This window comes from Cetorhinus maximus, chromosome 5, assembly GCF_964194155.1.
Source record: "Cetorhinus maximus chromosome 5, sCetMax3.hap1.1, whole genome shotgun sequence".
NCBI classification, from domain to species: domain Eukaryota; kingdom Metazoa; phylum Chordata; class Chondrichthyes; order Lamniformes; family Cetorhinidae; genus Cetorhinus; species Cetorhinus maximus.
Window position 1 is genome coordinate 130,253,195 of NC_135883.1, and position 144,179 is coordinate 130,397,373.

The 144,179-nt window shown below is 43.6% G+C and overlaps 2 protein-coding genes across 2 annotated transcripts in view; both read right to left on the minus strand.

Annotated features, from left to right (window-relative positions):
- Positions 1-12,248: 12,248 nt before the first annotated feature.
- Positions 12,249-107,392, minus strand: sim1a (SIM bHLH transcription factor 1a). The gene is made up of 11 exons (XM_078541335.1): positions 107,218-107,392; positions 95,992-96,074; positions 94,561-94,650; positions 92,532-92,640; positions 92,290-92,375; positions 90,594-90,793; positions 89,703-89,809; positions 89,026-89,173; positions 46,359-46,524; positions 27,130-27,550; positions 12,249-12,982 (listed from the first exon to the last, which is right to left on the minus strand). Exons 1-11 carry the CDS (start codon positions 107,390-107,392, stop codon positions 12,249-12,251), a joined length of 2,319 nt encoding a protein of 772 aa, XP_078397461.1.
- A 33,568-nt stretch (positions 107,393-140,960) lies between these two features.
- Positions 140,961-144,179, minus strand: part of ascc3 (activating signal cointegrator 1 complex subunit 3) — a 634,438-nt gene continuing 631,219 nt past the window's right edge. The window contains exon 42 of the mRNA XM_078542487.1: positions 140,961-142,152. Coding sequence (XP_078398613.1) covers positions 142,005-142,152 — 148 coding nt within the window. The 3' untranslated portion in view covers positions 140,961-142,004. The remainder of the gene's footprint in view (positions 142,153-144,179) is intronic.

A 144,179-nucleotide genomic window follows, 5' to 3' on the forward strand; every position in this document is an offset into this window, starting at 1 on the left:
CTTCTCTCTCCACAGATGCTGTCAGACCTGTTGAGTTTTTCCAGCATTTTATGTTTTTATTTCAGATTCCCAGCATCCACAGTATTTTGCTTTCGGCAAGATGACAATTATGTCCAGATAAAAGTACACTGTCTGGAAGTAAGGCCGAACTATACTCCTAAGAACCCAGTAAAGAAAAAGCACCTCACAATCACTGATGATCTCTTAGTTTTTAATGACAGATTAGTCATTCTGAGAACACTTTAGCTTGATATTCTCCAAAAAATTCATTCAGGTCATTTAAGGATAGCAAAATGTTGAGCAAGAGCCCAGTAATCAGTCCAGTTGCCAAACATTACTCATCCTATTGAAGAACTAATTTCCAATTGCCTTACGTGTGCAGTGAACAACCAAGAGCAAAGAGAACCACTGTACATTTCCATCAAGGCTGTGGGAACACCATGGGATGGATTTATTTGATTTTAAAGGCAAGTTATTTCTTATTGTCATTGATGACTACTTCAGATGGATTGAAGTGAACATATTTCACAGCATCACAGTGGAAGCATTCACTTACTGAAGAGAATCTTTGCAACACATGGCATTCCGAACATTGTACTATCAGACAATGGTCCACAATTTGCGAATGAATTATTCAACAATTTTGCCAAGGAATATGGATTCATTCATGTGACAAGCTCACTTCGACATCCTCAAGTGAATGGAGAAGCTGAGAGAGGTGTTCAAGCCATCAAAGACTGGCTGAATTAAAATGAAGATCTTAACTTAGCCTTTCTTAGTTATCGAACTTCATGGGTACAAAATGGGTTCTCACCATCAGAGCTGTTAATGGGAAGATGACTGAAAATACAACTTCCAGCTATGCAACAGAAACTAGAACCAAATATCATCTGGAATGACTGCGAGAGAGTTAAAAAGTGTGAGGAAAAACACAAACACAAACAAACTCATAACTTCAACTTCAACACAGAGCACAAGACTTGTCAGTGCTGCAGTTGGGGAGAGAGTACGGATATGAGAACAACAGAAAGAAAGCATAATAATAGGAAAAGCTCCCAAACTGAGATCTTAGATGATTGAGAAGGACCAGGGAAGTAAAGGGAGAAACTGTAGCACCTTTAATATCCTTGGAAAGAAAACCAATAGAAACTTGGGCTTATGATTCAGATCTAGATGAAGATAAGGAACAAGAAAAAAGACAAAGCTGTACAACCACCCAGGAGAAGGACAATCATATCAAATGAAGGGAGAGTGCAGAATCTTGCTCGAGATCAAAACAAGATCAGGAAGATTAGTCAAGGCAATTCAGAGACGGCGAAGTTTGAGACTTTGGGGGGAGATGTAGGATGCTGCATATAGTTGGGATAACGACTTGGTGGGAGATGTTGAGTAAAGAAGTACCTGATGCTAATGTAACTATGGTGTCATGACACATAACTAAGTAACCAAGATCTGGAGGGAGGAGGAGTCCAACCTCGTGCAGAGTTCCTAAGATACATGCAGCTGTAAATAAATGATAATGGTTTTAACAAACTACAATTTCTTTTATTTGTTCATGGGTGAGCACCACTGGCTAGGCCAGCATTTATTGTTCATCCTAATTGAAGAGTCAACCACATTGCTGTGGATCTGTGAGTCAAATGTAGACCAGACCAGGTAAGGATGGCAGATTTCCTTCCCTAAAGATGGGTTTTTACAACAATCGACAATGGTTTCATAGTCATCATCAGGTTTTTAATACCAGATTTTTATTGATTTCAAATTTCACCATCTGCCAAGGTGGGATTCAAATCCGGGTCCCCAGGCCATTACCCTGGGTCTCTGGAATACTAGTTCAGTGACAATACCACTATGACACTGCCTCCCCCAATTGTGATTATCTTCCTTAAGGAAAATAGACAAACTCTGAAGAACCCTATCTAGACCCAAACACACGGTGAAACAACAAAGGCCTTAAGGGTAACAGGGGACAAGCAGGAAAGTGGAGTTGTGGACACAATCAGATCAGCCATAATCTTATTGAATGGGAGCAGGCTTGATAGGTCGAATGGCCTACTGCTCCTATTCCTTATGATCTCACAATCTTATTTTATCCCTCCATGGGAGTCTCAATTTTGAGGAGCCCCCAAGGTCACCTGCCTGTCTCAGGAGTGCCTCCATCTCCCAGTGGGGCTGCAAAACCACCTAATTGGGCCATAACCATCAGGAGCCCCCATGCTGTCTTTAATAGGATGGTGAGCTTGGAGTCAGCAAATTAGGAGGCCACCTCTGGGAATATCATTGTGCCAGCCTCACTCCCAAAAAGCAAGAGCTTGGGACCCCCTTTCAGTTCTGATGGCAAAATCCCAAACCTATTGAAAAATCCTGCCCTATGTTCCTTAATGATGAGTAAATTCTATTTTTAATGTTTCATGAAACACAACCTGTCTCACTGACCTAAATACCTGAGTTGCCTTTACCTAAGCATAGGAGAGATGGTGGCATAGTGATAATGCCACTGGATTAGTAATCCAGAGGCCCAGGCTAATGCTCTGGGGACTGGATTCAGAGCCCACCATGGCAGCTGGCAGATTTGAATTCAATAATAAAAATCTGGAATATAAAGCTAGTCTCAGTAGTGGTGACCATGAAGCTAGCATCAAATGTCATAAAAACCCCTCTGGTTCACTAATGACATTTAGGGAAGGAAATCTGCCATCTTTACCTGGTCTGGCCTATACGTGACTCCAGACCCACAGCAATGTGGTTGACTTTTAATAGCCCTCTGAAATGGCCTAGCAAACCACCCAGTTCAAGGGAAATTAGGGATGGGCAACAAATGCTGGCCTTGCCCACAACGCTCATATTCCATGAAAGAATGAATTTTTTTTTTAAATCCATTTTCAATTCCCATAACTACAGTAAATGCATTCCAACACACTGTTCGTTACACTTTAGGGAATCTCTGGCAGACAACGGCACAAATAAATCATTCAGAATCTGACAGCATTAATAATCTGAACAGCATCATTTAATTTCATCCTTAAACTCGTCTTGTACCAGAACACCTCCACCCCCTCCCAATAAAACACCTTTTTGTTTTATTATCATCCCAGTATACAGTGTGTACATGGGATATTGGACAAGCTCACAACAGTCTGCCAGGTTAGTCTTCAAGACTGTTCAGCACGAGCTGAGGACTGTGATAAAACAGAACCAGAAAGGGGTGAAAAGATTGATCACAGGAAAAGTAGTTTGTCAGTTTAAAGGCTGTTTTATTAGTATCAGCTGGCTTCCAAGGCCCTATCTGAGACTGATAATCATTTCAATCAACCAGTGTTTTCACACACACGCATTTCTTCTCGTCGGTGGTGGATGCAATGAACGCTGAAGTCTGAATATTTCAGAGAAAGGATTTTTTAAAGGACTGTGCTATAATTTCTTTTGTGCACACATAAGATAAAATGGTGCTCTTTTGAAAGAACTAGCCTTCTTGATAATTCCATTGGAATATGCAGCTTTGATTTATCAGGTCTAACCAGGCTGGGAGGTCAGCCACTCAAACTGTTCAGCTGCAAAACTTGTAATCATTACATCTCCCGGCCCCTTCCCTCCTCCACCCCACCCCACCCCTCCCCTCCCCCACCCCCTCCACCACCAATCTAGACCACTCACATCTATGCAGCACAAATACCTGTAAATAATTATATTCCAAACAGAAGCAACATGTGTTAGCCAGTGCTGTGGTTATACCAAGGCACTGCATTATCCTCCTTTGGAAATGTGCTTAGTATTCAGCTGTTTAACCTCTGAAGGTCAGCTGCAGCCAGGCTGTGGGCCTATTTCTTCTCTTGTTTTTTTTAACTGTTTGTGTGTGTGAAAGAGAGGAGGGAGAATGTTAGACTTTGGTAAAACAGATGTAGGAAAGTTAGTTAAAGTGAAACACAAAGAAAAGTATCTCCCTTCTTTTTAAGCAGTCCTTCTGGATTGAGGATGATTTACTTCCTCTCCGGTTCAGTGGCTTCAGAGATGGCTGATAAGTCCAATGTGTGATTTGCAGACTCTGCCACATGCTGGGTAGGTGGTGCTTGAAGGTTCGGGCAGGTGAGGTATTTGTAGGTTTGCGTAGTCTCACCAACCCCCTCAATCTTGCCTTCGTGTGCTTCCAATGAAGTCTCTTGTTGTGTTCAGGGCCTTCCCGAATGAACCTTCTCCACTGATTGGACACAAGCCAGGGAGGCATGTGAGTCGGCGCGGATGTTTGATCTCTTCAGCTGGACTAAAATAACACTCTTCAATTGATTAATTATACATCAATAAGGGGAGAGGTTGGGGTCTGGTGGTAATAACACTGGACTGATAATCCAGAGGTCCAGGCTAATGCTCTGGGAACATGGCTTCAAATCCCACCACAGCAACTGGATTGGAATTTAAATTTAATTAATAAATCTGGAATTGAAAGCTAGAGTCAGTGATGGTGACCATGAAACTATCATTGATTATGTAAAGATCCATCTGGTTCACTAATCTCCATTAGGGGAGGAAATCTGCCGACCTTACCTGGTCTGGCCTACATCTGACTCCAGACCCACAGCAATGTGGTTGCCTCTTAATGTCCTCTGAAATGGCCCTAGCAAGCCACTCGCTTTAAGGGCAATTAGGGATGGGCAACAAATGCCAGCCTTGCCAGCAGCTCCCACATCCCATGAAAGAATAAAAAATATATACACAGATAACTTTTAAAAATGCAAAATGTAATGCTCCATTTATGATTTGACTAATATGCTCTATATTGAGTGAATAATTTTGAGGCTCAGGAATCATTCTTATTTTAATAATCTTTGTTGAAAGTTCTTTTTAAGGAGGATATAATAACTATGAGCAGAAGTGGGCCATAAGAACCCTCATGCATGCTCTACCATTTAATAAGATCATGGCTGATCCATGACCTCAACTCCACTTTTCTGCCCAATCCCCATTTCCCTTGATTGCCTGACTGTCCAAAAATCTATTGATCTTAACCTTGAATATACTCAATGCTGAGCATCCGAAGCCCTCTGGGATAAAGAATGACAAAGGTTCTGAATGAAGAAATTTCTCCTCATCTCAGTCCTAAATGGCCAACCCTGAGACTATACAACCCATAGACTAAAGAGTCTTTATCGCATGATGGACTCTGTGCAGGGAAGATTAGTGAATATATTCTATATCATAAAGACATACTTAGCATTTGGGGCATTGGACCCAGTCATGCCTCTTGTGATGAGATCAGCATGGAGGGGAGTGCTGATAAGAAGTGTCTCTCCCAACTTCCAATGGAATTTGCAAATTGCAACAAAATGAAGACTTTTATTCATGATGTACTTCTCATGGAAGCTCTTACCGATATTTGGAGTATTGTTTGTTCATTATGAAATAGGAGGACTTGTTGAAGTTAATTAATTTACTTATCTCAACCTTATCTATGCTGTTTTAATGTTTTCCTCTGAATCTGGGATTGGAACTTCTAAGGGGTTTTTTTTTGGCAGGAGATCGTAGAAATCTCTGTAGAAATAGTGCTGATGGCTAAAAATGGCTTTTTAGACAATTTTATGGGGATTCCACTGATCTTCTAACAACATTATGACAGGGGATTGGGAGAACCCTGCAGAAATTCAAGGTCCTAATCTTCTTCAGTAAATCCCTTCAGCTAAAAACACTAATTCATACCTTTATTGCCGTCAGTCTTAACTATTCGAACACAGTCCTAGCTGGTCACCCACATTCTACCCTCCGTAAACTTGAGGTCATCCAAAATTGTTTTGACTTTCTCCTTACACACACCGAGTCCCATTCATCAATCACCTGTGCTCTCTGGCCTATTGTGGCTCCTAGTCAAACGAAGCCCCAATTTTAAAATTCTCATCTTGGTTTTCAAAACTACCATGGCCTTCCTCCTCCCTTTCTCGGTAATCTCCTCCAGTTCCCAACCTTCCGAGACAACTGGTCTCCTCAAAATATGGCCTCTTGAGGATCTCCAATTTTAATTCCTCCACCATTGATGGCCATGCCTCCAGATGCCTTGGCCCTAAGCTCCCCAAATCTCTCTTCCTCTCTACCTCTCTTTCCTCCTTTAGGATGCTCCTTAAGACCTATCTCTTGGACCAAGCTTTTGCTCATCTGCCCTAATATCCCATTACGTTGCTTGGTGTCTAATTTTTCTTTACAATGCTCCTTTGGAGCAGCTTGGGATGTTTTATTACATTAAAGGTGCTATATAAGTTGTAGTTACTCTTGAAAATATAACATAGTCACTTGGGGGATTTCTTCATAACTTAAGACATGAAATCATCCTGGTCCATAATGCATCCTTTTTTTTTGAGATAGGCTAATCACTGATTTGTAGAATGTCAACTTATTACAATGTGTAATGCAATGGATCCCAGTGCCTAATTTGTTTTATTGATTACTGCTTCACGTTCACCAGGGGCTTTCATGATGTGATTGATGATCTTTCTCAGATCCTTTTCTTTTTCAGTAGAGATCTTTATCTGTTACACACGTCCCCACTGTTCCCATGTGCATTACGCTGCATTTATTCACGTTAGAATCTATCTGCTTAATCACTTCTCATCCGCCTAATTGGTCTACGTCTTACAGAAGGTAATCACCTTTTTATTCATTACCTGCTAACATATCCTTATGTTACTGTTGTTATTTTAATCACTCCAAATTTGGTACTTCTGGCTGCCCTGATTCTCTACCTCTCATTCTTCTTAAAACCCACCTCTTTGCTCCTGGTCATCTGTCCTAATATCTCCTTCTTTGATTTGGTGTCAAACTTTGATTGATTACGCTCTTGTGAAGCACCATGGAGCATTTTGCTACGTCAAAGGCATAAATGCAAGCTGTACATACATTTGGTAATATTTTTGCAGATACCTGTTTCTTTTTATTCTTTCATGGGATGTGGACATTGCTGACAAGGCCAGCATTTGTTGCCCATCACTAATTACCCTTGAACTGAGTAGCTTTCTAGGCCATTTCAGAGGGCAGCTAAGAGTCAACCACATTGCTGCGGGTCCTGAGGCACATGTAGACCAGACCAGTAAGGATGGCAGATTTCCTTCCCTAAAGGAAGAAATGGTTCCATATAATTGATGAATATTAGGAAAGCAGGCATACAAGGACCAACCTCTGTTATTCTTTAATCAAGCAGTTTTTTTTATTTATCACCAGCCCTTGTCTTCTGGTGCTAAACTAATTCTCAATCTATCTGCACAATATGTCAATAATTCCTTAAGCTTTAACTATCTCTACCAATCTAATTGGTGTGACTTTGCCAAATGCCTTTTAAAAATCCTTTTGAAAATCTACTGGATTACTCTCCTCCACTCACTGCTGGGAGTTCATTTTGCTGCCATATTGTGGCTCTGGGGATCAGCATCTTCTTGGCTTGTCAACCCATGGAGGAGAACATGAATAGGGGCTTCCAGAAGATGACCACATTCCTTGTTCACATGCAGAGCAGAGGGAATGTAGAGGCTCAGCTCATGACGGTGGTATTGGCTTATTCTGTCCTCTCTTTGGATAACAGTATTCCAGCTCTCCTTCCAGTCTCTGACCCAATGGGCAGAATTTAATGTTCTTCTGCATGGCGAGTTTGTTGGCTGGAGTCATTTAATAGGCTGGGAGACTGGCAGGTGGGGACGCCACTGTCTTCTGGCCTCTGCCCCAATTAAGTCTGTGGCAGGAAGGCTCAAAAATAGCCTTCCTGCCCTGCTGCCAATTGAGGCCAGTAAGTTGGCAATTAATGCTCTATTTAAGGGCCTCATCCTTGCCATTGGTATTCACCCAATAGTGGGTGGGGGGACTCTCCATGCAGGAAGCATAAAAAGCAAACTCTGATCAATGCCTGAAGGGGGGATCTGCTGAGAGCCACTCCCTGCCCTTTTGCAACCAACCCCACGATCACCACCACACAATCCCCTTCCCGCCATCACTCACCTTTGGCCTGGGTCCCTTGGCCATCCTGGACCTAGGGCGGGTGCATTACTGGCAGGAGCCACCGCCTTCCCAGTGGTGCTACTGAGCAATGATGAGCTGCCTGCCTCTGATTGGCCAGCAGCTCTTGCGAGGAGGACTTCTCCTCCCTGTGGTTCTTAATTCCAGGGAAGGCCCACTGCTGCCCAGTTAAGTGCCTAATTGGCACTTAATGTGGTGGGCCTTCCTGAAAAGAAGCAACATGGGGCTCGCACTGGCTGTTGGGTAAGAGCCCTATTGCCTACATTAAATTCCACCCAATTAGTCTAATTTTAACCTAATTCACTGGCTGGAAAATCACTGGGAATGGGTAGCACACTCGACAAAATGGAGAGTAAAATCAGGCTCGGTGTTAAACCAGCACATACCTGATCCCGTCAATTTCCCAACAAGTGGGTTAGGTTAAAATAACTTGATAATAATTTGGCAATCCTCCTCCCACATGATCTGTGGATGGCAGATTGGTTAGTGGAGTGTGCTGCAAAGGATCCTCATCTGAGGTTAGGACCAAAACATTCTACTGGAGCATAGTAAAAGGACAATTAGTCTACAGCTAACCCACGTCATATCTGATCTTCAGAGTGTCTTAAAATCAGTTGATGAAAGTGAAAATAGTGTCTAAATTCCCAAACACAGACATCCTTCACATTGATGAGCACATTTGCCCTCCCAAGAAAGTCAACAACTTTCAATCCTTCACAGAAAAAAGTCTCTACATTGTTAATTCCTGGCCACCCCCATTAATATGTCAACCACAATGCTAACATCATCCAGAATAGTCTCGTAGAAACAAAAACCTGTTTAATTGTAACTATATTTCAAAACCCAAAACATTCTTTCTTCACATAATAAATACATTTTATGCACATGTACTTCAAATGTTAGAACTATTTACAATATAAATAAATCTAACAGGAAACACTTTACAGGATCTTAGGGATTAACTATACAAATCATAGTCTTCTATATGAATACACAAAAGGAACTTGGCACCATTTTACAAATTGTATTCACATCAACATGTACTACAAGGCTACCATCAACTGTACATTGTTAAGTGGAGGGTGCAGGCAGAATTTAATCAGAACAGTAACATTTCCAACAGAATATCACCAGATTTTTTTAAAATCAGGACATCAAGACAGAGAAAGCAAGGCAGACCCCGATCTATCCAGGTTCAAGCACCCCAGCCTCCTGTATAAACAGAAACTCTATACTGTTCAGAATATCAAATGCCATGACTGGTGCTTTAAGGGCTGTTTCATGGTCCAGATTTCTTGTCATGTGATTTCTTGTCATCCTTTGTGCAGTAGTTTGTGACCTGCTGTGGTATAGGGCTGATAAACTATGCCTTTGTTTAGCTACTGAAGCTAGAAAGAAATTAATTGCGTGAGAAAATTAACTCTCGGTAGGACAATAATTTAATCACATACATCTCGTTCCAGTTTCAGTTCAGGGTTCCAGTTTTTTTTTGTTATTATTGGCAAGTCAGTAAGTCATGTTTTCTGGGCTTTGACCATAGCTGTAATCTCAAGTCATGCACTCAATTATTTATGGTTTCATCTTTAAAACAATAATGGAACAAGCCAGCAACTGTACAGTTTAAAGGCAGAACACCTGCCAAGACATGGAGGTAGCTGATCAGTGGAACCTAGCAAAAAAAAAAATGAAGGTATTCAATAGGGTCTTAGTTAACTGAAAGCATCATATTCTCAAGTATATTCTTGATTCTTCAATGGAATATTGGAGGGATGGTCCAACTCACTTGCTTTATAAGTGGAGTTCAGTATAGCTTCAGTCAGGTAGAGAAAGCTGTTAAGGCAAGTTGTTAAAACTAACCAAAAATGCACCAAAATACTCCTCTGACGTTTAAGCATAAATGGTTTCCTAGTGAGAAAGCCGCTTTCCTTAAGAATCAGAATACTGTTCTGAAGCATTCTTTACCTTAGTCATTTATATCAACCCATTAGACTTGTTCCTTTTCAGACCATTCTTACCTGCTGTTATGTCAAACTGAGCGGACATTCTGGAGGTAGAGAAACACAGGCTAATGAGTTATTTTACCAGCCAACAGGCAGGCTTGTCAATCAGGCTGGCTGCTCTTACCGAAAGAGTTTTGCAAATTCACCACAAGGTTCCTTAGATACAAGGCATGTGATTTTTAAAATACTAAAAACATGATTTCGCCAGCTGCAGGTCTGAAAACCTGTCAGAATATTAAATTTGTGAGTAAATTCCTTTTTACTTCATCGGGCAGAATTTTTAGGTCGCTGGGCCCGGGATCGGCCAGGGAATGGACCGCTGACTGCGATCGGCCCCCGACTGTGATTTCACGCCAATTACTGGCCAGCCAACATGAAGCGCACGCTGAAATGCTCAGCGCTGCCAGGGTGGGGGGCAGGAGGAGGGCGGGCGCTGCGTAAGTGCAGGCGCAGGCGAGCACTGAGTGAAACCTCCCTGAAGGCAGAGAGCTGCCTCAGGGAGCTGAAGACTTGAAAACAATTAAATAAAGTTTTAAAATCAAGAAAAATGTCCAAGCATCACAATCAGTCTTCTGAACATATGCATGATAAAAATGCTGTTCATAGGTTTTTGTTATTTAATAACGGAAATCTCATCCTGCCCTTGGATGAAGTTTCATGGAAAATGCAAAGTCCGCCTGGCCAATTCACCTGTCTTCCAACAGTAAGGTTGGACAGACCACGAAGACCACGGAGACAATTGCAACTTTAATAACGCTAATTGGCCTCTTAATTGTCGGCAGGCGCGCTTCCGACTTTTGCGCGCGGCCGCCGACCGAAATATCACATGAACGCATGATGACTCCGGACGCTCGCCCGACATCATCTTGTGCGGTTTCCCGTCCGATCGGGTTGGGCACGCACCTGCCCGCCAACCTAAAAATTCTGTCCATAGGATAGAAATTCTCTTTAAAACTGACAGTTTCACAAGTGCATAATTGGGCTTGTATACTTATGGAAAGCAGATACTTATGGATGGACACTTGTAATAGGAACAAAGGAGAAAAGGACTCATTGGTGCAGGTGTTTCACTATCTTGAGTACAACCAACGACACCAAAGGAAAAAGTGTTTTTAAGAAATATATGCAATATGTTATCACATGTTGGTCTGAAGCTTTCTTCTGTTAATTGCTTGGACCACCATGCTTGCTGTAAGAGCAGTCCAGCAAAAGAAAGCAACTGCCTTGCAAAATGTGTTAAATGCCTTATAAAAAACCTGCTGTGTGCCATGCATCTTTGATTCAATTTGATTAGCTGGTTCACTGAATTTGTTTCTCCAATTGCAAACAGGAAGTTTTCTGTCCTATAAATAAGCATTTTGGTACAGCTGAAAAGTGAAAGGAGCCAACGTATGAATGTTAACCCCAAGCGGCCATCAGTCTTCACTGCTAACACAGGCTTTGATGCCAGCGTTCAAACTGCTCTTTGATACATGAAAGCTTTCATAAATCTTTTCCCTTCCATGTTAGCTCTGTCCTTTTTAAGCAACACGTAGCTGATACAACATAATTTAGCCTTCTAGGTTCAGCTGTAAGTGACTTATGTGAACTAACTTATTGATACTAGGTATTGACGACCAGCCAACTATCCATTGTGATATTGCCTTTGGGCTAGTCAGCTAAATGTAATTCCCATTCTACCATTTACCACAACCAACACTTTTTTTTAAATCAGGATTTACTCCACTTAAATCCATGCATTTTAGAAGGTTAAATTGCTCACCCCGTTCTTAACACTGCTGCCAGAATGCTTAATGAAAACTGTTCATTAAATGTGCTGAAATACAAACAAAAATAGACCCTATACCCTGGTTTATATTTAACTCTGCTGTAACTGACTAACCACTTAATGTGGATTTTACGATGAGGGCGGGGTGGGGGAGGGAGGGGACAAACTTTGTTTGCTGGCATGTAGCAAAATTGTAAACAGCTTGGCAAAGAACACATTTATGACTTTGCTACAACCAGCAAAGAGGTAAGCTTTCCTACCCCAGCCAGCCCATATTGATTCACCTTAAAGACTCTGCAGTGCACTCTGTGTATCAATGCGTAGTGCATACACTGGGCCGACTGTCAAACAGAGCAGAGTGGTAAACCCAGTTCAGTGACTACATGTGCAAGCTGGCACTGGGAATACAAGTGCAGCTTCAATATTTCCTTTAAATCCAAGCTACTGCACTCTTTCTGCTTGTTATCTTTCACCATAACTTCTATTACAATGAAACATCAGCTTCCATTGGTAATAATAACCGTGGTGCCCTTGTGTGCATGGGTTGGGTCCTGTTGCATTCGGAAGTGAGAGGTCACGTCAATGTGAGTGCCGTTGCAGCCCAGAGAGTAGTTTTTAATGGCTTCAGTATCATACAGGTGCTCAAAAGCATAGCCAGTCAGTGCATATGCATGTTTATCAAAGTACTGTCGATGATGGGTGGAGTAATAGTTCGGGGATGATGCACAGTTTCCCCCTGTTTGATGAGGAGACATGTCTGAAGCTAGGTAGTCCTTATTTAAGGCTACACTTGTCTTTGAAATTCGGTCGGAACTAGGGCTACTTATTCTAGAGAGTGAAATGGGGCTGCCGTTATATTCATTCTCATGAGGGCTCATGATCTTCCCATCTCTTTGTTGGAGGTGATCACAGCGAGAGGTGTTAGTCATTGGCGGAGCACGGCACACAACACTGGTCATTTGCTGTTGTTGGTAGCTCACATTAAAGCATGCGGCATGGAGCTTGCCTACACCGTTCATTGGTTGCAATTGCTCCGAGGTAGTTTTTCTCATTTGCAGCCTGCTCTCCTCCTCTTTGATCATTTGCTGTGTTGCTCTTATCAGAGTCTCGATTTTACTCGGTTCATGCGGACTGCTCTGGTACCTCTCATTGTGGTACCTGTCCCCCGACTCACTGGCAGAACAAGGGTCTGGTGAACTGACAACACTGTCTTCATCCCAGTGTCCTCTTCCTGCATTGAAAGACGAAAAGAGCAAAATAAATCATTTCTCCAGAATAAGCCCGGAAGCCACTGTTGAAAATATTAGCAGATCAATGTTTAAATGCCATTGGCACTTTTGGCTCTCCTTCGTGCAGTGTTTTTACTGAGACACTGAATTATTTGTTTTAAAACAGCAGATAGAGAAAGTGCCACGAGAACATGTTAAACATCTGTCCACTAGTATTATCAGCAGCAATACTCGGCCGTATTGTCTGAATGCATTTATTCCGTGTGTGCAACTACTAGTTAGTATCACTTAAAAGATACAACTTAATAAACAAAGGAACTTGACTTTCTCCACCATTTGACAAAATTGTGCAGCCAGTGTGCTGCCCTAATATCCCTCAAGGGAGAAAATCTATGCCCAGAATTTGCTGAAGCAGGGAATCTCTTGGCCTGCCCTTTTTAGTTAGACTTGTTCCTGCATCCTTCAGCTCAAAAATGTTTTGCTCACAATGTTGTTGGAAGTGTGAGCAGGTTAATGGCACAGCAAGGGCAATTGGGATCTGGAACCCTGGTGAATGACCAACAGTGTATCTTTTTTTTAAAATTCATTCATGGGGTGTGGGCTTCACTGGCTGGGCCAGCATTTATTGCCCATCCCTAGTTACCCTTGAGAAGGTGGTGGTGAACTGCCTTCTTGAACTGCTGCAGTCCATGTGGTGTAGGTACACCCACAGTGCTGTTAGGAAGGGAGTTCCAGGATTTTGACCTAGCGACAGTGAAGAAACGGCAACATATTTCCAAGTCAGGATGGTAAGTGACTTGGAGGGGAACTTCTAGGTGGCGGTGTTCCCATCTATCTGCTGCCCTTATCCTTCTAGATGGTAGTGGTCATGGGTTTGGAAAGTGCTGTCGAAGAAGCCTTGGTGAATTCCTTAATAGATGCAGAAAATGCTAGAAATACTCAGTAGACCGGACAGGATCAGCAGGAGATGAAGAGACCTGAAACGTTAACTCTGTTTCTCTCTCCACAGACGCTGCCTGACCTGCTGAGCATTTCCAGCATATTTCCGATTTCTAGCATCTGTGTATTTTGGCTTTTGCATTAGTGTATCTCCTGAACCATTGAGATTTGAGGGTTGAGAATCAAAAGAGAAGGAAATTGAGGAAGAGAGATTGAGGAGGAGGGTGAATTAGAGTGGATGAATTCAACATCAAATCAAGCATGGAAAGAAAAACTGAAATAAGAGAAAGGGAAAGCAAGAAAAAATCTAAATTTGAAATTTGTCATTTTTTTTCAGATCTCCTAAAACAATTCACTCACTGTCTGAAGGAATGAAACTTCCCAGTTTAAATTGTTCATTCTCTGGGCAAGAGAGGTCGATTGGTCATCATTAACAATTATCACACTGCTAAAAGGGTACTTAATGCTGTTAATTTCTAAATTTAACTTTCTGTGCCAGATTTAAAGGGCAATGAGCGTGCAAATGAAGCAACTTCATGAAAATCAGAGGGAGGTTGAGGGCAAGATGCTATTTCACAAGTGACACAAACGAGCCAGCAATCTGTCGCAATTCATAATTCATGGGGTATCTCTTCCCCTCTGTTTAGGCAGATTTGCATATTCATAATAGCAATATTAATATAATAATAATGCATTGTTCAGACATTGTTATTTTTACAGCTAATTCTGACTCACTGTAGCACAACTGGAAAGAGGTAATTACAGTTTCTCTCTCAGCACTAAGCTGCTGCCATCCAACTATCACAGCAGCGCTGATAAACTAGTCTACTGTTATATAAATATGAGACATTTTACATCATTTCAATTATGTTGATTATTATCATATTCACACCAGCCGTATCACATGATGAAATGCACCGTAATTGTGCAGTGACACATTAATTCAACCCATCAGCCTATGTACTGTCTTCTGCATCATTCACTGAAGAAACAGTTTAGAGGCTGATGGGTTCAATTTACTTTAATGATTCCCCCTTAGCTCAAGGTTTCAAATTGTGGTACATGTAAACAAAGAAACTGATAATATAATAGCACAATTGGGTGTATCGTAATGTGGTGAATGCAAAGAAAGAGGCTGTATCCAAAACTCATTAAGGTCCCAACTGTGCTGTAAATTCTGTGTAATTATCATCATTGATAAAGCAAACTGTCAAATCCAATTGGAAAAATATCATCTGGCTTGATCAGCAGATTTTTAAAGATACCTTTTTCAACTCTTTTCAAGAATAAAGACAATTTACTGTTTAATTCTATTTAAACTGCCTACAGATTCCAATCTGTAACCCTGTACACTGGCACCTAACATCCCAATGGTTTTAAATAGGTTAACATCTCTGTTAAAGTAGCACAAATGAATTTTATCTAAATGCATTAAGCATTGCTAAGTTAATATTCACACAGCCCAATTTCAGATCACAATTAAAATAATGAGCCTTTCTATTAATTGCCATGGAAAGACCTGTCAATAAAGTTGGTTTTGGCCATGGTGATCTTATAAGTCATGCACTCAATTATTTACAGTTTAATCTATTGAAACAATGATGGAAGCAGCTAGCAAGTTTACAGTTTAAAGGCAGAACAACTGCCAAGATACGGAGGTATGGGCTGAGCCAGCATCATATTTCAGAAGCAACAATTTGCAGTTTTGTACCACCTTCCACATAATGAAACATTTCATGGTGCTTTACAGAGATGACCTGAGAACGACAAGAGAGAGAGCTTAGAGACAAGGTCAAAGATGTTATCAAAGACATAGGTTTTTAGGAGGAGTTTTAAAATATAGAGAAAGATTGCAAAATAAAAAAAAGTTCAGGAAAATAATTCTACAATGCAAGATGTGTTACAAAGAATTACATAGCATATACAGTGCAGAAACAGGCCATTCTGCCCAATTAAATATGTACTGGTGTTTATATTCCACACCGGTCCCCTCTTAGCCTTTTAGCTTATCTTTCGATAGGTTTTTTCTTTCACATACTCTTTAATTTCCTTTTGAAAGTGCCTAAGTTATTTGCCGCAATCACTTCCTGTTCCTCTACCATTCTAACCTTTCTCTGAGTGAATAAGTTTCTCCTTGTTTTCCTTTCGATTTGTTCATAACTATCTTGTATTAATGGTTCCTGGTTTTGGGTTCTTCCACAAGTGGAAACATCCTTTCCACGTCTACCCTATCCAACCCATTCATCATTTTAAAGAACTCTATCAGATCATCTCTAAATCATCCCTTTTCTAAAAAGAGAGAACAAAAAAGCAACCTGCTCATTCTTTTATGATAGTTATGATCGCTCAGTTGTAGGGTGTAAATCTTCTTTGCACTTTCTCCAGTACCCCTATGACCTACCTCCGGCATGGAGACCAGAACTGTGCACAGTACACCAAATAAGGCTTGATCAACATCCTACCTAAGTTTAACATAACTTCACTACTTTTGAACTCTCTATTCCTAGAAATAAATTCTAGTGTTTTAATACCATTTCAAAACTTTTTTTGACCTACAATGTTGCACTTAATGATTATTCATCTGTATCCTGAGATTTCTTCGCTCTTCTAACCCATTTAGCTCCTTATGTTCTAAGTGGAGGCGATTTTTATATTTTTCCTACCAAGTGCATCACCTCACATATAACTATATTTTTCACTTAACTGCTCACACAAGTTTTCTAATGTCTTCTTTTATAGGATTCTTCAGTGTTAGCTACACACCCTGGTTTGGTACCATCTGCAAATTTCGATGTCGACTTATTTGCTCCTAAGTTCAAACCATTAATATAATTTATGAATACCAGTTGTCCCAGTACTGATCTTATACAGATCCACTTTCTACCTTTCTTCAATCAGAATAACTCTTACACAAAGCAAAGTATGTGAAGGGTGGAAATCTGAAATAAGAACGCTCTCAGGCAATGCATTCCAGATCCCAGCCACTTTCTGTAAAAAGGCTGTTTCTCATGTTGTCTCTGGTTCTTTTGCCAATAAGCTTAGATTGATGTAAAAGCAAAATACTGCGGATGCTGGAAATCTGAAACAAAAACAGAAAATGCTGGAAAAGCTCAGCAGGTCTAGCAACATCTGTAGAGAGAAAGACAGAGTTAACGTTTTGAGTACATATGACTTGAAACATACGGACTCGAAACGTTAACTCTGTTTCTCTCTCCACAGATGCTGCTAGACCTGCTGAGTTTTTCCAGCATTTTCTGTTTTTGTTTAAGAATAGATTGGTGTTCATTTGGGACCAGTTGGAATAGAAACATAGAAACATAGCAAAAAGGAGCAAAAGTAGGTCATTCGGTCCTTTGAGCTTGCTCTGTGATTCAATATGATCTTGACTGATTCTCTATCTCAACGCCATACTCCTGTGAACTCCCAGTACCCCTTGATGCCTTTGGAGTCCAAAAATCTATCTATTTCCTTCTTAAATATATTCGGTGACTTGACCTCCACAGCCTTCAGTGGTAGAGAATTACACCTGTTCACCATCCTCTGAATGAAGAGGCTTCTCCTCATCTCAGTCCGAAATGGCCTATCCTGTATCCTGAGACTGTGACCTCTTGTTCTGAACCCCCCAGACAGAGGAAACATCATCCCTGCATCCACTCTGTCCATACCTGTCAGAATTTTATACGCTACAATGAGATTCCCTCTCATTCTTCTAAACTCCAGTGAATACAGGCCTAGTTGACTAACCTCTCCTCATACAACAAACCTGCCATCCTAGGAACCAGTCTGGTGAGCCTCTACTGCACTTTCTCTATAGCAAGTCTATCGTTTCTTAGGTAAGGAGACCAAAATTGCACACAATACTCCAGGTGTAGTCTCACCAAGTCCCTGTACAGCTGTAGTAAGACATCCTTGCTCCTGTACTCAAGTCCTTTCTCAATGAAGGCTAACATGCCATTTGCATTCTTAACTGCTTGCTGCACCTGCATGTTCACTTTCAGTAATTGGTGTACAAGTGCACCCAGGTCCCTTTGTACATCAACATTTCCCATCTATCACCATTTAAATAATACTCTGCCATTCTGTTTTTCCTATCGAAGTGGACTTCATGCTAATCCACGTTATACTGCATCTGCCATGTATTTGCCCACTCACTCAACTTGTCTAAATCACGTTGAAGCCTCTTAACATCCTCCTCACTGCTCACATTCCCAAAGGTTTTGTGTCATCAGCAAACTTGGAAATATTACATTTGGTTCCCTCATCCAAATCATTGATTTATATTTTGAATAGCTGGGGCCCAAGCACAATTCCCTGTGGTACCCCACTAGTCACCGCCTGCTACTCCGAAAAATACCCATTTATTCCTACTCTCTGTTTCCTGTCTGCTAACCAATTCTCAATCCATGAGAACATATTATCCCCAATCCCATGTGCTTTAATTTTGCACACTAACCTCTTATGTGGGACTTTATCAAAAGCTTTCTGAAAATTCAAATACACTGCATCCACTGGTTCTTCCTTATTCCCTATTAGTTAAGACCTCAAAAAACTCCAGTAGGTTTGTCAAACATGATTTCCCTTTCATAAATTCATTTGACTTTGTCTAATCTCATTGTTATTTTCTAAATTTCCTGTTATCACATCCTTTATAATAGACTATAGCATTTTCCCTACTTCTGATTTTGGCTAACCGGTCTGTAATTCCCTATTTTCTCTCTCTCTCCTTTTTTAAGTAGTAGGGTTACATTTGCAACCCTCCAATCTGCTGGGACTGTTCCAGAATCTATAGAATTTTGGAAGGTGACAACCAACACATCCACTATTTCCACAGCCACCTCCTTTCGTACCCTGGGGTGTACATTATCGGGCCCTGGGGATTTATCGGCTTTCAGTCCCATTAATTTCTCCAGCACAATTGTTTTATTAATACTAATTTCCTTCAATTCCTCCTTCTCACTAGACCCTTGGTTCCCTAGCATTTCTGTGAAGTTATTGGTGTCTCCCTCTGTGAAGACAGAACTAAAGTAGTTGTTTAATTGCTCTGCCATTCCTTGTTCTCTATTATAAATTCTCCCATTTCGGACTGTAAGGGACTTACATTTGTCTTCACTAATCTTTTTCCTTTTACATATTTATAGAAGCTTTTACAGTCCCCTTTTATGTTTCTTGCAAGTTTCCTCTTATATTCTATTTTCGCCCTCTAAATCAATCTCTTGGTCCTCCTTTGCTGAATTCTAAACTGCTCCCAATCCTCAGGCTTGCTACTTTTTCTAGCAACTTTATATGGCTCCACTTTGGATTGAATACTATCCTTAATTTATTTTGTTAGCCATAGTTAAGCTGTTTTTCCTATTGTGTTTTTGCACCAGAAAGGAATGTATAACTGTTGCAATATATACATTCAATCCTTAATTGTTAGCCATTGCCTACCTACCATCACGCCTTTTAATGAAGTTCCCCAAGCTACCTTAGCCAACTCATGCCTCATACCTTTGTAGTTTCCTTTGTTTAGATTTAGGACCCTGGTTTCGGATAAGACTACTTCACTTTCCATTCTAATGAAGAATTCTACCATGTTATGGTCACTGTTCCCTAAAGGGCCCTGCACAACAAGATTATTAATTAAAAGCAAAATACTGCGGATGCTGGAAATCTGAAACAAAAACAAAAATAGCTGGAAAAACTCAGCAGGTCTGACAGCATCTGCAGAGAGGAAGACAGTTAACGTTTCGAGTCCGTATGACTCTTCGTCAGAAGATTATTAATTAACCCCTTCTCATTGCACAATATCAAATCTAAGATAGTCTGTTCCTTAGTCAGTTCCTTGATGTACTGGGCTAAACAACCATCTCTTACACATTCAAGGAATTCATCCACCAGAGTATTATTGCTAATTTGGTTTGCCCAGCCTATAAGTATATTAAAGTCACCCATGATTACTGTGGCATCCTTGTTACTTGCATCTCTAATTTCCTGTTTAATGCCATTCCCCTACCTTACCTACTGTTTGGAGGCCTATAGACAACTCCCACTAATGTTTTCCGCATGTTGTTGCTTCTTAGCTCCACCCAGACTGATTCTACAACTTGATTTGCTGAGCCAATGTCCTCTCTCACTATTGCACTGATTTTATCCTTAACTAACAACACCATCCACCTCCTTTTCCTTCTTGCCTGTCCTTCCTAAATATCGAGTACTCGTGGACATTCAGTTCCCAGCCTCGGTCACCCTGCAGCCATATCATATTGTACCTATTTACATTTATTTGAACTGTTAATTTAGGGGGAGGCGATGACATAGTGGTATTGTCACTGGACTAGTATTCCAGAGACCCAGGGTAATGCTGTGGGGACTTGATTTTGAATCTCACCAAGGCAGACAATGAAATTTGAATTAAATTTTAAAAATCTGGAATTAAGAAATCTGATGACCACAAAATCATTGCCGATTGTTGTAAGAACCCATCTGGTTCACTAATGTCCTTTAGGGAAAGAAATCTACTGTCCTTACATGGTAGCCAACATATGACTCCAGACCCAAAGCAATGTAGTTGACTCTTAAGTGCCCACTGAACAGGGGGCAATTTGGGATGGACAATAAATGCTGGTCTAGCCAGCGATGCCCACATCCCATGACTGAATTTTTTAAAAAATTCATCTACCTTATTGCAAATGCTGTTTGCAGTCAGATACAACTTGCCTTTTTAACATTTTTACAATTTGTTTTTGTACTATGGCCCTATTTGCTGCCATCCCTTGTTTCCTCTGCCTTTCACTTTTGGTTTCTACTTTTCTGTCTTTCACTGCTACCTTTGCTTCCCTCTCTTGTGTCCTCCTGCTCAGGTTCCCATCCCCCTGCCACTCTAGTTTAAACCCTCCTCCACAGTACTAGTGAATGCCCCTGTGAGGATATTGGTCCCAGTCCTGCTGGGGTGCAACCCATCCAGCTTGTGCGGTTCCCATCTCCCCAGAATCAGTCCCAATGCTTCAAGAATCTAAATCCTTCCCTCCTGCACCATCCCTCCAGTCACGCATTCATCTGGTCTATCTTCCTATTCCTGATCTCACTAGCATGTGGCACTGAGAGTAATCCTGAGATTACTACCTTTGAGGTCCTGCTTTTTAATTTATTTCCTAGCTCCCTGTATTCTGCTTTCAGGACCTCATCCCTCTTTTTACTTTGTCATTGATGCCAATATGGACCATGATCTCTGGCTGTTCACCTTCCCCCTTCAGAATGTCCTGCAGCCGCTCAGTCACACCCTTGACCCTGGCACCAGGGAGGCAACATACCATCCTGGTGTCACATCTGCAGCCGCAGAAATGTCTGTCTGTTCCCCTGATGACAGAATCCCCTATCACTATTGCTTTCCCACTCTTTGTTCTCTCACCACACCCCCCTCTCCCTCCCACCACCACCCCCACCACCCCCCCCACCCCTTGTTGCAGCTGAGCCACCCATAGTGCCACGGGCTTGGCTCTTGCTGCATTCTCCTGAGAAACCATCTCCCCCAGCAGTATCCAAAACAGATAATCTGTTAGAGAGGGAGATGGACCCAGGAGATTCTTGCACTACCTGCCTGGTGCTTTTACTCTGTCTGGTAGTCACCCATTCCCTTTCTGCCTATGCACTCTTTACCTGCCTCGTGATCACCTCACTGTACGTGCTATCCACGAAGATCTCACCCTTGCGGATGCTCCACAGTGACTCCAGCCGCAGCTCCAGCTCCAAAATGCGGGTTTCAAGTAGCTGCAGCTGGAGACACTTCCTGCACACATGGTCACCCTGGACACTAGAAGTGTCCCTGAATTCCTATATCACACAGGAGGATCATTCCACTTGGCCAAGCTGACCTGCCATAACTTACCCTTAAATTATTCGCTTTACTTTTACTTCCGCTAGTTTCAAGAATATTAAGGACAGAAGAAATACTCACCAGGTCCTACTTACCAAGGCTGCCGCTCTTCTTTCTGAGGAAAGGTAGAAAGTGAAATGATCACCTCCTTCCCTCTTCACTGAACTCCCTCTCTCACAAAACTCCAACTTAAGCACTCTAAAGCAGCCTAAAGCAGCACTCCAGTTCTATGCCTGCTATTCACCTTGTTGATTTGATTATATATTTCTTTCTCCACTTCCCTTCCATTATGTGCTAATCTATCGTATACCCCTAATCGGCGATGGATCCCTTCTTATCTTTTAACTCAATCAATGTGAATTCTGTATCTAAATATCTGCTAGTTACAGCCTTTTTTTGACTGCCATTATGTTACCTTTAACTAGTACAGTTATTCCACCACCCCTCCTTCCTTTCCTTTCTTCCTAAATGTATTATATCCTGCAATATTAAGTTGCTAATCTTTAACTAGATAGCCATGTTTCAGTCATCCCTATTACATCCCAATCCTGACAATAAATTATTGCCTCCAGTTCATCCAGTTTCTTTTCAATATGATGTACATTGCTGTACCAACAATTTTAATTGTTTTCATTATTCCTCTTTCTTTGTATTGAGCAGTTATTTTAATTTTATGCTCTATGACTGTATTTCATTTCTGGTCATTCATGTTGTCCTTATTCCTTCCTTTAGTTTCACCTTAACTTTCTTTTTCTCATTCTTTTACTATTAGGCTTCTGCAATTGCTAGCAGCTCCTTCCCCACATGTTATTAGTTTAAAGTTTTGTTTACAGCCCTATATCCTTTCCTCTAGGACCTTGGTCTCAGTCCACTTCAGGTGCAGCTTTCCCAACAATGCAGCTCCATCGTGTTGCAGGACAAGTTCCAGCGTTCTGTGAAATGGTACCCGTCCATTCCATGCCAGCTGTTAAGCCACATGTTGGCTTTTGTAATTCATTTGTCCCTATGCCAATTTGCACATGGTAATAATCTTGAGATCCTACTTTCAATTTAGCTCCTAACACCTGAAATTCCCTTAGCAAGACCCCTTCCTAATCTTTCCTATGTCATTGGTTTTGACATGAGCCACAATTACTGGAACATTCCCTCCATTACCACATTATTTTCCAACCATTTCAAGATATCCATCACCCTCATACTGGGTAGCCAGCCCACTCTTCAGGACACTTGGTCCTGACTGCAAAGCATACTATCCACCCCACTAATTAAAGAAACCCCTATAATTACAACATTTCTACTCCACACCTCTGCTCCTTGGACAGCCACATTCTCCATGGGGCCTTGGTCTTTCTCTTTATCTTCACAGCTATTGAGTGCTTCATGCCTATTGGGTAGTAACAGTGTCTGTTGGACGTCCTTCACTATCTCTCCTACATTCTCCTATCTGGCTGACTGACAGTCACACTCTCTCCTTCCTGTACCTGTGCTTTCCTCTAGTGTATGGCTGTTCTCTGGAGTGAATTATCCAGTAGTTTCTCCTCTTTCTCTATAAGTCACAGTGCCTCTAGCTCAAACTTCAGCTCAATGACTTTGAGTTGGTTAAAGGTTCTGCCATTGATGGTGAGATAAAAGAAAGGGGAATATACAATAGTTTAGAGTCAGAAGAATGGGCATTGCATGTTGGAGAAGAAAGCAAGTGGAGAAGGTAGAAATTGTAAAGCCATTTGAAAACAAGTACCAGGATTTTAAAGCTGATGGGTTGAAGGTTGAAAGTGGATGGAGGTTGGAGATCACATGGTCACAGAAGTATGGTATTTTGTGTGCGACAGATACAAGCGGCAGAATTTGAATGAATCACAGCTTATATGATGTACAGCTTGGGTGACCAACAAGGAAAGCATTGCAGGGTGAAGTAGGGATATAAGCAGGTCAGGGTTTGGGTATTCTGTGGTGATTCACCAAAGCCTTTCCACCATCGGTAAGGCACAAGTCAGGAGTCTGATGGAATACTCTCCCCTTGCCCGGATGAATGCTGCTTCAACAACACTCAAGAAGTTCAACATCATCCAAGACAAAGCAATCTGTTTGCTTGGCATCCCTTCCACTACCTTAAACATTCATTGCCTCCATCACCAAAGTGCTATGGCTGCATTGTGTACCATCTAAAAGACACACTGCAGCAACTCACCAATGCTCCTTCAACAGCATCTCCAAAACCTGCGACATCTACCACCTAGAAGAACAAAGGAAACAGGCACATGGGAACACCAGCACCTGCAAGTTCCCCTCCAAGTCACACACCATCCTGACTTGGATATATATTGTTTTTCCTTCAGTATCACTGGGCCAAAATCCTGGAACTGCCTAATTAACAGCACCATGTGTGTATCCGCACCACACAGAATGCAGCCATTCAATAAAGTGGCTCAGCACCACCTTCTCAAGGGCAACTAGGGATGGACAATAAGTTAGAGTGCCTCTAGCTCAAACTCCAGCTCAACGACTTTGAGTTGCCAGTGATGTCCACATCCACTGGATGAAGAAAAAAGTGATATTCTGAAGGTGATCTTGTTGATGAACAAGATGCAAGATCAGACACTCAGCTAGGATCAATCAGGACATTGAGATTGTCTACTGTCAAACGGAGTGTTATCTAATTTATCTTTCTCTGCTTTCATCTTATTTACCTCCACTGAGTCATCAAATTTCATAGATATCTCAGCAAACTTCGACAAATATCATGCAAGCAATGCAAATAGGAAGAAATCTTTCAGCGTTTCACAAATGTTAATGTAGAAATGTTTCCACATACAACACCAATAGAGGTACAGTGACATTTTAACCAAGTGCCAAGTAAACACAAAAGTCAAAGATTGAACATAGATTTGAGTACTTGGCATATAATCAAGCAACAGGTTAAGTATTCCTTTGGTCACTTTGTGTAGTGGCACTGCAAAATGTATTTGCATATGATTCTTCTGTTCATGGTTTGTGCAAAATCACAAGCATGAGTATAAAGAATATCTTTTATGATATTGCTAGACATAATGACCAAAATAATTCTTACTCCAACACTAGACATGGTCACCATTTTGATGAAAAATATCGACTCAATTATATGACAGGAAAAGATGTTAATCATGAATTGTCAAACTCTGCTTGATGTTTATATAAACATCTCATTTCTAATGTCTTGAAAATATCCTCGAGCCACAGCAACACAGATCTGGAAGAGATCCAGCCTTATTATTAATTAAGTAGAAATGAACCAGAAAGTGTTCATTATGTTAGATAGCGTCAAACAGAATCAGTGTGAGAATAAGTCACATCCAGCTGGTGTGAAAGTCAGCCAAATATTGTGCCAGCTTCAAGGAGCTAGTGCAGATCTGGTACAAATGTACACTTAGGAGAGCTGGACCAGCTTTTTGTCATGTGTCCAAAGACAACAAAAGATTAGCATTCCCCATTTTCTTTAGAACAGGCTGTAAACAAAGACCTGCTCCATTTATTTTGTAAAATTTATACCTAGTTTTTAATCACACATTTGACAGGTATTACAGTTGTTTTAGAAAAAAGTTGGAAAGAGGGTTTGAAGTACTTAAGAAGCAAACTGCATTTATATAACACTTCTCAATTTCTCAGGAGATCTCAAAGCACTTTTCAGCCAGTGAATCACTTCTAATTTGTAGTTAGTTATGTTTTATAGGCAAATTCAACATAAGAATGAACAAAAGAACATAAGAAATGGGAGAAGGAGTAGGCCATTTGGCCTCTTGAGTCTGCTCCACCATTCAACAAGATCATGGCTGATCATGGACCTCAACTCCATTTTCCACACTATCCCCATTTCACTTAATTCCCATTGTATCCAAAAATCAATTGATCTCTGTCTTGAATAAACTCAATGACTGAGCATCCACAGCAGAGAGTTCTAAAGATTTGCAACCCTTTGAGTCAAGAAATTTCTTCCCATCTCAACTCTAAATGGCTGATCCCTTATTCTGAGACTGTGAATCTTAGTTCTAGACTTTCCAGCCAGGGGAAACATCCTCCCAGTATACACCTGTCAAGCCCTTTCAGAATTCTACATATTTCAATTAGATCACCTCTCATTCTTTTAAATTCTAAGGAATATAGGCTTAGGTTAGGTAACGAAACCAAAGCTGTACAGAGTACTCCAGGTGTAGTCTCACCAAGACTGTATATAATTGTAGTAAGACTTCCCTACTCTTATACTCCAAGCTCTTTGTAATAAAGCCTAACATACCATTTGCTTTCCTAATTGCTTGCTGTACCTCCACGTCAACTTTCTGTTTTGTGTAAAAGGACATCCAGGTCCTTCTGAATAGCAATATTTTCCAGTTTCTCACTATTTAAAATAAAAATTCTGCTTTGCTATTTTCCCTACCAAAGTGGGTAATTTCACACTTCCTCACATTGTATTCAATCTGCCATTTTCTTTCCCACTCACTCAACCTGTCCATATCTTTTTGCAGCCTCTTTGCATTTTCCTCACAGCTTACTTTCCCACCTAGCTTTGTATCCTCAGCAAACCTGGATACATTACATTTAGTCAACACATCTAAGTCAATGATATGGATTGTAAGCAGCTGAGGCCCAAGTACTGATCCTTGCAGTACCTCACTAGTTACGGCCTGCGAGCCCAAAAATGACCCATTTATTCCCGTTCTCCATTTTCTGTGTTATTCAATCCTCAATCCATGCTAAATATATTACCTCCAATCCATGAGCCCTGATTTTATGTGCAACATAGGAATGTCCATTTAATCTGTTTTTGCGGTGCTGGTTGATGAATGAATGTTAACCAAAACACCATTTCCACGGAATGAAAATTCAGCAGGTTTTATAATTGGTGGCTGACCCTCTCCACTATATTATTACCCAGGTGGCGAAGGCCAGAATTTACCACTTCATTTCAAACAAGAGAAGTTTAACTCTGTTAAGCAATTATCTTTCTTTCCACTATTAATTGAGGGAAGGTCAGATTAGTGAATGTGGATTTTACATGCGACAGATTTTGCTTTAATTTTCAGAAAGGTATATTGTGAAGAGGTCCAATTTTAACCCACTTGAAACTCATTCATTTAAGCAGAGCTAAAATCAGGCTTTTTAAGGTTTCTCTGTTTGATAGCATGTGGTTTAAGAGCAATTTAGCCGCATGTATCGGGTCTCAGATTACTTAGTTACAGTAAAAAAGCAAATTGCTCATTGAACAATTCATGAAATAACTATTTCTTTACCTTGTCAAAGTTAATTTAATCTTCCATTGAATTGATTGCTTCCTACATTGCAAATTTCCCAATTACTGGCGTTCCTTCCTTACAGTTATCTTACCATGAATACCGGGAATAGAAGCTATATGTGGCATGCTGCTTTCATATCCCTCTCTGCTTTCCGGAGATGACTTAGCCAGAGCCAGCGTCATACGGGAGGAGTTCCACCAATTTTCTCTTCCAGATTGCGAGCCCCCAAGGAAATATCTGCCTGCCTCACACCTTCCTCCCTCACACGGCGATGTGTGGAAATGGGACTGTCTTTCCTCCACTGATCTGGAGTGCTCGAGGGCAAAGCCGTAGCACAGAGAGTTTCTATCGGAAAACTGTCCATAGGCACAGGATATAATGTCATGTTGGGAATGTGGCTGTGAGCCTTCTGTATGATCCAGCAGTTGTGGGGAAGCATGGTCTGTTAGTGGACTTCCTCCCCATTGGCTCTCATGGTCCGATTCAGATCTTTCTGTGTGGAATCCGGAATACTGCAGTAGAAGGGAGGAGAAGAGAAAGGAGAAAGTTACTGAAAGGATCACAAATCTGCATTTGGGTTTAATTACACTAATCTTAAATAATAAAAAATCATCTTCAATCATTCTTGTTCCTGCTGAGCTCCACATATGCCATCCTTCACAACCTTCATTCTTCCTGCGTTTTCAAACGTCATAATCGGCCTTAATTACTTTGTTTTCTACTCTTTCCCAATATCTAAAAACTGGTACCTCTCATAATGTCATAGTCAGGGAGGCCCCGCTAAGAGGGGGAGGGGGCTTCAGGTTTAAAGGGCAGGCAGGAATCTTCATGCGTGGGTGGCCCTTGTCACCAGCAACTCTCTCCATTGGGCACAGGCTTCCCAAGAGGGAAGGGGCTCCCCCAATTGTCATAGGATCAAGCAGATTAGAGAATTAAACGCATGGCTCAAAGAGTGGTTTGGGAAGAATGGGTTTTGATTCATGGGTCACTGGAACAAATACACATAAAAAAGGGAGCTATTCTGTTGGGATGGGCTCCACTTAAACCAGGCTGGGATCAGTGCCCTGGTGCATTATGTAACTAGGGCCATGGATATGGCTTTAAACTAAACGAGTAGGGGAGGGTTCAGATGAAGGAAGATTTAGGAATCTAAGGAGAAAACTTGAGACAATAGAACAGTATGTCGATTCGGATGAAGACAGATAGAGGGAACAGGAGGGACAGAGTGTTTAACAGTAATAATGCATCAGTGAACAAGAGCCATGTAAATAAGAGATGTAGAAAATGACACTAAACGTTCTTTATCTAAGTGCGCAAAGCACTTGCAAAAATTAGATGAACTAGTTACTGACAGGAGCGGGTTTAATTTAAACAATCCTGAGTTCTCTTCTCTCCACCTGCCCGTAAACAGCAGAAAGCTGTTTTCTGATTTTTGATTTCCCCCTTTATAACTGGTGGCATATTTTTCTATCCTCTCAGTTTTGGTGTGATCCAATTCTTTATTAATAACCCCATAGCAAACTTGAGATAGGATGAACTAAAAGCGTTAATTTATTTGCACACACTCAATGCGAGAGGAGAGGAGCAATTTGGCCTGCTTTTCATTCATACAATAAAGGTGGAATAGAGAAAAGAAAGAAGTACAGGGCAAAGACCACAGGTAAAATAAGAATTAATGTTTCACATGAGTTCAGAGTCCAGAATCAAAATCCAATACTGTATTCTTTCAAGGAGTCGGTAGGTTGAAGACCAATGCTGGATAATTCACTTTTTTCAGTAGAAATGACTTCCACAATGAGATGGACACACAGAGGCAAATTAGTCTTGCAGGCACTGGCACAGAAGTTCAAAAATTCCAGTAGAAACAATGTAGATGGAGAGGCAGATATTCAAACATTTACAGAACCCTGGTTCTGAGCTGCTGCTTGGTTCAGGGAAGATAGCAGTCTGAGCTTTGCAGCTCCACATGGCAATATTACTGGTTCCAGCAGTTTGCTGTTGGGGGGGTTTGGGGAGTCAAGTGACTCCCACCTCTCCACTGTGGCTTGGACAAGGATGTATATTCCTTAGTCTGGATTCTTGAGATTGGTAATGTTACAACCATTAATAATTTCAAAAGAGGTTTCACAGTCCTTTGTCCTATCAGAATGGTCATCTCCATTGGACAGGCCCTGGCCTTAGAAATGTAGATGGTGGTTGTACAATTTCTGTGGATCTGATCTCTGCAGTCACAGGGGTCATTAGCACCACTTAGGGATAATGAGGTGTCAGCTTCTCAGAATGCCAGAACGTTCCTTTTGTTTGAGTCATGGCCAGCCATGGCTTCAAGTCATTTAAAGCCTTTGTCCAGTATTTTTAAGATATTTATAAATTAGCCATGCTGATATTTATATATTTTATAAAAATATAGAATGAGGTCTTAGCTCCAGGACAGCCACAAAGAGAGATAAATGGTTTAGATAAAATCACCATTCCAGAGACATGGAGCGGAATCATCCCGGATTTGCACTAAGTGTGGTAGCAGGCGGGGAAAATGACGTTTTACCCACCGGCCGCAATGGTGGCTTCTCACGCCGTATCTTCCCGATCCCACCCCATTAATTATACATTCCCGGGAAACAGGTCATTTCCATGGTGGGCAGGCTCTCATTCACCTGCCTCGCCATCACCTCGCCACTTCCTCGTGCCAGGCGCCATATTTAAAGTGCATCCGCGGGCACACCTCTCAGTGCTTCCAGCCCAGGACGGCTGCAGGGAAGACATGGAGAAAGACAAGAAGACTGCAGCCCTTCGGTTTAATGATGCATCCCTCGAGCGCCTTTTGGACGCAGTGAGGCCTGCCATGATGTACTCTGCACCCGCTCTGGCCGCAGGAGGGGCAGCAACATCACTAATCCAGCATGGGAGGTGGTGACAGCGGTGGTCAGCATCAATGCCCTGCAAAAGAGGACAGCCACCCAGTGCCAAAAAGGGATAAATGATCTCCCTTCCACCAGGGTAAGGCACTCTTCTCATCATTCTCAACTGACGCACTCACAAACCCATCACACGTTCACAGGGATCTCACTCACTGCCAGTTTAAGGGACATCACCATTCACTAAATACATACATTCTGTCTTCACAAAGGAGGACACTAATAACTTACCAGAAATGTTGGGGAACACAGGGTTTAGTGAGAGGGAGGAACTGAAAGAAATCAGTATTGGTAGGGAAATGGTGCTGGGGAAATTGATGGGATTGAGGGCCAATAAATCCCCAGGGCCTGATAATCTACATCCCAGAGTACTTAAGGAAGCGGCCCTAGAAATAGTGGATTCATTGGTGGTCATCTTCCGAGATTCTACAGACTCTGGAACAGTTCATACAGATTGGAGGGTAACTAATGTAACCCCACTATTTAAAAATGGAGGTAAAGAGAAAACAGAGAAATATAGACCAGTCAGCCTGATATCGGTAGTAGGGAAAATTCTAGAGTCCATTATAAAAGATTTAATAGCTGAGCACATGGAAAACAGTGGCAGAATCGGACAGTGTCAAGCATGGATTTACAAAAGGGAAATCATGCTTAACAAATCTACTGGAATTTTTCGAAGATGTAACTAGTAGAGTTGATGAGGGGGAGCCAGTGGATGTGGTTTATTTGAACTTTCAGAAGGCTTTTGACAAAGTCCCACAAAAGAGATTGGCATGTAAAATTAAAGCACATGGGATTGGGGGTAGTGTATTGAAATGGATAGAAAACTGGTTGGCAGACAGGAAACAAAGAGTAGGAATAAACGGGACTTTTTCTGAATGGCAGGCAGTGACTAGTGGGGTACCACAGGGATCGGTGCTGGGACCCCAGTTATTCACAATATATATTAATGATTTAGATGAGGGAACTAAATGTAATGTCTCCAAATTTGCAGATGACACAAAGCTGGGTGAGAGGGTGAGCTGTGAGGAGGATGCAGAGATGCTTCAGTGTGATTTGAACAAGCTGAGTGAGTGGGCAAATGCATGGCAGATGCAGTATAATGTGGATAAATGTGAGGTTATCCATTTTGGTAGCAAAAACAGGAAGGCAGATTATTACCTGAATGGCTATAAATTGAGAGAGAGGAATGTGCAACGAGACCAGGGTGTCCTGGGTATACACAAGTCGCTGAAGGTAAGCATGCAGGTGCAGCAGGCGGTAAAGAAGGCAAATGGTATGTTGGCCTTCATAGCCAGAGGATTCGAGTACAGGAACAGGGATGTCTTGCTGCAATTGCACAGAGCGTTGGTGAGACCACACCTGGAATATTGTATGCAGTTTTGGTCTCCTTATCTGAAGAAGGATGTACTTGCTATAGAGGGAGTGCAGTGAAGGTTTACCAGACTGATTCCAGGGATGGTGGGACTGACATATAAGGCGAGATTGAGTCGGTTAGGATTATATTCGTTGGAGTTGAGAAGAATGAGGGGGGATCTCATAGAAACCTATAAAATTCTAACAGGACTAGACAGGGTAGATGCAGGAAGGATGTTTCCGATGGTGGGGGAGTCCAGAACCAGGGGTCACAGTCTGAGGATATGGGGTAGACCATTTAGGACTGAGATGAAGAGAAATTTCTTCACCCAGAGAGTGGTGGGCCTGTGGAATTCGCCACCACAGAAAGTAGTTGAGGCCAAGACATTGTATGTTTCCAAGAAGGAGTTGGATATAGTTCTTGGGGCGAAAGGGATCAAAGGATATGGGGAGAAAGCGGAAGCAGGCTATGGAGTTGGATGATCAGCCAAGATCATAATGAATGGTGGAGCAGGCTCGAAGGGCCAAATGGCCTACTCCTGCTCCTATTTTCTATGTATGTTTCTATGTATTCTCTCACACACACCTTCATTGTCCTCATCCCGTCCATGGGACCACTCACCACCCACACATGCCAGGCATGTTTATCATCTGGTCTGGCAGGTGTCCTGCTTACACTCTCGCCTTCTCTATTCATGCAGAACAAGCTGGCATACAACAACAGAGAGAGGTCGCAGACTAGTGGAGGAGTGTCTGAAATCAAGGTCCTCACAGACTTTGAGAATAGAGTCACCCCGCTGGCCGGTGAAGATCTGGACCAGTCCTGTGCTGACGGTGAGGTCAGTGCTGCTCTACCGAGTGAGGATCCAGCAGTGCAACATCCATCAGATAACCATGCTGTGGGTGATGTATCCTGTTTCACAGGCCACTGCCATGCACTAATTATCTCTCCTTGCTTTTGCAGGCACAACTGGGAAACAGATGAAGGGGTCCACGACCCAGATCCTTGACCCAAGCCCCAAAGAAACCTGTGAAGAGGAATCTGAAGGCACCTTCATTGAAGATCCATCACAGCATTCACCCATACCCTCCACCAGCGCAGAGACACACACCTCAGTGGGACTTGGTTTTAGATTAGCCTCGGGATCACAATCTGGTGAGCACATTGCACAGTCTGATCCACAGCAGGCGGCAGCAGGGACTTCCCAGGTCTCTGGCACTTGGAGGACTGCTGGAAGCCAGAAATTTGCTGAGTCTGAGTCAGACAACGAGCCTCTGGACTCCGTCATACCTTAGTTGCTGGAGCTGCAAAGACAAGCTCAGGAACATCAGGAAGGGATGTCCACTGCACTCCTCAGATTCCAAGGCACGACGGAGGAGTCTGTCCGCCTTCCAGCTTAGGTAATAGTGCTGACATTGCAATACACCAAGGTCAACACTGGTAGGATGGTGGCCATCATTGGGACCTTGGTCCAGGACATTGCTCCGCGGGTTCAACTCCATTGCTGACACCATAGTTGCCCTCCAACAGTGTCAATGCGAGAGGGGTGCGGGGTAGTTTGATCTCACTCCAGCTACCCCTTCTCCTCAAGGAGTCAGCCGGGGTCTTTGGGAACCCATAGGGAGGATCAGCAGGTGCACACTCTGGGGCCATCCACCCAGGTGACTCTGGGAGTGTCTGGCTCATCCAAATCCCCTCTCCCTGTAACCCCAGCAGCTCCAGCTACAGGTGGAGGAGGGTGCCACTGCCAAGCAACAGGCCGGTGCCCTCCAGGTCTCGGCCCTCAAGAGGAAGCCCATCAAGGTCATCACAAACAGGGCGTAGCAGTCAGCAGGCTGCCTCCACCTCTGTTGTGGATGTGGAGGGAGCAACAAGATGTAGCGACAGGGTTAGGAAGGTTAAGAAGGTGTAGTTGCACAGCCTGGGCATGGGTGTTAATCTGTTCACTATTGTAAATAAACTCCCAAGAATGTCTCCCTGCCTATGGCTCCTTGTTCTGATGAGCAGTGTTCTTGTCACTCAGATGTGAAACCTTGGTTCCTGCACAAGATAAATGCAGGTGTCTCAGTCCAGGGCCTCTTCCCTGTGCTTTGTGCAGCCTTCAGACAAAAGTGATGATCTGGCCTCACTCTCCCAGGGCATATTACTAATGCCTGTACCTCGATGGTGCTTTTCATTGCTGCAAGAATGTCGTGGGCAGGCATCACAGAGTTCCATCATTCTCTGTGTGCTCTCAGCACCTTTAAGGTGGGGCTGGCCCCCATCTGTTCAGCATCTGTGATTATTGACGCTGTGCTCCTGAAGCGGTCAGGTGCTGAAGGTGGACTTAGGATCAGATTGTTCAGTAGTTTCATGGCTGCGTCTCTATGATATGACCCTGATCACAAAGCACAAGCGAGCTGCCTGGGGCCAGACAGGAGTCAGATATTCTCAGAGGCAATGTGAAGATCTTTGGAGTGTCCTCACTGCATGTCGTCATCCTCCTCCTGCCATCGAGCGACTGTCAGGGCCTCCACTGCATCTCCATGACAGGAGCCTTATCCCAGAGGGTATGTGCACTGCCGTTAGTCACACAGGAGTCAAACGTTCACAGATACAATGTGGGGATCTATGGTGTTTCCTCAATGCATGTCGCCATCATCCTCCCCAAATCTAGCAGCTATAAGGGCCTCCCAAACATGCCTGCCTCATCTGGCCAGTGTGATGGCCTCATCACCTTCATCGTCACCTTCGAGGACCTCCTCACCCTCATCCCCCTCGACGTCCTCCTCATCGGACCTCCAGCTACTCCATCTCCTTCTCAGCTAATTCCTCTCCCCATTGCAGCACCAGGTTGTAAAGGGCGCAGCAGATGATGACAATGTGTGACATCCTCTGTGGACCTTATTGCAGGGCTCCACCAGACCGGTCCAGGCACCGGAAAAACATTTTCAGCATCCCGGTGGTCTGCTCCATCAAGTTGCAAGTTGCAATATGAGCCTCATTATACCGTCACTCTGCTGCAGTCTGAGGCTGCTGCACGGGCGTCATCAGCCACGTCCTCTGTGGGTAGCCCTTGTCCCCGAGGAGCCATCTCTGCAGCTTCTGTGGACCCTGGAAGACGTCAGGGATTGGTGACCGACTGAGAATATAAAAGTTGTGCACACTCCCTGGGAACCGAGCGCCGACCTGCAGGATGCGTTTGTGCTGCTTGCACACCAGCTGCACATTCAGTGAATGGAAGCTCTTGCAATTGACATAGTTGACCTTTTATTGCGACGGAGATCTGGGCACCATGTGAGTGCAGTCAACAGCACTTACACCTGTGGGAAACTTGAGATCTGGGCAAACCCAATTGCTCTTGCATCCTGGATCTCCTGGTCCTGGGTGAAATGCACAAAGTTGTGTGCCCTTGTCAAGATGGCATCCGTGACCTCATGGATGTATTTGTGGGTAGAGGCTTGTGGGTCCCACAGAGGTCACCTGTGGAGCCCTGAAAGGAACCACTGGCGTAAAATTTGAGTGCCGCGGTCACTTTCATGGCCACTGGCAGTGGATGCCCTCCATACTCCTGTGGCACCAAATCCTGCAGCAGCTGGCAGGTGTGACCAACCAGATCTCTAAATATGCGCAGTCTTCGGTAACACTGGCTTTCGATCATCTGCAGGAACGAAATGCGGCATCTATAAACCCTGGGTCTAGCTAGGCATCAATCAGCAATGGCTCCCTGTGGCTCTCCAGCAGCGTGTGCAGGAGCCCCAGCCGCTCCTTCTTCTGTACAGCCAGGCACCTCAGTCACTCTCTTCTCCGTCATCTCTGCTCTCTGTATGCCACGAGGTATATAGCTAGTTCACCAGGCTCCATGCTCCTGATGTACTCCTCCTGCAGGATGAGAGAGAGAAAGAGAGATGCATGGGTTAGCTTTGGCATTCGAAGAACCTCTCTTGGTTAAGTCTGAAGGCCCCTTAATGCATCCAGGAGAGTGCTGGCCACCACTTGGATGGCCAGAGATTAGTTTCTGCATGGCTGCCTGAAACCTCACCCTCCTCCCCACTCCACCTGACCGACTGGCAGCAGCTTTGCCCACTGGGCTGCATCCTGTGCTCTCAGCTCAGGTACATGTATTCTCCTAACCCACACTGCAAAGCTGCACTGTTAGCTTGAACCATGGCAGAGACTGGCCCAAACCAGGATGCTGACATTGCAAGGGGCTGTGAGCACCTCCACCAGTGACTGCTCCATGGCTAGCTTTAGCAAGGAGATTGTACAACGTGCCCAGTGGTCCAACTGTTCTGCAGTCCACTAAAATGCTCATTAGTTTGCAGTCTGTGCCTGAGGGGTTAAAAGCTCTAAAGCACTTGTTGGCACTTTCATGCCTCTGCGTTGCTTGAGTGGGCAGATAAGCTAGAGGCCCCCCACAAGCATGTCAATGTGGCTGCATCCGAACTGTCTCAGCCCTGGAGGAATGGTCACTTTATACAAGGTTTCCCTGGTGCACGGCAGCTTCCCTCCCCCTCACCCTGCACATGCTTGTGCACTTCCATCACCCGCAGGGCAGCCCTTGCACCGCCCCCCCCCCCACCCCCCCCACCCAAGTCACCTCAACCACAGGGCAGCCCTTGCACCCCCCCAACTCTCCTCAACATTGACGTCCAACAGGCAACCCTCGCGAGTGCTGTGCAATGTTACTGTGCACTCACCTCCGAGTTCCCCTCAAAGTGCAGCCCGCCAAGTGCAAGCCTTATATATGCTGTTGTGAAATATGTCGGCGTGGTGCTCCAGCGTGGGGGGATGATTCTGGCAGGCTGGGCTGATATGGAGATGCAGATGTATTACAATGAGTTTCCCGATGTCTGATGGCAGGAAATGCGGCCCAACATTGACAAGCAGAACGAATGATTGCAAACTGGTTTCACGATGTCTTGAAATAGATTTTTGGCCTTCTCGTTATATTGTCCGTTCACGCCGCTGAACACACCCCACGCCAGCGGGCATGGAAAATTCCACCCATGGCTAGAAGGTGACCAAGTTTGGGAAATAAATATCCCAGGGTTCACAACATGTTGGAAAGACAAACAAAATGTAAAAAAGAAAAGGGTTCACCCTGATAGTTAAGAATGACATGAAAACATTAGTGAAAAAGGATTCTGGCTTGGAAGATCAGGAAGTCTTCTTTTTAGGCAGTCAATTCGAGGATGACTTGCTTCCACTGCGGTTCAATGAGTTCTGAGATGGCTGACAAATCCAATCTGCAATCTGCAGTCTCTGCCATATGCAGGGCAAGTAGTGCTGGAAGGGTTAGGTAGATGGGTTGTTTGGAGGTTTGCATGCTTCCTCCAATGCCTCAGCTTCACCTCTGCACATTCCCAACAAAGTCTCTAGATGTGTTCGCTGCCTTCCCAAATGAGCCTTCTCCATTTTGGACAGTGACAAGCCAGGGACTCCCATGAGTCGAGTAGAATCAGTATGGGTGGAGATTAGAAATGAGAAAGGTCAGAAAATGCTGGTGGAAATCACTTATAGGCTCCCAAACAGTAGTTATACTGTTAGAGAGAACATTAAACAAGAAATAACTGGAGCTTTTAACAAAGGCAATGAAATAATTGTGGTAACTTTAATGTTCGTATGCACCAACAAAGGTGGTCTGGAAGATGCGTTTATAGAATGCTTTTGTGACAGTTTTCTCTAACTGTACAATGTGGAAAAAAATAGAATATGAAAATAAACTATCCAGAAATATGGAAACAGATTGTAAGAGCATTTACAAGCATCTAAACAGGAGAGTAGCTCAAGTAAACTGGTCCCTTGGATGGAAAGGCAGCAGAATATCATCATGGGGAATGCGGCAATGGCAGAGACATTGAACAAATATTTTGGTCCAAATTTTCATTGAGTCAGGAGGGCTCCATGCCTTAGCGAAAATAGTGCTGGAACCCAGAATCCAGAAGTCCCGCCCAGAACCACAACACCTACAGTTTTCTACAGGGAGTTGTGAGGGGAACAGGGGTGGGCTGTATTTCACACATCAACAGTTCAAAGAGGCAACTACACATTTAAAAGTGTAGCTGCCATCACACAGATCCAATTTTGGGCACTCAAATTTCTCAAACATGACTCATGGGCTTTAGACATCTGAGGGAAAGGTCTAAATGCGCCATAGTTATTTGGAGAGGTAAGGTACCCTTTTGAAGAGATAGGGTACCCCTTTTGGAGATGTCGGGTACTCTTTGGGAGAGGTCAGGTACCCCTGTGAAAATGTTAAGAGTGGACGTGAATGTGCATAAAATTGAATGAGTCTTTGGAACTGTCAAACTGTCAAATCATTCAAACACCTTGCCCTTTAAATTAAAAAAAGCCAGCCTGCAGTTGAAAAGAATCAGTGCTTGCAATTTCAATAGAAGGTTATTGACAGAAGCCTGAGGGTTATCATTTTAGGATTAGAGCTGCTTGACTGCTTCCACAACGTATCATTATCACAGTGGGGGGGCCTGTAAATTCACAGTTTGATTTACAGCTCAGAGAAGTTATAAAGGTATTAGCTATCTTTAATGTGGGCCTATGAAAACAAGTGTTTGTTTTAGAGGGGAATTAAGTACTTGAAGGAAATGTTTGTTTTTATAAGGGGTTAAGCACTTGAAGGGACTTGAATGTATTGAATGGGCTTTTATCAGTGAGAGTCATTTGATTTTTAATATAGGCAAGTCCATAATAGATACTTAGAATTTTATTTTATTCCATCTCACCAGGTTTGCTCTAGGTGAATACTGGGTGAGTTGGCATGGAAGGTGTAAGGGAGAAGGGTGGTTGGTGGAGCATGGGTTGGCATTAGTTGTCACTAAGTTGGCATAGGAGCTATAAAAGGCTGTGGGAATTAGTAGGGAGTCATGGGTTGGAAGGGGTGACCATGGAGGGGGAGCACGTAGAGGGGCACAGGTTGGCATGGAGGTATGGGGGACATGGAGTGTAGGTAAAGTGGCATAGGTTGGCATGGAGGGTATGAGGAGCCATGGGTGGTGGGTGGGGGGGCATGAGGTGGCATGAGTTGGCATGGATGTGGCATGGGGAATGTGTGGGAGTGAAAGGGTGTAAGAGGTACAGTGCTGTTTTTGGTTTTATTGCTTTTTTCACAATTGGGATGAAGGCGAGCCTTTTAAACAGCCCGCCTTGGCACCCAGCAGCCCCCATGGCTGCCTCCAAAATCTTTCCTGGGGCAGTGGGCCTGACTCCAGTTAGTACCCACACCCCTGGAATGAAAATCCAACCGTTTGGGGCATTTTCTCCCAAGTCGGGTTTACGGAGTGGGGGATTTTTCTGACTTGGGAGCAAAAATTTGTCTCATCGTGTCTGCCTTCACAGTAGAAGACACAAATTACATACCAGAAACAGAGGGTAACCAAGCGGCTAATAAGAGTGAGGTACGTAACATTATTAATACCAGCAGGGAGAAAAAGTATTAGAGAAACTTAAGGGACTAAATCTGACAAATCCCCAGGACTTGATGGCCTACATCCTGGGGTTCTAAAAGAGGGAACTGCAGAGAGAGTGGATGCACTGGTTCTGATTTTCCAAAATTTCATAGATTCTGGAATCGTCCTTGCAGATTGCATGTTGACAAAGGTAACTGACAGAGAGCAAACGGGGAACTTCTAGCCAGTTAGCCTGACTTTAGTCATCAGGAAAATGCCGGGATCTACTGTTAAGGAAGTCTTAACAATATACTTAGAAAATCCTAGTATGATCAGACAAAGTCAACATGTTTTTATGAAAGGGAAATTACGTTCGACAAATTTATTCATAATTTTTTGATGCAACTAGAAGAGTAGATAAAGGAAACCAGTAGATGTAGTATACTTGGATTTCTGAAAGGTATTTGAGAAGCTGCCACAAAAGGTTAAAAAAATTTCCGGTCCCGCCAGAGTCAATGGATTTTTTGAATGGCTCGCCACATTTTACGGCCCCCATCCCCGCTGTGACCATTGAGTCGTGGGTAATAAGGTTTATTAGCATGGATAGAGGATTGGTTAATGGGCAAGAAGCAAAGAATAAGGATAACCGGGCCTTTTTAAGTTGGCAGGCTGCGACAAGTGGAGTGCAGCAAGGATCGGTGTTGTGGCCTCAGCTATTTACAATCTGTATTAATGACTTGGACAAAAAGACCGCGAGTAAAGTATCTAAGTTTTCAGATGATGCAAGGCTGTGAGGGGGATACAAAGAGGCTGCAATGAGATATAGACAGGTTATATGAGTGGGCAACAAAGTGGTATATGATATGGGGAAGTTTGAGGTTATTCACTTTGGCAGTAAAAATAGCAAAGCAAAATATTTTTTAAAAGGCATGAAACATGGGTGTCAATACCCTGAACAAAGCTCTTAATGAGTCTAATTGCCCACCTCGTGAGGTTGGGAAACAGACACGCCAGCTGGTGCCAGTATTTTTGAGCTCCCTCCGTCTCCATTCGGGGCCTGAAAATTCTGCCCATAAAGCACCATACCAACTGATTCAGCCTTAACTGGAGTATTGTATCCAATTCTGGACACCAGTCTTTAGGAAGGATGTGAAGGCATTAGAGAGGGTGCAGAACTAATTTATAAGAATGGTTCCGGGATGAGGATCTTCAGTTATGTGGGTAAATTGGAGAAGCTGGGGTTGCTCTTTATAGAGAAGAGAAGGTTGAAAAGAGATTTAATAGAGACGTTCAAAATTCTGGAAAGAGTTGATAGGGAGAAACTGTACCCATTAGCAGCAGGATCGAGAACCAAAGGAATTTTAAAGTGAATGGCAAAAGAACCAAAGGTGACATGAGGAAATGCGAAGTGAGTAGTCAGGATCTTTTTCACAAAGTGAGTAGTTAGGATCTGGAATGTACTGACTGAGAGGGTGGCGGAGGTAGTTTCAATCTTGGCTTTCAAGGGGGAATTGGATGATTATCTTTCTGAAGAGAAAAAATTTGCATGGCTATGGAGAAAGGGTGGAAGAGTGGGACTAGCTGAGTTGCCCTTGCAGAGAGGCAGTGTGGACTTGAAGGGCCAAATAGCCTCCTTCTGTACTGTAACTACTCTATGATTCCATAATTTTATGATTCTATCATAAAGTGGAATCACAAATTACAGAGGGGAAATATTGCGGTACTGGAAATCCAAAATAAAACCACAACTGCTGATGAAAGGACTTTGACCTGAAAGGTTAACTTTGCTTCTTTCTCCGCCGATGTTACCTGATCTGCTGAGCATTTCCAGCATTTTCTGGTTTTAAGCACAACTTTCTTTATGCCATTGGTGTGGTTATTAGGCAAACGTTTGGGCTAACATCACACTCTGAGCAAGCACACTGCTGAAACTGTGCGAAATAACACCAGTGTCATACCTGCTTACAGAACCCACTAATTTGATGCTGGTACTGTTTTCAGAGCATACAAGAGAACAGCACAGAGGCATACTGTTCACTCGCTCAACTCTTTAGTTAGGCAAGACAAAGCACTGTGCACACCTACTTAAACATACATGAGGGGTACTGGTCACTGGCTTTTAACTGCAGGGGGAATATACAAGATTAGGAATGTCCTGGTCATCTCTAAGACTTGGAGGTGGTCCATTTCAACTGGATGTATTTTAAACTTCAGTTTTACATTGTTTTTTAAATGAGGTTCACACATTATTTGCCCTAACATCACAAAATGGAACCACCTTCGCTCTATTTCCTGTCGTTGCTACTTTGGGAATCTACTATGGCTCTCATACTTCAAGATAAAACAATTTTTCAACCGCTGATCACCGACAAAAAATTGTTCAGCTCGAAGGCTCATGAGCCACTCAAATATTTGCAGATCTTAATTAAAATTGATTTGAGTATCTTGCTGCCTAATGCATAACTTTTATTGAACTCAACACATTTACCAACTTCAGTGTTTCTGTTAAAAAAGGTAAGAGGATTTAAAGCTATGCCACATTGATTGTGTTGCACCATGGGCCCAAGAATGCGATGGCCGGGACAGCCACACACCAGTTACTAGCCTTGTCAGTGGAACTCCAAACTGACCTATCCCTATTATGTGAAGTCAGCTACTTTAACCATTTTACAGACATTCTCAGCATATAGCTGTTGATGTCCTGGGAGAGCATGGAGGCCATGTAAGCAGCCAACAACTGTCAACAGGCTGCTAGCTGTCAGGAAGGATGTGCTGTTTTTATGGGTCACACAGTTTCCCCTACAAGAAATACCCGGTTATTAGAGTTCATGGGACAAGGTGGTCTTCTGTGGAGGAGAGGACTGACAGCAAGACAGAAGATGAGTTATCTCGAAGGCCTCCAACATAGGGCAGAATTTTGCAGTTGGCGAGCAGAGGGCAGGGCCCGCTCGCCGACATGTAAAATGATGCAGGATGACTACGGGGGTTCCCCCCGATGTCATCCTGGCCCACTTAAATTTTCAGGAAGGCGGGGGCACAGCCAAATCAGCTGCGGGCCCGCCGACCTGTCAATGGCCAATTGAGGCCATTGACAGGATCAATTATACAATTAAAGGACCTGCCCATCCAACCTTAAGGTTGGCGGGCAGGCCAGGAGCCCCGGCGGGCGATAGAAAAAACATGAAACCTCATCCACCGGCGGGATGAGGTTTCATGTCTGTTTTAAAAAACTTTAATAAAGTTTATGTGATATTTATTAACATGTCCCATCTCGTGTGACATTGTCACATGAGGGGGACATGTCAACGAATTTTTTTTTTCTATATTTTTAAAAGTGTCAGCGATCTCCCTGAGGCAGCATTTAATTCGCCCACCCACGTAAAATGGCGGTGGGGCCCGCGTCTCCAGCAGGGATCGGCTCCCTGCCTGCCGGAGATTGGGTCAAGCCCGCCTGCTCGACAGGTAGAAAATTCTGCCCATAGTGTCCGTGGCAAACAGGCACCAATATCTGGAATTTTGTTCAGTCACTGTTGGTGTACCATAAGGCTTGACCCTAATTTATATATAAATGGGAATGTTAAATGATCTATAGGCTCTGTGACTCCAAGTGCCAGGAGCACATGAGACCCATACAATGAAGCACTGTGCACTTTGTTTGCTGAGCAAGCTTCTGTGGCCAATCATGGAAGAGTTATCGGGGAGGCGATGGCGGCTGGACTAGTAATCCAGAGACCCAGGGTATTGCTCTGAGGACCCAGGTTCGAATCACGCCACAGCAGATGGTGGAATTAAAAATCTAAGGTCCATGAAACCATTGTCGATTGTTGTAAAAAATCACTAATGTCCTTTAGGACATTAATGCCCTTGAGGGAAGGAAATCTGCTGTCCTTGCCTGGTCTGGGCTACATGTGACTCCAAACCCACAGCAATGTGGCTGACTCTTAAATGCCCTGTAAAATGGCCATAATCAGCAGTATCAAATTGCTACAAAGTCACAAAAAATGGATGAAACCGGACAGACCACTCAGCATCAACCTAGGCGCTGGAAACAACAACGGCAAACTCAGCCCTGTCGGCCCTGCAAAGTCCTCCTTACTAACCTCTGGGGCTAGCTGTCTCACAGACTAGTCAATCAACAGCCTGACATAGTCGTCCTCACGGAATCATACCTTACAAATAATGTCCCAGACACCACCATCACCATCCCTGGATAAGTTCTGTCCCAACGGCAGGACAGGCCCAGCAGAGATGGAGACACAGTGGTATACAGTTGGGAGGGAGTTGCCCTGGGAGTCCTCAACATCGACTCCGGATCCCTTGAAGTCTCATGGCATCAGGTCAAAAATGGGGAAGGAAACCTCCTGCTGGTTAATGCATACTTCAGCTGATGAATCAGTGCTCCTCCATGTCAAACACCACCTGAAGGAAGCACTGAGGGTGGCAAAAGTGCACAATGTACTCTGGGCGGGGGACTTCAATGTCCATCATCAAGATTGGCTCGGTAGCACACCTACTGGCTGAGTCCTAAATGACATAGCTGCTAGACTGGGTCTGCGGCAGGTGGTGAGGGAACCAAAAAGAAGGAAAAACATACTTGACCTCATTCTCACCAATCTGCCTGCCGCAGATGAATCTGTCCTTGACAGTATCGGTAGGAGTGCCCACCACACAGTCCTGACGAAGTCCTGCCTTCACACTGATGATACCGTCCATCATGTTGTGTGGCATTACCACCATGCTAAATGGGATAGATAGCGAACAGATCTAGCAATTCAAGACTGGGCATCCATGAGGCACTGTGGGCCATCAGCAGCAGCAGAATTATACTCAAACACAATCTGTAACCTCATGGCCCCAATCTACCACTACCATCAAGCCAAGGGATCAACCCTTGTTCAATGAAGAGTGCAGGAAGGCATGCCAGGAGCAGCACTAGACATGCCTAAGAATGAGGTGTCAACCTGGTGAAGCTATAACACAGGACTACTTGAGTGCCAAACAGCATAAGCAGCAAGTGAAAGACAGAGCTAAGCGATTCTACAACCAATGGATCAGATCTAAGATCTGCAGTCGTGAATGGTGATGGATAATTAAACAACTCACTGGAGGAGGAGGCTCCATAAATATCCCCATCCTCAATGATGGGGGAGCCCAGCACATCAGCACAAAATGTAAGGCTGAAGCATTTGCTACAATCTTCGGCCAGAAATGCTGAGTGGATGGTACATCTCAGCCTCCTCCAGAGGGCCCAAGCATCACAGATGCCAGTCTTCAGCCAATTCAATTCAGTCCACATGACATTAAGAAATGGCTGGAGGCACTGGATAGTGCAAAGGCTATGGGCTCTGACAATATTCCTGCAATAGTACTGAAGACTTGTGCTCCAGAACTTACCTCGACCCTAGCCAAGCTGTTCCAGCACAGCTACAACACTGGCATCTACCCGGCTATGTGGAAAATTGCCCAGATATGTCCTGTACACAAAAAGGACAAATCCAACCCGGCCAATTACCGTCCCATCAGTCTACTATCGATCATCAGTAAAGTAATGGAAGGGGTCATCAACAGTGCTATCAAGCGGCACTTGCTTAGCAATAACCTGCTCACTGACGCCCAGTTTGGTCTCCACCAGGGCCACTCAGCTCCTGACCTCATTACAGCCTTGGTTCAAACATGGACAAAAGACCTGAATTTCCAAGGTGAGGTGAGAGTGACTGCCCTTGACACCAAGGCCGCATTTGACCGAGTGTGGCATCAAGGAGTCTTAGCAAAACTGGAGTCAATGGGAATCGGGGGAAAACTCTCTACTGGTTGGAGTCATACCTAGCACAAAGGAAGATGGTTGTGGTTGTTGGAGGTCAGTCATCTCAATTCCAGGACATCACTGCAGGAGTTCCTCAGGGCAGTGTCCTCGGCCCAACCATCTTCAGCTGCTTCATCAGTGACCTTCCTTCCATCATAAGGTCAGAAGTGGGGATGTTAGCTGATGATTGCACAATGTTCAGTACTATTCATGACTCCTCAGATACTGAAGCAGTCCATGTCCAAATGCAGCAAAACCTGGACAATATGCAGGCTCGGGCTGACAAGTGGCAAGTAACATTTGCATCACACAGGTGCCAGGCAATGACCATCTCCAACAAGAGAGAATCTAATCGCCCTTTGATGTTCAATGGCATTACCATCACTGAAACCCCACTTTCAAAATCCTGGAGGTTACCATTGACCAGAAACTGAACTGGACTAGCCATTTAAATACTGTACAACAGCAGGTCAGAGGCTAGGAATCCTGCAGCGAGCAATTCACCTCCTGAATCCCCAAAGCCTGTCCACCACCTACAAGGCACAAGTCAAGAGTGTGATGGAATACTCCTCACTTGCCTGGATGAGTGCAACTCCCACAACACTCAAGAAGCTTGACACCGTCCAGGACAAAGCAGCCCGCTTGATTGGCACCACATCCACAAACATTCACTCCCTCCACCACCAACATATAGTAGCAGCATCTACAAGATGCACTGCAGGAATTCACCAAGGCTCCTTAGACAGCACCTTCCAAACCCACAACCACTACCAACTTGAAGGAGAAGGACAGCAGATAGTTGGGAACACCACCACCTGGAAGTTTCCCTCCAAGTCACTCACCATCGTGACTTGGAAATATATCGCCATTCCTTCTCTGTCGCTGGGTCAAAATCCTGGAACTCCCTTCCTAACAGCACTGTGGGTGTACCTACACCACATGGACTGCAGCAGTTCAAGAAGGCAGCTCAAGGGAAACTAGGGATAGGCAATAAATGCTGGCCCAGCCAGCGAAGCTCACATCCCGTTAATGAACAAAGAAATGTCTGCAACCAGTACACTGCAGTGCTCTGTGTTTGCAAGTTATATTATTGTCTTTTGCATGATAACATTATGCTTTTACAATTTTGACTTATTATCTGTTATATGAGTTAGCTCAAAGCAGAACACACCTACTATGAATACTTGATGCATTGATTTAATCACTGGCTGGAACATTCACAACATGTAGAATAATGCAGAAGTGATTTTCATTTTTTTTGATACTAGATACCCCCTGACAAAGACAGGTGCTCAGGGCACCTTTCTTTGGGGGAGTCTTCCTGGGGGGGGCAGGGAGGGTGTGGTCATCCCCACCCCAGAATCAGCAAGCCATGATGCAATTTGCTATTTCTTCAGTGGGCGAGTGATCCAGATGCACCCCTGGCAGCAGTGACATGCACATTTCTTCCTCTCCCTGACTCACTGCGGAGTTGGCAATAAAATTTCTAGGCAGACACATCCTGGAATATCACTAGGGATTTGTGCCTCATCCTCATGGATTGTCAGCTCCAATGTGTATTGCTGTTAACCACATTGACACAAAACAACAAGTCATCATCACATTCACGAAGAAACTGCCTTGACGGCATTACTGAGCCCGACAGTGGGAGGGAATTGAATTAACAGGTCGAGTTAAAACTGAACAGTTCTAACTCTACAGCTATTATACTCAAGATTAGGAATTCATTATATAGGCATTAGCACAACTATGGCTCCCAGTATCCTGTCATGAAGTATTTCACAGCAGTAATGTGCCACACCACATTCCCATGCTGTTTTGGTAACTACTCAAAATTAATGGCAACTGGAGATGGCTCACCTGAGGATAAGGTGATGCTCTTGGTTTGGATTTTGTTCGGCTAAGACGGGACTTGCTTGTCTTCCTGGAGTCAGTGATGGTTGGGGTTGAGTTTGCGTATGAAAAGGATGGTTTCGTTGCTGTTACTTGATCTAGCGACAGTTGTAATCCCTTGTACTCAGCATCCCTACAAGCAGTCAAAACATAAATCTATTAGATTTAGTATATACACATAAAACCTCCACTAACGCTCTGCTAAATCATTCTTGCTGTCATTTTCGGTACCCTCTTAAAACCCGAACCAGTTGGCTGTTGCTGACCATCTCCTTGCCACTTCTCTCCATCTTTAGTCTGGTAAAGAATATCGTTAAGGAAGAGTGGAACGAGGCCATCTTATTTATCAACCCTGCTCCTTCCACAGACAATGTCAATTCTACCCTATCATGAGTTCCATCCCACTTCAAATCTCCCGAGGTAAAGCGCTACATGATTGCTCCCTGGTGAGAAAGGCTGATGAGCAAAACTGCAGAATTGCATAGAATCCAAAATATTTGGTTCAACTGGTCTATGAGCTTCCTCCCACTCCATTTCATCAAACTGTATCTGCATATCCTTCCTCCATCATGTACTAATTAGTTTCCCTTTAAATGCGTCTATGCTATTCACCTCAGCTACTCTATGTGGTAGCAAGTTCCACATTCTAATTATTCTTTGGGTAATTGTTCATCCATGCTCTATTTTCCTGATGAAATACGCAGCCATTCCACCAAATTCCTGCCGTCCCTACCACCAGGCAGGAAACATTGAAATTTGTAAAGTATTTTACCATCCAGGGCTACACTTACACCCTTTAACTTCCAATCCCATTATTGACCAAATATCTATCTGACTCCTTTCTGAAAGTTCTTTTAGCCAGCCTCAATTGCCAAATCATTGAAAAGTCTAGTATGGCAGAACAAAATTTTAATCGGTCAAACTGCCTCACTAATCACTCCCATTGTGTAAAGGACATAATGCACACATAGCATTGAAGTACAATGTTCTGTGCGTGTTCAGCTCCTTTCCATTACAAAATCTCATTGACACTTTTATGCAAAATATTAATTAATGTTTACATTATTTTAAGTGCAATGAATGATTAAATGAACTACGACACAAAGATTTACCAATTGCTTACTTTTTATTTCTAACTTGCACAAAAGTGTACTTGTGCAACATTTCTTGTTAAACTAGCTGTGCGGTTACCATGATTCAACCAGATTAGTTTGAGTAATAAATAGCAGAGAGATTTTCAGCATTTTAATACCAGGCCCGTGCACCAGCCACAGTTACAAAGTCTCAAAGCATGCAGTGTATGTTTAACTAGCCCAAGGATTAATGGTCGAGCAAACTTGTTTTACCAGTAACCATGGGCAGGATATTTATGTCGGCATGCGCGCGTGATCGGCGGGCCCGAGAGCGGCCGGGGAATGGGCCACTGACCGCGATCAGCCCCTGGCCATAATTTCACACTGGCTGGCCAATTAACAGCCGGCCAATGCACGCTGAAATGCTCAGCACTGCCAGGGTGGGGGCGGGAGGAGACAGGCGCTGATGTAAGCAAGGGTGAGCGCTGAAAGAAAGCTTCCTGAAGGCAGAGAGCTGTCTCAGGGAGCTAAAGGCTTTAAAAGCAATAAATAAAGCTTTTAAAATCCGGAAAAAAATGTCCACACATCAAATCAGTCACCTGAACATATACATGATAAAAATTCTGTCCATACATTTTCTTTAATTTAATAACGGAAACCTCATCCCGCCCTTGGATGAGGTTTCATGAAAAATGCAATGGCTGCCTGGCAGATTTGCATGTCCGCCAACTGTAAGACTGGAGGGATCATGAAAAATCGGAGACATTTACAACTTTAATTCCCTTAATTGGTCTCTTAATTGTCGGATAGGGCGCTTCTGACTTTTGCACGCTCCCACCGACCGAAATATCCCAAGCGATTTCGCAGACAACCAGGTCAGGAGCACGCCCACATGCTGACCTAAAAATTCTGCCCCATGAATTTGAAGGACACCAAAGTAAATATGATGCTTCCTTTATGGTTTAAAGCATTCTGCATTGTCATTTGCATATTGATCAGCGAAGAGGAGCGATCATAAATATCTTCATGAAAACAATATTTATAGATATACTAGTTGATCTTCCCTTGTATATGGAGAGCCAAGTGAGTCTAGTTATCAGGTGAAGTAGGGTTAAAGCGCGAGATACAACTGTCTTTATTTTTGTAGTACTTTGATTTTATGTTATGATTTGCAGTTAAATAGCAAACCATATTGAAGTGTGGGAAAAATAAAAAAGAAAAAGAGAGGTGGGTTTATATTACACCTTTCATAATCACTGGACATCTCAAAGCATTTCATAGCTAATGAAGTACTTTTGAAGTGTAGTCATTGTTGTAATGTAGGAAATGCAGGGGCCAACTTGCGTACAGCAAACTCCCACAAACAGCGATGTGATAATGACCAGATAGTCCGTTTTCTGTGATTTTGAATGAGGGATAAAAATTGGCCAGAACCCCAGAGCTAACTCTCCTGCTCTTCTACAAAAGAGTGCCGTTGGATCCTTTACATCCACCTGAGAGGGCGACAAGGCCTTGGTTTAATCCAATACTTAATACAGCACTTCAAAAGCTCAACTCTCCCTCAATTCTGCACTGAAGTGTCAACCTTAATTGTTATGCCCAAACCCTGGAGTAGGACTTCAACCCAGAACCTTCCAACTGAGAGTCATGGTTGCTGTCAACTGAGCCACATCAAGTGCAGAAATAAGCTGGAAAATTACTCAAAGCCACTCCCGCTCCGTGGATGTTTCCTTGGCAGAAGTGTGGCAGAAATGCTGTTTACATATCTAAATGGCGTTTATGTTTGACTTGCAGTGAAGTGACACCAGTGAAGTGGGTGCAGCCTGCAGATTTTTTTTTCTGGCAATAGTGTTGAAATATCTGAGATTCTCTGCAATATGGTTAAGTTGCTGGGGGATGTGCAGAGTTTGTGCAGAGTTTGGATCTATTTGAAACAGGTTCGATAAACGTTCACCATGGAATATCAAATTTGACATTTGACTAGGATTGCCATGGACCCGGCTAAGAACATAACATAAGAAATAGGAACAGGACTAGATCATTCGGCCCCTCGAGCCTGCTCCGCCATTCAATAAGATCACAGCTGATCTTCTTGTGTTTCGATTTCCACATTCCCATCTCCCTCCAATAACCTTTGATTCCCTTGCCTAACAAGAATCTATCTACCTCTGCCTTAAAAATATTTAATGACCCCGCCTCCACCACCTTCTGGGGCAGAAAGTTCCAAAGTCGCAAAACCCCCCCGAGAGAAAAAAAATCTCCTCGTCTCTGTCCTAAACAGGCGACCCCTAATTTTAAAACACTGCCCCCTAGTTATGGACTCACCCACAAGAGGAAACATCCTTTCCACGTCCACCTTGTCAAGACCATTCAGGATCTTGTATATTTCAATCAAATCACCTCTCACTCTTCTAAACTCCAGTGGGAACAAGCCCAGTCTGGCCAACCTTTCATCATAAGACAACCCACTCATTCCAGGTATCAGCTAGTAAACCTCCTTTGATCTGCCTCGAAAGCATTTACATCCTTCCTTTATTAAGGAAACCAAAACTGCACAAAATATTCAAGGTGCAGTCCCACCAATACCCTAAGGGGGTGGAAAGGCAGCAAAGCAGGACTTCCATTAATTGTTTACCATGCAGGTCACCCCATCGTAAGTCTCTATCTAGGGCAGGGTCATCTAAATTCCTTGGCCTGAATTATTCCCTCATCGGGTGTGCGCGATTGGCGAACCCGGGAGCGGTCGGGAAACAGGCCCCCAGCCGTGATCAGCCTCAGCGACCGCAATTTCACACTGCCAGTCTGGGGGGCAGGAAGGGGGCGGGCGACAACATCACCGCAGGTGTGGGTGAGCGCTTCCTTAGGCAGCTGCAGTAAAATGGTAAAATAAAGCACAAGAAAGCTGCAAACAATGTCTATGCAGCACAATCAAGCACCTGAAAGCATACCTGATAAAAATGCTGTCCCCAGGTATTTCTTCTTATTTTATTTCCTAACAGAGGTTTCATCCCGCCCTTGGATGAGGTTTCATCAAAAATGTAAAGGCCGCCTGGCCGATTCTCCCGTCCGCCAACCGTAAGGTTGGACGGGCCACGAAAAATCACCGACAATTGCGCTGTTAATGGGCTTAATTGCCCACTTAATTATCAGCGGGCGCTCTTCTGACTGCTGCACGCGCCCACTGAGCGAAATATCACACAAGTGCGCAATGACGTCAGGATACTCGCCCGACGTCATCTCACACAATTTTACACCAGTTTGGGTTGGACGTGCGCCCGCAGAATGTAAAACTCTGCCCCTCGTGTGTATGGATGTGCAACAGGGACACGCACACATCTCTGGAAATTCAGAGACCATCCTGAGAGGAGACAACTGGGCCACAAGTTGGGCCGAAGACAATATTCCAATAAATTTTAAACGCTCCCAGTCAAGGAACAAAGCAATCGATTGTCATATGCCTTTTTCACTTTAGGCCTCAATTAAACCCCAACAGATGACCCTCTTGTGTCAGTAAGAGGCACACCTTTATGCTCGCAACCTGCAACTAGGACTCAGGAGGGGAGGAAGAGGAAGCATTTCCTCCTCCTTCCCCCCAGTCAGAACTTCAAACTTACCTAAAATGAGGTGGAAATCTGGTATATCGGAGTTGTACATCAAATTAAGGCCTGCTGCATCACAACAACTCTAGCCCCAACACAGAGATTTTCCCAATCAGGGGAAGATGGACGAAAACCCATTTGCACATGTAAGCAGGGTATCCACCAAACGCGTAGGGGCCAATTGGGTGGACTCTCTGTAATTCCTCCCAGCCAGTTCCTCCTGCAAAGCATCAGCACTGTCTTCTACTATTTAAGGGAAATGTTAACTCCTGGGTGAGAAGCCGGCAGTTTTTCTTTTCTCTCCAGAAGCCACATTCCAACAGGTCTTGTGCTTGGAGTGGGTGCGATGAGGGTGCCCAGGGCAGCTGAGGTCCAAACTTTCTTTGCAGGACTCAGAAAAAGGCTCCGGGTCCTCTTAGCCCCACAAGGACAAGTACAAAACTTTTAGGGTCTACTCTTGACAGGTTTTACTGAGTGAGGTGCCAGTCATTGGCACTACATTCGGTATTTGGATGAAACATTTTCAAGGTCCTATGCACATCGTAAGACCTCTCTGCCGTTAACATAAATGAATGTGTTGAGCAGCAGGCTCAGCTTCTTGCAAAGAGCACCTGGGCTAAAGCTTCTGCAGGGCAGGAGTAGTGTGACAAATAGAGTTGCATAACTTTAGCTCCCATCCAGCCCTTCTTCTGTAAGGCAAAATAATCTAACATTCCCCCTTCCACTTTTAAACTGGAAAGTATAGGGGAAAAAAGTGAATATTACTTGAGTTATGCAATTACGTGTTTGAGATTCAGGGGTACATGACTCCTACTTCCACTTTAAAACAAGTTCAAAATTGCAAGTAATACAGGAATGTCTTAGGTAAAAGCAAAATACTGCAGATGCCAGAAATCTGAAATAAAAACAGGAAATGCTGAAAAAACTCAGCACGTCTAACAGCATCTGCAGAGAGAGAAAAAGAGTTAAGATTAGAGCCCAAATGACTCTTCTTCGGAGCTGAAGAAGAGTCATACGGACTCGAAGCGTTAACTCTGTTTCTCTCGCTGCTGATGCTGTCAGACCTGCTGAGTTTTTCCAGCGTTTTCTGTTTTTATTTCAGGAATGTCTTACTCCTGCTGATTCCAGCCTGCCTCTTGTGGCTTTTATGCGGCAACTTATTCGTAACTAATGCAAAAATAAAATCAGAAAAAAAAATACTCTTAAAAATAAACAACACAACTATCTGTTAAATAAAATAGAAAATACAGTATTAAATCTTTTAAGTTATGGTAGGTGAACCCTGATGCATCACTGAGTCACAACATTGGCTTTGGGTTACCAGAGAAAGACACACTGTATCACTTGTACCATTTGCTTGAGCCGTTGAGTGATTTATTCTGTTTCTTACATTACAACAGTGCCTACATTTCAAAGGTCCTTCATTGTTTTTAACACCCTGAGGTCACGAAAGGGGCTGTGGAAAGACAAGTCTTTCTTTATTAAGTCATAACAGACAAAATTCTGTAAGTACTGTTAAGCAATGCTGATGCCAAAAGCACATAGATGTATAGAAAAGGAAAAGCCAAACCCTCAACACAACTGAGGAATATAACTCTCATACTCAGCACTCATATCTGCCCCCTGTGCTGTATGAGAGGTGACTGACAGGCTGAGATATTTTGGGCCAGATCTTCTGGTCTCCGGATTGCCAGAAACCGGACGTACCCCTCAAGATTCACGTCCGGACCCCGCAGCAGTCCTGGTATGCTGACCTCCGGGGAATTGTCCAGGAAGTTTGAAATTCCAACGGGCAATTCCCCTGCACTCTGGGACCCTCTGAAAATGTCTCTGACGACTCCGTGGGACTTAACCTGCATAGTTACCTAGGAAATGTTGGACAGAAAAATTCTGGTGTAACTCCTGGTTAAGCACAGAACTGAGCACCTCCCCACCCCCCGCCAAATCATTCACACTGACTCCCTGACTCGCCTCCTGACTACACCCCCGCCAAACCTCTAACCAACCCGACCCAATCTGAATACCCCCAATCCCCCCGGACCAACCACTCCCCCGACCCCACCCGATCCGACTACCCCTCCTGACCACGCTAGCCCCCAACCATCCAACTACCCCCCTCACAACCCAGCCAAACCTCACTAATCCCCAACACCCACCACCCGACTAACCCCTGACCTATTCACAGTGGACATTTAAACATGCCTTACTGCAACTAGTGCCATAAAAAGGCGGCATAGCCTCTCTCCCCTCCCCGATGCTACATCACTGCGATGAAGCTCTCTGGGGGATTGTATTTACGCGCTGCATTTCTGAAGAAAAAAAAGTGCGGAGCGCTGTCAGGGCATTGAGAAGTTTGAGCGGAGCAGTAATCCACAATGATTGCCGCTTCGTGGCAGATCCAGGCCTTTGTTTTCATCTAACCATTCCCAAAACACCATTACCATCAGTCTACTATCAGAAAATAAACATTTTACAAAAGCAGCTGTGTCAAAGGATTTGTTAAACTGAACCAGTCAAAAGCCAAAAGAAAAGAAACTGGGAGCAACAGCCTGTGTTTGAGTTTTTCAGAGTAGTGTGAGCAGTTAATAATTAACCACCTCACATCCTTACAGCTTCTGTCTGGTTTATTTGTTTTTCTTGGACATCCCATTTCTGCGGTGTGCACATTATTTGTGTTTATTTTGTCTTAATCTGTTTAAGCTACTATTGCGCCAGTGCTTGACTGAACATGCATTTTCAGCTCCATGATTTCTAGCTCTTGACTGATTGTCTTAAAAGAATGGGATTAAACACCCAGTCTGACATGTACAAAAGACGGCAGGGAAAAATGTAGTGTTCTCAGTGACACATCACATCACTGCCAGGAAAAGTTTGAACCATCAGCCACCTCTCCATGACGAGAAATGCGTGCAAATCTGGTCAAACAAAAAAGCAGTTTAATTTTAATTTGGTTTTCTTTGGTAAACTTGATGTTCAGGATGAGGGATGTTTGTGCAGGGGGTGGAATGCACTGCATTAAATTCAGATGAACACCTAGCAATGCACATCAGCCACATTGTGGCTTCTGCGCAAGATTGACAATTGAATGTCAATTGCTCCTGAAGTGATCTTAGTTCTAGTTCAAGCTGCTCTAGAGGTGTCAGCTGTGGCTCAGTTCATAGCACCCTCGCCTTTGAATCAGAAGGTTGTGGGTTCATGTCCCACTCCCGGAAACCAAGAACTGTGAATGTACTCGAAAGAGTTACAATCTGTGACTGTTGATAACTCGAAAGAGTTTCAAGCTGCTCTAAAAGACAAACTTGCATTTTAATAGCAACCTTCATGACCTCAAGATGTCTGAAAAGCACTTATAGCCAATGAATTACTTTTTTGATGTGCAGCATGTGCTGTAATGCAGGGAATGCAGCAGCCAATTTGTGTACGCAAGCAACACTGGCATCTACCCGGCTATGTGGAAAATTGCCCAGGTATGTCCTGTCAACAAAAAGGACAAATCCAACCCGGCCAATTACCGCCCCATCGGTCTACTCTCGATCATCAGTAAAGTAATGGAAGGGGTCATCAACAGTGCTATCAAGCAGCACTTACTCAGCAATAACCTACTCACTGACGCTCAGTTTGGGTTCCACCAGGGCCATTCAGCTCCTGACCCATTACAGCCTTAGTCCAAACATGAACAAAAGATCTGAACTTAAGAGATGAGGTGAGAGTGAGTCCTCTTGACATCAAGTCAGCATTTGACCAAGCGTGGCATCAAGGAGCCCCAGCAAAACTGGAGTCAATGGGAATCAGGGAGAAAACTCTCCACTGGTTGGAGTCATACCTAGTACTAATTAAGATGGTTGTGGTTGTTGGGGGTCAATCATCTCAGTTCCAGGACATCACTGCAGGAGTTCCTCAGGGTAATGTCCTAGGCCCAACCATCTTCAGCTGCTTCATCAATGACCTTCCTTCCGTCATAAGGTCAGAAGTGGGGATGTTCGCTGATGATTGCACAATGTTCAGCACAATTTGTGACTCCTCAGATGCTGAAGCCATCCGTGCCCACATGCAGCAAGACTTGGACAACATTCAGGCTTGGGCTGATCAGTGGCAAGTAACATTCGCACCACACAAGTGGCAGGCAGTGACCATCTCCAACAAGAGAGAATCCAACCATCGCCCCTTGACATTCAATGGCAGAAGCATTGTGGAACCTCCCACTATCAGTATCCTGGGAGTTATAATTGACCAGAAGCTGAACTGAACCAGCCATATAAATGCTGTGACTCCAAGAGCAGGTCAGAGGCTAGGAATCGTGCGACGAGTAACTCACCTCCTGACTCCCCAAAGCCTGTCCACAAGGCACAAGTCAGGAGTGTGATGGAAAACTCCCCATTTGCCTGGATGAGTGCAGCTCCAACAACACTCAAGAAGCTTGACACCATCCAGGACAAAGCAGCCTGCTTGAGTGACACCCCATCCACCATTTCCAACATTCACTCCCTCCACCACCAATGCACAGTAGCAGCAGTGTGTACCATCTACAAGATGCACTGCAGTAACTCACCAAGGCTCCTTTGACAGCACCTTTCAAACCCACGACCACTACCACCTAGAAGAACAAGGGCAGCAAGTGCCTAGGAACACCACCACCTGCAAGTTCCCCTCCAAACCGCACACCAACCTGACTTGGAAATATATCGCTGTTCCTTCACTGCTGCTGAGTCAAAACTCTGGAATTCCTTCCCTAACAGCACTGTCGGTGTACCTATACCACATGGACTGCAGCGGTTCAAGAAGGCGGCTCACCACCACCTTCTCAAGGGCAACTAGGGAAGGGCAATAAAAATGTTGGCATCTCTACCGACGGCCACATCCCATGAAAAAACAAAAAAAGGGTCCCACAAATAGCGACGAAACAAATTGAACAGGTAAACTGGTTTTAGGTGCTGGTTGAAGGATCAATATTGGCCTTGAAACTGGGGAAAATTCCAATGCTCTGCTTCAAATAGAGGCATGGGATACTTTACATCCATCCAAAAGATCAGATGGGAATTTAATTTAATATCTCTTTGGAAAGACAGTACAGCACTCCCTCAACACTGTACATGTGTTAGCCTAGGTCAGGCTTATCCAACCCATGGTCCACAGGCTACAATGTAGCCCACAGAGTGATTGTTGAAAATGTCGGTAAGACGGGTCAGTGAGTTTGAAGATTTCTGTAGGGGACTGCTCCTCCAATGACAGTCTGTTTCTCCCCCGCATTTGCTGCTGATATTGAGCCTATCAGCAGAAAACATAGAAAATAGGGGCAGGAGTAGGTCATTTGGCCCTTTGAGCCTGCTCCAGCATTCAATATGATCACAACTGATCCTCTATCTCAATGTCATACTCCCGCTTTCTCCCCATACCTCATGACACCTTTTGAGTCTAGGAATCTACCTATTTCCTTTTACAATATACTAAGTGACTTAGTTTTCTCAGCCTTCTGTGGTAGAGAATTCCACAGGTTCACCACCCTCTGAGTGAAGAAGTTTCTCCTCATCTCAGTCCTAAATGGCATACCCCATATCCTGAGACTGTGACCCCTTGCTCTAGACCCCCCCAGCCAGAGGAAACATCATCTCTGCATCCAGTCTGTCCAGCCCTGTCAGAATTTTATACGTTTCAATGAGATTCCCTCTCATTCTTCTAAACTCCAGTGAATACAGGCCTAGTCGGCCCAATCTCTCCTCATATGACAATCCTGCCATCCCAGGAATCAGTCTGGTGAAACTTTGCTGCGCTCCCTCGATAGCCATTACATCCTTTCTAAGGTAAGGAGACCAAAACTGCACACAATACTCCAAGTGTAGTCTCACCAAGGTCCTGTACAGCTGCTGTAAGATATCCTTGCTCCTGTACTCAAGTCCTCTCGCAATGAAGCCCAACATACCATTTGCCTTCTTAACTGCTTGCTGCACCTGCATACTTGCTTTCAGTGATTGGTGTACAAGGACACCCAGGTCCCTTTTACATCAACATTTCCCAATCTATCACCATTTAAATAATACTCTGCCATTCTGTTTTTCCTACCAAAGTGGATAACTTCACACATTCACATTATATTGCATGTGCATGTATATTCCCACTCACTCAACTTATCTGACTCACCTTGAAGCCTCTTAACATCCTCCTCACCACTCACAACCCCACCTAGTTTTGTGTCGTTAGCAAGCTTGGAAACATTACATATGGTTGCCTCATCCAAATTATTGATATATATTGTGAATAGCAGGGCCCAAGCACTGATCCCTGCGGTACCCCATTAGTCACCCACCGCCTGCCACTCCAAAAAAGACCCATTTATTCCTACTCTATGTTTCCTGTCTGCTAACCAGTTCACTATCCATGCCAATATATTACCCCCAAACCCATGTGCTTTAATTTTGCACACTAACCTCTTACCTGGGACTTCATCAAAAGTTTTCTGAAAACCCAAACACACCACATCTACTGGTTCTCCCTCATCTATTCTGCTAGTTACATCCGGTAGGTTTGTCAAACATGATTTCCCTTTCATGAATCCAAGCTGACTTTGTCTAACCTCGTTGATATTTTTCAAGTATTCTGTTATCACATCCTTTATAATAGACTCTAGCATTTTCCCTACTACTAATGTTAGGTTAACTGGTCTGAAGAAGGGTCATACGGACTCGAAATGTCAACTCTGTTTCTCTCTCCACAGATGCTGTCAGGCCTGCTGAGTTTTTCCAGCATTTTCTGTTTTTGTTTGTGGTCTGTAATTCGCTGTTTTCTCCCTCCCTCCTTTTTTAAATAGTGGGATTACATTTGCCAACCTCCAATCTGCCGGGATTGTTCCAGAATCTACAGAATTTTGGAAGATGGCAACCAATGCATCCATTATTTCCATGGCCACCTCCTTTTGTACCCTGGGATGCAGATTATTGGGCCCTGGAGACTTATTGGCTTTCAGTCGCATTAATTTCTCCAGCACTATTTTTTCAGTAATATTAATTTCCTTCAATTCCTCCTTCTCACTAGACTCTTGGTTCCCTAGCATTTCTGGGAAGTTATTTGTGTCTTCCTCCATGAAGGCAGAACTAAAGTAGTTGTTTAATTGCACAGCCATTTCCTTGTTCTCTATTATAAATTCTCCTGTTTTGGACTGTAAGGGACCTACATTTGTCTTCACTAATCTTTTTTCTTTTTATCTACTTATAGAAGCTTTTACAGACTGCTTATATGTTGCTTGCAAGTTTACTCACATGCTCTATTTTTCCCCTCTTAATCAATCGCTTTGTCCTCCTTTGCTGAATTCTAAACTGCTCCCAATCCTCAGGTTTTTTACTTTTTCTGGCAACTTTATATGACTCCTAACATGGGAGAGAAACAAGCTGTGTTTGGAGGAGCAGCAACGCTGGTAACTGCAGCTAAGTGAAAATAGAGAGACTCTGGAGTGCACGGGGCCTCTGCTCACCAAGCTTTTCCGTGGCACTGGCTGCTTTACCCCCACCCCCACTCTTGGTGCTCTGGCCTGGCTCCGGCCACTTTCCTCCCGCTCTGGGCCCTCTAGCCCAGTTCCAGCCACTTTCACCCTGCACCTGGTGCTCTGGCCCCCCTCTGGCGCCATTCCCTCCCACTCCTGGTGCTCTGGCCCGGCTCCGGCCACTTTCCGCACTGCTCCTGGTGTCTTGTCCCGGCTCTAGCCACTTTAACACCAAGAGCACACTCTTGGTGCTCTATCCCGGCTCCAACCATGGATCCTGGTTGCAGGGATGATATTTCCTCTGGCTGGGGGTGTCTAGAACATGGGGTCACAGTCTCAGGATACGGGGTAGGCCATTTAGGACTGAGATGAGGAGAAACATCTTCACTCAGAGGATGGTGAACCTGTGGCATTCTCTACCACAGAGGCTGTGGGGGCCAAGTCACTGAATATACTTAAGAAGGAAATAGACAGATTTCTGGACTCTAAAGGTGTCAAGGGATATGGGGAAAGCGCAGGAGTACGGTGTTGAGATCAGCTATGATCATATTGAACGGCGGAACAGGCTCGAAGGGCCGAATGACCTACTCCTGCTCCTGTTTTCTAGGTTTCTATATTTCCCCCGGTTCTCCCCGCATTGCCCCAGTTCTCAGCGCTCCCCCCAACAGGCACCCACATTCTGGCGCCGCTCGGCATCAGGCCTCACTCCAGGTCTCTCTTCTGCTCTCCCGCACCCCCACCCTTGCCAATTTAGTGAGGATGAGTAAGTGAGTGTGAGGGTGGCTGAATGGGTGAGGGCGGCTGAGTGAGCATGTATGTGTGTGTGTGGGGGGGGGTAAGCATGTGTGTATGGGTCCAGTGTGAACGTGTGTGTGTGTGTGCTGGGGGGGTGTTCAGCATGTGTGTGGAGGGTTCTGAGTGTGTGTGTGTGTGTATGTGTCCGTGTGAGGTGAGCGTGTGTGAGGGGTTGGGTGAACACGTGGGTGTGTGGAGAAGATGGGGTGAGCATGTGTGTGTGTTAGTGGGCTGGGAGGGTGAGCATGTGTGTGTGTGGGGGGGAGTGAGTGTGTGTGTGTGTGTGTGTGTGGGGTGGGGTGGGGTGGAGTGAGCATATATGGAGTGGGGGGTGGAGCGTGTCTGTGTGTAAGTGGGGTGTGTGTGTGCGCATGTGTGGAGGGGGTTGAGTTTGTGTGTGTGTGTGTGTGTGCGTGTGTGTGGCATGGGGTGAGTGTGTGTGTGTGAAAGAGAGAGAGACAGATGGGGGTGCGGATTGTGAGAGGGAGGGGAGAGTGTTTCTCTGGCTCACTCCCAGTCTCAGGTTTCTCAATCCTCCTCACCCCACACACCAACAGGTACTCTCATCCACTCTCAAGTGGGTGAGTGTGAGTGAGAATCCTTAGACTGGGAGTGAGCCGGACACATGCACTCTCACCTTTTCACACTCTAATGGGCGTCTTTATTTATTACTCATTATTTTAATAGTCAAATTATTGTTGCGATTTTTTTTTTGCTCAGCAAGTTGTTTCTTTTCATGTGTCAGCTTTTTTTTTGAAATTCGTGCTTAATGCAGTGTCAAACCTTATCTTCCAAAACCTGCTCAACAGCCCCACCCCCCTCCTCCCCACCGAGTGTGAGAAAAATTGAAATGTGGCCCCTCACACGAGAAGGTTGGGCAAGCCTGGCCTAGATTTTGTGCTTAAGTTACAGGAGTGGGATCTGAACACCCAACATTCTGATTCAGGGAGATACCAACTAAGCCATAGCTGAAGCTTCAGCCTCGAGAGACGAGATTGAACAGAAGCAAAATATTGCGGATGCTGGAAATCTGAAGTAAGAACAGAAAATCCTGGGAACAGTCAGCAGGTCTGGCAGCCTGAATGGAGAGAGAAACAGAGTTAATGTTTCACTCACAGACCTGAACTGTTAATTCTGCTCCTCTCTTCATGAATGCCAGAGATGGGATTGAGGCTGACCAAAGAAATTTTACACAGCAGTCTTACGTCAGTTAGAATAAGCTTTCATGTCATTCAACTGCACTGAGTTTGAGCTCAGCTATGAGAAATGAATAGCCAGTTTTTCATCCATTCCAACTCCTCACACCCCATCACAGGCCCCACATTTGGTTAGTTTTAGATTGGATCATCATCCTCCAAAAAACCTTCTTCATTTATTTACAAGTTCATAATGAGGTAACTCAGATCACAGCATTGCTTCCGTGTGTGATGACACTGGGAGGAAGCATCCCAGATTTGCACTAAGTGTGGTAGCGGGCAGGAAAAATGACATTTTACCCGCCGGCCACAATGGCGGGTTTTCACGCTGCATCATCCCAAACCCGCTGCATTAATTATGCATTCCCGGGAAACACACCATTTCCATGGGGGGGCGGCTCTCATTCACCCGCCACGTCACCTCGCCGCTTCAGCACGCCGGGCACCATGTTTAAAGTCCAGCCGCACGCACACCTCTCAGTGTTTCCAGCCCACACAACTGCTGCAAAGAAGACATGGCCCTGAAAGGCAAAAAGACTGCAGCTCCCAGGTTCAATGATGTGTCCCTCAAGCACGTTTTGGACCTCATAAAGGGTCACCGTGATGTACCCTACCCTTGCTCTGGCCGCAGGATGGGCAGCAACCTCACTAATCCGGCTTGGGAGGTGGTTGCAGCGGTGGTCAGCACCAACGCCCTTCTAAAGAGGACAGCCACCCAGTGCCGCAAGAGGATGAATGATCCTTTCCGCCAGGGTAAGTCACTCTTCTCATCACTCTCAACTTACACACTCACAAACCCATCACACATCCACGGGGCCCGCACTCACTGTCGGTTCAAGGGACATCACCATTCACTCTCTCGCACACACCTTCATTGTCACCATCCCATCCATTGGACCACTCACCACCCACCCAGGCCAGGCATACTTATCATCTGGCCCGGCAGGCATCTTGCTTACACTCTCTCCATCTCTATTTATGCAGGACAAGCTGACCGGTGGAGGAACACCTGAAATCAAGGTCCTCACAGACTTTGAAAACAGAGCATTCCAGCTGGCCGGTAAGAATCTGGACCATTCCAGAGGTGATGTTGGCGATGCTCTACAAAGTTAGGATCTAGCATGCAACATCCATCAGACAATCGTGTTGCAAATGATGTGTCCTGTTTCACAGGCAACTGCCATGCACTAATTATCTCCCTTTGCTTTCGCAGGCACATCTGGGAAACATCCGACAGAGTCCACGACACAGGGCCTCCAATCAAGCCCCAAAGAAACCTCTGAAGAGGAACCTGGAGGTACCCTCTTGAAACCCCATCACAGCACTCACTCACACCCTCCACCAGCGCAGAGACACATACCTCGCTGGGACCTAGCTTTACAGTAGCCACAGGATCATAATCTGGTGAGCGCCTTGCACTGTCTGATCCGCAGCAGGTGGAGGCAGGGACTTCCCAGGTCCCAGGCACCCGGAGGACTGCTAGAGACCAGAAGTCTGTTCAGTCCGAGTCAGGTGAGGAGCCTCTGGGCTCGGTCAAACCTCAGATGCTGCAGCTGCAAAGGCAAGCTCTGGAACATCAGGAAGGGATGTCCACTGCATTCCTCAGATTGCAAGGCGGAGGAGTCCATCCACCTTCAGGCTGAGGCGACAGTGCCAGCATGCCAATGCACTGAGGTCAACACTGGTTGGATGGCGGTTGCCATGGAGACCTTGGTCCAGGACATCGCTTCTGCACTGCTGTGTGGGTTCTACTCTATTTCTGGTGCCATAGTTGGCCTCCAACAGTGTGTACGTGAAAGGGGTTCTGGGCAGCTCGATCTCACTCCAGCTACCCCTTCTCCTCAAGGAGTCAGCCAGGGGCCCGCGGGCACCCATAGGGAGGAGGATCAGCAAGTGTACCACCCGGGGCCATCCACTCAGGTGACTCTGGGAGGGTCCGGCCCATCTGAATCCCCTCTTCCTGTGACCCCAGCAGCTCCAGCTCCACAGGCCGAAGAGGGTACCACTGCTGCACAGCAGGAACCTGAAAGCAAGCTGGGGCTCTTCAGTTCTCAGGCCTCCTGAGGACACCCGCTAATGTCATCACAGGTAGGGCGTAGCAGTCAGCAGGCTGCCTCCACCTCCGCTGTGGATTTCCAGGGAGCACTAAGACGTAGTGTCAGGGTTAGGAAAGTTAAGAAGATGTAGTTGCACAGCCTGGGCACAGGTGTTAATCACTTGTACAAACTGTTCACTATTGTCAATAAGAATAACTCCCAAGAATGTCTCCCTGCCTATGGCTCCTTGTTCTGATGAGCAGTGTTCGTGTCACTCAGACGTGAAACCTTTCTGCACAAGATAAAGGCAGGAGTCTCAGTCCAGGGCCTCTTCCCTGTGCTCTGTGCAGCCTTCAGACCAAAGTGATGGTCCGTCCTCACACTCCCTGGACACATTACTGATGCCTGCACCTCAACAGTGCTGATCATTGCTGCCAGAATGTCGTGGGCAGGTGCCACAGAGTTCCCTCATTCTCTCTGTGTGCTCTCAGCACCTTTCAGGTGGGGCTGGTCCCCATTTCTTCAGCATCTGTGACCAGTGACACTGTGCTCCTGAAGGGGTCAGGTGCTGAAGGCGGACAAAGGGTCAGATACTTCTAAGGTTTTATGGCTGTGTCTCTATGATACGACCCTTGTCACAGAGTGCAAGTGAGCTGCCCTCATCCAGACAGGAGTCAGATATTCACAGAGACTATGTGAAGATCTATGAAGTGTCCTCACTGTATGTCATCATCATCCTCTTGCAGTCGAATAACTATTAGGGCCTCCACCGTATCTCCATGACAGATGCATTCTCACAGAGGGTATTTGTGCTGCCATCAGCAGGACTGGAGTCAAACGTTCACAGATGCAATGCGAGGATCTATGGTGTCTCCTCATTGCATGTCATCATCATCCTCCACAAATCTAGCAGCTATCAGGGCCTCCCGGGCATGCCTGCCTCATCTGGCCAGAGCGAGGGCCTCATACACATCATCGTCACCTTCAAGGACCTCTACACCCTCATCCCCATCTGTGTCCTCCTCATCCGAGGAGACGTGCAGCTCCTCCATCTCCTCCCCTGCCAGCTTCTCTCCCCATTGCAGCGCCAGGTTGTAAAGGTGATGCGTGACTCTGTGGACTACATTGCAGGGCTCCACCAGACCAGTCCAGGCACCAGAACCTCATTTTCAGCATCCCAATGGTCTGCTCCACCAAGTTGCAAGTTGCAGCATGAGTCTCATACCTTTGCTCTGCTGCAGTCTGAGGCCGCCGCACGGGTATCATCAGCCACGTCCTCTGCGGGTAACCCTTGTCCCCGAGGAGCCAACCCTGCAGCTTCTGTGGACCCTGGAAGAATTCAGGGATCTGTGACTGACTGAGAATGTAGGAGTCGTGCACACTCCCTGGAAACTGTGCGCACACCTGCACCTGCAGGATGCGCCTGTGGTCATCACACACCAGCTGCGAATGGAAGCCCTTGCGATTGATGTAGTCCATCGTGTGTTGTGATGGAGATCTGAGTGCCATGTGAGTGCAGTCAATGGCGCCCTGCATCTGTGGGAGGCCCGAGATCTGGCCAAATCCAATCGCTCTTGCATCCTGGCTGTCCCAGTCCCGGGTGAAATGCACAAAGTTGTGTGCCCTCTCAAAGATGGCATCCGTGACCTCATGGATGCATTTGTGGGTGGAGGTTTGTGATGCCCCACAGAGATCACCCGTGGAACCCTGAAAGGAGCCACTGGTGTAGAAAGTGAGCATAGAAATTGAGCTTCACTTCCAAGGCTACTGGCAGTGGATGCTCTCAGTGTCCACGTGGCACCAAATCCTGTAGCAGCTGGTGGATGTGACCGACCAGCCCCTGAATATGTGGAGTCCTCGGCGACACTGGTTCTCGGTCATCTGCAGGCATGAAAGGCGGCGTCTGTAGACCCTGGGTCTAGCTAGGTGCCGACCAGCAACGGCTTATCAGCGGCGTGTGTGGGAGCCCCAGCTGCCCATTCTTCCAGAGTGTGCTGCACCTCCCTCTGAGCAGCCAGGTGCCTCAGTTGCTCTCTTGTCAGTTGTCTTCATGCTCTGTAAGCCATAAGGCACACAGCTAGGACACCAGGCTCCATGATCCTGATGTACTCCTCCGGCAGGATGAAAGGGAGAGACGTGTGGGTTAGCTTGGGTGTTCTAAGAACCTCTCTTGATTAAGTCTGAAGGCCGCTTAATGCATCCCGGAGAATGCTGGCCACTACTTAGATGACTAGAGTTTAGAGCACTGCATGGCTGCCTGAAACGCCACCCATCTCTGCCCCACTCCACCTGTCCGATTGGTGACAGCTTTGCCCATTGGACTGCATGCTGTGCTCTCAGCTCAGGCGTAAGTATTCTCCTAACCCGTGCTTCAAAGCTGCACTGTTAGCTCGAACCATGGAGAGACTGGTCCAAACCGGGATGTAAGGGGCTGTGAGCACCTCTACCAGTGACTGCTCCATGACCAGCTTTAGCAAGGAGATTGTACAAAGTGTGCAGCCATCCAAATGTTCTGCAGTCCACTAAAATGCTCTTTACTTTGCAGTCTGTGCCCATGGGGTGAAAGGCTCTGGAGCACTTGGTGGCACTTTCAGACCTCTGTGTTGCTAGAGTGGGCAGAGAAGCTAGAGACCCAACTCCAAGCATGTCAATGTAGCTGCACCTGAACTGTCTCAGCTGCAGAGGAATGGTCACTTTATACAAGGTTTCCCTAATGCGTGGCCGCTTCCCTCGCTCACCCACCCTGCACGTGCTTGCGCACTATCTTCAACCTTGCCCCCCACTCCCGTCCCCTCAACCACAGGGCAGCCCTTGCCCTCCACCACCCCCCCACTCCACAACGTGCCTCAACCTTGAAGTCCAACAGGCAACCCAGGTGAGTGCTCTGCAACTTTACTGTGCACTCACCTCTAAGTTCCCCTCAAAGTGCAGCCCACCAAGTGCACGCCTTTTATATGCTGTTGTGAAACACGTCAACATGCAATCACGCCAATGTGGGTGGACGATACAGCGGGGGGCGACGATCCCGGCAGGCTGGGCTTATGATGAAATGCAGATGTATTACAATGAGGTTCCCGATGTCCGATGGCGGGAAACATGGCCTGCTATTGGCGGGCGGAGCAGACGACCGCAAACTGGTTTCATCATGTCATGAAATCAATTTTTTTGCTTTCTTGCCATACTGCCACCAAACACGCCCGATGCCACCAGGCACGGACGATTCCGCCCATTGTGTCAAAAATAAAGTATTGCTCTTCACCCTCCCCAGGTTTAGGGGATAAAGTTTCCTCTTGGGTGCAATTGCCAATTTTAGTACAAATTGCACCTGGTTTGAAAACTGTTTCTCTTCCCTCAAAAACCCAAGGCCCACCCCCACCCCGCACCACTCAAACTTCATTTGCACATCGCTGAACACAGAATGTACCGGGCAATGCAATCGGGCAATATTTTAAAACAGCTTCTTTTTCAAAAATAAACTCTTCCTTTATGTAATAGTGGAAACTTGGTGAAGTTTGATCAAAATAGCGGAAAATAGGTTTATCACAGAAAATGAGCATTTTTTATCACAATGTCAATTCAGCACCTCTGAGTAACAATTTTAAATTACTGAAACGTATTTTCTAAGAAAATATATAAAACTATTTTCTAGTTATATTGGGGTATATTTGTCAGATTCTTAGTAAATTGAAGAAAATATCAAATTTAAAAGCTTTTAAAATCTACCTTACGTGTCCTTGCACCCAAAAAAAAAAGCTTCATTTTTAAAGTCTTGCTGAAGGCCTGCAAACTCCCAATGGTGATTATTTCTCAGGGCATGGTCAATCGTACAGGTGGGGCCTGCTTCCAGCTCAGTGGTTTTAAAACTAGTGCAAAGGATCACAGAAACTTGATATGTGCCGACCACAAATGCCCCTAAAATTCCATGATCTTTTCTATCACTTATGCCAAAACACACCATCACAGTCAAGCAGAAACTCCAAGCCACTTTACTTAATGAAGACAAAGCCCCTTTAAAGATTTGGTAGGACACTGAGAAATCATAGAATCATTGCAGCACAGAAGGAGGCCATTAGGCCCATCGTGCCCATGCTGGCTCTTTTCAGGAGCAATTCACCTACTGCCACTCCCCGCCCTCTCCCCGCACCCCTGCACATTCCTCCTTTTCAGATATTTAGAAAATTTAGAAAATGTAGAAAACTTTATGGCACAGAAGGAGGCCACTTGGCCCATTATGTCTGTGCCAGCCAAACAATGAGCCCTCCAGCCTAACCCCTTTTTTCCAGCACTTGGTCCGTAGCCCTGGAGGTTATGGGACTTCAGGTGCATATCCAGACACTTTTTAAAAGGAGCTGAGGGTTTCAGCCTCTACTACCCTTTTAGGCAGTGAGTTCCAGACCCGTACCACCCTCTGGGTGACAAAGTTTTCCCCATCTTCCCTCTAATCCTTCTACCAATCACCTTAATTCTAAGCCCCTCATCACTGATCTCTCTGTTAAGGGAAAGATCCTTCCTGTCCACTCTATCCAGGCTCCTCACAACTTTGTACACCTCAATCACATCTCCCCTCAGCCTCCTTTGCACTTCAGTTGCCTGTGCCAAATGCGTTGTGAATGTTTTGGCTGTAAATGGAGGAGTTAAGGGATGCCACCATTGCTGACAGAATCACAAAACTGGAAACTCTTAATAGTTTTTATTGAAAGCACAATTAGTTTCAAGCAGAACGTCAATCACAGGGCACTACTGCTACAATCATTGTTCTCAAAAGCAGCATAGGGGTATATGATGGACACGAGAGGGTCACTAACATATCTAACATGCCTGCTGACTGGGAAGGAAGCAAAACCTGCAAGGTTTAGAAGGGTCAACTTCAATCACTTGCATTTCTGGTGCAGAACTTTGTGCACCAGTGACACGTGTTCGATGTTGAGGGAAGTCAGTGGCCCAGTGAGATGTTCTGTCCACAAAGAAGGGAAAGGATGGAAGGGAAGAAAGTAAGAAAATAAGAAAAGCAGAAAAAGGGAAGTAAGTTTCTATTATGCTTGAAGGGGCTGATGGGAAAGAGTGTGAGTGGGACTAATCGGATAGGTCTTTCAAAGAGCCAGCACGGGTGGGCTGAGCCAAATGGCTTCCTTTTACACTGTATCATTCTACATCACCTTGCAACCACCCTCCCCCACCCCACCACCATATCTCTGCCTCCCTGGCTCTGCACTTGCTTATAAACTGTTAAATACCTAACTGAATGGAATGTTGGAATTTACTGCAAGGGGAATGGAATATTAAAGTAAGGAAGTTTTACTGCAGCTGTCAGGGGTTGCTGAGACCACATCTGGAATACTGTGTATAGTTTTGGTCATTTTATTTTAAAACAGGTATGATTGCAATAGAAGCAGTACAGAGAAAGTTCACTCAAATCATTCCTGGCATGAGGGGCTTATCTTATGAAGAAAGGTTGAACAGGTTGGGCCTACGTGCATTGGAGTTTAAAAGAATGAGAGGTGATCTTATTGAAACATATAAGATCCTGAGGGGATTTGATAGGGTAGATACTGGGAGGATGTTTCCATTTGTGTGAGAGACTAGAACTAGGGAACACAGTTTAAGAATGAGGTCTACCTTTTAAGGTGGAGATGAGGAGAAATTGTTTCTCTCAAAGGGTCATTACTACGTGTAACTTTCTTCCCCAGAAAGCGGTGAGGGCAGAGTCATTGAATTAATTCAAGGCAGAGTTAGACAGATTTTTGATAGACAAGGGAGTCAAAGGTTATGGGGGGATGAAGATGGTAAGGTGGATTTGAGACACAATTAGATCATCCATGATCTTACAGAATGGCAGAGCAGGCTCAAAGGGTTGAATGGCCTACTCCTGCTCCTATGTTCCTTTCATAACTGTGGTTAGGTAGCATAGTGGTTATGTTATGGGATTTATGGGTTCAAATCCTACTGTGGCAATGGGGGAATTTAAATTCAAGTAATTAAATAAATCTGAAATAAAAAGCTAACATAATAATAATGGCCATGAAACTGCTAGAATTTTGTAAAAACCTATTTACTTCACTAATATCCTTTAGGGAAGGATCTTACCCAGGCTCTACGTGATTCCAGACCCACAGCAACGTGGCTGACTCTTAAATGCCTGCTGAAATGGCCTAGCAAGCCACTCAATTTTATTCATGAAAGTGGCTTACCACCATCTTCTTAAAAGCAATTGAAGTTGGGCAATAAAATGCTGGTCATGCCAACGATGTCTACATCCCACGAATGAATTAAAGATCTAAAATGTTAACTCTGTTTCTCTCTCCACAGGTGCTGCCTGACCTGCTGGGCAAATTTTCTCAGAACCCCCGACGTCAGGACCAAATGGAGATCCCAAGCCCGTACTAGCTGGCAGCAAGGTTGGCATAACAATCTTCTGGGAGGCGGCCTCCTGACTGGCCACTTCCAAGCACACAGTTCTATGAAGGATGATATGGCTCGATGTTGCTGGCTCAATCAGAGGAGAGGTGGGCACTGCTGAGGCAGGTCGGAGATCACGAGAGCACCTCAACATGGGAGCACCCTTGCTGCTCTGTACATCAATACTTAAATAGTCAGGGGATAGACCGGTTGAGGAATGCACCCATCCATTGGATCAGTCTCAACGCAAGTGTGGCTTCTGGTTAATTCTGCCCCCTCTTTGCCTCCATCTCCAATGGTTACCCATCCTGCAGCAGTGAGGAAGCTTTCATCGAGCTGGTGGCTCCCCGCTATTTCCCCAGCCCCAAAACCCCCACCTCCAAGCTCGCCACCCACAGGGCCAGGAGTATTCAGCTGGCTGAGTATTTCAACATTTTTTGCTTACATTTCAGATTTCCAGCATCCACGTATTTTGCTTTCATGTTATATTATGAAATGGTTCTGTCAGTTAGAAAAATTGTAAACGTTAAAAAAAAAGATTTAATAAATAATTCATACTTGCTCTTAGATGCAGACCTAGTGGTTCCTCTGGAGACAGTGCAGCCAGTTTGGGCCTTCAGACAACACTAATTATGGTGGCAATGGCATAGTGGTATTGTCGCTGGACTAGTATTCCAGAGACCCAGGGTAATGCTCTGGGGACCTGGGTTTGAATCCCGCCCCAGTAGATGGTGGAATTTGAGCTCAATTTAAAAAAAAACTGGAATTAAAAGTCTAATGATGACCATGAAATCATTGTCGATTGTTGTAAAAACCCATCTGGTTCACTAATGTCCTTTAGGGAAGGAAATCTGCTGTCCTTACCTGGTCTGGCTTACATGTGACTCCAGACCCGCAGCAATGTAGTTGACTCTTAACTGCCCTCTGGTTCATTGGGCAATTCGGGATGGGCAATAAATGCTGGCCTAGCCAGCGACACCCACATCCCATGAACGAATAAAAAAAGAGGAAACAGACTTGCCTTCAGGAACTTGATGATTAAAAGTAAACTTCATGCCATAAAACTGTGAGAAAATGGTAAGATATTTAAAATTTACCTCATGTAACTCTAATGAAAGTTCCAATACGGAAACTCCCTGCTTGGCTTCAGAATGGATTTATGTGGTGCAAAACGTTAAGTGGACTGTTTGCACGCAATAAAAAGTGAAAAAAAGGGAATCCTTGCTACGCTCCATTTCACTATAACACATGCCTTTGGAAGCCTTGCACTGTAATCTTTATGATGGGTCTGTCCTGTCATAATGTTTTGTGAGCCAAGATCCTGTAAGCTTTGCAAAGATCTTCTGGGGTACATTTCAACTTGTGGCCTGGGCATAAAAATGGCATTGCCAACTGTCTGCAAAATCAAGGGAAAGAACAATTGTGCAGGTTCTGTGATGATGCCAATGCACAACAATGGTTTTACATTTGTGCCCAGATTCCCAGATCCATCTCTGCAATGTTTTTTTAAGAATAGAAATTAACTCAATGGAAGAATCCCTATGATAAAATATGTTTTATTTAAATTTCTTTCTAAGCACATTGCACCAAATTATTTAAAAATAGATTTTAATGTTTCTGTTGTTTTCTTTATATGTGTTGAAATCTGAGACTCTTATTCATGTAGAATGGGCTACCAATGTGCGCCCCTCCCCAAGAGAAATTTCACCTCTCTGGATCGAACCCAAATAAAACAGTGCCAATAATGCAGTGAGCACCTTGCCACATGTGCCTGCATACAAATGAAATGACTTCTCTGAATAAAACAAGATTAAATCATTTACATAATTTACTGTCACTATCATGAAGTAGATGAAATGCCAGGGCTCCAACACTGGGGCACCAACTTCTCGGGCAAGACCTACATTTGGGGGTAAGGAGATGCACGAGCATGATACAGGGTGTGCAAGAGATACTGGGACATGAGACAAAGCAGATAAAGATGTACAATATTTTTAAAAATGTAATATCAACCCTCCTCCCCCCTCAACACTTATTCCAAACATGTGCTGTGCAACTGGATGACTGAACTCTGGAGCCTACTGAGCTGTGTACACAGCTTGTACACAGGTTGTCAGCTCACTGTGTTCTCACCACCCACTGAGGAGCACTTGGAACTTGGGGCACATTGCAGGCCTGACACCTTTCCAAAGATTGGGTGCCTGCGGTCATGTTAAACCGTAATATCTCCTCCCAACAACGCAAACGATCTATTCCAGTTCTAAGTGAAAGGGATTAGGCCAAGTGACAATGGAGACAAGCGTTTACGACACAGTGCTGTCACCCAATTTGATGTCACCCATAGAAGCAGAGTGGCAGAAGTGAGGGCAAAGAGAAAAGGCTGAGAAGGGATAAAGGTGCGCTGTCAGATCCAAGGCTTGTGTGAGGCAGATAACAAGTCAGCCACTGTCAATGACGGAAACAGGGATATGAAAGAGGAAACCGTTTCCACTGCCACTAACCAGTCCTGACATTATTACCAGTAGGAGCAGCAAAAAACCTGCAGCAATGGGTTTACAATTTTCCAAACACAGATAGTAAGGAATTACCATTAAGGCTCTGTGCACCCCAGATAACTTCATAAATAATATTTGTTGATTCTATCATATATTGTGTCAACACTGTTATCTATATTCATTCATTCAGGTCTGCTCTGCCCAAAAGCTGCTGATGCTTCATCCTGAGCTGTCTCCTTGGCAGTTCTTTGGTGGTGATTGTTTGCCATTGTCTTCCACTCTCAGGGGCAGGGCAAGGAGGCAGGTTTCAAGTCTCCCTCAGCTGCAGCACGATTTGAACCCACACTATGGGTGTTATCCTGAACCACATACCAGCCATCTGAGCTAACCAGACCCCTGTTTATCTACATACTGGCCTGCATGGTGTCAATTCTTTTGTTCATGTCAAACCATTAGTCAATTTCAAACCAATCACATTCAGGCAAAAAGAGATTCCCCAAGACATAGCATTTCCTCACCCACCCCACAAACCCCTAAAAGTCAAATACAGGATATAAACACGTGAAAAACCAATAATTTAGAAAGTATAGCACAAAATTACCCATAACTCATGATTCATATGAACAACAGCAGCAACAACAATTTGTATTCATGTAGCACCGTCAATGTGGTAAAATGTCCCAAGATGCATCGGAGGAGCATTACCAAAAAAAATATTGAAACCAAGGGTGGGATTTTCCACACCCGCCCGCCGCTGCGATCTTCCGGTCCCACCACAAGTCAATGGTCTTCAGTCTGGGGCGCCGCCTCGCGACGGGGCCGGAAGATCCAGGACCAAGAGTATATCTCTCAATATACACTTCATGCTTTTTTAATACCTAATGCCTTGCCTTACAGATAATTATTACCGCTACATGATTATTGATAATAAATTATAATTGAACGAAACTTTAGCTGTAAACACAATGTAAAATTTTAATAGGCCAGAAATTATTGTCGGTGATATTGGCAAATGAAAATACTTTTGGAAAAAATTTCTCCATCCACCCTTTTAAGGGAGGCATTAACCAGCTTAAAGTACCTTTGTGCAGAGTTGACAGTGTAATATCCTACAAACACATTATGTATTTGTCTGCTAACATCAACAACAGTAAAATGAAACATTTGAAAGTTCAACTTTGCTTCTATGCATAGTGTCTGTCAATATGAAAATAGAAATCTGCAGTTTTGTTTATTCTTTGGCAAACTTAAGCAGAGTTTTGTGCCAAATTTTATGGGGAATAATACACAGAATTCTCAGCAATTATATATCTATATATTGTAGCATCACATTCAAGAACTTAGTCCCTTCTGAATTTCTCTTCATTAAATCTATAGGCATGGCTGCTAAGAGGTTTAGATAGTATTTTTCTTTGCAACTTTCTTTCTCCTTACTTCTTTCACAAAATATGTACTATTCTGTGGAAATACAGACCATAGGAATATAGGAACATTGGAGCAGGAATAGGCCATTCAGCCCGTCAAGCCTGCTCCGCCATTCAATATGATCATGGCTGATCATCCACTTCAATGCCTTTTTCCCCACACTATCCCCACATTCCTTTATGTCATTGGTATTTAGAAATCTGCCAATCTCTGTTTTAAACATACTCAATGACTGAGCTTCCACTGACCGCTGGGGTAGAGAATTCCAATGGTTCACAACCCTCTGAGTAAAATAATTTCTCCTCATTTCAGTCCTAACTGGCTTCCCCCTTATTTTGAAATATTGTCCCCTGGTTCTAGGCTCCCCATCTCTAGAGAATACGGTTTCCCCAATCTCTTTCATAGGACAGTTCCACATTCCAGGAACAAGCCTGGTGAACCTTCGTTGCAATCCCTCGATGGCAATAATATCCTTCCTAAGGTGAGGGGACCAAAACTGCGCACAATACTCCAGCTGTGGTCTAACCAAGGTTTTATACAATTGAAGCAAGACTTCACTACTCCTGTACTCAAATCCTCTTACGCTAAATGTTAACATGCCATTAGCCTTCCTAATTGCCTGCTGCACCTGCATGTTAGCTTTCAGAGACTTATTGACAAGGACATACACGTCCCTTTGCACATCTACACTTTCTAATCTTTTACCATTTAGGAAATACTCTACACATCTGTTCCTCCTACCAAAGTGGATAACCTCACATTTTTCCACATTATATTCCATCTGCCATGTTCTTGCCCACTCACTAAGTCTGTCCAAATCCCCTTGAAGCCACTTTGCATCTTCCTCACAACACACATTCCCACCTAGCTTTGTGTCATCCGCAAACTTGCAAATATTACATTTGGTCCCCACATCCAAATCATTGATGTATATTGTGATCTGCCGGGACCCAAGTACTGATCCTTGCAACGCCCCGCTAGTCACAGCCTGTCAATGCGAGAATGACCCGTTTATTCCTATCTCTGTTTTCTGCCTGTTAACCAATCCTTAATCCACGCCAGTGCATTACCTCCTATCCCACATGCTTTAATTTTGCGAACCGACCTCCTGTGAGGGACTTCATCAAAAGCCATCTGAAAATCCAAATATACTACGTCACCGACTCCCTTTTACCAATTCTCATCCTCACCCTCAAAAAACTCCAACAGGCTTGTCAAACATAATTTCCCATTCATGAATCCACGTTGGCTATGCCCAATGAGATCACTATTACCCAAGTGTCCATTTACTACATCCTTTAGAATAGATTCTAGCATTTTCCCTACAACTGAGGCAAGGCTAACATGTCTGTAGTCCCCTGTTTTCTCTCTCCTTCCCTTCTTAAATAGTGGGGTGACATTTGCTACCTTCCAATCTGCAGGAACCATTCCAGAATCTATAGAATTTTGGAAGATGATCGCCAGTGCATCCACTACCTCTTTAAACACTCTGGGATGTAGAATATCAGGTCCCAGGGACTTATCAACCTTCAGTCCCATTAATTTCCTCAATACGAGCTTTTCACTAATACTAATTTCCTTAAATTTCTCATTCTCCCTAGTCCCTTGGATCTCTAATTCTGGGAAATTATTTGTATCTTCCTCAATGAAGACAGACACAGAGTAATCATTTAGTTTCTCTGCCATTTCTCGATTCCGCATTATGAATTCTCCTGACTCTGCCTGTAATGGACCCACGTTTGTCTTAGCCAAACATTTCCTTTTTACGTACCTTTAGAAGTTTTCACAATCTGTTTTTATGTGTTTTGCTCATTTACATTCATAGGGCTGAATTTTGTGTTTGTCGGGCGGGCGGGCCCGACCCAATTGGCGGTGGGTGCGGAGCCGATCGCCACTGGCGAAACGGGCTGCGCTGCCATTTTGCGCGGGAGGGCCGATTAAGGACTGCCAAGCGCGTTTCAGACTCCCGTGTTCAGCAGGAAATTCAAATCGGTGGCAGGCGTGTTCAGGCCGCTGGTTCCAATGGGGAACCGGCAGACTGTATAAAGAACGGCCAGGCAGCCTCCTTTAGGCTGTTCACCATGGCCAGCAACCGGGCTCCAGAAGAGGTGAGGGCAGAGGAGGAGGAGGGGGGCAGGCCAATGTGCCCCTCGGTTCTCCGGTGCCTGCCTGGAAGAGGTGTCCAACCATTGGGAGGTCTTGTTTCCGGAGGATGGGAGGAGGAGGGCTCCCCACATGACCAGGCAGGAGGTGGCGGAGGCTGTAAGCACTCAAGATGCTGAGCAGTGCACAGGAACGCAGTGCCGCAAGCGTTTCAGTGATTTGTTGCGCTCTGGAAGGGTGAGTACCATGTCAGCCTTGGCCATTTTACCCAGCAGGTAGCCTTAGCCTTTGAGTCCACCCCCCCACCCCCACCCCCCCCACCACCCAACATCTTAGTGTCGTACTGCATTGGGCATTTAGCACATGCTGGGTGGGCAAACACACAGTGACCATGCTTACATCAGCCTTCGTGGTTGAGGAGAAGATGGGTTCTACCCACAGCATATGTTGGTGTTTGTCGCATTTGAGTAGTCTGGGGGCAACCTGCAGGGGAGGCAGCTAGACACATACTCAGAACTCCAACACACGTCATATTGATGGTGATGAAATGGTGGAAGGGGAGCCTCAAGGTGTCGTGGCCAAGAGCCATCTGCTGGCTTCAGCGCCGCACCTAGTTGTGCCTCCTTCCCATGGGCGCTAATACCCATGTGTTATTCAAAGTGATGGACGCCAAATGTGTCCAAGGTGTCCATTGGGGGTGGGGGTTGGGAGCAGCCGTACTATCTTCTGGGGACTGATCACCAGTAGTGTGGACAGGAGCCGCTGGAGGCCTCAGATGGGCCAATGTGGTTGGGGTGCGGTGTGCGCGTGCACAGTACATGAGCGATCAGCCCCAATAAATGCTCTTCTCTGTTCTGCAGGCAAAAACAGAGAACAACAGCCGGGAGCATCTGCGGACAGGTGGTGGGCACGCCATGCTGCAGCATCTCACCACTTATGAGGAGCAGGCCATGGAGCTGGGGAGGAGGCAGGCAGCCAGGGCGGCAGGTGTTGGTGAGGCTGGGGTGCAGCGGCCAGGTATTTGAGGCCCACAGTCCCATCCACTCTGTCTTCCCACCATCCAAAGCACTGATGGTTGCTGCAATCGTTAATACAGCAACACTGCTCATTCCCAGACTGATACAGACAGACGTGTGGGTCATACACAAAGGTTCCTCTGCCCCTTGAGGATGCGCGTGTCTAGCACCTCCCAAAGTCACCTTATCCCATTTGTGACTACTATCCCCATGGCCTAACATGCCATGGCATCGCTGCTGCGCAGCCAAAGACTTATAGCATCTTAGGAGGGTTTGTACCTCCACCACCCTTTCAGCCAGTGCGTCCTACATTACTCTGTCCAAAAGGTCCTCAGCACCTCACCTGTCCACCTCATGGCACTCAACTTAAATAAATGCCACCACGTTAGTCATCCCTGCGCCAAGGGGAAATGTTGCCTTCTGTCCACCCGTTCTATGCCCCTCATAACAGTACGAAGGTCAATAATGTGACCTCTCAATCTCCTGTGCTCCACGGCAAATGTCGCAATGTTTCCTCATCACTCTAACTCTCCAGGCCAGCATGCATCCAGGTCAGGAACCTCTGCACTCTCCCCACTCCAATGTCATCCCTCCCATGAAGCGCAGATCACAACTGAATGCAGAAGTGTAGATGTGGCCTCGACAGCGTTTTCTGCACTTGCAACATGACCTCCCTTTTCCTACATTCTATTCCTTGGCTAATAAAGGCAAGTTTGGCTTTGACCTTGTTAAATGCCTTATGTTCCTGCTCTGCTACCTTAACAGGTCTGCCCCGCAAGGTCCCTGTAATCGTCGTGACTTCCCAAGGTCCTACCATTACTCATGTATTCCCGTAGCTTGTTTGTCTTGCCCAAGTGCTTAACCGCACATTTATCCACATAACATTCCATGTGGCATTCCTTAGGCCATCTGACCAGCCTGTCTGTATGCACATGTAATGTTTGGGCCTCCTCTTGACTATTTACCACCCCACCAATGTTCGTCTCCTTAGGTTCTTGAAGGGGGAGCACATTGTGAGGCTGGGGGGAAAGGGATGAAAGGTGTTACTGACTGAATGCTAACTGATGCACTGTCCTTGTTAATTTCTGCACCACCACCGCATGGCCGCCCCCAACATGTCCGGAGCCCCCCCTCCACACCTGAGGGCCAAGACATGCAACTTGCGTCACATCATTTCAGTGAGCCAGGCACCAGTGGAGCAACAACACCACATCGGTGGGGATTATGACATCGGCTAGTGTCCCGGGGCACAGTGGAGAGGGCACTAAACAATCGCTGGAGGAGGTGGCAAGGACAGAGAGTGCCGATGGCACCAGCAGCCGGAGGACTGCAGGGGACCAGGCACATGCTGAGTCAGGCAGTGATGATGTGCCTCTGGAGATGTCAGCCATGCAGCAGCTGCAGGATAAACGGCCGGGTGTGCGGGAGCATCTGGCAGGGTTGCATGAGGGTGTGCTTCATTTGGTCTCTGTGGTGGAGGAATCCAGGCAGAGTGTCAATGATGGCATGAACTTCAGGACAGAGCATCAGGCTTCCTCCATTGAGAGATTGGCGACTCTCATGGAGAGGGGGTTCAATTGGATTGAGAGTCTTCTGATTGGGTTACGCTCTGACCTGCAAGACCTCACAGCGCTAATGGCCACGGGTGGTCATTCGCAATGTGAGAATGTTGTGGGCACCAAGTGTCGCAGCTCAGTGCCCATCCATCTGTGGTGAGCAGGGAGGTCCAATGTAACCTCACGTCGGCGCAGCAGCTGCCTGTCGTCACTGCAAGCTCCTCTCAGGGCACTCCGGATGAGGGCAGCAGCTCCTCCATCCCTCTGCCAATGACCGTTGCATCCGTTGAGTGTGTGACAACTGGGGAGGTACCAGTTCTGGAACTGGCCACTCACTCCCAGGCGGGGCCAGCAAAGGCTCCGCGGGCCAGAGAACGGCCACCAAGGTCATCTAGGCCAATAGGACAGCAAAGTCAGCAGGCTGTCTCACGAGCCACTCCGAGCGATGGGGCAGCGCCCAGACGTAGCACCCGAAAACGTAAGCATAAGGCACGTTAGACACTCCACGGGTTTGTCACTGGTGATTTTGTGTTGGCCCTAGGTTAGGGAATATTTCATTATGTACGTCAGAGCGACATTTGTTGTTTATTTTGGTGGTAGTAAAGTCCACTTTTATGACCATGGCTGAGGGTGTTTCCTTTGTGCTGCATTTGTATGTTTCACAGACATATCATGAGGGTTTGAGTGGACATTGATGTTTCTGTGCTAAGCCCTTAGTTACAGCTGATAAGGTGGAAGATGTAGCACCTAAGTGCCACGTGTGGAAGTGCCAGGCAATGCTGGTCCTGCAGATCCATGTGTGTGGAGCTAGCTGAAGGTTCATTGGATTAAATTGTCCCGGGTGTCCCTGCCTCCTTGGTTAGTAGTGGGTCAGCGTGCTGCCCCTCATCATTGCCCTGTGCTTCCTCATCCTCTGAGCCACTGCTGGATTCATCATGTGCAGCCTCATCCACTGCATCAAGGTCTTCATCATTAACTGCATCCCCCCTTTCCAGCGCAAGATTGTGCAGAGTGCAGCATGCTACCACTATCAGAGTGACGCAATCTGGGGGGTTACTGGAGTCCGCCCCCTGAGCAGTCCAGGAAAACGGAAGTGCATCTTGAGAAGACCGATGGCTCTCTCCACCACAGCCCTTGTGGAGGCATGTCTCCTATTGTACCACTGCTCAGCTTCTGTTCTTGGGTGGCGGAGAGGTGTCATGAGCCACCTTCTGAGGGGATAGCCCTTGTCACCCACCAGCCAACCATCCAGCCAAGCCAGAGCACTGAAGAGCGCCAGCACCTGGGAGTGTCTGAGGATGTAGGTGACATGGGAGCTGCCTGGGTACCTTGCACAGACTTGTAGAATCTGCACCCTGTGATCACACATTATCTGCACATTCATGGAGTGGGAGCCCTTCCTGTTGATGAAGGCACCGGGCTCACCTGCTGGTGCCTTGATGGCCATATGTGTACAGTCTATTGCACTCTGGACGCGGGGGAAGCCAGCAATGGCCGCGAAGCCTCTGGCTCGCTGTGCCTGACTTGCCTGGTCGCAGCGGAAGTGGATGAAGGTCAATGCCCATCTGAACAGAGCGTCTGTAACCTGCTTGACACAAGTGTGGACAGCTGATTGGGAGACACCGCAAAGATCATCCACTGATCAGAGATGGTCTTATCTGTGATTGACACCATGGGAGTAGGGAGGTCATAAGATGACATGTTTATGGGAACAGCCGTGAATATGAGTTGGGAAGTTTATATGGAGGATAGGAGGATAGGAGGGCAGTGAACTGAAAGAAGAGAGAGCAAAGTGAGTTGAGATGGAGCTTGAAATCACCCAGGATAAGAAATTGTTCAGTGCAGAAGCTGAGGGATGAAGTAATGAAGGTATCTCAGTGAGAAATTTGACATGATACTTGGGTGGGTGGTAGAGAATGAGAATTTCAAATGAGAGACAAGGTGGGTGGAACAAGACGAGATGTTCAAACCTCTTTGCACAAAAAGTAATAGACACATCTCAGGCAACAATTATCATAAAAAACAAAAAGAAAATCAAGGCCTGAATTTTTAGCTCGGTGTGTGGGCGCAATTGGTGGGCCCGGGATCGGCCAGGAAACGGACCACTGACCACAATTGGCCCCCGGCCATGATTTCACGCTGGCTGGCCAATTAACGACCAGCCAATGTGAAGCATGCACTGAAAAGCTCAGCGCTGCTGGGGTTTTGTGGGGGGGGGGAGGGCGAGCTATAATGTCAATGCGGGCGCGGGCGAGCGCTGAGAGAAAGCTCCCTGAAGGCAGAGAGCTGCCTCAGGGAGCTGCAGACCCGAAAACCATGAAATAAAGTTCTGAAAAATCAGAAACAAAATGTCCAAACATCACAATCAGGCGCCTGAACATATAGATGATTAAAAATGCTGTTCACGGGTTTTTATTTTTACTTTATTTATCACGGAAACCTCATCCCGCCCTCGGATGAGGTTTGATGAAAAATGTAAAGGCCGCCGGACTGATTCGCTCGTCCGCCAACTGTAAGGTTGGATGGGCCATGACAAATAGCAGACAATTGTGCTGTTAATGGTCTTAATTGCCCGCTTAATTGACAGCGGGCGCACTTCCGACTTTTGCACCCGCCTGCTGAGCGAAATATCGCGCAGTGTAGGATGACGCCAGGATGCTCACCCGACGTCATCTCGCGTGATTTCACCCCCGATCGAGTCAGGCGTGTGCCCACCCGATCAACGTAAAATTCAGCCCCAAGTTTTAAATTAAATTTGGAACAGAGGCTCACATTCCTATTTCACTGCTTATCCCTCTTGTGTGGGGCACAGAATGTATGAAGGTGTGCCATGTACTAACCGAAATGTTGTGGCATATCCTACACTGTGCTAACCCTATAAGAAACTGTAATTTCTGAACAAAGATGCAAGTGGGATACAAGTGTCCTTAGCTTTGGCATAAGACTTTCACCAACACCAGTGCCCCACACCACCACACCCCCTGCACCAACCCCCACCATCCCCCCACACAATCTTGCACAACTTAACTCTTGAAAATACCAATGTGCCAAGAGAAAGTCTATTTAATTGAAGATAGCTGTGCCTCCTAATAACTCAATGGGCAAATGAATGCTTACTATGCAAGTCAGTCTGAAGATCACTAATGTTTATTCTCTGGCCTGTGTTCATAATGGTGATTTTAGCTTCTGCAACAGTAGTGGCACCTCAGTTGGACTCAATACCTTAGGGCTATGGAGAAGGAAAAATCCCCGCTCCTCATTGCTTTGAGAACCCCACTAAGGTGTTGATGTCAGATATGGTCAGAATCAGGCTTAACATTGATCGTTCCTATGGTAAGATAGTCTGCTGATAAGCACTGTTTAGGCTCACAACTTACAAATGGCCACTTGAGAAAGCTACTGGAGGGCAGTCATGAAACTGCATTGTAGGATAAACCAGACCTTGAAGTACGCATGGGGAGAAAATTGTGTGGGTGGGTGGGGGATATGGAGGGGGTGGGGGGAATGGGGGGAGAACAATTGCATACACATCTCCTGCCCCTCTGCCCAAAGTGACGTAGATAATGGCATCAAGTCCCTGATTTGTTACACAGTGAGTTTCCAGTCTCAGCTGTACCATCAATAGAAGTGAGGTGCTCCCTGGAGGAAGGGAAAAACAAACGGCAGTTCCCTCAGATTATTTTCCCAGACGACCAGGTTAAGAAAGTCGCCTGCTATTTGTCTTTTATAACATTGGGCAGAATTTTTCTCCTGTTGGGCGCGCGTGCGCCCGACCCGAACAGGAGTAAAATAGTGCGTGATGACGTCAGGCAATCTTCCTAACGTCATCGCGCACTCTCGCGTTAATTTGCTCGGTGGGCGTGGGCAAGAGGCAGCAGCATGCCCACCAACAATTAAGACCCTTAGTCAATTAATTAAATGGAATTTTTCGCTGCCCATCCAACCATTCGGGCAAGCAGACAAAGCAGCCTTCGCATTTCTTGCGAAACCTCATCCACGGGCAGGACTAAAAAAATTAAAACTTTTAAAACTCATTTTTAACATGTCCCCCCACCTCCTGTGACAGAGTCACATAAGGGGACATGTTTCCCTTATTTTTCCATTCTTTCTTTTTCATGTTAAAAATCTTCCGTTCCCTGAGGCAGCTCTGTGCCTTCGGGGAGCTTTCACTGAGCACACTCGCGCGCATGCGCTGACTTCCGCGCTCGCCCTCCTCACCCCCTCCCCCACTCAGGCAGCGCTGAGCGTTTCAGCACGCGATTCACGCTGGCTGGCTGTTGCGTGGCCGTTACCGGGCCTGCCCGCTGCACCCGTCCGATGAGGGGAAAATCCTGCCCATTGTGTACCGGGAGGTTTAACATGGAGAAAAGAGCCACCTGATGCATAAGGGCTAAGGATGGGATTTTCCGGCCCCGCCACCACCGGGATCACCCAGTCCCACTGAAGGTCAGTGGACGTTTGGCTGGGCCACCGAATCTCCCATGGCAGGTCCCACCATGATGGGGCTGGAAAATCCCAGCCAAAGATTACAAACTGCTCATGCAAATTAGGCCAAATTATATCTGAAAATTAAACCCATTGTTGACTTCTTTTCTGAAAAAATAAAGTCACAGGATCATAGAATAGCCACAGTACTGTCTATTGTATCTGTGCCAACTCTCTGGAAGAGCAACCCACCCTATACTATTCATCCACCTTCTACCTATAACCTTACAGATGTTTTCGCTTCAGCTCCAATGCCAGTTCCAACAACACTCAAGAAGCCCAACACCATTCACTACAAAGCAGCCTGCTTGATTGGCACCCCATCACCTCTAACATTCACTCCCTCCACCACCGGCACACAGTGGCAGCAGTGTGTACTATCTATAAGATGCTCTGCAGCAACTCACCAAGGTTCCTTTAAGAGCACCATCCAAACCTGCAAGCTACACCAATAAGGGTAGCAGATGCATGGGAACACCACCACCTGCAAGTTCCCCTCCAAGCCACACACCATCATGACCTGGAAATATTTCACCATTTCACTGTCACTGGGTCAAAATCCTGGAACTCCCTTCCTAACAACACCACCAGGGCTGCAGCGGTTCAAGATGGCAGCTCACCACCACCTTCTCAAGGGCAATTAGGGATGGACAATAAATGCTGGCCCAGCCAGCGAAGCCCACATCCCATGAACGAATAAAAAACAAATAGTCCAATTCTCTTTTGAAAGCGTTGATTGAATTTGCTTCCACCACACTCTCAGGTAGAGCATTCCAGATCCTAACCAGTCACTGAGTAATAAGGTTTTTTTCTGATGTCACCATTGCTGACTTTGTCAATCACCTTAAATCAATATCCTCTGGTTCTTGGCCCTTCAGTCAAAGTTTCTCCCTATCTATTCTGTCCAAATCTCTCATGATTTTGAATGTCTCTATTAAATCTTCTCTTAATTCTTTATTCTTCAAGGAGAATAGCCCTAGTTTCACAAATCTATCCACGTAGCTGAAGTTCCTCATCCTTGGAATCATTCTTGTGAATCTTTTCTACAACCTTTCTAATGCCTTCACATCCTTCCTAAACTGGACAAAATACTCCAGTTGAGGCCAAACCAGGGTTTTGTACAGCGTCATCATAGCTTAACTGCATTTATACTCTATACCCCTATTTATAAAGCCCAGGATCCCATCTACTTTATTAACTGCTCTCTCAACCTGTCCTGCCACTTCAATTATTTGTGCACATATACCCCCAGGTTCCTCTGTTCCTGCATCCCCTTTAGAATTGTACCCTTTATGTTATATTGCCTCTCCTCATTCTTCCTACCAAAATGAATCACTTCATGTTTCTCTGCATTAAATTTCACCTGGCATTTGTCTGCTCATTCCACAGCCTGTCTAAGTCATTTTGAGACTCATCACTATCCTCCTCACAGTTCACAATACTGCCAAGTTTTGTGTCATCTGCAAATTTTGAAACTGTGCCCTGTACACCAAAGTCTAGGTCACTGATACAGATCAGCAGCAATGAATTTGGGAGTTGGGAATTATTTTTCATTGTTAATCTTGTTAATTGTTAATATGTCTTTGCAAAAAGCGATTTGAGAGCTGCAGCATTTTTAAACACTTTCCATGGACTACAGGACCTTCTCACAATGTCGACTTCTAATCACCATTAAAAGCACTTGCTTCGCAGTAACCATGTACTCAGCATTGATCACTTTCTTCACTGCATGTGGCCAAATATGCTCTTAAAGGCACTGGTCTTCAAACATTTTCGTGGGAGATAACTTGCAATTACACTTTCAGAAATTAACCTCCAAAAGACACTGTGGGCCAACCAAAGAGAAATAGTGCAAAAATCATTCTTTGTTCATATCCCCAGCAGCACAAATTATGTACTACACTGAAAAATCGACAAATATAGACAAGTACAGAAAAATGCTGGAAGTTGGAAAGGAATTTGATGGCCTCTGAGACTCCTGGGATCCTCTTTCAGACACTTCAGTGTCAAGGGCCTCACTTTGAAAACCCATGGACATAGCTTATATGCGCTAAGGCAACTTTTGCAAAACTTTCTCTGCAGGGTCAGCCTGCAACATTTTCTTTCATTATGTTGCAAGGCCAGAGCATATGGTGTAAAGCACCATCATCACTGAAAGGAGTAGGAGAGATGGGATTAAGCACGGAAGTCATGATTAGGTGATGTTGAGTTTGGATTTTGTTGGAGTGTGTGCAACTTCATGTTTCGATCAATTGTTTGCATTCATTTGCTTTCACATGCTTCATGGCTTTAGGAGAGCCTTTTTCAAAATTATTAAAGTGAAGATACTGTGATATACTTGTCAAAGACTTCCTGTACTTTTCAACACAATTGCAGCGATTGCATCAAAATTGTATTCACATCAATGACAGAGCGCATTCCCTATCAGAATTGCTACTGACAGACGATGCAGGCACAAAAAGACAACAAAACACAACCGAATCTGACAATTCCTCATGGGCTTCATGCTGCATATCCATCTATATATGTATACAAGTTCCAAGTTCAACACATTTCAAAGTGTTACACTTTGTTACATATGCAAAGAAATCTTTACAAAAGGTTAGAAAGAAAGCCAGTCATTTTCTGGGGCTGACCATTCTACAAGGAAATGGCCACCACCTAACTTAACTCAGGATTGTGTCTTAGAGAAGTCTGCCTCAAATTGACTGTTCATTTACAGCATTTAAGTCTTGTGGCCTTAAAGAGACAGGTCAATTTAAATTCAGGTGCACTTTATCATCAGAAGAATACATTGTGCATTACATGGTATAATGCTTCTGTCATTATAAAACAGTAATGCTTTATTTGACATGCTAATTATTTCAAAATAATAGATTAACCTGCAGTAATTTCAAGGCATCTCGGGATGTATAAATAATAGTCATAAATAGCACAATAACTAACAACTGTGTTAGATGCTCCCCAACCCATAAAGACACTTATAAATAACCGTTTGATAGTACAAAACTCAAGTATTTCTGAAAAAAGAGGCATGCTGCTGAGTTTTTTCATCTTGCGCTCACTAGGATATATTCGCAAGGTTGTCAGTTGTAAATGGAACAACAATTTATACTGCATGAGAGAGAGTGCTGAATGTCTGGCAAGCACACTCTGACTGGTAGAGGCGTTGCCATGGAGTATGCACGAGGGAACAGTTCACTGCCAAGTTTTTGTTTAAATTAAAACCTGACTGATGAAGGCATTGCCATGGGGAATGAACCAGGGGATGGCTGTCCCCAAGTTTTTGTTTAGTTGAAAAAGGTGCAATACGTGGAAATGCTCCTTCTGTCTGCAAAGGACAGGGTCATGAATGTAAGTATATGTAGCTTCTGGCACATGTAAAGGAGCCACACTGCGAGCCTGACTGATTATCTTAAATTGGCTGTCAGTGTAATTCTTAGCACAATCAGGATTGTTAAGCAAGTGCTGTGTAATTGCAGAATCATATCCAATGTTGGTCACGATGTTTTAAGTTTTGCAAGCACGGGCTGGTTGGGTATGTCAGTACTTTGCCTTTTGGGAAGAGCTGAAGGGACGTGCTGTTTGATACAATGTGCCAGTCCTTAAGATGTTCAGCCTGCATACCTGGCATCACATCGGCGCTGAAATTCATATAGCACATACTCATTTGTGTGATAGACAGAACAGGTAATAGAAAAGATAGAGAGTAAAGGGGCATCACTTTTGTGTGTCTTGGGCAGTCCATACATATGCGGATGAAATGAACCGTGAGGACGAACTGTGAGCAAGTTTTCTACATACACGGTGAAGGATTCCTTCAGTTTTGCAAAGACCATACATGACTTGCATATCGATAGCAATGCCATGTCCATGTCTTGTCTGACATTGCTAGGCTTTTCACCAATGTACCACTCAAGCAAACCCTAGACATTTGCACCTTGGTGCTATGTCATGGCGATCTAGGTGTGCTGCCATTGTCTGAATCTGTATTCATTGAACTTATGAAGTCAGCAACTCATGCAGCTGAGTTCAGTTTTAACGACACCATGTATGCTCAAATAGATAGTGTTGCCATGGGATCTCCTCTAGGCCCAGCTCTTGCTAACATCTTTGTCAGTTTCCACGGGAAACTCATCTTACCTAACCTCCTACCCCTTGCATATTTCTGATACGTAGGTGATAAGTTTACTTTAACTAAATCCGCAGTTGCATGTAAGAATTTCTTTACACGCTTTAATGGGCTCCATCCTGTGTTCAAATTCACCTTTGAAATGGAACAGTCAAATGAGCTCCCTTTCCTCGACAAGCTAGTTGAGAAATCTACCAATGGGTTCTCTACTACTGTCTACTGCAAGCCGGCCTTCAATGATCAATATACGCTTTGAGATTCCTACAGTTCCACGCATTATAAGATTGGCCTTATCGGCAACCTCGTAAATAGAGTCCAAGCAATTTGCGCACTGTGCAAGCTTGGTGTTGAAATTGGCAGCATCAAAGCCATCCTGTGGGATAATGGCTACCTGATCAGATCATTGCTCACCGTATATCGTGCAAACTTATGAATGGGCCTAAGGCTGCCACTTTCGGTCCTGAAAAGTGCCCAGTATACCTCAGATTACCCTGGAAGGGTGCAGTGCCTGAAAAATTTGAGCAGCAGGTGAAGCTACCTTCTTCACAGTGCTACTATGCAGTAGCACACGAGTGGTATTCTCCACTAACAAGATGCTGCCATCAAGCCAAAAAGATATTCCACCTATCACTCAAATAAGTAACGAGATATATGAATTTCCATGCCAGTATGATGCCGGGTATGTAGGCCGAATGACCCAGTGATTGGCAGATCGTATCAAATAGCACATGCCTTTGGCTGTTTGCAATAGGCAAAGTACTAACCATACCCAATCAGCCGGTTCTTACAAAACTCAAAACATAAGGCGAATCGTCTGGTCCAGTTGGCTATGGGCACCATGGCACACGTGAGTGGACAATATGGTGAGAAGGCCAAAAATTGGTTTTACGCCATCGTGAAACCAGTTTTTAATCGTCTATTCCACCCTTCAATGGTAGGCCGCATTTCCCGTCACCACACATCAGGAACCAAATTTCAATACTTTAGCATCTCATTATAAGCCCTGCTCGCCAGAATCATGCCCCCCACTCTGGATCATTCGGGCACATTGGTGTGGTTGTAAGCCAAAATGTTTTACAATTGTACATAAGCAACATGCACCTGGTGAGCTGCACTTCACTCGGGACTTCGAGGTTTGTTTGCCTACCTTGCTTCGGGCAGCACTCGCAGTCATCAGCACCAGGTTTCACAGGCAGCACCACATTACTTTTAGGGGGTCTCAGGGGCAGGTCTCTACCTACCAGACCAGCCATAAGGCGGGGGTGGCTTTTCAATGGCTGCAGGGCTAGGGCTTGCTTGGGGAAGGGGGAGAAGTGGCCTCAGGCAACGGAAGAGGCTGCAGGGTGAGGGCTAAACTGGGGAAGGCGGTATCCCAAGGTATTTATGGGGGCACATGTTGATCTGTGCAAGTGGCCTCAAGATGGCTGAGGAGACTGTCTCCAGAGGAGATGAGGCCAGATGGAAATGTGAGAATGTGGGTGAGAGAATGAGTGGTGGTGTCCCTTGACCTGGCAGTGAGTGAGATGCCAGTGAATGTGCGATGGCCTTGTGAGTGTGTGAGTTTATAGTGATAGATGGTTACCTTACCCGGTGGCCCAGATGAGATCATTCATCCGTTTCCTGCACTGGATGGCCAACCTTTTATGTGTAGCGTTGGCACTGACCACCTCTGCCACCACCACCCAAGCTAGATTGGTGAGACTGATGGGCCACCTGTAGCCAGAGCAGGGTAGACGACATCGCGGCGTGCCTCCATAGTGTCCAGAAGGTATCCCAGGAATGTGTCATTGAATTAGGGAGGCTGCACAGTTCTTGGTTTTTTGGGCCATATCTTCACCCAAAAAGTCCTGGGCTGCAAGCATTGAGAAGCGTGCACATGGCTGGAGTTTATATATGGTGCCCAGTGTGAGGAAGCGGCAAGGTAATGGTGTGTCAGGCAAATCAGAGGCTACGCGCCAGCAAGATGGCATGTTTCCTGTGGCTACATAATTTCTAAGGCAGGAAGTGGACAATACAGTGCGAAAACTGCCATTGCAGCCAACAGGTCAAATGTCATTTTTCACGCCCACTATCGCACTTAGTGTAAATCTGGGACAATTCCGCCCACAGTGTCCAACATTAAATGTGGCTCCACAATTGGCCAGCACTTGCTAAACAATCCTGATTGTGCTAAAAATTACACTGACAACTGATTTAAGATTATCAGTTGGGCTCGCAGTGTGGAGTATATATGTGTGCTAGAAGCTACATATATTCCCGTACAGGGCCCTGTCCTTTGCAGAAAGAAGGAGCATGTCCACATATTGCATCTTTTTCAACTAAACAAAAGTTTGGGGGACAGCCATTCCTTGGATCACTCCCCATGGAAATGCCTTTATCAATCAGAGCCAACCTGCCTGGTTTGAACTTAAACCAAAGATTGGCAGTTAACAGTTCCCTGGCACATTCTCCATGGCATTGCATCTACCAATCAGAGTCCACATACCAACCATTTAGTACTCTCTTCTCATGCAGTATAAATTGTTTTTCCCTTTACAATTGGTATTCTTGCGAATCTGTCCTCATTAGTGCAAGATGACAAGCTTCAGCAGCATGTTTCTTTTTTCAGCAGTACTCCAGGACATTTATAGCTGCAGCCTTCCCAGCACATATTCTATCATGTTTTAGTTTGCTTAGGGAATGTAGCTTAATTCTGCACAAGATCTAAATGTGACAATCATCCTGCCAACACATCCTGCAGCAATGGTCCAATTTAGGCCCTTTTTAAAGTACATTTTGTTCTGGTGATACAGCGCTTGCATCATTACCTGGGCACCTGTGTTTAAACAAGTAATAAGGAGGTAAAAGCTTACTCACGTGAGGACATAGTTGACACTAACGATGCAGTGGGGCCTGGAGGACCTGCTATTGTGGACTATTGTTGCGTAGCTCTGAACCCACACCCAACCTCCGTGCTTTGCAAGGAAGCGGTAATATTTTGTCGTTACCTGTCCTTTGACAAGCACTGTGTACAGAAAGGAAAGCTAATCAATATTTCATCCTGATAATTGCTCTTTATTCCCAATTCACTGTTCATAAAAATAAGAAGCTTGCAATGTTGCAACACAATGCACCTCCCGTCCTGGTTCTAAAATGTAGCTCTGAAGGTTGCAAATGTGGCCTGTAATTGATTTATAGTTCTTCCAACTTCTACTCTTGAATGATCAAGATTATTTTTTTATTCATGAAGCAACGTACTTTGGCATCTTGGTCAGACAATTCAGATTCAATTTGTTTATTCTGCCCTGTGGCTGATTTTCTTTTAGCTTCCAAAGGACTGACCAATTTTGGCACTTAGCATTGCCAGCACATTAATGGAACATATTTTTGCCTTTGCAATATGCAAAATTGCTATAACCTCAGACACCCAATTGTTATGCTAAAAGAAAAAGGAGTGAGTTAAAGTTTCACAGCTATGACCAAACAAGGCAATCCTTGTGCTCACATGTTAATCAGTAGTGAATTAATCCTTTCACATATGGAAAAATACTTACACAAATGGTGAGCACAGCGCAAGTGAAATGTATCACACCCATGGACGTGATGATAAAGAGTTTTTTCTATTAAATCCTGAGGTTCATAGCCAGTCAGTTCAGCTACCCTGTATGACAAAAACATAAGACATGCATAAACAGATATAAAAGCATGTTAAGTCAAGATGGACTGCAACAGATCAAAAAGCTCACCACCAACTTCTTAAGGGCAATTAGGCATGGGCAGAAAATGATCGCCTTGCCAGTGATGCTCACACCCAGGAAAGAATTTTTTTAATTGTTAAACGCTTATCTCCTTATATACTTCACTGCACTACAAAATTAACTCTAACAACTATGGAAGATAAAGGATAAAGGAAGGTAGATAAATGAAGATAAAGTATCCTTCACCTGAACTCATCAGCTTGAGTCTTGTCTTTTGCAATATAGCTTATAATGATTGGATGCAATGTTGGTCTACTAGCAGTAGACATTTATATATTACACAAACATGTTTCTAACTCACAATACTGAGAGACCTATGGTAAAACAGTTGATCCTGTATAAATATCATCTGGTGCCAAGAAGGATATCTTCTTGGAAATGGAGGTTCAAGCTGCTGGACATGCCTAAGCATTTTCTGGTGATCTGCATTAACATCAGCCTGCAATTAAAGGTGTATATGACACCATGCACAAGTGCTCAGGAGAGATGCTGATTTTCAAATCATTACTGCGGCTACTTGACTGTGTTTGGGAGCTTTTACATAACTAATGGAGCACTGTGCATTTTGTAATGCAACCACAGAACTAATTAAAGCGATTTTGCAGTTACAATGTATAAAAGTGAATGAAAATTCATCGTTGATCTATGTCTAAACCAAAAGGTTACTTGACAATATCATGCTCTTACCTGGAGTCAAGAAATATAAGTTTCATGTCAAGGCTAGCTCGAAACATAAACATATTGCTGTGCAGTTTGATTTCTGTCACAGCACTTGGAGGCAGTGAATGGCCAACTGCCACTAATCCAACATTCTGGTAACAACCATCAAAAGGAGACATGTCTAGGCTGTACTGGCGAATCTTTAGATAGCCACTGCAGTGGATTACCTGCAAGAGACACATGCATTTTATTTTTGCAGTGTGATTAACTAACATAATTCTAAAATACAAGTCACCCCACCCTTGAATTCTTGGCTGATCATTGTTAAATTAATGACTTTAGTCTGTGAGCTACAGTGTGGGGAATTCTAAGTCTCCTATCTGCCTCTTTGGTTGCAAGTGCTGCACAATGCCAATAAGGCTGTATAAGTATGGGAGCCATATTAATTGTTGACTGCCCTTCCAGTTTCATGGGCCAGTTAAATTTTAGGATTGCTGATGGATTCTGACATCCTCAGGTCATCAAGCCAGTGAGCTTATATAGCAGGATGGAATTTTGTGGTATATTGTTGCTCCCTTCATTAATCCCTCCTCCAATTGTTTCTCAACTAATCAATCTATACCACCTTCCTCTAGTCAGGACCGTTATTCTTTAAGCTTCTCTGTGGGTTCTAACATGTATGCAGTTCAGAGGCATGAGATATACTTTCATCAAGAAAACAAACATTGTGTCATTTTTGTTCCCAGTGAGACACCAATACCTGTCAATCTGACTAAGATTTGACAAAACCACCAGAAACATTACTTAGTGGATTAGAGCTCTGGACTCTACAGAGATTCACATGTACAACAAGAAGCTATAAAGCATATGCTTTCACTGCTATGAAGCTACATTTTATTAGCAAGGCCGCTGACTAATCCACAATCATCTTTGTTGTGAGCTCCTTTAGATACACAGTGTACCAGATTACTTCACTATAAATTTCTTTTTTTGGATTTGACAGTGTGGAAAATACCAATTTATGTGAAATCCTCCAATGTATGACTTGAAGTGACTGAATACATGGGGTACGGTAGCACTGCAGTTATGGACTAGCAATTTAGAGATTGTAAATTCAAATCCCACCATGATAAATTGTTCAATAAATGTGGTAGCACTAGAAAAAAAATCACCATAAAAGCTGCTGCATTGTTGCTAAAATCCCAACTGGTTCATGAATATCCTTCAAGGAAGGGAACCTGCTCATCCTACTTGCCCTGGCCTACACATGGCTCGAGTACCACACTACATTAGTTCACTCAATGGCCTGGGGCAACTCATAATGGGTGATAAAGGCTGTCTTCCAGCATTGCCCCCATCCCAAGCACAATTACAGAAAAGACTTTCCCAAATAAAGAAAGACCAGCCACATCACTATAATTGTTTGCTAAGATCTGCATCCCATTATATGTGAACATAATTTGCAATTGTGTTGGCCTTTTGGTATCAAACAAGTACTGTAAAAAAAATTATTTATTTTAAAGCCTAGCCAAAATAATCTTTGCCTAAGGTATAACGTAAAATAATTTCCCCATATACGCTAATGAATGTTAAACCAATATTTTCAAAATAATGTTTAATGTATCTATTTTTTTAATTGCTTGAAATTACTACCTACGTAAAACAAGAAAAAGAAAACAGGCACTATCCCAGTGTGGTCATGCATCAAATGAGCAGAACTCACCTTGTAACCACCACAAGTTAAGCCTGCATTCCTCTTTGCCAAGACACATTTCATCCTCACGAAAAAGGACCGCTCAATTTCATATTCTGTTAAAACACAATATAAGGGTTTACAGTGGTATTGATGCAGCAAGGTGGAGGGGGTTGGGCAGGGGAGAGCGGGGCGGGTGATAGGGGGAATAAAGCCCCAAAAATGAGAAATATAAGTACAAGTGAGAATGGATGAAAATAGATTCAGTGTACCTTGAACAAAGTGAGAGTGGTAGGGCTGATGAGCTGTTAGAACTGCAGTCATCTCGTCATGGTCAGCAGGGTGGATGTATTCATAAATACTGTTTCCAGTCAGCTCTACCTGTTAACATCAAGAACACTTTTAAACTTTTCTTGAAAACAGTTCTGTAATGAAATAGATGTATCACACATGTATTCATTCGCGCACCATCATTTTGAGAAACCTACCAAAATTGAAACCATTTATATCCCTTCTATACTGCATCCGATAACTTTGAATGAACTTAAAGAAGTCACTGCAAGTGTGCTTGTTTTGTATTCTTTTTATGACTGTTTGCATACCATGAATATTAATTAGTTGGGGCCTTTGAAAGATATAGATTTGCATTTTATTCAACACTGTTTTGCCAAGTTTTTAAAAGCAAAAATGAAAGTAAAGAATCAGCAGATAACTTTAAAAATGTAAGTTAAAAAATTAAACAAAGGAAAATCTGGTTCCGTTTGTACATTGTTACATTCTCCCTGCAACCTCAAATAAATTTGCATATTTCATATATTTGCGACAAAGGAGACAAAAATTTCAAGTTTTTTTTTTAGAGCGCATGTTTTGTGATCAACATATTACGGTCATTTTCTATGTATTTTTATATTTATCCTCCCAGGCATATGGGCATTCCCAGTATAAAACTCTCTGATATAAGTCCTGGTATTCACAAGCAATTTATTACCCACTTGCCACATTAATACAACAATGTTGCCTTGTTAATGATTTTCAGCAACATTATCTGAACAATGATGTGGGCACAATTGATGAGATCACTAATGCCAAATAGCTCCAGCCTCCTTAAAGTCATGGTAGTCATTTTTTAAAAGAAAGGTTCTAACAGTAAATAAGAATTGTAATTGCACAGCAAAATAAAAGATGTACTAATTTTTCCTATTCGGCAGTTAGGTGCTTTGATTTGAGGCTGACTATTCATTTAGATTTCATGGAAACTATTTTGTTACTGCTCCTATTACATCATTGCAATAAGATTATTATTAAGTGAACACTGAAGTGAAAACAACTGACCATTTATTTTATGATCTATAAATATTTTATTTGCAGCCTCTGCATATTCTATCATACAGAAAGTTTCATTTGTTTAACAATGTATGCATTGCTTTACAATCATTAAACAACACTGAATCTTAGAAGATTTAAGTTGGAATTGATTTTTGAAAATGGGTAGGTATATAATTATTTTGAAATAATATAGTGTTTTTGTACTTACCGATATTGAACTTTAAGATTAAAGTGAACATTTCTGCAGCAAACTTTAAACACATAACAATTTTAGAAAGCACAGCTTGATCACAGTGGATACTCTGGTGTAGATTAATGTGCATTACTTTATGCACAGTCTGGAGTCCTAATATTACATATGACTTGCTTAGATTTACCCTCTCCCCCAACTCCAACCCCTCAAAGGAAACAAGAATAAAGTCAAGCAAAATGTTACAGTGGACTCTGTTCACTTCATGGTGATGCTTTAGTCCTCGGTATATTTTTAATGAGGTTTTTGTCAGCCTTGTCTGTCTTATTATTTTTTATTTAATAATCGTTTAGTTCTGATAGTGAATAAAAGCAAAGAAGCATCAATATTGGGCATATTTCAACCCACAGCACATAACAAAGATCGGGGTCAATCCTCGCTGAATTAAATTCAAGCAGCATACACTCTTTGGAAATGATTTTGAACGATGTTAAGCACACAATAGAAATACAATGACTACGCTCCAATCTGAGAAATCCAGGATAGAGAAGGAGGCAGTGATCGAATGTATCAGTCAATTCGGGTCTTCATTATGTTCGGACATAAATATTAAATACCTAAACGCAAATATTTTTTAAAAAGCCTACTTAATTTGCGCGAGTTTGTAGATCTTATTGAGTAATCAAATGCAAACGACAAAGCGCTGCAGGCTTTAGAAATGCATACGTACATATTCTAGCTGCCTGCACGCATAGAGAAAGGGCGGGAGAGATTCCGTGTCCTACCTGTGATAGTCCCAAATGAACCGACGCCGTCTCAGAGATGTACATAATTTTCCCATCTGGAGCCACCACGAAGATAAAACCATCCAAGGTCTGGATGTCCAGAAACAACAACAAAAATGCATCACAGGCTGAACGCGTCGGCTCCAACGAATATTTTGACAATACTCTTATTTGGTTTGATTTCTACCATTGAAACCTTTCTTCATCCTTTGCCTCTTGTTTACCGAGACAGCGGCAGGCGGTTCTCCGGAGAAACCCGCCGCGCCCTCGTCTAGTGGTTAATTACGGAGGGAAATAAAGGGAGCGGTTTCCCAAGCCGTGAAGCTGAACGCTGGCTGACTTTGCTAGGGGAATGTTTTGGGAAGGTGGCTTGAACTTTACGGCAGATTTTTAACCTCAAAAAAAGGAAACGGGGCAGTGAACAAGCCCACCTTGAAATATGCATCATTTGTGTTCTAATGTTCTTACCTTGTTCACGGTTTAAATCAAACAAATGGTACTTTTCCTATTCACAATAAATATATATAATGTTATATATTTTACACTAAGAGGTATACGTAATAGAGGGCAGCTAATAGTGATTCGTGCATCTGACATTGACTTTTTAAAAATATGTTACTGTATCAAAGTGTTGTAATGTTTACCCGGTTTATATAATTCCAGACGCTATTAGGCCACAAGTAGTGAAGGTAACTGTTATTGTGTTCTGTAGATAATGTGCTCTTCCGGTTCACTATCCAAAGGAACCGCACCGCCCTTCTGACACCTGTCTAACGTGGCAGTGATTTTATCACCTCTTGGAAATGGGAATCCGAACAGAAAATAAATTGACAAGTAATTCATTTGAATTTCTTAAGATTATTTAATTATTACGGGTTTACGGCAACTATGACTGAAATAGAAGTTGGTATTTATTTTAAAGTAGCCTTTGAATATAGTGTTTGATATTCTCAGCAGCGGGCCACAAAGAAACATAGTCCACTAACTTTAATCAATACAATCTTAAAATCAAATTTGCATAAAGCATATTCGAATAATAATAAATAATGATCGCAGTAGCTTTTTCCCCCTTGAGATTTATTATTTTAAAATCTTAAAGAGTGGCAATAAACCATCTTAAGGCGATGCAAAGCGACCTCGAGAGTTTTGTTTTTGCCCCCGCGGACTGGTGCAGAGACTGAGAGATCCGCTTTCAAACATCCGAGAGCGGGGCATGCATATTGTCGCTAACCTGAGGCTCTTGCCTACATTCAGGTGTGACTGGTGCTAACGTTACAGATGTAAGTTATAAGTATCTGAAGATCCGCCTTTATTCCAACGGTACTTGCTTTTACTACGAAGAATTTACACAAAAAAAAACATTGTCTGTAATTGTGATGCGATGTGCAAAAGATAAAATGCAATGGACAACGAATGTTCCCGTCGATTTACCTGTAAAAGGTGAGATCCCAATTCTCGGCTGACATTATCCAAGTGACCAGTGCGACTGGTCTGGCCCCAGGCTTCTCCCAGTCCTAGAATGTACAAAAACAGTAAGAAACTGAGGCACCCAATAGGACTGTGCATTACTCAACCGCTAAAATGTAACCGATGAGCAGATTAGGAGCAGGGTTTATCTTTAGATAATAATTTTATTTCAGGTTATTTATCATATTTTTGTGGTGGGGGGGTTTGACCCGGAATGTTTTATTGCATGTTTCGCAATAATCAGCTAGTTTGAATTGAATGAATGTGGAAAAATGATGAGAATGTTTAAATAAATATAGAACTCGACCAAAGCAATTATGTGCAATAATTCGGCGTAATGTGGCGTTAGTGTTCAAAATAATAAACGGCAAGCTATAATTGTATTTAATATTTAACATAACTATATAAAAAAGGGATTAGCGGACATCTTAAATGTATGTCTAGGGCTCAGTGATATTTGAATAAATATTTGCTGTATTTGTATTGACAGCGATTCATTTTATTATATTTCATTCATGTTTGATGTGGGTTATCGAGGTCGAATGTGAAGCTGCCTGATCAGCGAGTCACCCCGGAGAACAATGTACAAATCTTCCCCCTTATAAGGATCAGGCCTCACAAATACATAACCACCATAGTTTATCAACGAATATTCTGACGAAGCTTGGCATTTCTTATTAGCGCGCTTTTCTTGTTGATCTCTGCACCTCTCATTTCTCTGTGAACTGTCTTCCACACACTGTGGTATAACTAACCACTGGAGAGATTGGGGGGGGGGGGGGTGTCACTTTTGCAAGACCCTACGCCTTTAACAGGCACCCAAATTAAATCAGGCAGTCACACGTCGCTGGCGAGAAGAGCTGAATTAGCTACGAGTTAGGGACTAAGTGCGCGCAGAAAGTGTCCAGTGCATGAACCGGTGTTGCTGCTTTTCCTCACTCACTTTTCGGGGTTTCGGGGTGCTTTCGTGCATTTAAAATAGGTCAGGTTGCGATTGGAGCGCACCCACGTAGTTAGCAAAGGGAAAGATTTCATTTAGACCCTGCTATCCAAAACGAAAAATAATTAGGAGGGAGTCCAAGGACGACGCCAGGGCGCCTTGTAAATCGAGTTATTCCAGGGGAGCGCGGCGAATGAAGTCCGGTTTATTAGCACAGATGTAATTTGATCAGGCCAAGCTGCAAGTATATGAACAAAAGTGGAGACATTTCTCTATTGCCCAGCGTCCATTCTAAATTCGCACCGTCAAGAAAATTCAAAACATTGAACAATAAGCGGGTAGAATGGAAAGGTTTGGTTTAATGCGCAATGGAATTAAACAGGGAAACGTGTGTTTTCTCATTCGGTGACCGTTTCTCTCCTCCTTCCGGATAGCACGCTCTTCGAGGGCGTTGGCGACCGTGGCCTGGTCCAGGGTTATGGATCATAATGCTCCTTGGCAAAGCACTGCAGAGGTTTGCCGTTGCCTTCTGCAGTATGGCTGACCAGGAAGCTCTCCCGCTCTTGGCACGTTTGAAGGATTTACAGGCTGATAACCAACCTGTTTGGTATCATTGGGAACAAACCTTCTCTAGGCATCAAGCCCTAGGATGGGACTTAAACCCAGAACTGGTGGCTCAGAGGCAGGGACGTCACTCTGCGGCAGGAGACCTCCTGGGACCATTATTATTCTATTTATTCTCAGAAGTTTTCATTTTGTGAATTGAAATCTGGTTTTGAAGGGTTTTTTTTTAAGCACCGTAAGGTTAGATCTGTGCTTGTTAATATAGCATTCGTCTGTGATTTATGTGTAATGACAACAATGAAGAGAAGGTAACGAATCAAGTAACTGCTTCATCGCCCGTAGCTCACCAAACTCCTCTTATTTGCTGCAGATTCGAAGCATTTGACAAAGCTGCTCCCGAGGTTATCCCACAAGGCTGCTAAAACCACTGTCTGCTCCTCGCCACTGAAATCTGACCGATACTGCCCATCGTTTTGCCAACAAAGCGCGGAGCGATTGGTGGGTGAATCTCCCCGCCGTAACAAACACATTTGCCCTTCTTGGTGTTACGCTTCCTCGTGTAAAAGTGTTGAGGCGGCTCAGTCCCCAGTCCCGCTGCCTCAACACCTCTTTTCTGTCCATAACTCCCTACCCTGCCGCCCTCTTATTCCCTCAGCTCTCCTGCGGGATACCATGTCCCTGGGAGAAAATCGGCCGGCTGTGATTCCATGGTCCGAAGATCATTCGGTGTATCAGCAAAATGCAGATCTCGAAGTTACTGCTCAGGTTATGTTATCAGTAAGAAGGTAACAGTCGGCGCTTGGAAGGCAAGATTCAGCCTTTCCAGCCCAGGCTGTTTGACTGATGTGATGCAAATTGGACAGAAAGATTCCAGCGAGTACTGGAGCTGCTAACCCCACACCGAGACTGGATTATGGAGCCGTGCCTACAAAAAGCACACCCACACATCCATTTCTCCCACGCTAAATGCCACCATTATTAGCAGTATTAGTTGGTTTCCTGCGCATTATTTTGTTCAGAGGGCTAAGCAAAGTCTATTCTGACTTTAGTAGGTCTTCTTGTAGTTGTTTAGGATGAGAGAACGGGCTCAGTGGGAGAGGCTGTGCACAGAGGCGGCTCCGTAAACAACTTGCACTAAAGTGTGAGAAAGCCAAGAGCCGCTCTCCTCGTGCCTATGAAACCTTCCTGCTTGGCGCGTTCTGCCCAGTTTTCCGGAGAGGGAAGTGGATTTCCGTCGAAAACAATTGCACTCGAGAACATGTGCGCCCCAAGAAAGACTGAAATGTTCACATAAATGCCCACTCTATTTGGGAAGTCAGGTACTGACCCCCCTCACCCCGCCACCCATACCTAAGAAAGTACATCGGGTTTTCAAAGGTAAAGCAATCAGTCCGATATGTACTCAAATTGCGGGTGCGTTTTAACATATCGCTAACTTCTGAGGTAGTCGATAAGGTATTCCATGCGCACTTTAAAAGGTATTTTGCAAAACAAATCGCGTTTGAATATATTAATTAATGTGAACCCCATTTGGTTAATGTAATTTTAAATGCACTTAATTATACAGCATAAATAAAAAGGGAATATTTTCCCAACACTGTCCAGGGTTATTTGGAGAAGGCGGTGGAGTGAGTCAAGTTCCGGTTCTTGTCCAAATCATCTCTAAAAGCGTACCTCACTTTTTTCGATGGTGATGGTGGTGATGGTGGTGGTAATGGCGGTAGTGGTTGTGGTGATGGTGGTAGTGCTGGTGGTGGTGGTGGTGGTAATGGCGGTAGTGGTTGTGGTGATGGTGGTAGTGCTGGTGGTGGTGGTGGTGGTAATGGCGGTAGTGGTGGTGGTGATGGTGGTAGTGATGGCGGTGGTGGTAGTGATGGCGGTGGTGATGGTGCTGGTGGTGATGGTGGTGGTAATGGCGGTAGTGGTGGTGGTGATGGTGGTAGTGCTGGTGGTGGTGGTGATGGTGGTGGTGATGGTGCTGGTGGTGATGGTGCTGGTGGTGGTGGTGATGGTTGGGCTATGGGACTCACTACACGAAAAGCACGCCTCCAGTTCATGGACCCACATTCTTATCTCTTTTGACACCCATGACAAAAAGCAAATGCCGTGTAATAAGTTCTCTTGTCCAAGAACATTGAAACACAGCTCTAAGGATTGTTCTGAACAAGTAATCCAATGTAATTCATTTCCTAAACAGAACGAAATCCATTGAAATCGCTGGAGGAATTAGTCTTGAGAATGGAGACTAAAAACGTGATTTTTGCACTTGACCTACCGCCGAGAAAGCGGCACGGCCATCAGAACTGAGAACTCGCTTTTTTGTGAAGCGTTAGAATGGAAACAAGGTTTGGTTGGTGGGAGGGGTGGGTGTCGGTGAATGAAGATACTCTTGTAAATTGAAGAGGCCTGAGATGAAACAAGCTGCTTTTGTGCGCTGGAAACATATAGTTGAAGCTTTCGGGATGCGAAGGATTTTCCCAGCGAGAAGAGGCTATCAGCCATGCAGAGAGATATAATCTCCTTTGGAAGGAGATTCCTCGACCTCCTTCAAATTAGCCTTTCCGTGCTAAAAGACTTGATTTAATAAAAAAAAATGTTTTAAAGTTATTGTATAGGTGAAAGTGGCATTAAGCTATAGGGAACTGGTAGTTAAAGTGGCTCCGATTTCAAGGCAAGGCTCAGCACACACACGGCGGGGCTGGGGGCTGGCGGGGGGAGGGAGAAGAAAGTTTCTGAGAAACAAGTCGACGGCGGGATTGAGGCAATGATGGGACTATTTGCATGTAAATGCACCCTGACCCGGATTACCTCAATGGACTGGACGCTTGTGTTTTGTAATTTCCTGAAAATGAGATTTCGATTTATAAAACAAGAAACCAATTAGTAACCAAATGAAGCGAAGTAGATCCAGTAAAATTGACCAAATCCCAGAGGTGCCATTTAAGGCAGTTCTTGGCGAGTAAAGCTATGGCTTCTAATCAGCCCTCAGCTCGGTTCGTTCTCCAGCTGGGCTTTCTGCTATCCAAAAACAGAAAGCAATCGATCCAAGTTCCCCAGAATGAATATCCAACTCCACATTATTACTATATGTGTGTGTATATATATATATAGTATTATATACATATATAGTATTATATACATATTATATATACATATATACATAGTATTATATACATATATAGTATTATATACATATTATATATAATAGACTATATATGTATAGTTTAATTTAATATACTTTAGCCCTGCTTTATATTATAATATATATAGTATAATTTAAAGCAGGACTAAGAATTCAGAAACCATCCACAACTTTAAATAATGTGTACAGAACAGGACCACCGCCTGTGTTTGTGACGAGAAGTAGAATCCATTCAATTACACTTTTCGTGGTTGATTTTCAGAATTTGGATGGGACTATTAATAAATGGCAACTGGGTTTCTAAGTATATGTGTGGTGTGTGGCGATTGATTTTAAACGTGTGCATCCTTGTGTGCATTGTATTCTGTTTCAGGTTAGCCTGGGAGTGATTAATATTGGACATTAGAAGCCTGCAAAGATCATATTTCCTAAAGCAATCCCCATGTTCTCCTCGCTCTTTATATAGAATCCCCGTCCCTGGGTTGTCGGTATATCATTTAAAAGAAAATTCAATTCTTTGTTATTTGGTTTGTCACTTGATGTGAACTGAGCATTCTAGACACCCCCGTTAAGAAAATAACCTGATTTACGGATCTTGACCACGCCATTTATTCAAGCCCATTTTGTTTCTGGAGAGCTTTAATGACCTATTATTCTGAGACGGATACCCCTGCGGTGTAGCACTATTGTCAGTATTATTTCAGAAAGCATACCCTATTTTGTATAAGAAGCTGATCAGTTGAGTGTTTTGGATTAAACTTTTTCCTTGCCCATTTCTATTAGGGAAAACGGCAAAGGAAGAACAGTGCATCCGACACAGTTTGAGATGAGGAATAGCCCGACTGAGATCAGCAAGCGTCAAAGATCCTCTGATCGCCACCTGGCCCATACCTGGAGATATGTAACAAATCGCATCCGCATAGATCCTGTCGAACAATATTGAAGCGTGTTGCTTCAATGTCAATGAGTCAATCCGGTGCAAATAAAAAAAAGTCTAAATCTCTTTTTAGAAAATGTGCTTAGGATTTCGCTACATCAGTACACAGAGGGAATCTGGCCCGGTGTTGTCCTCTATCTTCTTTGAGATAAAAGCGAGCAGTTAGCACCAGGTTGTCACGGGATTAGTTAACAGCGGGTGTGAGCAGGGCGAGCTGAGGGCAACCTGGCGCAGGTGAACTAGGTTTCTCAGCCCATATCCACCCTTTGGATCCTTGCTACATGCATGAGCCGTTGGCGGAGGTAAACCCAACATCAACCTGGACCCAGCCACCAGTACCGTGAAGAACGGGTCATACCTCACTAGGCATGACAACGCGATTTACTTACTTCAAATCACACAATTGTCCTTCTGTCGGGGGGAGGGGGAGTGGAGGGGCTTCTCATTTATAAGCAGACAGCATAAAACCTGAGTGAGTGAACCCAGCCCCTCCCTCCACATACACCACATCATTCGAGGAGATCAGTTGTTAAACACTAAGAAAAGAATAGTTACCAACAAGAAACACAAAACTGGCCATTGCAATTTTTAAAAGGACGAAAATTGTGTTTGTAATATAGTGAGCAGTATTTTTCGCGCCTTGAATCGGAACCAGCTTATCTTAATTACTTTAGTATTGAATATCGTGTCACCTTTTCATTAGATTGTCATCTCCTTTGTGTGTATGTAGGGAATAGAGGATCTCGGTCTGGGTTTCTCTGACTGTGTATGTGTGTGCCCGTGTGTTCGTTTGCCGGTGTGGGGACGGATCTGACTCGTGGATTTGTATATTTATAGGGCCTTGTTCTGAGCTCTGTCTATAACTCTGTGTGTGTGTGTATGTGTGTGTGTATGTGAATGGGATCTGACTCGTTGTTGAAGCCTAAGTGTCCGGGATTTGACTGATTTGGGCCTATTGTGTATGTCTGGATTTCAGGCCTGTCAGCTCGAGACCTCTAAAAGATTTTAGGCTTGCAACGGAATCCGATATTCAAAGAATTTCCTGGTGAATGGGCCTGTTCTTTTGCTCTCTTCGTGTTTCCTTTTCTCTCATTCGGGCGCCCCACCCCTCCAGAAAGATCTTACCTCCTGAAGAACTATAATGTATGGGATTGTCCAGACATCTGGAATCTCTATTCCCGGCCACAGGGTCCAGCCAGGAATAGCAAAGGTGCCGTTCCCACCTGGGTATCTCACTGGGACCCGAATACACGCCAGGAGCGCTGGCAGGATTTTTTTTTAAAAAGATCACTAAGAATTAGCAGTGCGATTTTCTCTGAAATAGACATGTAAAATGTTGCCAGATGTAGGCCTGTAAACGAGGCACTGACAGTCAGTCCCTTTGCAAAAAGATTCCAAGCCCCGAGCCTCATATTGTGTTTCAATCTACAGTTCCGAGGAAACCCGCGCGTTTAGCCCCTCTCTTCAATATTAACATTCTTCATAAATCACGATGGCATCTGCGGGCCCCGCAATCAGCAGTAAACGTCAATTAGCTTGTGGATTGATAAACACAATGCTCTCTGAAGTCTTAAAGCAGTCGGTGACCCTTTGGGCCTCAGGAGAACGAAGTGTTAAATCAAAGAAAACACACAGGCTGAACGGGAGAGGCTTTCTCGTTAGCGGCAAGTGAAGACGGCAACATTTGCTGGAACTCCAGATCGGTCCCCCAGCGAGGGTTGCGCCTCGGTCTCCCCACACCTACAGCCCCCAAACCTTCCTCATTTGTAAATCCAATGTTCTCTTATTGGCGACTTGTTGCTTGTGTGCGGGTTGTCACTTTTGAAGGTTTAGAACATTCCACTTAGGTTTTTAACCGCTACAAACGAGGGGACAATACAGTGACTGAAGCTGTGACTGGTTTGTTCGGCGGTAATAGAGTGACTTGAAAGTGGAGCTACAAGTGTTGGTCTATTGTCCACACACAGCCATACAAGGGACCTCCAGCTCATAGCGATGCGACACTGGTCTCGATTGGACATGGTCATTTCAAAACCATTGCCACTTTACGCTATTTGATCAGACGGGGTTGCTAATTTTGTGCGGAGGGGATTTCTTTCACGCTCTGTTGGGATGAAATTGACATTTTAAGCAATAAAAAACTGAAAGTGCTGGAAAAACTCAGCGGGGAGTGGGTGGGGGGGTGGTGTTGTCTGACTGCACCTGTGGCGAGAAACAAGAATTAGCGTTTCGAGTCCGTACGGCCCTTCTTCCCCACAGATGCTGTCAGACCTGCTGAGCTCTACCAGCATTTTCTGTTCTTATTTCCGATTTCCAGCATCCGCAGTATTTTGCTTTTATCTTGACATTTTCAGCAAACGTGCAGCAGCTATTTTGATACATAGATCACCATTCGCCTTCAGCAACATTTCTCGAGGCAACATTTCTTGATGCTGCACGAATTTGATTTAATCGAAAATTATTCCTAAACATAACCTGTTCCATTCCCTGCTTTAATCCAAACTGTCCTGTTCGGCACTGTCCGCGCTTGATTACATATTCCGGATTCATTGCGCCCGGTGATGCTACTTTGAGCGGAGAGATCCGCTCCTGCCACTTTAATGGACTGTACACTGAACTTATGCGAACGAATAAAACCTTAAGTTTTTTTTAATGCTTTGTTTCACACCAAATATATTCTCACCCTCTATTGTAGCTTTTATCTTGGTTTGAATCATGACGTTGCCTTCTAACAGCTCGTGCTTTACCTATCACAACCCTCCATTTTACTAGTTAAATTCTAACACTGAATCTGGGTGCTGAAAATAGTTAACAAAGGTTTCAGAACGCTGAAAGTGCCTTTGAAGTGCTTTGAAATTTGAACAGATGCATTCCTTCTCCCTCTCACATGTTTAATGCTCTCTGAGCACAACTTCGAACAGCAGCCTTCAGAATGAAACTGTTTAGGGGCGAACCGAGGTGCTGAGAGTATCGAGTCGGCAGGCCAATCACAGTCGCCCTAATGTAGCACTTCAGGCAACTGCCTCCCAAAGCTCAGAGGCTCTCTCCTTGATTGCTTGGTTACTGAGTGCTCCTGTTCGCCAACGAGTCAGACGGAGATTGTATCGTCTACTGTTTTTCTGATAACCTCTGCGTTTGTTGAAAAATCCTGCAATAGTGCATCCAAAACCTAAAGACCTCTAAAAATTACGACAGCCATCTCACCGCTCTTCCCAACAGCTGTGACCGTTTCAAGTTTGCACTCATGGCGTTTCGGTTTCAGAGTTTCAGCTGCGAAACTCTTGCGTTTCTTGGCGCTTTAACCATATCAAGAACTATTCACCTGGGTTTAACTATGAATGAATGCACATAGATCCAATGAAGTGCAATGATTTATATTTAAATAAGTCAAGTAAAATAACCTCGCCCGGAATTATTGATCGAGCAACTGGAATATATACTCATAATGTTATGATGAATTATATTGATAATAATGGCACTAGCCCCCGTGCTTTCAAATATCAGCTTGGGGATTTGGCCTGTCAGTGTGTTATTGTTTTATTTTTAGTTTTGTTGGTGGGAAACACGGCGCTTTATACCCCACCTGGTCACAACGGTATTCTTGCTTTCGGGGTGCCCTCTTGCCGAATGTTACACCAAATGATTTCCCTTCCTTCAATCGGATTTGGCCAGGGCGTAATTAAAACGAGGGGGGGAAGAACGAGATTTACTTATGAAGGAGCGTTTGAAAACACGACAGTTTAACAGGCAGCCCTGCTGTCAATGCTTGAGCCGATTGGAATTGGAGGGGTCGCCTGGCGATTTCTTTTTATTTGACGCGAGATTATGTGCGGCGTGTCACGAAGGAACTTTGGGGGTGAGATGAATTTGTGTGTGTGCTGCATGTACCGCCAGCGGTTGTTGCTGCGGGGCACGTTGTCCCGGTTTCCCTGGGGTTTGAAGCGACTTTTATTTTCAGAGGGACTTGACGATGAGTCGATCCGCTCCCTCTCTCTCTCTCTCTCTCTCTGAAACCCTGTAGATTAGTCATCACCTTACAAGCAGCGCCATATGTTTCGTTTGATCAAACACCTCGTCAGATATGCAAAAAGATAATTGACAAGTCTCTCCAAAAGGCACGCGGAAAAGTAGCCCATTGGGGCTGGTAAATCACCGCAGAGAATGGAGGAGGAGGAGGAGGAGGAGGAGGAGGGGATGCGGGGGGAGAATGGTGAATATTTTGGTTTTGAAAAGCAGAATATTGAGGATGGAAATAAACGGAATGGTTAGAGAGGGCATGCTGTTTGCAACCAGCCGAATTAGACACGAAAAAATACAACTGGAATCAAAGTAAATGTACGAAAGGTCAGCATATTCCGCCTTTAGGACATACCTACAGAAAGCGGCATCCTCACATTTTAATTGAGTAAGCGCTCAATGTCAACACTTTGAAAGCTCACGACTTACAGGATTATCCCAATTGTGAGCTGCAAGGAACGCGTTCACAAAACGAAGTAAACAGCAACAGTGCGGGAGACACGGTCGCCGCTAAACTACAACATCGGGCTGCAGTCCATAAATCATGCCGCGGTGGAAATTTGACTTTTAAATGCATTACTTGAGCGCTTTTAGCCTCACATTTCTCTGATGCGTCTACGGCAAAAGAATGTCCTGTAACATGGCTTTACCACAACAATAACTACAGTCCCCTTGTTGTTCTCAGTCGCTTCATACATGTCCAGCAGTTCTGTCATGTTAAATGTGTTGTTACACATTACGCTAACATTTTTTCTTACAAGTGTTGTGAATCACACAATTATTGCCTTACTATTCAGCCCATATTTCTCATGCTTTGCCAGTTAAAAAATCAAACTGCTTTCTAAGCACAAACTGCTGGTTTGTCTTTATTAGCAACCTGTTCGCTTTCACGGTGTAATTCTGACTGAATCTCAGTAGGAACAATTACTGTCTGTCATTATAACTTCCACAAAGCAAACTAGTCACTCTCAATAAGCACTTACACGTTGTTTTCAAGAGTTTCCTTAGACAGTCTTTAAATAAAGATTACATTAAAATTGTCATATTGTGACAATGTGGCGCTAAATATAAATAATTCCCATTAAAATTGAATGATTGCTATAAATACAAGTCTGCGTGTCTGAATAACACTATTCGGTCTAATGCATGCAACATCTAAAATAGAAAGGCCTGCTTGCAAATAAAATTGAATATGACCTCAAAGGAAATGATGTATTTGCCAGACTAAATTTATATATAATTTTCCTCAATGTTGCAATGGTTCTACCATTTATGGTGATATTCCGTTATTTAACATTTCATTCTCCTCCCAATTTGGATTTGATCATACGAATAAACATCTACCACTCACAATTTTAGTGGATGGTCAATTTCAGAACTTTGAAAGCCCACTGTTGTATAACGACACTTTGCACAGTAGTCACTGTGCACATTACCAATGTCCAAATTGGTGCATCCCATTTAAAAAGTGTTTTTTATACCACACCTGAATGTGTTCTGCACAGGGTCTAATTGTGATCTTCATTCCTCCGTATAAGTGTCTTTTTCCGACCGATAACAATGTTGAAAAATTAAATAGTGTTCACCTACCTTCAGGGAAAACCACTCTCATTTTTAAGTAGCTGGTTGTCAGTCTTATGATAGAGGCTTTGTCCAGCTGGGAGGTTATTGCAGATGGCAGTGGCAATAATTTGGCCAGTTCATAAAATTCACTATTTTCCTTCTCCCGTCTAGTCCGGGCAGCATTTTTGGATTTTTCCTTCATTTCGTTTTCTTTTCCCTTTTCTTACAGCGTGGCCGCCATAGGCTCATTCCCCCAAGAAAAGGAACGGCTGTGGTTTTAACACCACGTGTGAAAACCAGCATATATGTCGATATTAATAGTTTTTGGAAGGGGTGGAGAATAACTCCCCCACTTTTCAATTAAACTAAATATGGCAATATTACATAGGAAAACGTAAACGTCGATAAATTCAAGAGCATCCAGACCTCTGTTAAAACCAGTGGCAAGTGGAAGCTGTGATTCAATCAAAGTGTTTTTTTTGTGTGAATAAGTGTGAGATTTTGAAAGCAATCCAACGCAGATCAGAACTCTTGCAGACGGCTTGGCATTACTGTGCCGATGGGTGCACCGTGCCAAGGGCTCTCTGCTGTGTTTTTATACCTGGAAGGGGACTGCTTTCGCAGCGAGGGAGCCATAATCCAGCCAGTCTCAGCCCCAAAGTCCCCTCTCTTATTGCAGATGCAATCTCCAAAGTGCTTCAGTTTTCATACCCGCAAATGGCAAGTGTCTGGAGGGAGGCAGAAAGAAACAGGCATTAGAAAAAAAAAACAGGCACCATGTTTCCATCCAGAACCAGAGGAGAAAAACGAAAGGTTGACTGTGCTTTGATGACTACAACTGAATGACTGCATTTCAATTAGAATTGCAACTTAATTACATACACAACCGAGTGGACGAAATGTTAATGCAACATAGCATGAAGATGCCTTGCACTGTTGTTTGTAGGTATGACTATCTTCATGCAGGCCTCCAACTTAGCAGCAATTTCACTTGCATTACTTTCCTTCATTTTTGCATTAAATTGAAATGTCAAGGATTACGATTTACTTGAATTTTTTTTTATCAAGGCACGTATTATGCTATATTATTTTGTACACATGGGTCCTGTTGCTCACCTCATTAAAAGCCAAATTGTATTTTCTGGGGGTACTTGTGCAATCTTCAGCCAACACTCGGAAAGTGGCCAAGGGCAATAACAGTCCTCAGTTTGTCGAGTTTTATCTCCACCCCTACCCTCGCACCCCCTTCCCCACCCTCCCTACCCGCTTCTTCCTCTCGGTTGTTATGGTGACTGTGGCGGGCCGCCGCCGCCGCTTTGCGGACCTCTTCCCTGCGCTGAACTTTGGCTGCCTATCGAGCAGTGTGAAGCGCAACTTTCCGCCGCCAGCCTTTTCCCAGTCCAACTCCAGCGGCGCTCAAGGCGCTGCTCCCGCCCACCTGTCAATCACACGCCTCCAGCCTGAGTCTGATTGGCTGGCCCGCCGTCCCCGTCTGCGTGAGGCGAAGCGGTAGACGTGGATTTTGACCTCTGACCCCCCCCAGCCCAGCACAGAAAGCCCAGTGCTGTTGTTTGAAGCCACTCAACAGGCGTACTAACATTGGAACGGTGCAGGGAAGATTGGCAAACTCTTAAACTTGTTCGAACAGTGCAAACGGCAGAGAAATGCATAGTTCAGATTGCATACGCGCATATATATCACAAAGTACTTTAAATGTGATTCTTAGGAGGCAAATATTTAGAGTTAGTTCAATATTTGCATTGTGGAAGTCCAGGGAACCGAGATATTAAACATATTTAATACTCGCAACGCATACCTTTACTGCAAATAGCTTGTGCATATATATAATATATAGTTATATAAGCGTAAAAACATTATAAAAATTGGATTTGTATTGCGACCTAGCGCCTAAACTTATCCTTTTTATTAAACAAGAACTGAGAGAATATAGAAACTGAACAGAAGTATTAATAAGCTGAATATCATTGCTGAAAGCTAGAGCCGAGAGACAAGCCTTTAAATGCATCTTCGGTGAATGTACAGCATGGTAACACAGTTAAATGAAACTTGTTGCCGTTATCTTTAAACTATGCTGATAGGAAATGTATTATATAGATTCTGCTACGTCGCACATGTGTAACGGTAAGTTTCATAAGCATCAGCAGTACAAGGAAGTACATAAGAACACAATTAGAAATTGTCACAATGACCACAGTTTGTAACATGGGCACTCGTTATAACAATTACAATAAGGTGGCAAATGACTTACCACATAATTCAGAGTTAGTAAAATAGTTAGCTCACGACTCCGATATCACTTGATAACTATTTATTTAATGTCGTAAAAGGAAATGATACAAATATATACACATTCTAAAGTATAGATTTTCATTGGGCACGGTGCAGTAGGCTCAGATAATTTCTGAACCTTCAATTATTCAAAACATAGATGAAATAATGAAGCCCAGCAGCCGTTATTATTCAATTAATTAGACTGCAGAGAGAAAGTGTTTCAATTTTCATTGCACAACATGTTTTTAAACATCGCTTCAATGTTTGAGTGTGTGAAATTAAGCTCCACAGACAGATACAAAGAAGACGATTTGCGCCCGAGAGTCTTTGCACAAGGAGAGCTGTTAATTTTTTCTCCATATTTCACATTCGCCTGTGCCTTAATGTTGTTTTATTTGAATTGCTAATAGCAGACAAATGTTATTGGCACAGTGTTGCTTGAAGGTGATACTAAATATGTCTTTAATGCGACCTCATCTAGTGAATATTAATCACGCCCTAGCGGTTTTTAATGCGTTTCATGATTAGACAAAAGTTCAGGCATGCTCTGTTCACTAATGAAGCGTGTAAAAATGATGTGTAAAATTATTCTTAAAAGCTGAATCTATATAGTAGTTCTAGCAACAAAATTATATGTCCTAGCACATTATAGGACTGATTCTATTTTGAACTGATACCCATAATCTAAGTGAAATACAATGAACAACGCTCGCGATCTTTTTCATGAGCTCTTAATTATTGCAACAAGCCAGTAATTGAATTTGTTTTTAAATCCCTTATAAAGCTAATTCCTTAACTCCTTTTAATGGGATATTCTGGTAGTCATAAAACTAATCGTTAATTCTCGTATTAGTGGGATCTCTTGCAGAGTTAATTATAATGTTTGTCCCCTCATTAGAGTATAAAACACCAAGGCTTTACAAAAGTATCGCCATGCACAAACATTGCTGATTCCACGAAATGAAGTTCCACCTCTACCACCGCGAACATTGACATTACCTTACACTATTAAACTGAATGCACGAGGGACACACGATGCAGATGCGGTAACAACCACATTAAGGATTACCATTAATAATTGTACTGACAGCACAGAAACACGGTGAGAAGCTGGTATCAGCTGAAATGATTGTGATCTTGCTTGCAAATAAATGATTAGAATAGCAAAACTCCCCTGTTGTTTTATTCCAATGAATAAAGAAGCCTTCCGAGTTTTTAAACTTTACTGCTCTGTAATTCCATCGTGACCCTTTATAGAGATGAACACTGGGCCCATGGAAAAAAAAAAATCAGTGGGCATGCGCCCGTTCTGCTTTCCTTATAAACATATTTTAATCCAAGAGCCCTCAATCTGTTGCCACTGATTTGTTACTAATAATGATCAGAGACAGTTTAAAAGGAATGTGTAAACAAACATGCAGGCGGACAAATCAGACGTAATGTTGGATGTAATATTCTTTAAGCACACCCCACAAATAGGTACCCGCTCCAACAGGGAGGGAGAGTTTTGTAACTTTTATGAATTGGCGCCGCAGTTGCTGTTTCAGAGGTACGAGCAGATCTTTGCTCCTCACAAATAGTGATGTGATGAGTTGGGGGTCAGTTCTTTCTTTGGTATTTTTCAACACCCGAAGTCTTTTAAATACGATCTGTGAAAAGAAAAATGCAAGTGGCATCTGTTGGGTCGTTCCTACTTGTACTTAAACACCGAGCAAAACCTTAGAAGTTAATGTCAGAAGAGAGGTTCTGTCAAACTTCGGTCAATGAATGGACTATTTTCGGGTAGGGTTGTCAAGCACAATTATGGAGCCAGCTAACGTCTTCACAAATTGACTATCGGCCTGTACAACCACCGGCGTTTGTCATAAAATACCTATATATATATATATATTTATGTATTGACTGTATAAATACCATTTGTTTTCACAAATGCTATAACCCTTGTTTTTTTCACGACGCTTTTAAATAAAAATCATACTTAATGGATGAAATTAGCCTGACGATCTAATGGGTGTGAAACGGATTTCTCGGTGCGTTCGGTCGTGCAGTCGATCTGTACTTTTCTGCCCGGCCCTTTCACATTTTTTGAGAGACTTATAAAGCAACGGCTGTTGAGAATGTCGCCATTCTTAGTAAAATGTTGATGGAATTCTCCACCCGGCGCTTTAGTAATGCACCTCCCACTTACAAGTGTGGCTGATGCAGTAAAATTCTTTCAAGCCGTTAAGGATATTTTTTTTAAAAAGCCATTTGCCCAGAAATATCAACAGCCCTGTGAATACTGTTCTTCCTGCAGCCATTCGAGCGATGCAGCAATGCGGTCAGTGAGGAAGAGGAGGTTCAGTTACCTCCAGGGATTACAATCATCAGACAAATCTACAATGAAGTGCTAATTTGTGGGAGGGATTCTGGATCAGTTAATACCTTAAACAGAAAAGGATCCCTGAACCAACAGGTTTCTCGTCAAAATTAACTATTATCTTCTATGAATTGAGCAGGAACCTGCTAACGTGTAATGGGGAGGGTGCGGAGTTTACATTAAACTGCCATCCTCTAAGTAGAGTAATAACCTCAATGACTAGACTCAGTACATCCACAATTCACTGTCAGTCACCTCTATCCCTGGCGCTGCGTTACTCAGCAGTGATATAAACTGAATTGCCACTGCACAATCTCCCATTTGTCTGCAATCCTTGTACCGCATTATGGACTCGGCTTCCAAAATATTCTGACATAAAATGGTGCCATGAAACAATTGTCTAGTTAAAATACATTCTCGGTATTTCTGTAAAGTTGATGGGCTACTGAATTTCGTTATCGTATTTAACATGTCTAGGTGGAGCTCCGTTCTTGCTCGATCTTTTCGTGTTCTTGTTTAATGTTTGTGCCCCAATGCAAGTGCAAAGTGGGTCTACAATGGTTAGAGCAAATGCAGCAGAACAGGAATGCTGCATGTGCGCATTGTCTTATGGAGGTGAACCCTAGGGCTCCATTTTCGAACTCCAATGATGGTTTCGATAGCTCGAGATTAAAAAAAAACACTTTTAAAAATGTTTATCATGATCATAATTCGAAGGAGGAGCAACTAGTTACAGGGCATGGACGTGAAATCCGCGTCCGTACAGGTCCGTACAGCTGACAATTGAATTAGTGTAGAAATCCCTCATCGCTGTACTTCTGCAGCAAGTCCAGTACACCAGTCATTCATTACAGGCCGAACCTCTGCAATGCATATTAAAGCCGTCTCGGTTAGCCAGGCGCCTGCAAATTAAGGAGCAATCTAACGCTATATCTTTAAATAACAATTACGAAAGTTAATTTTATTATTTGAAATATTCACCAATAGCATAACTTCGTTGCTGTTCGATTCAAGTTTAAGGCTTCGAGTGGACAGCAGAACAAATCTGAATTATTGCATTTTAAACACCACTTGACTTAAAAATAAAATAAAATAAGATCCAGCCTCAACTCGTTTTACTCGGGAGAAGGCATCCTTTGTCCTAACACAATTTCCGCGCTGTTTAGAGAGATGACCGGCTGCTGGAGGTTTTCCCATATGAAATACAAACTCGCTTTTGTACAGAACATGTTTTGCAATTAAGGGGAAAAGTGACTTTCCTCAACTCCAGTCCCCTCGCCCTCCCTTCGGCCCCCCTCCCCCCCCCCCCCCCCCCCCCGCATTTCTTGTCGCTGGCTGCTCTCACCCATCTCCGTAGAATTGTTTAACCTGAGTGATTTAGATTTTGCGCGTGGAGTTTCTTGCACGAAGTCTTGCACTCCAATTTAACCTTGGACAATAATTAACCGTTAGCCTAAAGCGTTAACACGGCAAAATGTGCATCTCATGAATTCAGTAAATCATTATTTATTTGCTCATTTTGACTGAGAAGATTAACTGCAGTACCAACACTGGCATGGATCCGATGGGTGCATTAATTAAGCGAAATAGTTTTGAAGCAAAGATTATTTTTCAGTTGACCATCATTTTCCGATAAAAATATAATTAATATGCAACAATTTCAGTATTTACGAGATACGTACCAACATCAGTGCTAGACCGTGTTTTTGTTTATGTCAATCTATCCTTTTTACTTTCTTTTCAGGTAGTAGATATACAAGTTTTATATCAGGATAAAGAGATGCCTACTCTAACGATTCAATGGGTAAATGTGAGGTGTGCTACCAAAGAATAGATGTCAGTCAGATTCCAGATTCCAGCTCTGGTCTGAGCTGTGTTATCGGAGATTACTGTGAATGTGACAATTAGTACCAGTGTCTCTTGACCAGGGAAGTCAAGGCTGCCGCTGCAGCGCCAATACTGTCCCTAAAGCAGATGCTGTTCAGTTGGCTCGTCCTATCTGAGGTGGCTATGAGCCACATAGAGCGGGAGAGCCGCATGTTGAATTTCTGGCCTTGCTGACCTCAGTCAGGGAAGCTGTAAAGGCACTGAAACTAGTTTCCACACATTGCGCTAAAGGATCATTTATCATTGCGGTTCCAACTCCTGACTGCTACCCAATGAGCCATGTGGAACGCGTGCATGTGCGGCTCGTCAGCTGTGGACAAGACTGGGTTCGCTCATGATGTTTCTTGAATGTCAAACAGCTTGCCCACAGTCTCTGCCCGGACATTGTCCGCCCCCAGTGGCGAATGTGGAGTGGCACCCGCCAGGGAGAGGGGCGTAATTGCAGAGTGACATTGTAAATGTGGACAAAAGAACTTATGATGAAAACAAACCATGAAATTAAAGTATGACCTACGTGCCCTTCCCTTCTACCCCAGCTCCCCCTGGAGACTGAGTTGGTCCCCGCCATGTCTCCCCATCAGCAACGCCACGGGAGACTGACGAATAAATCAAATCCATGTGGTTCCTCTTAGTGCTAAGTGTGGGGAGGAATATGGGGGAGGGGGGGGGAGCAGTTTTCCGGCAAAGCCTATTAGCAGGAGGGGGGAGGGGAGGGAAGCAGAGGTTCACAAATATTGACTTAAATGGGGATCATCCTTCCAGATCTTTGCGTTTTACCCCTTCTAACGCTGCAATTTAGGGGGAGACGGTGCCAAGTGTCACTAGCCTGGTAATGCTGAGGCTCTGCAGGACATGGGCTCACATCCCACCATTGAACTCAATTCATAAATCTGGAATTGAAAGCTAGTCTCAGTAATGGTGACCATGAAACTATCATGGATTGTTGTAAAAACCCATCTGGTTCACGCATGCCCTTTAAGGAAGGAAATCTGCCGTCCTTACCTGGTCTGGCCTACATATGAATCCAGCCCCACAGCAACGTGGTTGACTCTAAACTGCTTTTGGAATGGCCTCGTTGACATTTCCCAACTCCATTTCTTTTCCAGCAGGTAGGGTTTAGTTTCCGGGGCAAATGCTTGTTAAAAATGACAGGGTGAAAACTCCAATGGAAAAATTGGAGTGGACGTTGCACTCAAGCTGTTCCCCCTTCCCTTAAGCCATCTATTATATTTAACCATTGTGAATAGTGTGTGTAGGATAAACGATGTAGTTCCGCTTCATGCTTTAATAAGCATTTAATCATATTTTGTTAAGGTATCAGTGAACGGACCGGGGTAGTCACCTTGATAGGTGCATCCCACCCTCCCATGGATCGTCGTGAGCTGGGCTTTGAACCATATTTCGTACAATCATAGAAACAGGCCATCGTGCCCATACCAGCTCTTCAGTCGAAATATCCGATTAGTCCCACTCCACTGCTCTTTTCCCCATAGCCCTGCAAAAAAAAACAAACCTTTCAAATATTTGCAGTTCTTTTTTGAAGAAATGCCATAAAACACAAAGCGTTAAAGCTGCTCAAGTCAAGGGTAAGCGGAAAGTAACGAACACTTTAGCAAGATGCAAAATAGGGCTGTTCGCCCGCAGAACCATACAAACCTCTCCGTTCTGATAGCGACATCGCACTTTTTCCAATATTTCTGGACAGTGACACGGGTTTGGGGGGAGCTATAAAAGTGTAAAACTACTCATCCTGTACAACAGCTCCGATCCGTGCTCCACGTGCCTGCCATTCTGCACTGAAACCCCGAGCTGAGGGCCGCCAGAGGCGGGGGGAGCAGGGTCTGCGAGGATATTAACAGTCGGACTAAGTGCTATACCTTGGTACTCGAGTGAAGGCTTGACATGCATAAGCACCAGATCGTTTCAATCTTTCAGTCAGGCAATCCATCTGCAATTCTATGGTAAATATTTGATGTAGGCAATTTTTCTCTCAACAAACGTAATCAATTCTCATTGATGACAAGTGCATTCTTCGACACACTTTCTGTTTGTTACAGAATGCTAAAGTGTGGGGGGGGGGAGAACCTGAAATGGATCTGAATAGGAATGTCAGCTCTACGGGCCCGGAGCCTGAAATCTCCTTTGGGGGAAATCTAATCTGTGAAAACCAGAGGCAAAATATTACAATGAATTGCGTTATGTTTTGTCGTTTGAAGTGTCCATGGCCAATTTGGAAAATGCTGCTTACTCATCTATTCTGTTTTGGAATAGGTTCGAATGCTTTGGTTTGTAATGGATGTTATAAGGATTCCTAGGCAAAATGAGCAACACTTTTAGTTAATTATATATTCGGCTGCGTTGTTTCATGTGACCTGCTGTGCAGCATACGTGTGTATCTGAGAGTCAATACCAGAACTCCCGCCATCTTCAGTCAAGAGCCTCTATTCAGCCCAGCGCTGATGGTTTGAGACTGTAATTACCGTGACCCTAAATTACTGTTAATTATGTTGCTCTGATCTTTTAAACAATGATAATATCACTGATGACACGGAAATTGGAACACCCTTAATGTTAAATTAATCTTGCAGGAAAGACCTAGGCTGTCTCTACACTATCCACCCGCAGCTGACTTTCCAGTCAGTGCACTGTACAACGATGGTCCAATGCATCCGTTATCCCGCCCATCAATCCACTTTATAACTATGAGGGAGGCACGCTTATTCAGAATAATTTGGTTAATAAACAATAACTTTAAAAAATATCGACATTTTCACTGATAAATTGCCTCCGGCAGCCTTTGCCAGCTTCTCGCCAGTTATATTATTATAGTTTCAGTTGAAAAATTATACCAATGTTTTCATCTCAATATCTTCACGAATATGAATCTCGCTTGCTGTGGAGTAAGGTTATAGATTATTCGACCAGATTAAACACCCCATCTTGTGGCTTAGTCAGGAACTAAATGTTCAATTTCGTGTTTTTGGTAGTTGAGTCTAATCGCCAAATGTTAGTCACAAGTCAAAGCATTGACTTCAGCAAAATGAAACGAATTTGTATTTTTGGAAATTTGCCTATATCCTGATGTATTCCCTTTATTCTTGCGGGTTCTGATCTTCTGTCAGTCTTTTATCACATTCCTTCTGTATAGTGCTATATATAGTATATCTGCTGAAGGGTCATGAGGACTCAAAACGTCAACTCTTTTCTCCGCCGATGCTGCCAGACCTGCTGAGTTTTTCCAGGTAATTCTGTTTTTGTTTTGGATTTCCAGCATCCGCAGTAGTTTTTTGTTTTTACCTTCTGTATAGTGTTGGTCGTTCACATTTAAAAGGTTTAAAAAAGCCTAAATACAGTTTAAAACACATGGGAACAACTCTGGTGCTACTTCACATCATTTGTCTTGCTGCAGTTGTATAGAGCCTTGATGATACCATATCTGGAGTATGGTGTACAGTTTTGGTCTCGTTATCTAAGGAAATACTTGCCATAGGGAGAGTGCAACAGAGGTTCACCAGACTAATCCCTGGGATGGCAGGATCGTTTTATGAGGAGAGATTGCGGAAATTGAGCCTATATTCTCTAGGGTTTCAAAGAATGAGAGGTGCTCTCATTGAAACTTACAAAATTCTTACAGAGTGTGGCAGGGTATATGTGGATAGGATGTTACGCCTGACTGGTGAGTCTACAACCAGGGGACACCGACTCAGGATAAGAGGCAGGCCATTTAAGATTGAAGTGAGGAGGAATTTCATCACTCAGAGGGTGCTGAATCTTCGGAATTCTCTACCCCAGAGGACTGTGGGAGCTCAGTCTTTGAGTATGTTCAAAACAGAAATTGATAGATTTCTGGATTATAATGGCATCAAAAGATATGGGATAGTGGAGGAAATTATGTAACAGGTAGACGATCAACCATGATCAAGTTGAATGGCCTACACGTGCTCCTATTTCCTATGTTCCTAGACCATAGCCCTGGAGTTGAAGTACTCACATCAGCTTAAAAGGACCGAGTTGGATCAGCAGTCGGGGAAGTCCATCAATAACCATTTTCCCCCCCGCACATTGCAATCGCTGTGGTAACTCCCAGTGTGGGTCCAGTTGAATTGCAGGTTCCTTCATGGTGACCAGGCGGTCTGAGCACACCAGAGTGGATACAATGTTGATATTACTCTCCAGTACCTGGAGATAGTCTGAGTGTTAGCTGTAATCTCCTTCACCCCCACCCCCCACCCCACCACAAAAATGTGATGGCCGAACATCTTTGAACAGTGCTAAAATTGAAATATTCTGCAAATAGACTGCTTTCCCGAAATTCAGAATTGGCGGTTCGGAGGTCTTTTTAATTACTATCAAAAATGGAATAATGCGTGTTCACAACAGCTCCTGAGGGCGGGGGGTTGGGGGGTGGGTGGATAGCGGGATAGCAGGGAAGAGGACGAAAGGGAATATGTGTCCACAAGAAGTAAATTGCTCTTTTTTGCCATGATAATTTGTACATTAAATATACATTTTTGCAAAATGATATTGACTACCAAAAAAAGTTAACGCTCACCACGATTCTTGATCATGCCTTTAAATGAACGTCGCGATTTGCCTAGATTTGAACTAGAACCTGATTTACATTTATCCACATGATGTGTCAGTAGCTATGCGTAAATGTAGTGGAAGGATTATTTGGGGAAAGCCGCCGCTTACTGTCTAACTGGGCCGGTGTGCAAGAATCACCGTGTGTCACCAGCGTTAACAGAGGATAATGGGTATTCCTCGCTCAATCGGAAAACAGCAATCCAATCAAAACGTTCAGGTAGTGACTGCAGCCCGAGTAGAATCAGTGCATCAGTGTCGAATTTCAGGGCTCCCATACAAAGTACGTCAATGTTGAAAACACCACGTTAATTTTAAAGTCACATGTTTTAATTCATTCTGAAGATGTAAGACGTGCGTCTACTGACTATGTGACTTCAAGTAAAGATCGCGCTTTGTGTCGAATTTAAGAACATACAAAAGGCCCTGGAAAAAGACTAGAGGAAGGAGACCAGAATTATATCTGCTCAACGAGCACTTAGTTATGAGGTATTCTTCAATATGAAAAAGGGCGTTTTCTAGCAGAAGTGCAGGTTTCGAAGAGATATGGTTGAAATTTTTTTAAAATGACGGATACACTTCACTTGAACTGAAACGACGCTGATTAACCCTAACCACTGCATGTATTTTTTTTGGAACTTGCACGTTTGTTAACTCCTTGCACTATTTTTCTTCGATATGAACAGATTCCGTTCAGGTTATTTGAGCTAGATGAAATTGGGAGAATTAAGGGCTAGAGTTTAACATACAAAAGAAAAATGGCTTAGGAGCCAGGAGCTTCACTTTTCAGGGAGAATCATCAACCACAGGGGGAAATTATCAAAACATATGATAAGTACAAGCACACTGTACCCCTTGAAAAGAAGCAGGAACAGCCTTGGTTCAAACATGGACAAAAAAGCTGAACCCCCGAGGTGAGGTGAGTGTGACTGCCCTTGACATGAAGGCAGCATTTGACCCAATGTGGCATCAAGGAGCACTAGCAAAACTGGAGTCAATGGGAATCAGGGGGGAAACTCTCCGCTGGTTGGAGTCATACCTAGCACAAAGGAAGATGGTTGCGGGTGTTGGAGGTCAATCATCTCAGTTCCAGGACATCACTGCAGGAGTTCCTCGGGGTAGTGTCCTAGGCCCAACCATCTTCAGCTGCTTCATCGGTGACCTTTCTTCCATCATAAGGTCAGAAGTGGGGATGTTCGCTGATGATTGTACAATGTTCAGCACCATTCATGACTCCTCAGATACTGAAGCAGTCCATGTCCAAATGCAGCAAGTCCTGAACAATATCCAGGCTTGTGCTCACAAGTAACATTTGCGCCACACAAGTGTCAGGCAATGATCATCTCCAACAAGAGAGAATCTAACCATTGCCCCATGACATTCAATGGCATTACCATCACTGAATCCCCCACTATCAACATCCTGGGGGTTACCATTGACCAGAAACTGAACTGGACTAGCCATATAAATACTGCGGCTAAAAGAGCAGGTCAGACGCTAGGAATCCTATGGTGAGTAACTCACCTTCTGGCTCCCTAAAGCCTGTCCACTATCCAGAAGGCACAAGACAGGACTGTGATGGAATACTCCCCACTTGCCTGGATGAGTGCAGCTCCAACAACACTCAAGAAGCTTAACACCATCCAGGACAAAGCCGCCCACATGATTGACACCCCTTCCACAAACATTCACTCCCTGCACCGCTGATGAATAGTAGCAACAGCGTTTACCATCTACAAGATGCACTGCAGAACTCATCAAACCTCCTTAGACAGCACGTTCCAAACCCACAACCACTACCACAAGAGCAGCAGACACATGGGAACACCACCAACTGGAAGTTCCCCTCCAAGCCACTCACCATCCTGACTTGGAAGTGTATCACAATTCCTTCACTGTTACTGGGTCAAAATCCTGGAATTCTCTCCCTAACAGTGCTGTGGTTATACTTACACCACATGGACTGCAGCGGTTCAAGAAGGAAGCTCACTATCAACTTTTCATGAGCAATTAGGAATGGGCAATAAATGCTGGCCCAGCCAGCGACACCCACATCCCATGAATGAATAAGAAAAAATATTGGAGGGCCTCTCAAGTTATAGAAGCTATGGAGGAATTATTATGCTTTTGATCTGATTTATTGCAGTCACTTGGAGCTTGCTTAATCAAGGATATCACAAAGGATATTTTCCCCTAAAATGTCCTGTGGTTTATTTATGTTTTTGTTAAGGTTTACTGCCATTGCCACAAAATTGGTGGGTTAATGGTGAACGTAATGTCATGCCCAGTACTGGTATTTGATATTATGAACTTTCAGACAATCCTTTCAAAAATTAGGCACAAATGAGCTGTTAAAATGGCTGCTGCAAATCATGTGACTTTTAGCATTTGGGCTACAGACAGAATTAAGTCTCTGGTAACTACCTAAATAAAATATGGACATAGATGAGGGTACCTGACAGCTATCCATGGAATTCACACATCTCCTTGTTTCAGGATGTGCCAACACAAAAGACAATGGAGTTTCCAGACTGCCTGTCTCCATCTTTCATAGTGGACAAAAGGGAAGATTGAAACCCAATGGCCTCTATCAACTTCCCATTTTATCACAATGGTCTCCATCATCCAAACTAGACAGCATGGGTCCCAGGAGTGTTACCCACAACAGAGGATGTGGAATCAACATGAATACCTTATTTGGAAAAGACCATGAGCTTGTGAAAAGCCACATGGTGAAACAGCCATGTTTTCTTTGTCTGTTTAAAAGATCAGCTAAGAGCAGTTTGCTAATCAGATTCAGCAGAGCCATCTGAACCACCAGTTCAGCCAGTCTGTCAACCAGACTCGGAAACTACCTGCAAGACATCAAGCAACCAAAGTACTTAACCTGTTCCAGTTTTCAAAGTTCACCTGGGAACCAGCTTCTTAGATCTTCGACTACAAGAAACCTCACAACCCGCTGAACCCTTTGCTTTACAAGACACTCACTTCAACTTTAAATCATCAAATCCATTAAAAAAACAAGCCTGCCATATGGGAGACCAGGAATCGTAAATCAGAGACTGAATTGACTGTAATCTATGAAAGTGCATTATCTTTATCCATATCCAGTCTTTGTGTGTGTGTGTGTGTGTGTGTGTGTATATACGCTCTTGCATGAGACTGAGTGTGTGATGTTCTGTTAATTTGGGATAACTGTGTGAAAATAAATAACCTCCTTTATTTGAAATGTGCAAATGCTTGCTGCTGAAATATTTAATTGGAATACATGCTCCAAGGGTAAGAAAAGATGCACCTCTTACCATACAAGACATACTGCTTATGGGCAATAAGAAAGCAAATACATTCTGTCCATGACTTTAGGCTGCACTGGGTCTGGATAAGAAACATTTGATGGAACACAATTTTTGTCTTTTTTTGTATGTTTGTAAATGCTTTCATCATGAGAATTGTGCAGCTGGTAAATGATGAGTTTAGGAACTCACCTCCTTTCCACTAGCTGTGTGCTTTTTACACATCCTCACCTGATGGTCTGTCAGTGGTACAAACCCTTGCATATGATATTTGAGAATTTTCTTTTTGAATTCTATTCCTATGAAAATCACATGTAACTGAGGGGACCTGAAAAAAATATAAAAATTTATAGGCAAGTACAGAAGCCCAAAGAAAGACTGCACTCAATTTGGTTGGTCCTGATAATACCTCTCATTCACCTGCTCCCTCAAGTAGTAGCAGTGGTCTGCCCAAGGGCAGGTCCACTACTCATCTCTCCAAACCTTGCAGTCTTCTGCTTTGCTGTTCAGTTGCGTGTAGGAGCCTCTCATTTTCAATTTCAATTAACAATATGACCAAGGAAAAAAATACATGAAATAGTTTCCCATTGCCTTCCTCGTGTATGCTTAAAGAAGGATAAGCTCTTTTCCTGATGGATCCTCCATCTGCAAGATGCCATGGTCCCTCAAGGTTCTAGTTCTTTCACCAAAAATTCACTGGTTCTGCTGTTAGCCATGGCTCATAACCCTGAGCATAGAGTCTTTATCTGGTCCTGGGGCAACTTGCAAAAGGGCAGGAACCACGATTCCCTGAGGTCTCAAATGACCCTGCATTTCCCTCAATTATCTATCCAATGATTGGTTAAAAATTCCATACTGCTTGCTTCAATTAACCAGTTCATTCTACAGGGTTACTAACCTCTGTGAATAGTAGCTAAATCTAAATGGGTAGAAATTGGACTTAGTTGGGCCCCTGTTTTGAGTGCAACATGGATCTCAAGGTCAATTTCTGGGAGAAATCTGATCAGCATTGGAGATATGGATGCTGGGATATCGGCATGGTTTGCTGTGAAACTATTTAAGGTGCCAAGCCTGATGCAGGAATTAAGCTCCTTACTTTTGTAAATGAGGGGATCTGAGTGGTAAAACTCCCTGAACTTTCTATTTCCTTTCGTTGTTCTGCTGCCTCCTTCCCAGGAATTCAACTGAGGTGCCATGAAGGCTATCCATGGACTTCTCACAGGAAAGAAGAGTTAATTTATCCCTTGGCCACTTGATATTCCTGAATTCTCATGATGCCCATGCATTAAAAATGGGTGCTAAAGGTTGGCCAGCCACTTGACTGTCAGAAGATGAATCCTTAAAGCTGAATTCTGCATTTCTACCATTCCATTGCTAGCAATGGGATTGCTTTCAGTGCTCCACTTCATACAGGATAGGTACTTTTGTAGGCTCACGTTTTGCGAAACTCAGCTATAGAGCAGTGCAATCTCCTTCAAAGAAACCACCATGAGAACAGCGCTGCCAATGGCCATCATAATACTCAAATTCCATCCAAGCTTCACAAGGAACTCTGTAGTATCAGCCGTTTGCTGTTCAAAGATGCATTGAATAGATGATAGATAGATCGTATAGTCCATCACATATTCTAACATTCTCATCTCCTTTCCCACTCAACAGCATCAGGAGAGGAGCACAGTTAACGTTTCGAGTCCAAATGACCTGTGCTCCTCTCTGCAGATGCTGCCAGACCTGCTGAGTTTTTCCAGGTATTTTTGTTTTTGTTTTGGATTTCCAGCATCCGTAGCTTTTTTGCTTTTAGCATCAGGAGAGGCCTGCCCAATTGCACTGCACTGCTTGCCAAAGTACAAGAGGTTGTTGATAGAATGAACAAAAAAAGCTAATATTTTGTTGATAGTCGCTTCCTTTCCTCCCTCAGTCTAATACGGTATTGCACAGGTAGGGTGAACCTTCTGAAGAGATCTTGTAGCGTCCACTTTGAATAGCTGGTAAAGTTGGCAATCATCGCAAGATTTTGCATTTATACAATGCCTTTATGACCATCAGACATCTCAAAGTGCTTTACAGCCAATTAAGTGCTTTGATGTATAGTCGCTGTTGTGATGTAGGGAATGTGGCAGCTAACTTGCACACAGCTAGCTCCCACAAACAGTAATGCACTAATGATCAGATAATCTGTGTTTTTGTGATGTTCACAGGAATAAATAATGGTCAGGATACCAGGGAGAACTGCCTGCTCTTCTCTGAAATAGTGCCATGGGATCATTTACACCTACCTGAGAGGTCTGAACCTTAGTTTAACATCTGCATTAAGTTTCAAGGGAATAAGACAAGGCTGGATGGCCTCTACTTTAATGTCAGGAGTATTGCAGGTAAAACGGATGAGTTAAGGGTGAGGATTGACACGTGGAATTGTGATATAGTAGCCATTGCTGAGACGTGGTTGAGGGAGGGGCAGGATTGGCAGCTCAACATTCTGAGATATAGAATCTTCAAGTGAGACAGGGGAGGGGGTAAAAGAGGAGGAGGTGTTGCATTATTAGTTAAGGAGTCAGTTACTGCAGTAAGGAGAGTTGATATCTTGGAGGGGGCATCAAGTGAAGCTTTGTGGGTAGAACTTAGGAATAAAAAAGGAGTAGCCACATTGTTAGGTGTTTATTATAGACCCCCAGATAGTCAGCGGGAAATTGAGGAGCATATGTGCACAATTTGCGGAGGTGTGTAAAAGCAAATGACTAATGGGAAACAAAGCAGCAGGTTAGAGTGTGGGGGGGGGGGGGGGGGGGCGGTGGGGGGGGGGGGGGTGGTGGATTCAACTTCATGGAAAATTATGAAAAAACTGAAAAGAAAGGAGAGCCCAGGAGAGGCTATTAAAGTCTCAAGAACACAAAATAGGACAGAGTGTTAGGAAAGGGCTAGGAATCTAACGTCAAGCACACCAGATAAAGGGATGACAATGAGAAAGGGGACGGGAAATACAGGACTGAAGGTGTTGTATCTGAATGTACGCAGTATATGAAATAAGGTAAATGAGCTTGTGGCGCAGATTGAAATTGGCAGGTATCATGTGGTGGGCATCACGGAGACATGGGTGCAAGGGGATCAGGACTGGGAGCTAAATATCCAAGGATATACATCCTATCGAAAAGATAGGCAGGTTGGCAGAGGGGGTGGGGTTGCTTTGTTAGTAAGAAATGAAATTAAATCGATAGCAAGAAATGACGTAGGGTCAGATGATGTAGAATCTGTGTGGGTAGAGTTGAGGAACCGCAAAGGTAAAAAAAACCATAATGGGAGTTATGTACAGGCCTCCGAACAGTAGTCAGGATGTAGGGCACAAGATACACCAGGAGATAGAAAAAGCGTGTAAGAAAGGCAAGGTTACAGTGATCATGGGGGATTTCAATATGCAGGTAGACTGGGAAAATCAGGTTGCTAGTGGATCTCAAGAAAAGGAATTTGTGGAATGTCTACGAGATGGCTTTTGGAGCAGCTTGTGGTGGAGTCCACTAGGGAACAGGCAATTCTGGATTTAGTGATGTGTAATGAGGCAGATTTGATAAGGGAACTTAAGGTGAAGGAACCCTTAGGAGGAAGTGACCATAATATGATAGAATTTACCCTGCAATTTGAGAGGAAAAAGCTGGAATCAGATGTAACGGTATTACAGTTGAATAAAGGCGACAACTACAGAGGCATGAGGGAGGAGCTGGCCAGAATTGACTGGGAGATGAGCCTAGCAGGAAAGACAGTGGAACAGCAATGGCAGGAGTTTCTGGGAGTAATTTGGGAGACACAGCAAAAATTCATCCATAGGAAGAAGCATATTAAAGGGAGGACGAGGCAACCATAGCTGACAAGGGAAGTCAGGGACAGCATAAAAGCTAAAGAGAAAGCATACAATGTGGCGAAGAGCAGTGGGAAACCAGGGGATTGGGAAGCCTACAAAGACCAACAGAGGACAACTAAAAAAGAAATAAGGAGGGAGAAGATTAGATATGAGGGTAAACTAGCCAGTAATAAAAGAAGATTGCAAGAGTTTTTTTAGATATATAAAGGGTAAGAGAGAGGCAAAAGTGGACATTGGGCCGACGGAAAATGACGTTGGAGAAGTAGTAGTGGGGAACAAAGAAATGGCAGAGGAACTGAATAGATACTTTGCGTCAGTCTTCACGGTGGAAGACACAAGTAACATCCCCAAAGTTCAAGAGAATCAGGGGGCAGAGGTGAGTATGGTGGCCATTACCAAGGAGAAGGTGCTAGGAAAACTGAAAGGTCTGAAGGTGGATAAATCACCTGTACCAGATGGATTACACCCGTGTTCTGAAGGAGATAGCTGAAGAGATAGTGGAGGCGTTAGTGGTGATCTTTCAGGAATCACTGGAGTCAGGGAGGGTCCCAGAGGACTGGAAAATTGCTAAAGTAACCCCCCTGTTTAAGAAGGGAGTGAGGCAAAAGACGGGAAATTACAGGCCAGTTAGCCTGACCTCGGTCGTTGGTAAGATTTTAGAGTCCATTATTAAGGATGAGATTTCAGAATACTTGGAAGTGCATGATAAAATAGGGCAAAGTCAGCATGGTTTCATCAAAGGGAGGTCATGCCTGACAAATCTGTTAGAGTTCTTTGAGGAGGTAACGAGTAGGTTAGACAAAGGAGAGCCAATGGATGTTATCTACTTGGACTTCCAGAAGGCCTTTGACAAGGTGCTGCACAGGAGGCTGCTCAGTAAGATAAGAGCCCATGGTGTTAGAGGCAAGGTACTAGCATGGATAGAAGATTGGCTGTCTGGCAGGAGGCAGAGAGTGGGGATAAGGGGGTCCTTCTCAGGATGGCGGCCGGTGACTAGTGGAGTCCTGCGGGGGTCAGTGTTGGGACCACAACTTTTCACTTTATACATTAATGATCTAGATGAAGGAACTGAGGGCATCCTGGCTAAGTTTGCAGATGATACAAAGATAGGTGGAGGGACAGGTAGTATTGAGGAGGCAGGGAGGTTGCAGAAGGATTTGGACAGGTTAGGAGAATGTGCAAAGAAGTGGCAGATGGAATACAACGTGGGCAAGTGTGAGGTCATGCACTTTGGTAGGAAAAATAGAGGCATAGACTATTTTCTAAATGGGGAGAGAATTTCAGAAATCTGGAGTGCAAAGGGACTTGGGAGTCCTAGTCCAGGATTCTCTTAAGGTTAACTTGCAGGTTGAGTTGGTAGTTAGGAAGGCAAATGCAATGTTGGCATTTATTTCGAAAGGACTAGAATATAAAAGCAGGGATGTGCTGCTAAGGCTTTATAAGACCCTGGTCAGACTACATTTAGAATATTGTGAGCAATTTTGGGCCCTGTATCTCAGGAATGATGTGCTGGCCCTGGAGAGGGTCCAGAGGAGGTTCACGAGAACGATCCCAGGAATGAAAGGCTTAACATATGAGAAACGTTTGAGGACTCGGAGTCTATACTCGATGGAGTTTAGAAGGATGAGGGGGGATCTGATTGAAACCTACAGAATACTGAAAGGCCTGGATAGAGTGGACGCGGGGATGATGTTTCCATTAGTAGGAGAGACTAGGACCCGAGGGCACAGCTTCAGAGTAAAGGGAAGACCTTTTAGAACAGAGATGAGGAGAAACTTCTTTAGCCAGAGAGTGGTGAATCTATGGAATTCATTGCCACAGAAGGCTGTGGAGGCCAGGTCATTGAGTGTGTTTAAGACCGAGATAGATAGGTTCTTGATTGGTAAGGGGATCAAAGGTTATGGGGAGAAGGCGGGAGAATGGGGTTGAGAAACTTATCAGCCATGATTGAATGGCAGCGCAGACTCGATGGGCCGACTGGCCTAATTTCTGCTCCTATGTCTTATGGTCTTATGGTTGATAACAATAGGGTAATTATATGAGGTGATTTCAACTTTCCCAACATTAATTGGGATAGACATAGTGTTAAGGCTTGGATGGAGTGGATTTCTTGAAATGTATACAGGAGGACTTTTTAGGTCAATATATAGAGGGTCTAACAAGGGATGGTTCAGTGCTGGACCTAATTCTGGGGAATGAAGCTGGACAGGTGGCTGAGGTGGTGTTGGGGAGCATTTTGGTGAAAGCGACCACATGGTACAGTTTAAGTTTGTTATGGACAAAGAAATAAACAAGTTGCAAAAATATGTTTTGGATTGGGGGAGAGTGGATTTTAGTAAAATAAGGCAGGATCTGGCCAAGGTAGACTGGGAACAGCTACTTGTGGGTAAATTTACAGAGGAGCAGTGGGGGGTGTTCAAAAAGGAAATGGGGAGGGTACAGGCTCAACATGTTCCCTCTAAGGTGATAGGAAGGGGTAACAAGCCCTGAGAACTATGGATGACCAGATTTATTCAGGTTATGATGAGAAGGAAAAGAGACGCTTTAGCAGGTACAAGGAAAGCAAATCAGCGGAGGCATTAATAGAGTACAGAAAGTGCAGGTTGGAGCTTTAGAAAGCAATTAGGGGATCAAAGAGGGGATATGAGAAAGTTCTGGCTGGTAAATGTAGGGAAAATCCCAAGATATTCTACAAGTATATCAATGGGAAGAGGATAACCAGGGAAAGAGTAGGGCCCATAAGGTACCAAGGTAGTAATCTATGGGTGGAGCCAGAGGACATCGCTAGAGTGCTGAATGAATACTTTACATCCGTCTTCACCCAAGAGAATGAGGATGAAGGTATTGAACTCGGTGGGGAGAGACTGCGAGATTCTTAAGCAAATTGATATAGGGAGTGACAAGGTGTTGGCAGGCTTAAAAGTGGACAAATCTCCAGGTCCAGATGATTTGTGTCCCAGACTGCTGAGGGAGGCAAGGAAGGAGATCGCAGGGGCTCTGACCCAAATTTTTAATTCCTCTCTGGCCACGGGGGAGGTGCCAGAGGACTGGAGAACAGCTAATGTGGTTCTGCTATTTAAGAAGGGTTGGAGAGATAAGCCAGGGAACTACAGGTCAGTGAGTCTCACGTCAGTGGTAGGGAAACTATTGGAGAAAATTCTGAAGGAGAGAATCTATCTCCACTTGGAGAGGCAAGGTTTGATCAGGGATAGTCAGCATAGCTGTCAGAGGGTGGTCATGCCTAACAAATTTGATTGAATTTTTTGAGGAGGTGACCATGTGTGTAGATGAGTGTAGTGCAGTTGATATAGTTTATATGGATTTCAGCAAAGCCTTTGACAAGGTCCCACATGGGAGACTTATAAAGAAGGCAAATGCACATGGGATACAGGGTAATTTGATAAGGTGGATTCAAAATTAGGTTAGTTGTAGGAGACAGAGATTGATGACAGAAGGATGCTTTAGTGACTGGAAGCCAGTGTCCAGTGGCGTACCACAGGGATCTGTGCTCGGTCCCCTATTATTTGTCATTTATATAAATGACATAGATGACTATGTGGGGGGTAGGATTAGTAAGTTTACGGATGACACAAAGATTGGCCGGGTGGTTAGCAGTGAGGTTGAGTGTCTTGGGCCACAGGAAGATATAGACAGGATGGTCAAATGGGCAGATAAATGGCAGGTGTAATTTAACCCTGAAAAGTGTGAGGTGATACATTTTGGAAGGAGTAATTTGACAAGGAAGTATTCAATGAACGGCATGACAGAAGTTCTGAGGAACAAAGGGACCTTGGCATATGTGTCCATAGATCTCTGAAGGTGGAGGGGCATGTTAGTGGGGTGGTGAAAAAGGCATACAGGACACTTGCCTTTATCAATCGAGGCATAGATTACAAAAGTAGGGAGGTAATGTTGGAGTTGTATAGAACCTTGGTGAGGCCACAGCTGGAGTACTGTGTGTGGTTCTGGTCGCCACATTATAGGAAGGATGTGATTGCACTGGAGGGGGTGCAAAGGAGATTCACCAGGATGTTGCCTGGGATGAAACATTTAAGTTATGAAGAGAGGTTGGAAAGACTTAGATTGTTTTCATTGGAGTAGAGAAGACTGAGAGGCGACCTGATTGAGGTGTACAAGATTATGAGGGGCATGGACAGGGTGGATAGGGAACAGCTGTTCCCCTTAGTTGAAGGGTCAGTCCCCGAGTGAACATAAGTTCAAGGTGAGGGGCAGGAGGTTTAGGGGGGATGTGAGGAAAAACTTTTTTACCCAGAGGGTAGTGATGGTCTGGAATGCGCTGCCTGGCAGGGTGGTGGAGGCGGGTTGCCTCACATCCTTTAAAATGTATCTGGATGAGCACTTGGCACGTCATAACATTCAAGGCTATGGGCCAAGTGGTGGTAAATGGGGTGAGGTAGGTAGGCCAGGTGTTTCTCACGTGTCAGTGCAGACTCGATGGGCCGAAGGACCTCTTCTGCACTGTGTGATTCTGTGATCTTATCCAAAAGATGTATTTGCTCTTTGCTGTCCAAAGCTAATAAAAAAGTGAGCTGTTTCTTCTCTTGAGGTCCATTCGTTTAACTGTAAAACCAAGTACCCACAATGCACCATCTCCTGGTCTCTGGTTAAAATAGTACTGCACTAACCATGCTTTACACCTCAGGCTACTCATGTGCAATGCTATAGAAGATCAGATAGTAGTGACAATTTTATTTGGTTTACCTTACAATGCATTTCTAATAGTTTTTTTTTATCTTCGTTGAAGACAATAGCTGAGATTTGTTATATACAGAGAGAAATATGTTCAGTAATGATCAGGTAAACCAAATACTAGAAAAAAAGTAAGTTGGATATAAAATAAGTGAACAAAAGTAACACACGATAACCTTAAATCGACCTGAATCCCCGAATAATGCCTGCGCCATTCCCAAAATCAAAACTGCAGCCTAAATGAAACCTGAAACATTTTAAAATAAGAGGGCAAAAGAGTATGCAGATCAGCCAAGTAGGAAGCGAATAAAATAACAATCAATATCTCAACAGGCACTTTGAGTTTTTAGCTTGGATAACTAATGCGTTTTCTCAGAATAAGCCAGAAACAATGGGAGATTTAATTGCATTTAGGGTGCTGCTACTGACAGGCTTTCACAAGCAATAGGAGAAATGAATGGAAGGGCCAAGCGGTTCTGCAGGGAAAAATGTGTATTTAAGAAGCAAAACAAAATCTGTAGCTGTTGCAACCTATCAGGTGCTGAAAAATGCAATATTTCTGTGTCAAAAAGCACCACGGAGCCAACAGATAATTTGCATCACCTTGTATACATGAATGATTAAGCTCTGCTTTGTTCTCTTTATTTCAAATCTCTTGAGTACAATTTTTCTTTAATAGGTTGATGAAGTGCACCTTATAATACAGCCACTCAGAATTTCTATCATAAAGCCAACAGTTATTCTGAAAATCAGGCATGGACAACAGTAGAATAATGTTTAGTATTTTGCTTCCCATAGGAACAAGTTTCCTGTCAAATATGGTGCAACAATTTGAGCTTATTCCAGATTTTTTTTTTACCATATCCAATGCATCCTCAAGCAAACCCTTATTCTCTCCAAATGAAAATATCACTTTATGCATGAAGCAATTAGGAGTAGTAGGTGAACAGTGAACACTTTTAACATCAGCATGACTTAGAACTATATCACTGTTCCTGGGTCAAAATCCTGGATCTCCCTCAGTAACAGCACTGTGGGTACATCTACACCATATCGACTACAGCGGTTCAAATAGTAGCTCACCACCACCTTCTCAAGGACAATTAGGGATGGGCAATAAATGCTGGCCTAGTGAGCGGCGCCCACATCGCATGAAAGAATTTTAGAAAATGTACACAACAACCAAAATGAGCAGCATATGACTTCCTTAGAGTCTATAGGGTTCACACAATGAACTTGATTGAGTTATTTGATGAAGTTATGGTCTGGGTTGATGAGGGTTGTATAGTTGATGCTGTGTATATGAACTTTCAAAAGGCATTTGATGAAGTATCACATAACAGACTTCCTAACAAAATTGATTAAAGGGACAATGATTTGGTGGGTTTGAAATTGGCTAAGGGACATTTGCTTTTTAGACTGCAAAGGAGTGTACAGTAGGCTCCTCTAGAGGTTAGTATTAGGACCACTGCTTCTTTGCAATATATATGATATACAGGGAATAATTTCAAAGTTTGCAGATGACACAAAATTAAAAAATGTTGTAAAAGTGAGGAGACTAATAACAGAGATCAAAAGGACGCGGACAGACTGCTTAAATGGACAAAAAAATGGCAGATGAAATTAGGCAGAGAAGGTTATACATTCAGAGATCTCTGCTCTTCCAATTCTGACCTCTTCCACATGCCCTATTTTCCTCACTGGACCATTGGTGCCTTCAGGTACCTAGGTCTTAAGTTCTGGAATTCGCTCTGTAAATATCTATGCATCTCTGCCTCTCCTTTAAAATGCTCTTTAAAACATCTCTCTTTGGTAAAGCTTTTTGTCATCTGTCTCAACATGTGACTATTTGTCAAACTCTATCCGATAATGCTCCTGTAAAGCAATTTGTGATGTTTCACTATATTAAAGATGCTTTATAAACCTAAGTTATTGTGGAAGTAATACAAACCAAATGGTGCTATTTTAAAGGGGGTGCATGACAAGACAAGTTGAGAAGGCTGTTAGATAAACATACACATTCTTCGGTTTTATAAATAGAGGCATAGTTAACAAAAGCATGGAAGTTATCCTAAGCCTTTCTAAATTACTGATTATTATGTCTAATTCTATAAACATATGTTAGGAAGGATTTTAAAGCCTCAGACAGGGTGCAGACAAGATTTGCTAGAATGGTACTAGGGATAAAGGGACTTCATTACTTTGAGAGCCTAGAGAAACTTGGATTGTTCTCCTTGGAGCAAAAGACAAGGGACAGGGTTGTTAGGTGGTGGTAGGTAAATGTAAGGTCAGAGAAAGGGCTCAGTAATCTTAGGATAAGTGTATTTCAGCTATTTCTTAATAATTTCTCTTAATCTCCCCTCATCAAACCCCTCCCTGCCATCGTCCCCTACCCTTGCTGGTCCTTAGGTTCTTTTCAGCCTTTGTGTCAAGGGTTATACACTATTTCTGTCCCAGCACCCTTACTGACACCACTGACCTTTCCAGTGAGAATGCCCTATCTGACAAACCCCTGGAGTGAGCTTGAACCCACAACATCTGTGCCAGAAAGGATGTTCTCTGCTTGTTCAGAAAGATGCTTGCTCGAACTGCTTATTTTAAATATTAATGCACATTGCTGAGCCACTAAGGGAAATGCTTGGGGGAAGCAAAAGAAAAAATGCAGGCTTGATATCTCACCTCACAAAGTATAAAATCTCAAACTGTGTTGTACCATTTCTATTTACATCCTGAACATGATGATAAACATGAAAACCAGCCCATGGCATAAATCTCAGTGTGATTCTGGAAGAGGAATATGAATTCAACGGATGATCTGAGATTTGTGAGATACACTTAATTGGAAAGGTCTACCAAGTGACAAATCTAAAGTTTCATTCAAAAGTCTTATAACTTGTCAGACGCTTAGTAATATGACATAAAAAGGGCATGTTAATTCCTTGTGGATTAGTTAGAATTTTGCTTTCTCATACTGCATTTTTCAGTATTTTGCTGTGTGATATAGACTTGATTATTCAGCCGATTGATTTATTTATCAAGTAATTTTATCCTACATACATTGTTCTATCAGAATGGTATTTTTCATTTGCTGGAGACAAGGAAATTGGAGGTTTGGAGGACACCCCATGTGAATACATATATGATTTTTGATATGGCACTGTAAGAGCTCTGCACTCCATCAATTCTGTTCTCTCATCATCCCTGATTTTTTTTATTGCTCCACCATTGTTGGCCATTACCACAACTACCATGGTGAGAAGCTCTGGAATTCCATCCCTAAACCTCCCCACCTTTAAAACACAGCTCTTTGGCTAAGTTTTTGGACACCTGTCCTAATATTTCCTTATATGGCTTGGTGTCAAATGTTTCATAACACTCTTGTGAAGTGCCTTGAGATGTTGTACTACCTTAAAGGCACTATATAAATGCGAGTTGTTGCTGTAAACCTCACCCATACATAGCAGGTTTCAGTTCACATGCTTATGCAAAACTTTTTTTGGTGTAAAAAGAGAAGAATAAGTGTTGGGTCAGAGCTTGAACGATACCAGGAAACTCAATAGTAATCAGTATAAAAAAGTTAAATTCGAATGCTAATTTCAAAATAAATCACACCAGTAGAACACGAGTGAACAGAATCATACCTGTAAAAATTTGGAATTGATTGTATGGAGCAAGTTTTTCCACATGAGTTACTTTTAAGGTGGAAGCAAAAACCTTGGAACCACTTAAAAACAATTAGTTGCTGAGATGGATTACTCGTTGTTCTTTTCCATAGCTAACCTAAATGTTATGATGCTATGGTCACTGTCCCCTAAGTGTCCCCTACTGACACTTGATCCACCCATTCCCCAGAACCAGATCCAGTAATGCCTCTTTCCTTGTTGAACTGAAAACATACGGATGTAGAAAATTCTCCTGAACACTGTAGAAACGCTTGCCCCCATTTATCCTTTACATTATTACTATCCCCGTCTATACTGCACTATATAAATACGAATTTTTGCTGTAAACCCATACATAGCAGATTTCAGTTCACATGCTTTTGCAAAACTTTTTTTGGTGTAAAAAGAGAAGAATAAGTGTTGGGTCAGAGCTTGAATGATACCAGGAAACTCAACAGTAATCAGTATAAAAAAGTTAAATTCGAATGCTAATTAAAATCCCCCATTAAAATTACTTCATCATCCTTGCTCTTCTCTGTAATTTCCTTGCAAATTTGTACCTTCATATCTTTCCTACTAGTTGGTGGTCTTTAGAATTAAACACCCGCAATGTAATGGTGCCTCTATTGTTTCTTATCTCTAACCAAGTAGGTTCTCTCCTCGACTCTTTTAGAGCATTCTCGCTCTCTAGCACCAGTGTTCTCCTTAATCAATACTGCTACCCCTTATTATTTTCCTTTCCTATCTTTCCTGAATACCTTGTTTCCTAGAATATTTGTTACACAGTCCTGCCCTTTTTTGAGTCAGGCCTCCATTATCACCACAGCATCATCTTTGTGCAATCTCACGCCCATGCCACTGTCATCCTCCAAAAACATTGGCCTTCCCTCCTATCCAAAGAATCGATTTCTAACACACACTTCTGCTTTCTCTCCTTTCAGGAAAAGACAGCGCAGAACTCCGGCAAGGGGCAGAGAATGTAGGGGTGGGGGCGGGTGGGAGGTGCGGGAAGAGGTTGCTCTCCATGACAGACACCCTCGTTGCTACAGGAAATGTGCACCTACCTGGCCTGCTGGGAAGGAGGTCTTGCTCCAGGAGGCTGCAGATGTCAGCAATGACTTGGCATAAAAGCCTGAGCCTCATGAGGCAGTGGTACTCACACATGTTGAGAGCTGATCCTCTTTTTGTGGGGTCACATCTCTTAGGAACTGGATCTCTGTGTTTATCCTCTCTGCCCTATGGAATGGCATGTGGTTGAAAATAAGGTAGCTGCTGCTGGCATTGCTCCTGCTGCTCATGGTGTTGTTGATGTTGGCGGTGCTGTTCCTCTTAACCCTCATCAGAGATACAGGTAGAGATGCAAAAGCTGCTCCCATGCTGCAGTGAAGGCTGACAGCAGGGAAGTACAGACCAAGGTGAGTGCAGTGTAAGACAGGTGAACTGACTTCCAAGTTGGAAATCACATCTCACGCAGTAAGAGCATATTCTCAGAAGAACTGCACTAAGCGCCAGCCTCTTACTTAGGTATGGCTGGAGCTCTTCAGTTTCACTGATCAAAGGCTTTCCAGCCTGTCAGTTTCATTGAAGATGCTCTTCCTGCTCTGCAATCGCCTAGTTAAACCTAGCGAGTTGATGACAGCTTGGCAATTACTTCAGCTGGTTGCTAAAGCCAGAATGCTGGGTTAAAGGAGTTAATTACCCATTTGGGTATGACAAATACTTACCTGACAGATCCAAGGGATTCACTGCTCATCTGCAAACCTACTCAAGTCAAACCCAGAAGTAGGTATGATGATCTTGGGTTCCTGACCCAACATAATTTTGAGGCGATTTAACACTGCACATCCACCTGAACCACACACAATCCCATACACACCTTGACAGTTAAGAGTCTGTCCTTTGACTCAGAGAAAAGAATGCTACAACTAAACGATGCTGACAATGTTGTCTAAGCAAGCAATTACTCCAAATCTGGGATAGAGAGTAACAATTTGGCAGCTGACATTTGGTAGATATTACTTGACAAATTCACTAGACCCGTAGGCATCATTGCACAGAAACTGGAGGAACACCCGAGTCGTGAAGGGAATATAAAGAAGGGCAATTCAGTTGATAAATAGGGCTGGACAACTGTGCTAAGAAGGAAGACTATAGATACTAGCAATATTCACAGGGGGAGAGAAATAGCTAAGGTAATATTTTAAATCCTCAAGAGTGTAGATAAACTGGAACTCAGAGAGATGTTTAATATTAATATAAACACTACAAGGGGAAATGGATACAAGCTTAGATGAAAAAAGGTGAATATACAGTTACGATATAATTCCTTCAAAGAAAAGTTACCTCAAACATTCAGTGAATGGTGAATATACAGAATAACCGATCCAAGAAGTAGAAAATGTTATAAATTTAAAGAGTATTTTATTTTACACAGATAGGTCTATTGCACAACAGCAGATAAAATGGGTCTGAAATCTGTGACCAGACTGAGGGCAAAGATGGACAGAATGGTCTTGTCTCAAACTTCTTTTCATAAACTCACCTGAAACATCCTGAATTAGCTTGTCAGGTTTTCACTGACATGTTTAAGTACATATCAATCTTGGTTTTTAAGTGGAAAAAAATTACATGCCTGAAATATTACACAAATGCACCACAATCACTGCAAACTCTTACTTACTGGTATTACACACATATTAATAATTCTTCAATGTACAAATATTTTTCAAATAAGGTTCTGTCATTGGTGGAAATAGAAACTGGACTCGTTTTTTTTTTGTTATCTGTTTAAAAAGCAGCAAATGAAGAGAACAGTGCCAAAAACAGGGAGATAAATTTCTGTATTGTGAGATATTAACTACAAGAGAAAGTAAGATTAAGTAGTAACAATGAAGTCTATCTTTTAACTTCTCTAAATCTGGGGCTTTTCTGCACGCTCATGGGATTAATAATATTATCCTTTTGCCTTCTGGATAAAGAATCCAGGAATGATACCTTAACTTCGATTTCAATTTCAAATGTAATTTGTACTACAGGCTGTGTTTAGTCGCTTACTATAATGGAGTTATTCAATGTTAGATTTTACATAAATCAATTCTAGGACTTTGGAATTATCTGCATTTTTTCGTCTACTATTTTCTGTTAGTTGTACAGTTGAATAGTACTGAGGGAAATGGAGGAAGGCCAATACCACACAGTTTATTCATAACTCTTACTGATATACATAATGAAGCCTAAGGACATAATTTTTGTCCATGCGCATCGAGTCTCTAAAGATACAGGCATTTCTTGCTATTTTGATTTTGCTATAGCTGATGAAAGACTTGAAATTATTCACTAAGATTGTCCATGAATGATTTTCCAAGGTGAATCTGAAGTTTTATAAAAATGGGTGTTATGCTAAGTTCATTATCTGTGCCCTCAGATGTAGCTTCTGAGCTATGGAAACAATGAGTAGGTCTGGGATTTGGCAGTACTGGAATGGAGGTCTCAGAGTTTAGCAGTACTTCAAGGGAGCCTGAGAATCTGTAAGGATAAGAGTGGGTCAGGAGGAAAGTTGGCTTTGTGAACGCAGGGGCTGTTCGTGTTTTCTGTGATAACTGGGAGACAGGATCTCGGACTTGTGGAGAAATGAGGAGTGAGACCTTGATCTGCCAACATTAGTCGTGTTTCTGAGATCAAGAAGCAATGGAAATATAGTTACGGGCTTCTGAGCACTCGTGAGAAGGGTTCCAAGATTTTGGGGAGTCTGAAAAAGGGAATGTTTAGTACAGCATGCCTAGGCAAAAGGGGTATGAAGTACAGGTAGGACACAGGCTGCCACCATTGGGACATATTACTTCTGTGCCCTCAGATTCCACTCCTACACCACATTTTCTATTATAAGGAGTGTAGAAGTAAAATATTCACCTGCTAGTGGATTACAAACAAGTTTTCTAACATATTCTTTCACAAATTTCCATAAACAGGTTGCCTCAAAAGTTCATTATTTACAGTTTTTATGATGTGTATGAAATATTTTCTTAAACCTGATGGCTCGGATGAGAGACATTTTTAAACCAAATGTTCTACAGAAGTGAACAGGTGAGTGATAAACAATCTGTTTACTTTTATAAACAACAACAAATTCCAATCATAGCGGCTGTTTTGGTAATCAGTTTAGAACAGAAAATCACAAGTGTTAATCGAACAAATCAGTCTTTCTATTGAAATAAAACATTATGAATTCAATCTCCATTTTGTTAGAACGTCATTTTGATTTAAAAAAAAACTTGCAAATCATCACAGATTTAAAAGAGTTCAATTCATACTGATATTCATCTTGTCCTGGGAAATTCTGCACATGCCAAAAATCCAAGGGTGTGCTGAGGTGAAGATATCAAGTTCTCTTGCAATCATTTGAGACAGGTCAAGATATTGAAGTAAAGTTAAGGTATTAAAAGGCACAACAGACAATTTAGTGTGAAAATGTAATATTATTGTGAAATATGCAATTTTTTGTTTTCTTAATTTTGTTTGAAATCTTGTTTAGGACGTTAGAAATTTCAGTTACTGAGGGGATAAATGATTGATGGAATTTTTTTTCAAGATGCACAGTGATTTATCTTTTCTAGTCTAAATCTGTACAAATGGATTTTGATAATATGTATGGCTCAAAATTGTGAAAAGTATGGTTTGTGGGTAGGAAGCCTGTGCCCCATGCAAGATTTTATATATCTGAATATACACATACACAGAAATTTACTTCTATGCATTTGAAAGATAATTCAACTTGCAATGTCATAATCTCTTCTGAAGTTGGTTAATATGAATCCACCACCATCAACATCCTGGATGCTACCACTGACCAGAAAATTAACTGGAGCAGACATATAAATACTGTGACTCGAAGAGCAGATCAGAGGCTGGAAATTCTGCAGCATGTTAACTCACCTTCTGACTCCTCAAAACATGTCCACCACCTATAAGGCACAAGTGAGTTGTGCGATGGAGTACTCTTCACTTGCCTGGATAAGTGCAGCTCCAACAACACTCAAGAAGTTCAACATCATCAGTACAAAGCAGCCCACTCGTTTGGCACTTCCACCACCTTAAACATTCACTGCAGCAACTCGCCAGGGCTCTTTTGACAACACCTTCCAAAGCTGCAACCTGTATCGCCTAGAAGGAAAGGGCAGCAGATGCTGGAACACCACCACCTGCAAGTTCCCCTCTAAGTCACACACCATCCTGACTTGGAAATATGTAATCGTTTCTTTATTGTTGCTGGGTGAATAACCTGGAATTCACTCCCTAACAGCACTGTTGGTGTACCAACAACAGACAGACTTTCATTCTTTCATGGGATGTGGACATCGCTGACAAAGCCAGCATTTGTTGTCCATCTCCAATTGTCATTGAACTGAGTGGCTTGCTAGGCAGATTTCAGTTTATACATATTTCAGAGGGCAGTTAAGAATCAACCACTTAGCTGTGGGTCTGGAGTCACATACAGACTAGGTAAGAATGGGGTGAAGGACATTAGTGAACCAGATGGGTTTTTATGACAATTGATGAAAGTTGTCATGGTCACCATTACTGAGATTTAAAGATTAGCTTTCAATTCCAGATTTATTAATTTGATTTAAGTTCTACCAGCTGCCATGGTGCGGTTTGAACCCATGTTCCCTGGGCCCCTGGATTATGAGCCCAGTGATATTACCACTATGCTACCATCTCCCCCTGGTTCAAGAGGTGGCCCACCATCACTTTCTCAAGGGCAATTAGGGATGGGCAAAACATGCTGGCACTCATGAAAGAGTTAAAATAAAATGCAAATATAGGTGGCAGAATATGTAAACGTACAATTCACGTATTATCATATTTGTATTGGAATCAGAGCAGTATTTCCAGTATGTTTCTTTATTTGGATTGTACCAGCGATAGAGGAATTTTTTTCACAGCAACACTTTCACCCAAATTTTAACTGAAACCTTCCAGGCCAACATTTCATTACAACACTAAAATCAGTCAATTAATTCCCACAGAGCAAGCTGTACAGACTCAGTAGGATTCCCTTAGGCACAACTGGTGTAGAAGAGCAGAAAAACTGCATGTTACAGAAAAGAGTTTATCAGACCAATAATAAGCAGTCAACTAAACCACCGAATACACTCAAACCAGTGAATATTGAAATATGAGGTCATAATGAATATATATTTTTTGAAAAGAATGCCCCTGTTAAAGAAAGTGCTTTCACTAGTATTGTAAGAATGTAATATTACAAGATGACACACAACTATAATTATAGCATTAGTCTCACCTTGATCGAAGTGCACAGCAGGGGGAATATCCTTCAGGTCCGATTATGCCTGTGCCAGGTATGCTTGTGGGTGTGATCACAATGTTACAATGCACTATGTTGTGAGTAGACAACAGGAGCAATATCTTGTGACTGTTATTACAGTGGCAGTTTAATATCACGTTATCCCCTCTGCGCACAATGGATTTTACATGAAAAGGTTTTAATTTGAAGTATTACAACCTTAACTCAACAAGTTCCACTTGCCTCCAAGCTCAGCCAAAGCAAACAAGATAGTGAGCCTTTGCTTCTGTTACTAGACCGTGCACTGTTTTGAAAATGGAATCAAAAGGGAATGTACAATAACACTTTTCCCCAGCCTGTCTCTGTGTTAAGTCTTCTTGCCAGCAGCAGCAGTCTTACTATTCTCTCAACTGATATTTGATACTGCAAAAAATATTTGGCAGATTTTTAACATTAGTGTTGGCGATTTGATCAGCAACAATTCAAAATTAAAGCACTTCACTCCTTTAGCTTTACCATCCTGATATTGCAGAATATGGGTTCTAAGTTGTGTGCTTTACCATACTTTATCTAAAGTGCATTCATAAGCAAATAAATGTCAGATACTGGGAAAATAGCTATATTTAAAAAACATAGAAATAGCAGAATAAGTTGAATGAAAAATGGTTTGTTTGAATTATTGTGTTATTCAATTGTGAACTTGTTGGCAAAAGCAAAATCAGGAAACCAATGCAGCTCTTTTCTATGGCAATGAGTTGTAAATTATTTAAAAACAAAAGATAAATTTGTTTCATTACACAATACTTCAATACGATAAAAATACAAGATGTGTGTTGCAATAAAGTTTAATGGTTTTGTACATTTGTAACCAACATAGCAAACTCATATTTAATGCAGATTTCCCTTTTTGCAGTAACTATGAAATCTTTCTATGTGCTATGCAAGTATTTTTGGCACAACTTAATTTTCACAGATACAACTAAATTGATATTGACAAATGAAGTGTTGCAGCACTCACTGCAGAGAAAGGTTACTAGGTATAACCTGACCCCATGGTTATGAATGTGTCAAGTTTAGCCTCCTTGTTACCATGGAAATGAATACCCTTTGCACCCAGTCGATACGGGAATGAATTTTCAATCACAACTTGCCTTTAAATTACCTTATTTACTTTCCCATCATACAGATAAAGATTTTTTTTTAAAAAATATACTTTAAATTCATAACAAAAAAAATTGTGCTGATTGCAAAGGCATCCATTTTGCCCTGCTGATATTACTGATGAGTTGAGAGCTACATTCAAAATAATTTACACTATACAGAGCAAGCTTTTAAATACACCAGTACAAATTACAGGAACTAAATAAAAGTCCCTGCTTTATTAATTATAAAGAAGTAGGTTAAGTTCTTTATCGCCTAAATAATCATATCGACTGACATCAGCTGTAGAAATAACTTTGTATTCATTGAGTGAATGCCATTTTGATTAAAAGTAAAATTCACTAAAAAATAAAAGTGCCCAATGACTTTTCTACAAATACAAATGCGTAACTTGCATAAAGTAATATAGAAGGAAGTTATGATTCTTAATGGATAACTTTCAGCTCTTCACCTGGTGGACTATATAAAGAGTCTCAAATTATCTGGCTGTAGCTTTAATCTAAAATGCAAATTTACATAAGGCCACAAAGCTGTACAGATGAATCATGCTAGAGGTCACCTCAGCTGCTATTTGTAATTTCCTTCGAGTCTGAGGTTAGAAGTTGCATCTACTAAGGCAAATATCAAGTAATTTCAGTACGCCCTGACACACCAGCACAATTTGTGCTGTAAGATCACAGCTCCTGGGTTGTTCAACACTAAGTCTGTCATGTCATGCCACTGTCAGGTCACTCATGGCACCAGAGACCTCGGTGTTGACCTGAGCAACAATGCTCGCTGGTATCACGTTCAAATAAATATCATACTGCTGGTCCATTCCCAGATAGCTATCATTCATCAGATAAAGAGTGTAGATACACCTTAAAACAAAACAAAAAACAATGCTTTAAAACTTTTTCTTCACTCTGAATGACGCAAACATTGAAAATGTTAATGTACAAAAATGCTCTTACTGGAACAATGAATTTTGAATATAAAGAATTTTAAAATAATCCCAATATATCACATGCTGTATGCTACATTTGTCTGAAATGGTAATTATAGAATGATACATTTTCTTACAATGACAATTTAACTTCTGTGAAATATGTTAAAATGCAACTAATTTAAGCGGTTTGGTTTTGGGATTACTTCTGCATCCTTTCCTCTCGATCACCAAAAATGCTTCGTTTTCTTAAAGAAAAATTAAGATTCTGTTTAACTAAAAATTACTTCACATTCCAAAATTTAAAAGTATAGCTTATCCTAATTCAATTTTACCAAGATACAGATTTTCTTTCACATGCTGGCATTATTGAATTTTTCCTTAGGTTTACGATGGAAATATGGAGCACCTTGGTTTTACAGACAGTGCTCCAGATTCGGTTGAGGGGTACAATAATAAAGAAATAATGATGAATCCATACAAAGTATTTATTAGGCCATAAGTCTGCAGCCTTGGATGCAGTCTCACAGGTAGGGTATTAAAGCCATACAGGGGTAGATGATTGATCACTATATCAAGAATAAGAAACTATATTTAAGAGGAGATATTTGAGATAATGACACTATTTCCGCTGGATTAGAGAATGCTAGGAGGTGATTTCATAAATTCTTTTAAAATTATGAAGCATTTTAGAGAGTTTGAATAGGAAAATATTATTTCCTCTGGTTGTGGAGTTAATTATGTTATCAGTTCAAATAGTTGTGAAGAGACTGAGGGAAAACACTGGGAGAAACATCTCTACATAAAGGGTTTCTGGAACATAGGGCAGAATCTTCTGGTCGGCGAGCGGGGGCGGGGCCCGCTCGCCGACACGTAAAATGATGCGAGTTGATGTCGGGTGGATCTCCTGACGTCACACCGCATCATTTCCATTTTCAGGTCGGCGGGGGCGCAGCCGAGTCTGCTCCGCGCCCGCCGACCTGTCAACGGCATATTGAGGCCATTGAAAAACTAATTAAAGTCATTAATGGACCTGCCTGTCCAACCTTAAGGTTGGAGGGCAGGCCGGGAGCCCAGGCGGGCTTCGGAAAAAGCATGAAACCTCATCCACGGGCGGGATGAGGTTTCATGAGGGTATTTAAATTTTTATGAAAGGTTTTAATAAAAGTTAGGGACATGTCCCAACTCATGTGACAGTGTCAGGGAAATTTAAAAAAAAAATCATTTGTATGACAAATTTAAATTCTAAGCCGATCTCCCTGAGGCAGCACTTAGCCTCAGGGAGATCTGTGCACTCTTTCGCACTCCCGGCTGAGGAGTGCCTAGTGCTTCTGAGTGGACGTCACGCTGGGCGGGCCTTAATTGGCAGCGCGCCCCCAATTGGGGACGCCGATCAGAGGTGCACCCGCCCACGCCCACTCGCACACTTCTTCCCCCCCCCCCCCCTGCCCTGATGAGGGGGAAAATTTTTCCCATAAAGAACTGCTGCAACAGAGACCACTAGACTTGTTAAGGGAAAACTATTCTTAAAAAATTCATTCTCGATGTTTAGGCATTTCTGTGGGGGCTGGAATTTATTGTCCATCCTCTAGTAGTCCTTAAGAAGGTGGTCCTTCTTGAACTGCACGCAATTTGATTCAACTGAGTGGTTTAGTAGGCCACAATTAGGCAGGTAACAGTCAACCATATTGATGTGGAATTGGGAGCTGTATATAGACCAGAGTTATAGGTGGATGGCAGGTTTCCTTCCATAACAAAAACATTAGTGTTGACGATTACGTTAATTGATTTTTATTGGCCTTAACAGGCCTTTGACAGTTCGGCGGGCGTGCGCCTGCCGAACGAAAGATCTAAATGATGCACAATGACGTTGGGACACACGCCCGACGTCACCACACATCATTTTACGCGTCAACGTGTTGAGCCTGCCCCCGCATGCCAATGTCAAAATTCTGGCAAGTG

Bases quoted from the DNA above. Each gene is read 5' to 3' on its own strand.
- sim1a (XM_078541335.1), bottom strand. From the start codon at position 107,392: ATGAAGGAAAAATCCAAAAATGCTGCCCGGACTAGACGGGAGAAGGAA. The intron at 92,641-94,560 runs GTAGGACACGGA...TGATGTTAACAG, and splicing joins TTCATTTGGGACTATCACAG to GTAGAGCTGACTGGAAACAG. The intron at 89,810-90,593 runs GTAAGAGCATGA...TTTGTCATACAG, and splicing joins CTTATATTTCTTGACTCCAG to GGTAGCTGAACTGACTGGCT.